Source organism: Schistocerca americana, chromosome 3, assembly GCF_021461395.2.
Source record: "Schistocerca americana isolate TAMUIC-IGC-003095 chromosome 3, iqSchAmer2.1, whole genome shotgun sequence".
NCBI lineage: Eukaryota > Metazoa > Arthropoda > Insecta > Orthoptera > Acrididae > Schistocerca > Schistocerca americana.
This window is the reverse complement of record NC_060121.1, coordinates 460,919,930-461,064,108: the sequence shown is the minus strand read 5'-3', so window position 1 is coordinate 461,064,108 and position 144,179 is coordinate 460,919,930.

The following is a 144,179-nucleotide window of genomic DNA, read 5'->3' as shown; positions in this document are numbered from 1 at the left end:
GTGGGTATGGCGAATGCCCGATGGACGTCATCTGCCAGCGTGTGTAGTGCCAACAGTAAAATTCGGAGGCGGTGGTGTTATGGTGTGGTCGTGTTTTTCATGGAGGGGGCTTGCACCCTTGTTGTTTTGCGTGGCACTATCACAGCACAGGCCTACGTTGATGGTTTAGGCACCTTCTTGCTTCCCACGGTTGAAGAGCTATTCGGTGATAGTGATTGCATTTGTCTACATGATCGAGCAACTGTTCATAATGCACAGCCTGTGGCGGAGTGGTTACACGACAATAACATCCCTGTACTGGACTGGCCTGCGCAGAATCCTGACCTGAATCCTATAGAACCTTTGGGATACTTTGGAACGCTGACTTCGTGCCAAGCCTCATCGACGGACATCGATCCTCTCCTCAGTGGAGCATTCAGTGAAGAATGGGCTGCCATTCCCCAAGAAACCTTCCACCACCCGATTGAACGCATGCCTGTGGGAGTGGAAGCTGTCATCAAGGCTAAGGGTGGGGCAACACTATATTGAATTCCAGCATTACCGATGAAGGGTGCCACCAACTTTAAGTCGGGATACTTTTGATGACTTAATGTAGATCGTAAGTTCAAATGGCTCTAAGCACTATGGGACTTAACATCTGACGTCATCAGTCCCCTAGGTTAGCACTGTTCAAACCTAACTAACCTAAGGACATCACACACATCCATTCCCGAGGCAGGATTCGAACCTGCGACCGTAGCAGCAGCGTGGTTCCGGATTGAAGCGTGTAGATCGTATGTGTCGGAAAGAAAGTGTAGTAATGCTCTTCCAAAAACTTGTTTGCTTGTTAAAAATCAAAAGACGGCGTGGATGCCTGACAGAAAACTGTTGACATGCATGTCTCGAAATACTGTTCCTACTCCATATTGCCGTTTCTGTCTGCCAGCCTTGCACTGTAGTCTGATGACGATGTAAAACAGACTGAAACCGGTCACCCTTTTTAAATAAATGTGTATGTGTGATTAAAACTGCCTTTTATCAAAAAAGTATGGAACAGCAGCTGTCGGTTATCTCCCAGGAAAATACACTGAAACTGAACATGCATGGCAACTCTCTACAAAGGGAGGTAAATCTTCTTCTGCTTACGCAGTCTACCGTTCAGAGATTTTTTTATGTTCTTGTCTTTTATGCGAGTGCAGCTCCGAAATGCTTTTTCAGTATTATAAAATATGCAAACATTATGCCATCGAGCGGTGGAGAAACACCAGGCTGCTGCGGTCTAGTAGGTAAGTCCGGGATGGTTTAGTAAGGTTGCGTAGTCTGCCTGTAAAAGTGAGAGAATTCGCTGTTCTATTATAACTTTCCGGACCATTTCTAACTAAGTCTGTCATAATTTTTTTCTTCAGAATCAACTTTCAGTCCACCTAAATCAGTATGTTCTTCGCTACCTTTGGATACAGTGACGTTCGGAAAAAGTTGTTTATGGTGGTTACTGAATCTCTTCTCAACGGAAAGATCTAATGGTGTAGTCTGTTCCCTCCTTGCCGTCGTTTATTCTTCATTTAAAGAATTCTATGGCAAGGTTTGCCTTACTCGTTTGTGGACGGTATGTCATTACATACAGGAAACGAAGAGATAAAATTCGTCCGCGAAAATCATGGGAAAAACTGTTGAATCGGTAATTAATAAAACGATGACCCCCGAAAAAGATCGAAACTATTTGTTGTGCCTGTGAATACCTTAAAACGATACGTAAAAGTGAAAAGTACAATCCCCTTTCAATAACTGACAAAACCTGCTGAAGTCTAGTGAACTTGACTTTTATTACAATAGTAATACGTGTGTCTTCAGTAAGGAACAAGAGTTACAACTCGTCAAATATCTTAAGGATCTGCAAAAGTGACGTTTTCGTATGACTATGAAAGAACTGCGCAGATTAGCATATTACTGAAATCCACTTACTTAGTTCATTGATATAACAAATATACTTTTATATGCAAATTTTATTGTAAAAATGTCTGAATAAACGGTTCCTAATTTTTCTAAAAATCAAGCAACAGAGAATCTGTAGCGGTCGAAGAAGAAGAAGAAAAAGACCTATGTCTCCAAGTAGAACGACTTTTCTACTTTCAGAATAATATATTACTGGACTTTTAACCTTGGTTGTGCTTTCACATAAGGGGTTTTGCTATGATGAGCTATCGTAAGCAAACTGTTTTAGGTGCAACAACGTCAGCTTCAATCATGTGTCTTCTGCCAGTTCGTGTATTGACGTGTACCACCCCCCCTCCGCCCGCCCCCCCCCCCCTCCCCCGAAGCTGTTTAACGCACGACGACGCAGCAGGTGCAGCGTTGCTGTCGAGTGGTGCGCGCAGAGGGGCATGAGCATCCATACTTTGTGCAGTGCGTCTACATTACGCAACAACTTTAACAATATTTAACATGATTTTTAACACGATTTATATTCATTGATGTAAAAAAAGCTATCCCATTCCTTACTTCATCCTCTTAGCTGACGATTTATTAGGTGGCCTATGTTCTTCTTCAGGTTTCAAGCTATCTCCATACAAAATTTCATCGAAATTGGTTCAGTCGTAAGAACGTAACTGACAGAGTTACCTTCGCGTTTAATACTACTGGTACGGAAGAATGGATTACACACGTTGAAGACCGTATAAGCTTTGTATTCTGTTACCCGCGGCACCGTTCGGGTACGATTAAATAAAATGTGGGTATGACGTTAATGGCTTCATGACACTGTTTATGATGTTCAGCCGCTTCCTAGAAATTTTCCCATTTGAAGCCAGTTCGACGACTTGCGCACTGATGATAAAGAACTGATTGGGTCAATACACACACACAAACACAAACACACAGACACACACACACACACACACATACATAGTTGATTAAGAATCGAATGCTAACCACAAGATCATAAGACACTGAAGAGTATCAAAGGTTTTGTTTCGATTAGTAATGGTGGCGGCACTATAGTTGTTGAGCGGCGTTAAACTACGAAGAAAGAAAATAAATTACAGTTTGCTTCAGCGCAAAATTTTATGATATTTGTACGTGCAATAGCGTCACCTGCCCTCACTTATCTGCTTCTTGCTCACGGCTGCACTCCCATATCATAATCAGATGCAGTCTCAATAAATGTCTCCCACGTTCTACTTGTGAAGGCACAATGTTTGTCTGCTGTACAGTATTTACATGACGCCGTCATTGTAGGATTTCCAACAACTCTGAAGCTCTTAAGAGACATGTGTCACACACCGCCTAAAACGGGACGAGATTGTGGCTGGTATCAGTAAGGAACTATGGATTAAACACGTTGAGGACAGTACAGGCATCATATTCACTAAATCGTATTGTTTAAGACACATCCAACAATAAAACGATTTTCTCAAATATGTTAGGGTTTTAAAGTGTTCTGCTGACTGAGCTACCCAAGCACGACACAGGCCCCCTCGTCAAAGCCTTACTTTCATCAGTAATGAATAACTTTCCCAAAGAATAATTATTGTTCTATATTTCGTTTTGTTGTTGTTGTGGTCTTAAGTACAGAGACTGTTTTGATGCAGCTGTCCATGCTACACTATCCCGTGCAAGCCACTTCACCTCCGAATAACTACTGCAACCTACGTCCTTCTGAATCTGCCTAGTGTGTTGATCTCTTGGTCTCCATCTATGATTTTTACCCTCCACGCTTCCTTCCAATACTAAATTGGTCATCCTCTGATGCTTCAGAACGTGTCCTACCAACCGATCCCTTCCTCTAGTCAAGTTGTGCCACAAATTTCTCTTCTCCTCAATTGTATTCAGTACCTCCTCATAAAATATTCAGCAGTCTTTCGAAAACTTCTATTCTCTTACTGTCCACACTAGTTGTCGTCCATGTTTCGTTTCCATACATAGCTACACTGCATACAAATACTTTCAGAAAAGTCTTCCTGACACTTAGATCCGTACTCGATGTTAACAAATTTCTCTTCTTCAGAAACGCTTTCTTGGCGTAGCCACTCTAAATTATATATCCCCCATAATCCGACAGTGATCAGTTATTTTTCTTGTGGATGTTCATCTTATACCCTCCTTTCAAGACACTGTCCATTCCATTCGACTGCTCTTCCAAGTCCTTTGCTGTCTCTGACAGAATTACAATGTCATCGGCGAACCTTAAAGTTTTTATTTCTTCTCCATGGATTTTAATACCTACTCCGAACTTTTATTTTGTTTCCTTTATTGCTTGCTCAATATACAGATTGAATAACATCGGGGATAGGCTACAACCCTGTCTCACTCCCTACCCAACCACTGCTTCCCTTTCATACCCGTCTACTCTTATAACTGCCATATGGTTTCTGTACAAATTGTAAATAGCCTTTCGCTCCCTATATTTTACCCCTGTCACGTTCAGAATATGAAAGAGAGTATTCCAGTCAAAATTATCAAACGCTTTCACAAAGTCTACAAATGCCAGAAACGTAGGTTTGCCTTCCCTTAACCTATCTTCTAAGATAAGTCGTAGGGTGAGTATTGCTTCACGTGTTCAAACATTTCTACGGAATCCTAACTAATCCTCCACGAGGTCGGCTTCTAATAGTTTTTTTCCATTCGTCTGTAAAGAATTCGCGTTAGTATTTTGCTGCCGTAACTTATTAAACTGATAGTTAGGTAATTTTCACATCTCTCAACACCTGCTTTCTTTGGGATTGGATTTATTGTATTCTTCTTAAAGTCTTAGGGAATTTCACTTGTCTCATACATCTTGCTCACCAGATGGTAGAGTTTTGTCTTCCAAGGCTATCAGTAGGTGTAATGGAATGTTGTCTACTCCAGGGGCCTTGTTTCGACTTAGGTCTTTCGATGCTCTGTCAAACTCTTCACGCAGGATCATATCTCCCAATTTTTCTTCATCTACATCCTCTTCCACTTCCATAATATTGTCTTCAAGTACATCGCTCTTGCATAGACCCTCTACATATTCCTTCCACTTTTCTGCTTTCCCTTCTTTGCTTAGAACTGGGTTTCTATCTGAGCTCTTGATATTCATTCAAGTTTTTCCTCTTTCCTCCAAAGGTATCTTTAATTCTTGTAGGCAGTATCTATCTTGCCCCTAGTGAGATGTGCCTCTACATCCTTACATTTGTCCTCTACCCTTCTCTACTTAGCCATTTTGCACTTCCTGTCGATCTCATTTTTGAGACGTCTGTATTCCTTTTTGCCTGCTTCATTTACTGCATTTTATATTTTCTCCTTTCATCAATTAAATTCAATATTTCTTCTGTTACCCAAGGATTTCTACTAGCCGTCGTCTTTTTACCTACTTGATCCTCTGCTGCCTTCACTATTTCATCCCTCAAAGCTACCAATTCTTCTTCTACTGTGTTTCTTTCCCCCATTCCAGTCAATCGTTCCCTAATGCTCTCCCTGACACTGTCTACAACCTCTGGTTCTGTCAGTTTACCCATATCCCATCTCCTCACATTACTAAATTTTTGCAGTTTCTTCAGTTTTGGTCTACAGTTTATAGCCAATTAAGTGTGGTCAGAGTCCACATCTATCCCTGGAAAGTCTTAGAATTTAAAACCTGGTTCCTAATCTCCGTCTTACCATTATATAATGTCTGAAACCTTCCAGTATCTCCAGGCTTCTTCCATGTATACAACCTTCTTTCATGATTCCTAAACCAAGTGTTAGCTATGATTAAGTTATTCTCTGTGCAAAATTCTACCGGGCAGCTTCCTCTTTCATTCCTTACCGCCACTCCATATTCACCTACTACTTTTCCTTCTCTTCCTTTCCTACTATCGAATTCCAGTCTCCCATGACTATTAAATTTTCGTCTTCCTTAACTATGTGAATAATTTCTTATCACATCATAGAATTCTTCAATCTGCGGAACTAGTTGGCATGTAAACTTGTACTACTGTGGAAGACGTGGGTTTAGTGTCTGTCTTAGCTACAATAATGCGTTCACCATGCTCTCGTAGTAGCTTATCCGCGTTCCAGTTTTTTTATTCATTATTAAATCTACTCCTGCATATCCTTATTTGATTTTGTAGTTATAATCCTGTATTCACCTGACCAGAGGTCTTGTTCCTCCGCCACCGAAGTTCATTAATTCCCACTGTATCTAACTTCCCTTTCAAAATTTTCTAAGCTATCTGCTCGATTAAGGGATCTGATATTCCACTCTCCGATTCGTAGAACGCCAGTTTTTTTTTTTTCTGCTGAAAACGACGTCCTCGTGAGTAGTCCCAACCCGGACATCCGAATGGGGGACTATTTGACATCCGGAATATTTTACCCAAGACGATATCATCATCATTTAACCATACAGTAAAGCTTCATGTCCTCGAGAAAAATTACGGCTGTAGTTTCACCTTGTTTTCAGCTGTTCTCCAATACCAGCACAGCAAGGCCGTTTTGGTTGATGTTGCAAGGACAGATCAATCAGTCATCCAGACTGTTGCCCCTGTAACTACTGAAAAGGCTGCTGCCCCTCTTCAGGAACGACGTGTTTATCTGGTCTCTCAACAGATACCCGCCGTTGTGGTTGCACCTACGATACGGCTCTCTGTATCTCTGAGGCGCGCAAGCCTCCTCACCAACGGCAAGGTCCATGGTTCATGGTGGGAGGCGTTATAATCTTCAAATTCAATAAACATAATATACACTTTCAAAAATAGGCAGTGGTCTCCCTGAGCTTCCAAACTATCTCCATATCAAATTTTTCCAAAATCGCTACAGCTGTTTAGTAGTGAAAGTGTTAAAACGGGAATTACTTTCGCATTCATATTATTAGTATGGATTAGCTGTATGCGTGAACCGGCACGAAACCACATTGATTACGTGATCTCAGATTGTTTGTTGTTGAGTCTGTCGAGTGTGTACAGGTATAACAGAAAATAGGGTTGCGTTACAAGAACCTATATACTCGTAAATCTCGACTGCCAGTTTTCGAGCCTTTTAGAACAAAGTTAATATTACTAACGAACCTCTTGAAGCCAGTTTTTACACTTATCTGTGAGTTTCTCTTCCGCAAGTCAGATGAAAAAATTTATATATCAATGCAAAGGATGGGAGTTTAATGCCATCCAAAATTACTGATGATTGGTGCTCGATTAATTTCGTTGGTGAGCATTAAGGGAACTTGACATTTTTTAGAGAGAGATTCTGGCTGGACCTTAAAAGTAATATAAGCTGCCAGTCAGTGTTAGCGGTAATAAGTGGTTTTAAGCTGATGAGACACGAAACTGTCCAAAGTGATAGTGAACAAACAGACAGTAAAAAACGTCCAGTCAAAGGACAATGGCAGTTTTATATGATCAATCTTGGTATGGTTGTATTCCGTAAATAATGATGTACAATGTGTGCCTAAATATATTCCAAATGCAGTAAGATTAAACTTTGCCTACAGACCTGAAACTTGTCCACACTTTCGAAAAAGAGAATGAATATGTCTCCGTAAATCTCTACAGCATCCAATTTTGAGATTATGAATAGAAGACGGTATAAGACTAGAGAGATGAGGAAGAATTTCGAGTTGTACAACTACGTATTACAAAGCATTAATAAGATGTTGCAGTTTAATAGTAAAGATACATAGTATTTCCTCTGCATAAAGTTTTCGAGACTCGCATTACTGATCACCAGCATTCAATTGAAATCTGTGAACACTGTGTCACTTTAATTTCCAGGAAATATTAGATGCTCATTTATTTGAATGTGCACGTTTTAAACCAGTTAACAGAATACTACTACCTACTGTAAGACGATTTAGTAAAATTTACCAAGCTCAACAACAAAATGAGGCTCTGTTTTGTAATAAATGCTGATATGCAATACAGGTTGGAACCAGTTGCTAGTTGTAGTCATAGCAGAGACTCTGGTTCGAATAATGATCAGGTATATATGCATAAACCATATAACGATGGCTACACTGTAGCTGTGACCAGGGATATTCCGAGCTTAACTTGTACAGAGGTACTGGATGCATGGTGTGGATCACTGAACAGCTGTGTGCTATCGCTGTTAGTGTGAATAACATTTTATTGAAAAAAAAACATGGAAATAAACCCTGAAGAAGAATTAGCGTTTCCCTTGGCAAAGGTCTGTCAAATTTGCAGGGAACCATTTGAGGTAGGCAGAGACCACTGCCATTTCGCCAGTGCGTACCAAGGCGTAGCACATCCCAGTTGCAATGTGAACTGTAGGCGCCACTATATAGTCTCCATTTTATACCATTATCTGAGCAGCTATGAGAGGCATTTCTTGAAATGTAGTTTTACAGGGAAAAATTTTAATATTTTATAAAAGTTATTTCAGTGTTGCACGAAAGGCAGTGCAGCGATATAAATTCCGCCTTTTCGATTTGATAATTTCTTGATATACTCAATCGAAAATTGTGCATCATACCTGAAATCTGATAAATTGAAGACAATGTAGCATATTTTCCCAATGACTGAGACATTAATCTATTTAATCAGAAGGAGAATTTTTCTGTATGAGTATTAGATCAATGAACTGATTTTATTGGAAGACCTCCTACCATCAAATGAAATATTTAAGACTTTATTAACAAGTGAAACATAATTTAAATCAAGTAGCAAAGAACTTACAGAGTGTGGATTGTATTCAGCTCTGAAACACTTGGTGACTGATCCAATTTACGTTTTGTCATAAACTACATGAAGTGGTTATTAACAAGTGAAACATAATTTAAATCAAGTAGCAAAGAACTTACAGAGTGTGGATTGTATTCAGCTCTGAAACACTTGGTGACTGGTCCAATTTACGTTTTGTCATAAACTACATGAAATGGATCGTGTTCGTTACATTACTTCACCTGGATTAGCATGGGATAATACTCTGTTGAAAATGACTTAAGCGGAATTACAGTTTGTAACCAATCTTGAATCACACTCATCGAAGAGAAATAGAGGCAGCACTGTGTACTGTCCTTGTAGACATAATACTGCTAACAACAGATTCATCTCCAGTTATGATGACGAAATTGACGAATCTTACTGCAGTCCGCTTACCTACGATGGGAAACCAAAAGGATACATGAAAGGGCCGAACCATCATAATCGCATCATATTCCCTTTGACGGTTCACAGTTATTTTCAGAACACGCTACACTAATAAGCAGAATTCAATATTAGCCATGAAAAATAATGAGCAACAGAACCTTTTTCCACAAATAATCGATTTATGCCGCTGATCAGAGGCCGCAAGCCACAAGCAAGAAACGAGTAATGAATACAAAATTGTAAGGTAATAAAGTAGACACTTCTTAATTAAGCAATTTGGCCTCAGAATAATTAAAAGAATTACTCTCCCAAAACCTTAAGAACAAATGACAAGTCACAGCCCTTGAAAGGGCTTTAAAAAAGAGAAACTTAAATTAATTCCACTTGCAATCAAACTAGCCTTTGAAAGGAACGTCTGCAGCTACGATTACTAAATCAAAAGTCGAAACATTCGGTCTCCAGAACAGACCAATCATTAGAGTTAAGTGCCAGCATTTACGATCCAGTAAGATGTTTTTTAAATCCATGCAATGAATAAAATACCGAAATGATGGCAAAATAACTACAAAAACACCTCAAACATAAACCACTAGAGAAAGCAAGCCCAAATTTTCTATGTTAGCGCGACAATACAACCTGAAATACTCCGATTCACAAAATCTAAAGGTTAGTGATAAATCAGCTAATATTACGCATTTCAGAAGTGACGTAAAATATTTCGCGGAATGTGTTAACATAAGAGCTTGTAGATAAGAGCGCAGGCTAAATAAGCTTAAGAAACACGCTGCTAGCGTGAATATCTCCACTGAGATAAGGTCGGACACCCACAAACACTCCCAAAATACACCACGCTGGTGCGTAACAGAAACAGGTCCCTACTGTCAAGCGCTGCCCCAAAGAGCGGACCCGTAACTCGTAGAACCCACAGCTGTTGCCAAACGTTATTAGGCTAAAACATGAGCTAAAACATACAAGTTAAGGAAATGTATTTGCCCGCCTCTTAATAACTTAATGGCATAAAACCTTCAAATCCGCCATCATAATAATACACTAAGATAAAACGGTAAAATATTGGCGTAAAAGACGTCTCCTTCAAAAGAACTGCATAGGGTGAAATTATTAAACTCAGAAAGTTACTTGAAAACAGAAAAACAGTGAATAAGTCACCTAAGCTACATAGCCAGAGGCTTACTTGCACAAAGCTGAAATTTTTATGAGGAAAAGGTCTTACTTCTGGAAGGTGGTACTTAATTGCTAGCATTTACAAGTAAGACTTTCTTCCATGACAGATTTCAGAACGATGTAAAACACTATTTGAACAGCCTCTGTTAGTTTGAAAAATTTTCTTAAAATAATTGAACTATAAATACACGAAAATGTCTAAAGGCCATAAAAAATAACTGCTTAATAAACCAGACTCACCGCGGCGTTTATCAACAATTTAACAGCACAATTTCATAAAACAATAGTTTTGACCCGCAGGAAAATAACCCTGATTCGAGAGCTACGAGATTCAAGGTATCAGACAGCTTGTGGCGTAGACAAGTAACAGTAAGGCAAAACTCCAAGTAGCACTTTTCATGGCAAGCAGTCACCGTTACACGTGCGGAACAAGCACTGGCCATTAAATGAATCAAAGTCAAACTGACCGGTTGCGGATAGCAATAATTACAACGGACGCAAATTTCTTTTTGAGATCCACAAAGCGAGAGCCACAAAGGCGGGCATGTCTTAGGGTAGGGGATACCAGCCACTGCTGCACCAAGAAGTTGTTACTTCGTAAGTTCAGCTCAGTGCAACACGGCAACATACAAAAACGAACAGCATGGACATGAAAGATGACGGTTCAGCCGAGGCATACTGAAGGGCGTGATATAAACTTGGATCCAGCCACTAACGGAACACTCGCAACCACCCGGACTTCGCACAAACAGAGCCAACGGGCCGACCACTGTCCGTGTTGTCCTATCACCACGTACCCAGATACTCCCCTCCTCGACACACTCCGGCGTAGTTTGAAGACTCCGCACCAGCGATAACACACAGTAAGCTAAGGGTAATTCTTGCCACATAGCGGGGCGCCAGCAATCGAAGTGTGAAGAAAAGATGAAATGAAGCCGCCACGGCTTACTTAACATCACAAATCACAATGTGAATAGCCCGCAAAAGCTGGATGAATTTGGTGGAACTCCACTTCACAATGTTGAATGGCTTTCTCCGGAGAGTACTGAAAGTCTCGTGGTAGAAAAAGTATGATTCCAAATCAGGATACAATTAAGAAGTGGATCTCGAATATCGCAAGAGTATTTACGGCTTTCATTAATAATTTTCCTTATGTCAAGACAACATATAGAGATCATCTGATAGCAGGAAACGAAAGGAATCATATTTGACCTTTATAATAAGAGAAACTACGGTGATCATTACAGAAATCTGAAACAATATTTCAAACATAAACTGGTTTTGAAAAGATTCATCGAAGTTTATCGTTTAGGCAACCTCCATGGATGAGGGCACGCACTGAGAATAATGAACAAAAGCACAGGATGTTCAAATGTGTGTGAATTCCTAAGGGACCAAACTGCTGAGGACACTACTTCAACTAACTTTCGATAAGGACAACCGATACACCTATGCCCGAGGAAGGACTCGAACCTCCGGAGGAGGGGTCGCGCAATTCGGTATAAGGTGCCTCTGACCTCTCGGCCACTCCGCGCGGCTCAAGCACAGGAGTGCAAACAATAATAAAAGAACTTTTTCAGTGAACAATAATGTTTTTGGTAAAATACATCTAAGATGGAGGAAGTGAGACTAGAAATATCGAGGACAGTTAGAAATGAGGCTGCTGCACTAATTAGTAAACCAAATATTCGAAGTGTACCATTTAAAGAAAATTGAGTCACCACTGACCTGAAGAATCTTAGTGTAGTCTCTGAAAAATTAATTGCAGTAAATGGCCATTCTGGGTATTTAACGAACTCTTCTTATCGACTTTCGTAATGAACACATATTAAACAACATTCTGGGATATCATATACAATTGCTGCACAGAACCGTTAGCCAAATCTATACTTCACGTTTCCCTGCAAATAGCACACACGATATTCTGTTAGTGAACAAGAAAGTGGTTACATTAATAAAGACGAACTAAATGGAGAGCCAATTACGTAATTTGACAGTCTATGAGCAAAAATGTGTGTTCTTGAGACAGAGACTGGATACGTAATGGGCAAATCAAAGGATATAAAACAGTTGCCTAGGAAAAGGTTAGCCATTGATGATTACAGGCAATGTGTTCAGAATTACAAACGACTTTGCAGTACGTAATTCAATCAAATCAGTATACTGTTTCTAATTTTAGATAAAGTGATAATCTGTTGGATAAGCAAATACCGTGATTGGGAATGGTTATTACGTGAAAAATGTTGACAGATTGTATAAAAGATACTTGAAAAAATGTAAATAACTTAAAAAAATGGGTGTGAAAAATATTAATTTTGGTTTCTAACTTAGCAATTATCAAACATCTCTCTGATTAAACGCATGTTATCATTATAGTGAGTTCGTCTGATGTACAATTTTCGATAGAAATTTAGTTTGTTTGTGATCCACTGTAATCGCTCAGATGGCGAAAAATGTGAACACTGTGTACAATTTAACGTCTGAATATCCCCTGTTGTAGCTATAGTGCAAGTAAAAGACAATGATGAAGTGTGATAACATTAAGTATCAGAACACTGTATGAAAATGTAAAACACATTTAAAGTAAAAACATGATATGGTAAAAATTTGAATGTGGAAACATAGTAAAAATAGTTCTTATAATAAGTTTTATATCTATAGAGTTCTTTGTTTTTCCTTCTCATTACACTTGTAATATATCATTTGTGATCCATGGAACACAAATTTGGAAGTTGACATACATCATCTCTGTTGGCATGCCGTCAAGGCAATGTGTTACCAATTCCTGAGACAAGAGGAGATATCTCTACCTTTCGTACTTACCCTCATTAGGTCTGTGTCTCACAGCAAATGACGCCACTTTGTATTTCTGTATGTGTGTGTGTGTGTGTATGTGTGTGTGTGTGTGTGTGTGTGTGTGTGTGTGTGTTATTTACACAGTTCACAGGGAAAGGTTTGACCATAAAGCTACCTATGTTATACTAATATCTTTGACCTTGTCTCCATTTTTTCGAATGAATGACTGCCTCGTAGACTGATTGCCTCTTTTTAATATGAGATTGATGAAAAGCAGAGGTATGTGTGCACAATTGACTGTCTTTGACCATAGCTCTACTTTGATGCAAATATCTTGGACTTTATGCTTATTAAAGTATTCCTATAAAAGGTTACTTTTTTTTCAGAAACAATGCATACATCTGAATTTGGTACAAATTCAAATGAAGTACATAATTTCACAGCTACATTCTGTCTCGCTCCCTCATTTTAATAATCCTCTATGAATTTGGCTGGAGAGGGGCAAGGAAAAGAGAGGTGAAAGAAGCATGCCTTGTCACATGATGTTGACGATACTGATAAAGGAAAATAGGGCTTATTGCCTTCTTGGATCGTGACGTCATTACCCCTGCACGTAGGCAACCTGTGCCAACACTTTCACTTGGAAATTGTAAGGCAAGGAAGGTACAGTACCGCATTTAAGTGCAATGTGCTACTGAATGACCGTAGATATACTACTAACGTAGGAGGTCTTACCGTAGCTCCTACCCCTAAACCCTGAATAATTATGACAATAAATTAGTGTTGGGATATGCGTTGACAAAGTATGGCCTGAAGTGAATAATAGCAAAGTTTCTCTAAAAAAAGGATTTTAATTCTAAACATTTATTTTGTTATTACCCAGTTATATCTTTACCAGTTATCAGCTGGTACAGTAACTATCCCGAAGCTACAAAATATAAAACTGAAATATTATTTTACTACATAATTAACAGTTCACAGGTAGAGTCAGTGAAGTCACACAAATATCGAGAAGCAAACAAGTTTCCAGGTGTGTAGTGCAATGAATTTCGAACTGTAATACAAATTACTAACTATGACTTAATTGTAAAGTACTTGGAAACAGCTCAATGTCTGTACTTGATAGGACTGATATGGAACACGGATCCTGAGGGTAGTTATCTCGAACAGTCGCAGATAAGGAATAAAAATCAAAAATCAATGCTTGAGCTTAAAAAAAAAAACAGGAGTGAGGAGAGTTTCCAGTAGAGTTTAAGGCCTTGTGAAACTGAAATTTAGTTACCATTTGTAGTGTGATCAGTGACTGAGGAACAAGAATACTTCCGTCTCGTTCGCCGCTATCCAGTTTCCATTTTATATTACGGATGTTACTGTTTGAATGTATAGCGATCATTTACTCACTGTGTAATTGAACTGCTATAAAACACCCTGCGCAGTGCTTGTTGGGCACTGTAAACAGATACCGGTTCTGTGAAGTTTCCCCGAACTATCGCCAGCAATTATAAAAGCGGTTCGCTACTCTGCCTGCAGCAGAAACTCGAGACTCCAGCCCAGTCGAGCTTGCCCTTCTCCGCATCATTAGTGTAGACAGTAAGGGTCCGGCGCAATATCGACGCCTATCTGCCGATGTTACTCTCGAAATTTACACTACTCGCGATCCAACGATCGGCGTCACTATTATGGACTTGGGGCCTTACTTCATACGATCTTTTTATCCTATCTCGAATTTTTGTAAGTTATTTTTAATTTTCTTGTGGTTGAACTTCAGATTTTTCCTTATTGTGATACACAATAAATTCAGGAGAATACGTTTGAAGTCTTTCTATCAGATTTATAAATCCCGTACACGAACCTTGTACTTCTAGTTGGAAGGTTCCTGACCAGAAGGAATCTTAAATTCTCATAATCCAATATCTGGGTAAGTGCGGACTACCGAAAAGCGTTCACTTTATCATGGTTTTGTTAGAACTCTGACATTTCTCGTAGTCATCCAGAGATGCTGCGTCAGTCTTTTCCATAGTCCTCGCAGACATATTCTGATGTCGAGTTTGACATGAGTAGCAGCGATGTGAATTCCCGAGTCGGCAACCGTTTCGTTAACGAAGTTGATTTTTCAACGTAGTAGGAACTGAAACATAGGGTAAGACGGTGGTATAGAGATTTCTTTCCACACAGCTACTAGAAGTGATTGAATCCGATATAACTCTGTAACGTTCTGATAACTTTGGTGTAGACAATGCAGTTACTTATACCAATGGAAAAAGTTGGCATTCTCCAGTAGGATGTAAGATCTTCCTTGAAAATTCTAATTAAATTGCAAATTTCCATGTTCGTAACGTTTGGCGATTTCGCCTTTGCGGGAGACGACTTACAACTGACCAAGAGTGACATGGGAGACAAATTGTGTACCTACTTATTCGTGATGGGTCTATAATCAACTAGCACATAAAATTAATGATAAATGAGGGCAAAGCTCTTATGCAATAACATACGATGTCCACTTATTTGGTTTAATGATCTTTAAACCAGAAAACACTCCTATATCCTTCTCATTCACATTGATGCAATTCACAAATTCTAGTCCGTTGATACGGAGCAGCCATAGCACGTTCAAGTATGTTCACTACGTGTTTGCGTGCGGTTAAAGGCGCTGCAGTCTGGAACCGTAAGACCGCTACGGTCGCAGGTTCGAATCCTGCCTCGGGCATGGATGTTTGTGATGTCCTTAGGTTAGTTAGGTTTACCTAGTTCTAAGTTCTAGGGGACTAATAACCTCAGCAGTTGAGTCCCATAGTGCTCAGAGCCATTTGAACCATTTTTTAACTACGTGTTGATTATAAAAACATTAAACTCCTATAATTTACGCGATTGGATAGCTGTACGTGTTCAAGCACCGCTTCCGGGGCGGAGAGGTGTGCCGCCCCCTTATCTAGTTGACCTGGCCGATTAACGACGAGGGTAGGTGCGCCACGCAGCCTGGATGTGGATCTTAGGGGGTTTCCCATATCCGACTACGTGAATTCCGGGTTGGTACCAAAAGTCCGCCACATACTCGGAGCGAGCACAAGAACTAGCACTAACAGTATACGGAATCAGACAAGTGAAAGACTGTCCGATATCCACCACAGAATTATGGAGTGACTGCTCAGTTTTATTCTGAAACAATCACGCCGCTTTCTCAGGAGTGATATCGATGGTGATTTGAACTGCGTTCTCGCGAGGAAGGACTAATATCCGAATTTTACCGCCTCTTCCGATTTTCGTTACGTATAACGTCGGCTCAGTCTCATAGACTCTAATTATTGAGGAAGCATTTCCCGCCCCGCAGTTGGAGCCTGCCCGGTGAAGGCGATTGACAGGTGCAGCTCAATTCTCATGATCGTCAAACGCTTAGAGCTGCTTTCACCAAGGCATGTTCCTAATCTTCAAGACGAGCGGTCACCAATTCATTTTTGCACACCAGTAGCATCTCTGAGTTGTTGTTTTTTTTCTGTTTCCTGTGTCAAACAAAGGAGTTTTTTGTTATATTTATAACACTGTATAACTAAAAAGTACGATTATTATGTTCATGTATATAAATTTGTTTTGTTATCAGCTTTCCTAACTGAAATATTCTTTTTTGTAATGCTGGAAACTCACTATTGTAAATTTTAATTGCAAATAAAATAATATCAAAAGCGGTTAAGGCGACAAAAAGAAACGTGGTTAAAGCGACCAACGGCAGTAATTGGGTACTCCAAAGAAAGATAGAGAGAGAGAGAGAGAGAGAGAGAGAGAGAGAGAGAGAGAGCGACAGGAAGAAAATGATTAAGGCGATTGTAACCAAAGGTATCCAAATCCATACATATTTTAAAAATGTGTGTGTGTGTGTGTGTGTGTGTGTGTGTGTGTACGCGTGTGTCCTAAACCTCTTCCTTAAACACTGGCTCGATTTCAACGAAACTTGGTGCACATATACCTTACTCTCAGGCGATAATCGTTGTGGGGGTGGGGGGGGGGGGTGGTAAGAACCATATACTTATCAAAAGGGTGGGGGTCGAAGTGCAAAAGAATCAAGAATCGCACGTCATCATGCGTGGATTCTGTACTATTCAGTCATTTGACACTTTGCATTTGTGCAGCAAATTTTAAACTACTGCCATTACTGGCACTTTCATGCGACTAGTCCTTTTTTTTTAATTGATATTTATATTTGATGTTCTTCTTCCTGGCTTTACGGCCGTTCTTGTGACTTGGCCTGCTCTAGAACATCTTTCCATTCGTCCCTGTCCAGAGTCTTCAGTCTCCATCCTCTGACACCAATAATTTTAAATCTTATTGTATGTCATCCAAGTATCGAAGTCTTGGTATTCCCCTGCTTCTTCGTCCCTCTGGGTTTTGGAGCAGCGCTACTTTTGTTCCAGGCGAATAACACGACCGACTCATTTCAGGCGTTTTATTTTAAAGAACTTTATGATTTCAAGATATTTATATAATCTTTAAAGCTCAAAATTATATCGTCTATGCCATGCTCTACCTCCATTGGTCACCCTAAAGATTATGTGTAACACTTTTCGATCGAAACATCCTATTAAATATTCACACTGTTGTATTAGTATCTAGATTTCTGAGCCATATATTAATAGTGGACATATTAAAGCTTTCTGTAGTTGACTTGTTTTTCTGGACTTAAGTTGCAGCGCCAGCCCATAATAGCATCTATTAATTAGCTTGATGCGCCGGTTTATTTCCATACTAATACGATTCTGTGTCACCCAGATAGACAAATCCACTAACGTATTCTGTTTGCGCCTGGTCACTTTCCGATGTTGCAAGTTGTACTTGTCGTATTATTCGCATGTTTTGGCTTAACTGATTTTGGCGTAACTGATGTTCACTTCCAGTCCAGTTTCTATTGCTGCTGCCACAAATGCTCTATATATTTCCTTTGCAGCCAGTTGTTTTCATGCAAAAATGTCCACATCACCAACATAACCCAGAACCTACACCATTCTACTGTGTATTGCGTCTGTTATATTGATTTGAGCTGTCCTTATTACCTTCCCTAGTGCTGTGTTAAATAGCGTACATGATAATCAGCAGTTAGTTTCAAAACTTGGTATTAAATTTCCTTGGATCCATACTTTACATACCACTTTTCCTACCGTCAAACCTATGAGGCGTATTATATGTTGTGGAATGCTTAGTTTATATTAATAGCTTCAATAAGCTTATTTCCTTTTATGGTGTCATATGTAACCTTAAAATCAACAAATACGTAATACGTTTCTATATTGCATTCCCTTGTTTTCTGCAATACCTGGCTCAGGATGGATATTTTGCCAGTAGTTAGTTTGCCAGGTCTGAAGCCAGCCTGATACTTTCCAGTTTCTTTCTCTGCCACAGGTACTACAGGGTTAAAAGCTGGGAGGAACATAATTTATGCGCGGTGTTAAGTAATGTAGTTCCCCTATAGTTTGTATATTCCAGGACGTCCCCTTTGTTATGTACAGCCCATATTACTAAACTATTCCTATCATCTGGAACGACTTTCTGCGTTCACATAGGTGAGATAACGCTATACTTCCATCTAACTAGATGTTCCCAACCACACTTAATAAACACTTATATTTGTTACAAATATGGAATTTCACTAAAATTAAAAGCAAAACTTGCTGCTACAGGGAATCCAGCCAGTAACTTTTCGATTATATGCAGTACTCAACTACCAACAACTACGTTAATAAGTTATGGTTGTTTCATATTAATCAGTGCTTGGTAATCTTTCAATCCACAAAAGTTACTTTTTCCATGTTGTTTTAAAATTCTGTCGTACTGCTTTAGGAAACTGATGTCCTGGCAATGACCTTGAAGTCGTACGTGAAGAAAATCGAAGACGTCTATGTGTAAGGTTCCTTATCAGTTAAACAACACAACTCCTATACAAAATTATGGAAAACGGTTAAAGTGTATAAAGTATTTGGCAGAGAATACGAAAGGACCAACTGCTTTCCCTATGTTCAGGCCGATGTCTCAGTGGAGAGAAGTAATGTATAGAGAAACACTCTCTCACATGTAGGCATATCTCATTTCATTTCGATGTAAGACGTATTTTCACCTGTCGTGGTCCTCTCTCCTTAGAAGTAAATAGTATCTCTGTGGACATAGTTCACTACTTTGCACCGTACCACGCTCATTTCCCAAGACGCACTCCGCGGGAGAGCCGTAAATCCCCAGCTGGCAGCAGAGTGCAGCGTAACTAATACGCGACGCTCCGAAATTATTAGCCACTCGCTACACGGAAAGCTGCTGGAAAGTTGCCGCCAACTGAGGCTCCTCCCTTTCGCATTTCCAGATGAAAAGCGACAGTAAACAAGACGCGCGCGCGCGGGCGAGTTAAGCAATTTCGTTTCCTCGAAATATCGAGTTTAAATGTAAATAAATGGCGGCACTCAATTTCCGCAGTAATTACGAGCACAAACGACCGGGTGGCGGTTTCCGCTCCGGGAATAGCTTCCGGCGTCGCCGCGGGGCGCGCCACCGCCGACACCTGCCGCCGTGACGACTTCACACCTCCGCAAATTCCGCAGACGGTGCCGTCAGCGCCTCTCCAGTCACCCTCACTCCGTGACCTTGTCACTTAGCAGCCGAGCGGCAGACTTCCCCTCGTCACGATGCTGATCTTCACATCTGTAAAAACCAGGAAACGTACCACGTAATTTCCGTGTTTACGCTTTTAGGGCTGTATACTTAAAATTGGACATTTGCCTGCGACAGATTGGAACCACTAACGTAACGTGACATTGAATCAATTATGTTGCTCATACTCATTATAAACTTCGAATTCTTATACTTCGAAAGATAAGTGTACGTCCACGCAGTATCCGCTAGTAACAAATTAAACTGATGAAATGGGATCATGAATTATATTTATATTATTATAGCACTTCTAGTGTGATTACAAAGAGGGTGCCTAGACTAGAGTGACAGCTAAAGGAGGGATAACGTACAGAAAGGAGAGCTGTATAACATAATAAAGACATGAAGTTCGCTGAGGCTACAGATATTGCAATAAGGAATATCTGAGTAGGCATTTCACCTGAAGAGGAAAGGCCATCTATAAAAAGATTAGTCATAGAAGTTGGAAAGGAAAACATAGGTACAAAGAATGTAACTGCGAAGAAATCATGGGTAACAGAAGAGATTCTTCAGTTTATCAATGAAAAAAGGAAGAACAGAAACATTCAGGGAAATTCAGGAATATAGAATACAAGTCGCTTCGGAGTGAAGTACACAGGAAATGCAACGAATTTAAGCAGGAATGGCTGCATGAAAAATGTGAAGAAATCGAAAAAGAAATGCTTGTCGGAATGACTTACTCAGTGTATAGAAATATCAAATGAACCTTCGAAGAAATTAAATGTAATAGTGATAACATTAACAATGCAACCGGAATCCCGTTGTTAAACGCAGAGGAGAGGGCGGATAGGTGAAAAGAGTATATTGAAGACCTCTATGAGGAGAAGATTTGTCTGATGTGATAGAAAAAGTGGCAGGAGTACATTTAGAAAAGGTAGGGGATCCGGTATTAGAATAAGAATAGAGATCAAATCCAAAAAGGGCTCTAAGCACTATGGGTCTTAACTTCTGAGGTCATCAGTCCCCTAAAACTTAGAACTACTTAAACCTAACTAACCTGCCCGCATCTCGTGGTCGTGCGGTAGTGTTCTCGCTTCCCACGCCTGGGTTCCGGGTTCGATTCCCGGCGGGGTTGGGAATTTTCTCTGCCTCGTGATGGCTGGGTGTTGTGTGATGTCCTTAGGTTAGTTAGGTTTAGGTAGTTCTAAGTTCTAGGGGACTGATGACCGTAAATGTTAAGTCCCATAGTGCTCAGAGCCATTTTTTTAACCTAACTAACCTAAGGATATCACGCATATCCATGCCCGAGGCAGGATTCAAACCTGCGACCGTAGCAGTCGCGCGGTTCCAGACTGCAGCGCCTAGAACCGCTCGTCCACCCCGGCCGGCGATCAAATGCAGAGAGGACAGATAACATTCCCTCAGAAGTTCTATAATTATTGTGGAAACTGGCAACCTACGGGCTACTCATTTTGGTGTGTAGAATATATGAGTCTGGTGACATACCATCTGAATTTCGGTCCGAAAAATATCATCCACACGATACCGAAGACCGCAAGAGCTGACAAGTGCGAGAATTCTCGCGCAGTCAGCTTAACAGCTCATGCATCCAAGTTGCTTACAAGAATAATAAACAAAAGAATGGAAAAGAAAACTGAGAGTGTAATAGTTTTGGTTTTGTTGAGGCAAAAGCACCAGATATGTAATGCTGACGTTGCGGTTGTTATTGCAATCAATAATCAAGAAAATTAAAATCGATTATTGAATTTGTCGACCTGGAAAAAGCGTTCGACAGTGTGAGACAGTGCAAGATTTTCTAAATTCTGAGACAAATAGGGGTAAGCCATAGGGAAAGACAGGTAACAAACAATATGTACAGGATTTTGAAGAACATCGTTCTTACACAGCATACCAGCGATCTGTAACTATTATAAATAAACCTGAGGAAGTCTTGATCACTGACCTTTTTTAATGGTGACCGGTTTCGATCTTTTTATCAGATCATCTTCGGACCATGAATGTTTGCCGGAGGCCGTGGCACATGGCAATCTTCTTGTTTATGGCTAGTGGTGCCCTGATAAAAGGATCAAATCCGGTCAACATTAAAAAAAGTTATGCTATCAAGACTGCTTCCAGTTCGTTTATAATATGTATAGGAGCCAAGAGAGAATAATAAGTGTGGAAGATCAAGAACCAAGTGCTTGGATTAAAAAGAATGTAAGACCCATATTTCGAAGAGGCAATTATGGAAATAAAAGAAAGATTCCGGAGTGGAATTAAAACAAGGTGAAAGGATTTCAATGATACGATACGCTGATGCCGTTGCTATCCTCAATGAAAATGAAGAAATGCATGAGTTGCTGAATGGAATGGATACCGAGTATGGATTCAGCGTAAATCGAAGAAGGACGAAAATAATGGCAAATAGCAGAAATGAGAACAGCGTGAAACTTAACATCCAGTTTGATGGTCACGAAGTATATGATTTTATGGATTCTAATACACTACTGGCCATTAAAATTGGGACACCAAGAAGAAATGCAGATGATAAAAGGGTATTCATTGGACAAATACACTCCTGGAAATTGAAATAAGAACACCGTGAATTCATTGTCCCAGGAAGGGGAAACTTTATTGACACATTCCTGGGGTCAGATACATCACATGATCACACTGACAGAACCACAGGCACATAGACACAGGCAACAGAGCATGCACAATGTCGGCACTAGTACAGTGTATATCCACCTTTCGCAGCAATGCCGGCTGCTATTCTCCCATGGACACGATCGTAGAGATGCTGGATGTAGTCCTGTGGAACGGCTTGCCATGCCATTTCCACCTGGCGCCTCAGTTGGACCAGCGTTCGTGCTGGACGTGCAGACCGCGTGAGACGACGCTTCATCCAGTCCCAAACATGCTCAATGGGGGACAGATCCGGAGATCTTGCTGGCCAGGGTAGTTGACTTACACCTTCTAGAGCACGTTGGGTGGCACGGGATACATGCGGACGTGCATTGTCCTGTTGGAACAGCAAGTTCCCTTGCCGGTCTAGGAATGGTAGAACGATGGGTTCGATGACGGTTTGGATGTACCGTGCACTATTCAGTGTCCCCTCGACGATCACCAGTGGTGTACGGCCAGTGTAGGAGATCGCTCCCCACACCATGATGCCGGGTGTTGGCCCTGTGTGCCTCGGTCGTATGCAGTCCTGATTGTGGCGCTCACCTGCACGGCGCCAAACACGCATACGACCATCATTGGCACCAAGGCAGAAGCGACTCTCATCGCTGAAGACGACACGTCTCCATTCGTCCCTCCATTCACGCCTGTCGCGACACCACTGGAGGCGGGCTGCACGATGTTGGGGCGTGAGCGGAAGACGGCCTAACGGTGTGCGGGATCGTAGCCCAGCTTCATGGAGACGGTTGCGAATGGTCCTCGCCGATACCCCAGGAGCAACAGTGTCCCTAATTTACTGGGAAGTGGCGGTGCGGTCCCCTACGGCACTGCGTAGGATCCTACGGTCTTGGCGTGCATCCGTGCGTCGCTGCGGTCCGGTCCCAGGTCGACGGGCACGTGCGCCTTCCGCCGACCACTGGCGACAACATCGATGTACTGTGGAGACCTCACGCCCCACGTGTTGAGCAATTCGGCGGTACGTCCACCCGGCCTCCCGCATGCCCACTATACGCCCTCGCTCAGAGTCCGTCAACTACACATAGGGTTCACGTCCACGCTGTCGCGGCATGCTACCAGTGTTATAGACTGCGATGGAGCTCCGTATGCCACGGCAAACTGGCTGACACTGACGGCGGCGGTGCACAAATGCTGCGCAGCTAGCGCCATTCGACGGCCAACACCGCGGTTCCTGGTGTGTCCGCTGTGCCGTGCGTGTGATCATTGCTTGTACAGCCCTCTCGTAGTGTCCGGAGCAAGTATGGTGGGTCTGACACACCGGTGTCAATGTGTTCTTTTTTCCATTTCCAGGAGTGTATATTATACTAGAACTGACATGTCATTACATTTTCACGAAATTTGGGTGCATAGATCTTGAGAAATCAGTACCCAGAACAACCACCTCTGGCCGTAATAACGGCGTTGATACGCCTGCGTATTGAGTCAGAGCTTGGTTAACGTTTACAGGTACAGCTGCCCACGCAGCTTCAACACGATACCACACTTCATCAAGAGTAGTGACTGGCGTATTGTGACGAGCCAGTTGCTCGGCCACCATTGACCAGACGTTTTGTATTGGTGAGAGATCTGGCGAATGTGCTGGCCAGGACAGTAGTCAAACATTTTCTGTATCCAGAAAGGGAAGTACAGGACCTGCAACATGCGGTCGTGCTTTATCCTGCTGAAATGTAAGGTTTCGCAGGGATCGAATGAAGGGTAGAGCCACGGGTCGTAACACATCTGAAATGTAACGTCCACTGTTCAAACTGCCGTCAATGCGAACAAGAGGTGACCGAGACGTGTAACCAATGGCACCCCCCACCAACACGCCGGGTGATACGCCAGTATGGCGATGGCGAATACACGCGTCCAATGTGCGTTCATCGCGATGTCGCCAAACACGGATGCGACCATCATACTGCAGTAAAAAGAACCTGGATTCATCCGAAAAAATGACGTTTTGCCATTCGTGCACCCAGGTTCGTCGTTGAATACACCATCGCAGGCGCTTCTGTCTGTCATACAGCGTCAAGGGTAACCGCAGCAATGGTCTCCGAGCTGATAGTCCATGCTGGTGCAAACATCGTCGAACTGTTCGTGCAAATGATTGTTGTCTTGCAAACGTCCCCATCTGTTGACTCAGGGATCGAGACGTGGCTGCACGACCCGTTACAGCCATGCGGATAACATGCCTATCATCACAACTGCTAGTGATACGAGGCCATTGGGATCCAGCATGGCGTTCCGTATTACCCTCCTGAACCCACAGATTCCATATTCTGCTAACAGTCATTGGATCTCGACCAACGCAAGCAGCTATGTCGCGATACGATAAACCGCAATCGCGGAAGGCTACAATCCGACGTTTATCAAAGTCGGAAACGTGATGGTACGCATTTCTCCTCCTTACACGAGGCATCACAACAACATTTCACCAGGAAACGCCGGTCAACTGCTGTTTGTATATGAGAAATCTGTTGGAAACTTTCCTCATGTCAGCACGTTGTAGGTATCGCCACCGGCGCCAACCTTGTGTGAATTCTCTGAAAAGCTAATCATTTGCATATCACAGCATCTTCTTCCTGTCGGTTAAATTTCGCGTCTATAGCACGTAATCTTCGTGGTGTAGCAATTTTAATGGCCAGTAGTGTATCAAAGTAGCAAAATAAGCAATGAAGGAGGGAGCAAGGGGGACGTCAAAACCAGACTAGCACTGTTAAAAAGGGGCATTCCTTGCCAAGAGAAGTCAATTAGTATCAACTTCAGGAAGAACTTTCTGAGAATGTATGGAATGGACTGTGGGTAAACTGGAACAGAAGGGAATTGAAGCATTCGAGCTGTGGTGCTACAGACGAATGTTCACATTTAGGCAGACTGATAGGGTAAGAAATGAGGTGTTTCTGCTCAAAATCGGAGAGGAAATGAATATGCGAAAAACACTCACAGATGGAGGGACAGAATGGTTAGCGCTACTGTTAAGGCATAGGGAAATAACTTTCATTTTAGTAGAGGGAGCTGTGAGATAAGAACTGTAGCGGACCGCAGAGATTGGAATACATACAGCAAATAATGGTTTGAGAGTAAATCGGGGAAAGACGAAGGTAATGAGAAGTAGTAGAAATGAGAACAGTGAGGAACATCAGGATTAATGGTCACAAAGTCAATGAAGTTAAGGAATTCTGCTACCTAGGCAGTAAAATAGCCAATGACGGACGGAGCAAGGAGGACATCAAAAGCAGACTCGCTATGGCAAAAAAGGCATTTCTGGCCAAGAGAAGTCTACTAATATCAAATACCGGCCTTAATTTGAGGAAGAAAGTTCTGAGGATGTACGTCTAGAGTACAGCATTTTATGGTAGTGAAACATGGACTGTGGGAAAACCGGAACAGCAGAGAATCGAAGCATTTGAGATGTGTTGCTATAGACGAATGTTGAAAATTAGGTGGACTGATAAGGTAAGGAATGAGGAGGTTCTACGCAGAATCGGAGAGGAAAGGAATATGTGGAAAAAACTGATAAGGAGAAGGGACAGGATGATAGGACATCTGCTAAGACATGAAGGAGTGACTACGATGGTACTAGAGGGAGCTGTAGAGGACAAAAACTGTAGAGAAAGACAGAGATTGGAATACGTGAAAAAAATAATTGAGGACGTAGGTTGTAAGTGCTACTCTGAGATGAAGAGGTCAGCACAGGAAAGAAATTCGTGGCGGGCCGCATCAAACCAGTCAGTAGACTGATGACCAAAAAAAAAAAACAGCAAATAATTGAGGATGTAGGTTGCAACTGCCGCTCTATGACGATGTGGTTGCACAGGAGAGGAATTCGTGGCGGACCGCATCAAGCCAGTCAGAAGACTAGTGACTGAAAAAAGAGTAAAATAAAGAAATTAAAAATTAAAAATAGCGCAAAAAGAAGAATAAGGACACCTAGCACATGAACGAGATATGATAACGATATTCATGTTACGTTCACATCCTAGCTAACTCTCGCGAAATGGTTGAACGGCATCGGCCCCGTAATTCCATTAATTGTGATTGTTTGTGGATGAGATAAACTTACTACAAACACAGTGGTACATATTAACATGCGGAATAACACAGTATGCAGTATGATCAATTGGGTTCATTACCTAAATGAAAAAAATCCTGAAGACCTTTGAGCAAATTAAACACGTGGGAAAGGACAAAGTTTGGTCTCATATGTGGTATCAGTAACAGATGGAGGTCGGTAATTTAAAAAAATGGCAGTTTATTTACCCATAAAACGTGAGTTAGCTTCGACTACTGACAATGGAAGTACAGGAAAGCCTTCAATTTGTAAACACTTTCAACCAGAGTTGTAATGTAATCTTAATTAAACGGTATCTCAACACAGTTAACAAAACACGATTAAAGGATATAGTTCGATTTTACAGAAGTGGTCGACCTCATGTACTTTGTGGACGTGGAAGATAGTATGGAACGAGAGGTATTGGAATAAATTGCACGAAGTCTCAGAAATACACGTTCTAAGTTGGTTCCTGTGCTAAGCTATAGTAATAAAACACGCAGAAGGACTTAGAACACAGGCTCGTTACTACCAAAATATCGTAGTGGCAAAGAATGCGCTGAAGTCTATGAATGAAAAATGATAAATAAATAATTATAGGTGTTGGTAGTGTTCCTGAACGTAATTTCATGTATTACAATATGGAACAGAGAGTTACTTGCCGGACGCAGAATAACCGACACATAATACAGTCCTCTCACCACGACTATCATCAACACTTAAAAGAATTATTGTAACCACATAATATATTTCAATGAAGACGAGTACGAAATAAAAAAACTTAATAGCTTAAGGGACTAATTATTTCATTTAATTAGTTGAAACTGATCGTAGAGACGCTGTGGTGTCACATGGCATGATCATGGACTAAGTGAACCGCTACCACAAATCACGTTTCCTGCATGTCGTTGTGGATGGGGAGCTTGTTTCCAAATTTGTTACAATCATCTTGTTGTGGAGCATGGCAGCAAAAATGGTAGTTACGGCATTCAGTTATCACTTTTATGGAAAGTGGAAGCAATTCAGAAAGTGGACTGTGGGACACTATTCCAGTCGCACCAGTGGAAAACTTACCTCCAGCGTCAATGAACAGAACCAATATTTACTTCTCGATAACAACCAGTTCCAATCTGTTCGAACAAGTTACGAAAGAGCTAGGGAAACAGTGTTGTTTGTATTGCCATAAGCAGCCCTACAGTTGAGACATGTCCTTAAACAGCTACCAGGAAATGATGAAAAAAATGTTTGTTTCGCCTTCCTGCATACCCTGCAGGTGGGAAGTACCTTTCTAAAACTCTCTCCATGTAATTAACATACACCATCTCTCTCGATTTTGCACAACATGGTTGCGGACCGAAATGATCATAACCAAGACTTCCAAAACAGACCAGTTGATTCACCAACTCGTCTCTGACGTCCACTACCCATTTCCTGTCCCAGGGATTCTTTGTGCGGAAAATACATTGATCTTAATCATAAATAAGTTGTGGAATACTAATTCACTTCTGTCTTCTAATTTAGATTTCACTATCTTCAAAGCGGGATCTTTGTCCTGTCCATGCTTGAATTTTTTAAGTGTTGGCACCATGTAATTTTCGAAAGCTACCCTCCCTACAGATGTATATTAGACCATAATTACCTTCATTTACCTCCACATCGCTTCCTCAGATTAGTCACCGAGCAAGCTGACGCATTGGTTAGCGCGGTTGACTTGTACTAGAGCGGATGATAGTTCAAACCCATGTCAGCCAATCCAGAGTTGGGTTTTCCGTGGTTTCCCTAAATCATACGAGGCAAATACCAGGATAGTTCCTTTGAAAGGCCAGTTTTCTTTCCCATCGTTGAAACAATCCAAGCTTGTGCTCTGTCTCTAGGAGCCGATAGGATATTAAACACTACTCTTCCTTCCTTCCTTCAGATTAGTCCAGTAGGAGCAATGGATAGCATTAATCATTGACATTTTGTGGTCCCAGCATTTAAATGATTTTCAATAGAAACTCCTGTGAATAAAGGGCCCAGTGTGCTCTGCGTACATAAGAAAATTTGCCTGCCCTCGGAAACGGTAGGGATTTATGATAAAAATAGGATTTAGATACTCAACCAAAAAGAAGACACCTAAATTTTATAAAGCCTTACATAATGACTAGTGCCTTCAGCTTTGTGACTCAGTAATTTTTCTCGATTTTTTTGAGGACTCTGTTTGCAAATGCGATTGTTCGTGGAGCAGCCGCTCCGTCTCGTTTAGATTTGAGCAAGAGTATCATGCCCTGTCCAGTTTGGTAACTGTCCGGTGGGAGACGGAATTACTCACTCAGTGGGAGACGGAATTACTCACTCAGTTCGGGATGATCCAATATTCGAGCTGACAATAATGCCCCTTCATTTCCACAAATTCGTCCTCACTCCAGTTCGAAATCGATTCTTTCCTGTCAGGTTATTAAGACTGGCAGCATTAGAATAAATATTATGTAGAAACCTGTTAGACTGAGAAATCGTCACACTTGTTCATTACCATGGCGCACATATAATAATGTTTATAGTTTTTTGATGCTAGACGGATCCCTTCAGATGAGAGAATACAGCCGAAAAGAATTAATCCTTTCTGTCCAAATATCGATTTTCCTAGATTTATAGTTATATGGTATATGCGAAATACATGTAGAAAGGAACACAAGTTTGTTTGCTGCTGCTGATGATCTCTCGGTCAATAGTACATCGTCAACATACAACGTAACTTGTTTTTACAATGACTAAGGTATTTCTGTGTCTGATAATCACCGACGAAGTCAAGTTCAGTCCAAAGGGCAGCTTTCTAAATTGATAACACTTTCCATAGCATAGAAATGCAGCGTATTCCCAGCATGAAGGGTGGATTTCAGCTTGCCAGAACGCACCCTCAGGCTGACCTTCACTCATTGAAATCTTTGGGAGCACTTCATCTAATGTTACTCTATCATCTCTTTCCATTTGAATAATAGTTCCAATCTGTCTCAAGTCGCTTTCTGGAGCACAAAGTAATTGGCTATTACATCAGCTTACTGCAGACACAATAATGCCTTGCATTAAAAACACAGAATGAATTTCTGCTCCAAGATTGCCTTTGCACACCAGTAGTATGGGATAGCGTGTACAAACCGCTTTTGACGTTCGCGCACATGAAACTCATATACAGAATTCTTAATAGTCCATGGTGGTTCAGAAAACACATCTATTTGTGACCTTAACATCGCATTTAATTGTTCTAGTTGTCTTTGAATCTTTATATGTTGCACTAGCTTGCTAATCAGTTCAGCTGAATTCATCTCAGTGTTACTTTCACACCACAGATTTGATGGAAATGAAAATGAGCGTTTGGCGTTATTTGCTGGGAGACTCCTTACTGGGCCGGTCTGGCCGCCTTGGTGCAGATTTTATTACAGTCGATGCCACATTGGGCGACCTGCGTGGCGGATGGGGATGAAGTGATGATGAAGACAACACAACATCCAGTCCCTGAGCGGAGAAAATCCCCAACCCAGCCGGGAATGGAACCCGGGCCCCATCGGACGGCAATCCGTTACGCTCTCATTTTGTTCGTTATAGTTCGTTGTAATTGTTCGTGGCAGACGTCCCCTAACGGCCGTCGAAGTTTATTATTGATCCATTCACTCAGTTTTTTTTTTTTTTATTACAGAGGGCAGTTAACCCTCTGACCGAACAAGCTTAGCTACCATGACTGAATTTCTGCTCCAAGATTGCCCTTGCACACCAGTAGTATGGGATAGCGTGTACAAACCGCTTTTGACGTTCGCGCACATGAAACTCATATACAGAATTCTTAATAGTCCATGGTGGTTCAGAAAACACATCTATTTGTGACCTTATCATCGCATTTAATTGTTCTAGTTGTCTTTGAATCTTTATATGTTGCACTAGCTTGCTAATCAGTTCAGCTGAATTCATCTCAGTGTTACTTTCACACCACAGATTTGATGGAAATGAAAATTCAGTTATCGGGGCGGACTATAGCTGCCTATAATAACATGGAGGTTATTATGTCTGAATAGATGTTCTCTCTTGTTGTCCCTTCTTGTAAGGGTTTTCCATGTATTACCTTCCTAGGCGATCATCAGAGAATTTCCTCATGCTACACATTATTAGCCCACCTAATTTTTACCATTTATCGGTAGCACAACATCTCAAATGCTTTGATTCTTTTCTGTTCTTGTTTCCCCATAATGCAGATTGTTTGATACTGGTAGACTTGTTTTGGCCAGGCAGAAATGGCGTTTTTACCAGTGCTAGTCTGCTATTTTCGTCCTCCTTGCTCTGTCCGTCATGGTTATTTTGCTACCCAGGGAGCAAACTTCCTTAACTTTATCCATTTTGTGATCCCAAATACTGACAGATTTTTTGCTGTTTCATTTCTCCTACTTCTCACTACTTTAAACTTTTTTTTGATTTACTCTCATTCCATATTGTCTAGTCATTGGACTGTTCATTTCATTCAACAGGTCTTGATATTCTCCTTCACTACCACTGAGGATAGCGATGTTATCAGCGAATCTTATCATTGATATCCTTGAGTTTTAGCACCTGACTTAAAACTATCTCGGTTCTAGGCACTGCAGTCTGGAAACGCGAGACCGCTACGGTCGCAGGTTCGAATCCTGCCACGGGCATGGATGTGTGTGATGTCCTTAGGTTAGTTAGGTTTAACTAGTTCTAAGTTCTAGGGGACTAATGACCTCAGAAGTTGAGTCCCATAGTGCTCAGAGCCATTTGAACCATTTTTAAAACTATCTCTCATTTTCGTCATTGGTTCTTCATTGCGTAGATTGAGCAGTAGGAGCGAAAGACTATATCATTGTCTCACGACCCTTTTAATCCGAGCACTTCGTTCTTGGTCTTCCAGTCTCATTGTTCCCTATTGGTTCATGTACATATTGTGTATTACCCATATTTCCCTATAGCTTGCACCTATTTTCCTCAGAGTTTCGAACAACTTACATCATTTTAAATTGTAGAACGCTCTTACCAGTTCGACATATGCTATGATCATGTCTTGATTCTTCTTCATTCTTGCATCCGATATAAAACGCAATGTCAGGACTGCCTCTTTTGTACCTTTACTTTTCCTAATGCCAAACGGATCGTCAGCTAAAGTGTGCGTCATTTGCGACGACGGCCGAGTTTAGGTTCGTTCTGCGCATCTGACGTAACAGAACACAGTCAGCCAATGAACAGAGAACAACGTTGCCAGAGCTCGACTGCAGTGTTGGCTTCGGTCACACAGCTTGAGGCTGTTGCCAATGGGCATCACTGTGGGGGTCCGGATGGGGGTTTGTCAGGGACGGCCAGCTCGTTCCACGCATCCCCCGATCGGACTACGACTGTGGCTGCCCGTGATACTGCCCACATTGAGGCTGATCCCTCACTTGTGGTAGAGTTGTAGGTCGTCTCGAGGTGTGGCAGGGGGCGAAAGACATTCCGGAGGGCTGAACTGAAGGCCTCTCCAGTTTGTCTGACGAACCAGTTTCAGGCTCTGTCTCAGGCTGATACCGATCTTCAGCCGGACATGGCTGCTTGTCCTGTTCCAGAGGCAGCCCCTCAGTCTGCAAGATCCGGGCGGTCGCAGAGGGTGGGCTTACTGGTAGTTGGGAGCTCCAACGTCAGGCGCGTAATGGGGCCCGTTAGGGATATGGCAGCAAGAGAGGGGAAGAAAACCAATGTGCACTCCGTGTGCATACCGGGGGGAGTCATTCCAGATGTGGAAAGGGTCCTTCCGGATGCCATGAAGGGTACAGGGTGCACCCATCAGCAGGTGGTCGCTCATTTCGGCACCAATGATGTGTGTCGCTAAGGATCGGAGGAAATCCTCTCTGGCTTCCGGCGGCTATCTGATTTAGTGAAGACTGCCAGTCTCGCTAGCGGGATGAAAGCAGAGCTCACCGTCTGCAGCATCGTCGACAGGACCGACTGCGGACCATTGGTATAGAGCCGAGTGGAGGGTCTGAGTCAGAGGCTGAGACGGCTCTGCGACCGTGTGGGCTGCAGATTCCTCGACTTGAGCCATAGGGTGGTGGGGTTTCGGGTTCCGCTGGATAGGTCAGGAGTCCACTACACGCAGCAAGCGGCTACACGGGTAGCAGGGGTTTTGTGGCGTGGACTGGGCGGTTTTTTAGGTTAGATGCCCTCGGGCAAGTACAGAAAGGGCAGCAGCCTCAAAGGGTGCGCGGCAAAGTCAGGACATGCGGGGGCCAAGCAGCAATCGGTATTGTAAACTGTCGAAGCTGCCTTGGTAAAGTACCGGCACTTCAAGCGCTGATAGAAAGCACCGAAGCTGAAATCGTTATCGGTACAGTAAGCTGGCTGAAGCCAGAGATAAATTCTGCCGAAATTTTTACAAAGGCACAGACGGTGTTTAGAAAAATAGATTGCATGCAACTGGTGGTGGCGTGTTTGTCGCTGTTACTAGTAGTTTATCCTGTAGTGAAGTAGACGTGGATAGTTCCTGTGAATTATTATGGGTGGACGTTACACTCAACAACCGAGCTAGGTTAATAGCTGGCTCCTTTTACCGACCTTCCGACTCAGCAACTGAGAGAAAATTTGGAAAACATTTCACATAAATTTTCTCAGTATGTTATAGTCCTAGGTGGAAATTTCAATTTACCAGATATACACTCCTGGAAATTGAAATAAGAACACCGTGAATTCATTGTCCCAGGAAGGGGAAACTTTATTGACACATTCCTGGGGTCAGATACATCACATGATCACACTGACAGAACCACAGGCACATAGACACAGGCAACAGAGCATGCACAATGTCGGCACTAGTACAGTCTATATCCACCTTTCACAGCAATGCAGGCCGCTATTCTCCCATGGAGACGATCGTAGAGATGCTGGATGTAGTCCTGTGGAACGGCTTGCCATGCCATTTCCACCTGGCGCCTCAGTTGGACCAGCGTTCGTGCTGGACGTGCAGACCGCGTGAGACGACGCTTCATCCAGTCCCAAACATGCTCAATGGGGGACAGATCCGGAGATCTTGCTGGCCAGGGTAGTTGACTTACACCTTCTAGAGCACGTTGGGTGGCACGGGATACATGCGGACGTGCATTGTCCTGTTGGAACAGCAAGTTCCCTGGCCGGTCTAGGAATGGTAGAACGATGGGTTCGATGACGGTTTGGATGTACCGTGCACTATTCAGTGTCCTCTCGACGATCACCAGTGGTGTACGGCCAGAGTAAGAGATCGCTCCCCACACCATTATGCCGGGTGTTGGCCCTGTGTGCCTCGGTCGTATGCAGTCCTGATTGTGGCGCTCACCTGCACGGCGCCAAACACGCATACGACCATCATTGGCACCAAAGCAGAAGCGACTCTCATCGCTGAAGACGACACGTCTCCATTCGTCCCTCCATTCACGCCTGTCGCGACACCACTGGAGGCGGGCTGCACGATGTTGGGGCGTGAGCGGAAGACGGCCTAACGGTGTGCGGGACCGTAGCCCAGCTTCATGGAGACGGTTGCGAATGGTCCTCGTCGATACCCCAGGAGCAACAGTGTCCCTAATTTGCCGGGAAGTGGCGGTGCCGTCCCCTACGGCACTGCGTAGGATCCTACGGTCTTGGCGTGCATCCGTGCATCGCTGCGGTCCGGTCCCAGGTCGACGGGCACGTGCACCTTCCGCCGACCACTGGCGACAACATCGATGTACTGTGGGGACCTCACGCCCCACGTGTTGAGCAATTCGGCGGTACGTCCACCCGGCCTCCCGCATGCCCACTATACGCCCTCGCTCAAAGTCCGTCAACTGCACATACGGTTCACGTCCACGCTGTCGCGGCATGCTACCAGTGTTAAAGACTGCGATGGAGCTCCGTATGCCACGGCAAACTGGCTGACACTGACGGCGGCGGTGCACAAATGCTACACAGCTAGCGCCATTCGATGGCCAACACCGCGGTTCCTGGTGTGTCCGCTGTGCCGTGCGTGTGATCATTGCTTGTACAGCCCTCTCGCAGTGTCCGGAGCAAGTATGGTGGGTCTGACACACCGGTGTCAATGTGTTCTTTTTTCCATTTCCAGGAGTGTAGACTGGGACACTCAAATGTTTAAGGCGGGTGGTAGGGACAGAGCATCGAGTGACATTATACTGAGTGCACTATCCGAAAATTACCTCGAGCAATTAAACAGAGTACCGACTCGTGGAGATAACATCTTGGACCAACTGATAACAAACAGACCCGAACTTTTCGACTCTGTATGTGCAGAACAGGGAATCAGTGATCACAAGGCCGTTGCAGCATCCCTGAATATGGAAGTTAATAGGAATATAAAAAAAGGGTGGAAGGTTTATCTGTTTAGCAAGAGTAATGGAAGGCAGATTTCAAACAGATCAAAACGAAAATTTCTGTTCCGACACTGACAATGTTAAGTGTTTGTGGAAAAAGTTCAAGGCAATCGTAAAATGCGTTTTAGACAGGTACGTGCCAAGTAAAACTGTGAGGGACGGGAAAAACCCACCGTGGTTCAACAACAAAGTTAGGAAACTACTGCGAAAGCAAAGAGAGCTTCACTCCAAGTGTAAACGCAGCCAAAACCTCTCAGTCAAACAGAAGCTAAACGATGTCAAAGTTAGCGTAAGGAGGGCTATGCGTGAAGCGTTCAGTGAATTCGAAAGTAAAATTCTATGTACCGACTTGACAGAAAATCCTAGGAAGTTCTGGTCTTACGTTAAATCAGTAAGTGGCTCGAAACAGCATATCCAGACACTCCGGGATGATGATGGCATTGAAACACAGGATGACACGCGTAAAGCTGAAATACTAAACACCTTTTTCCAAAGCTGTTTCACAGAGGAAGACCGCACTGCAGTTCCTTCTCTAAATCCTCGCGCAAACGAAAAAATGGCTGACATCGAAATAAGTGTCCAAGGAATAGAAAAGCAACTGGAATCACTCAACGGAGGAAAGTCCACTGGACCTGACGGGATACCAATTCGATTCTACACAGAGTACGTGAAAGAACTTGCCCCCCTTCTAACAGCCGTGTACCGCAAGTCTCTAGAGAAACGGAAGGTTCCAAATGATTGGAAAAGAGCACAGGTAGTCCCAGTCTTCAAGAAGGGTCGATCTGTTGTAGAATTTTAGAACATGTTTTTTGCTCGCGTATCATGTCGTTTTTGGAAACCCAGAATCTACTCTGTAGGAATCAACATGGATTCCGGAAACAGCGATCGTGTGAGACCCAACTCGCTTTATTTGTTCATGAGACCCAGAAAATATTAGATGCAGGCTTCCAGGCAGATGCTATTTTCCTTGACTTCCGGAAGGCGTTCGATACAGTTCCGCACTGTCGCCTGATAGACAAAGTAAGAGCCTACGGAATATCAGACCAGCTGTGTGGCTGGATTGAAGAGTTTTTAGCAAACAGAACACAGCATGTTGTTATCAGTGGGGAGACGTCCACAGACGTTAAAGTAACCTCTGGCGTGCCACAGGGGAGTGTTATGGGACCATTGCTTTTCACAATGTCCATAAATGACCTAGTAGATAGTGTCGGAAGTTCCATTCGTCTTTTCGCGGATGATGCTGTAGTATACAGAGAAGTTGCAGCATTAGAAAATTGTAGCGAAATGCAGGAAGATCTGCAGCGGATAGGCACTTGGTGCAGGGAGTGGCAACTGACCCTTAACATAGACAAATGTAATGTATTGCGAATACATAGAAAGAAGGATCCTTTATTGTATGATTATATGATAGCTTAACAAAGACTGGTAGCAGTTACTTCTATAAAATATCTGGGAGTATGCGTGCGGAACGATTTGAAGTGGAATGATCATATAAAATTAATTGTTGGTAAGGCGGGTGCCAGGTTGAGATTCATTGGGAGAGTCCTTAGAAAATGTAGTCCATCAACAAAGGAGGTGGCTTACAAAACACTCGTTCGACCTATACTTGAGTATTGCTCATCAGTGTGGGATCCGTACCAGATCGGGTTGACGGAGGAGATAGAGAAGATCCAAAGAAGAGCGGCGCTTTTCGTCACAGGGCTATTTGGTAACCGTGATTGCGTTACGGAGATGTTTAGCAAACTCAAGTGGCAGAATCTGCAAGAGAGGCGCTCTGCATCGCGGTGTAGCTTGCTCGCCAGGTTTCGAGAGGATGCGTCTCTGGATGAGGTATCGAATATATTTCTTCCCCCTACTTATACCTCCCGAGGGGATCACGAATGTAAAATTAGAGAGATTAGAGCGCGTACGGAGGCTTTCAGACAGTCGTTCTTCCCGCGAACCATACGCGACTGGAACAGGAAAGGGAGATAATGACAGTGGCACGTAGAGTGCCCTCCGCCACACACCGTTGGGTGGCTTGCGGAGTATAAATGTAGATGTAGATGTAGATGTACAGAGCACGGACGAGTGTCTTCAGTTTTAGAAACGTTCAGTCATAAATAAAGTAATTGAACAAAAGCAATGTCTTGATAGCAGACTTCCTTTTATGGGAAGTTTGGAAAAAGCACTCTTTATACCTGTTGCTCCATATTCTATTAATTAATTAAACCAAACAAGCAATAATCCTCCTAATTCTGGCGATAGCAAGGAAAGGTGTTTGTATCATTCTCACTAACCGCTTTTCCGCAATAAAGAACAGCGGTAATTGTTTATTTCCTATTGTACTTCGACTAAACGTGAGTAATTCATAGTCATACCAACAGTGTTTGTCGGTATTTTGCGTGATATTTTAAAGTCCTCCAGGATATCTATTGAAAGACGAGCTGCGTTAACGTAATGGTTAAAGTGTATGGCTGCTGAGCGAAAGATTCTGAGTTCAAACCTTGATCGGTGCTTAATATTTTCTTTATTTAAAAACAATATCGAAGTGTCACTCCATGAATTTTATTCGTTTGAATGTAATTTTTTGAAATTTATAGTGGCAACTAAAATCGACCATATGGAAAGTATACGCTATGGACTTTTACCTCTGCAAACTCTTCAGAATTTCGTGCAACGGTTTACTACATCTAATGCTGCACAATAACTGCGTTGAACATCGAAACAAAATTAAGTCATTTATGGAGGGAAGGTATCAGTCAAGAAGATGTGTAAAAACCAAATTTTTGGGCCAAATAGTTTTTGTGAAATCGAATGATAAAGTGTGTCAAAGCAGTCGAAACACCATGTGTCTGCACAGCCGAGCAGTGCAGTGATGACAAAATCGCGCACAGCGCGAAATGCGGGGAGCACGTCTCTGTAGCAGCGAAAGGGTTAATGTGACCGTGCTGGCTTTACTTCATAAACTGCACGCTCCCACCTAAACGTAAGTTTGCGAACTGGTGCCGCTTCTCCTGCTCGTACAACTGGCAACGCAGCCATCTCCCGCGTCTCGGCGGGCATGCGCGAACCGCCAAGATAAAAGAATTGAACTATAACGCATCTTAAATTTTCTTTCCAATTTTTCTGTATGTTATTCCTGTCAGCATTAGTTGTTAATCTAATTGTGCGGTAATAGACACAAGTGATGGCGCTTGCTATCTTCGAAGTAGTGTGAATGATGTTTTGCCAAGGGTCTGACGATATATCGCTACTCTCATACATTCTATACACTAACATGAATGTTAGTTGGTTTCCACTTCCCCAGTTGTTTTAGAAAAACCGACGGAATTTTACTATCCCCTCCGAGTTATTTGGTCTTGAGTCCACCAAAGATCCTTCAGATTCTGTTTTTAATATTGGATCCCTTAACTCTACCCAGTCGACTCCTGTTCCTTCCTTTATCAAAACATCTGTCTCTTTCCCCCTTTTCAGTACCACAAGCATCACACACTTCACCATCCATTAGTCAGTTTACTGGATTCCAGCCTCTCCCACATTACTCTTGTTATTAAGGGTACAAGTGGACTGAATTTTTGTGAAATGTGAGGAAGGTCAATTGTTCATGGTCTACACATTCTCATTGAAACAGCACCGATCATTATAATCTAGATGTGGACTCCATGAAACATGTCTACGCTTGCGATCCTATCACTAGTAGCTATAATTCTGCATACAGTCTAGGCTCCAATTCATCTGCCTGCGATTGTCAGTATTTTGGTGAGAATCTCCTCTCGACCGTCTCCCGTAGTGTTAGTCCCTATCAAAGCCCGATTCTTATAACACTTTCTGGAATGAATTGCCATGCTGCATATTGCGTCCGCGTATCTCATTCCTCCATCACAACGAAGACAAATTCTGATTAACTCGAGTGGAATGTATATTGTGTCCAAGCATAGGCTGCTCTTGACCATTTCCTTGCAGTATACGACAGGGTTGCGGTGATCTGTATCACTGTAATTATCGACCATTAAGGTGCTCAATCTTATGCGGTCTTGTATGCTACTGGACCCGAAATAATACAGTTCAAGAAAGGTCTCAGAAATCCTCATATTCTTTTGCAATTATTGACTAAGATTTTCATCCGTGCTGCTGCCGCTTCTCACTGGTGGTTGCAGCCAAAATTCATCGTCAGTAGTGGTGCCACGCGAGTGTAATGCAAATTAAAATTCATCTAACATCTTTTACAGTTGTTCTAACGAAGGATGATGTAATAAAGAACATTTCTGTACTGAGACAAATACTGACTACATTCACTGCCACTGGTCTCCATGTTCACGTATCTTACACTAGGTTTAACGACTCCGGAGGTATGCGCACATTACACAGTCTCTCTTGTAGATTACTCAAGTCTTCCAATTATATCCTGTTTCGCTTGTTATGATCACCTCACGCCTCCGATCAGCAGTCCTAAGCGTTCGCCATTCGTCAACGCTTACATTTGTGTGCAATCGAAACAGTGCTTCACAATTGCGTCTGTAGGTTTTTGATTGAGTATGCTTGAAGTGTAGTAACGACTTAAACTCATCGATACCACCCACAGGCATCGCCAGGTACGATCTGAATGAGTCATCATCACATCCTTAACGGAAGCCATTTAATTGCATTCGTAAACACTTTTCTCTTTTAGTTACCTTTGCAGCCTTAAATCCTCATTTCTGCAATACTACTCCCTGGTGTGCGACCTGTTGGTTGAAATGATCAGATAGCTTTTGTTGTCGCGTGTAAATCTCGCCCACTATTGCTTTAATTCGAGCAATGTCCATTTGTACTCCATCAGAATGCACCATCCAATTCACAGTCGCCGCTACCTGGCCATCAAGTCGGTTTGTTATTGCTTGTTGAGTTTTCTGAGCTTCACTGATTATTCCTACCACTTGGTCCTCTCACTGATTTACTGGCCATTTCTTGGCGAATGCTTTTCGTGGTGGCTCGACTTTCTGGAGCTACTGAGTCCAACTTAGTTCACATAGTTCACAGTCCATAAAATTACTTACTCCGTTCATTTAATACCTTTCTCTGTCCATCAAATAGTTTATTAGTCTCCACTTTCTGTTCATATAATTTTTACCAGTACATTCCTTTTCTTCCTCATGTCGATTTCATCTCCAAACTTCTGATTTTGATAATAACCTGTAAAATAAGCACATGGCTTTCCAGGTTGCCGGAACAGCCAGCATCCCAATTGCTTCAACTTGGGCTGGTGATTCCCCAGAAGTTTGACCGCTAAACTACTCTCTCACGTTCTTCCTTTGTCCTTAGGGTGTTCCGTCCTACCGGACACTGTGGTTTCCGCGCATTCTTTTCCAAGTGACTACTCAACTTCACCGTGACATGCCATGGCGACTCTGAAATCTAGCATGTCTTTCCTATAGTGAGTCCTCTTGTCTTACGAAAACATCCATTACCCAAGTGAACATCTTCGAATCACTGTAAAAATTACACAACCATATTGCCGAATACAAAAAAATAGCAGTTCCTTAAAAAATTATTGCTATGAGAGCACATAGATCTTTTACAAACAGAAAAACAAACCCAATATCGAAAATATTATATCCCAAATGATACAACATATGAATACACTTATTACTGAGAATATGCACTGTTGTTCCTCAACGCTGACCATGAACACGAACAAATGGAATTTCTGAGGAACAATATATAGCACTTTATATCCTACTGAACACTTTCAGAAAAATCTCGCTACCATCAGCAAAAAAAATGGTTCAAATGGCTCTGAGCACTATGGGACTCAACATCTGTGGTCATCAGTCCCCTAGAACTTAGAACTACTTAAACCTACCTAACCTAAGGACATCACACACATCCATGCCCGAGGCAGGATTGGAACCTGCGACCGTAGCGGTCACGCGGTTCCAAACTGACGCGCCTAGAACCGCACGGCCACACCAGCCGGCGCTGCCATCAGCATCCAGGGCCAAATCATTAGCTGAAGAGTGGGTGTATGGATAATTATTATTATTATTATTATTATCAAGCGTCTATCGTGATTACAAGTGTTGTGACCAGGAAATAACGCTATATACCAGAGAATTCATTTGAAGAAGTTTATTCCTATATACCGTAACTGGAAGAGCTTGTTTGTAAACAGTGATATGGTGCACTCGAAGGAAAACTGAGTTATTGCATTCAGAATATAGCACTAGACAAACGATATGCTTTAGTTCTATTAGTCGGAAGTTCCACGATAATCGAAAGGATAGCAGCTCTGTATCGAAATTGAGATTCTAGTCAGTGGTGACTTTGACAAGATGTGTGCGTGTAAACGGTGGTAACTGACAGAAACAAGGCTGTAGTCGTAACGTGAGCGGTGGTCGCGCCACGAAAATGCTTTCCAGAAAAGATCAATACGGATCTGAGAATAATGTGAATACTGATGACTCCAGTAAAGATTTTGCATCGGTATATAGGCGACACTGTACGTATCTGTTCCAAACCGCCGTACACGAGAATAGGATTTTCCGCTATTCACACCTCTGGTTCTATCTGTGATAAAAATGGAGGGTCAAGTGTTTTGGATAGCCCTTGGGCTAGTGAACATTTGTATATCCAACAGAAGGATCTTGTTACTGACTGTATTCTATAGTACAGGGTAATTTTTTTGAATATAACACACTTCCTTCGGCTTAGGCATATGGAGAAAATCGGCTGGTTCTTTTTTATTCGATGTTGTCTACGGTGGGTTTCATGGGGATTATGGAGGCACAATGGGCAGTTCCTCCGAAGACACCAAAAATGGTTATTTTACTATGTTTTTGCCGTCACAAGAGGACCAATACCCAGCCGATGATTGCAAGACGACTATGCGTAGCAAATGGCTGAAATTATTAAGATACGAGAGTCACTCCAACAGAAATGCACACTATTTTTGTAAAAATACAGTTTTCATTCTGCATATGTGAAAGTTTTAGTGTGTAGATACATCCTTCCAGCTTGTTTTCAAATTTAGTTCAATCTGTTCCCGTGAGTGGCGCCGTCACAGCATGTCTTCAAGATGGCTGCTACACTTGACGTTCGTCAGAAGCAACGTGCTGTCATATAATTACTGTGCTGTGAAAACGAGACAGTGGGAAACATTCACAAGAGGTTGAAAAAGGTGTGTGGAGATGTTGCTGTCGATCGCAGTACAGTTAGTCGGTGGGCAAGCAAGTTACGTGATGAAAGCGGGCACGGCAATATTGAGGATTGTCCTCGCAGCGACAGGCCTCGTACTGCACACACTCCAAACAATGTGCAGAGAGTTAACAAATTGGTGACTGCTGACAGACCCATCACAGTGAACGAATTGTCACGCTACGTTGGGATAGGGGAAGGAAATGTTTGCAGAATACTGAAAGTGTTAGCGTTAAAAAAGGTTTGTGCCAGGTGGGTTCCCAGGATGTTGACAGTGGCTCACAAAGAAGCAATAAAAAAGGTATGCAGCGAACTTTTGGAACAATACGAGAATGGCGGAGTTGAATTTCTTGGAAGAACTGTGACAAGTGATGAAACATGGCTCCATATTAATCACCAGAGACGAAGAGGCTATCAATGGAGTGACATAATGCAAATTCACCCAAGAAAAAAAATTCAAAACCACACCTTCTGCTGGAAAAGTTATGGCTATGGTGTTTTTCGATTCCGAAGGACTCTAGCTTGTGGACATCATGCCAAGTGGAACCACGATAAATTCTGATGCATATGTGACGACACTGAAGAAACATCAATCTCGACAGAGGCGCGTTCGACCACATCGGCCAAAACAGGATGTTTTGCTATTGCACGACAATGTACCGACCCATGTCAGTCAAAAAACCATGGAAGCGATCACAAAACTCTGATGGACAACACTGAAACACTCGCCTTACAGTCCTGATCTGGCTCCACGTGCCTATTATCTCTTTGGGAAACTGAAAGACTCTCTTCGTGGAACAAGGTTTGAAGATGATGACTCCCTTGTGCACGCTGCCAAACAGTGGATCCAACAGGTTGGTGAAGAATTTTACCGTCGGGTATACAGGCGCTGGTTCCAAGATGGCTTAAGGCAGTTGCGAGGGATGGAAATTATGTGGAGAAGTGAAATTATTGTTCCTAAAGGATATATCTACACACTGTAAAACTTTCAAACATGTAGAATAAAAGATGGATTTAAAAAAATAGTGTGCATTTCTTTTGGCGTGACCCTCGTATATGACTGAAATCTCAATCTCGAACAACCTTGAAAATCTTCTCTATATCTTCATCCTTTCTCAAGATACAGAGGTTTCAAGTTACCCTACTTCTGCAGGTAAAATGCAGTACGAGGTAAAACCTAGATAACAGCAGAATATCGCTCAAATTTAAATGCTATATTCCCTAGTCATTCATGTAGAAGGGACGTCTCTGTGTTTTCAAAAAAATCTTTATTCGTTATTGAGAAACACCCCTAAATCTTGTCTTTTGGGTAAAATCAGTCGCAGATTTCGAGATGTCTATACACAGCAAATGAGTGTAATTTTTACGATGTATGCCTAAGACCCCGATTTCGAAAAAACTTGAAACTCTTCTCGATGTCTCTATCCATTTCCGAGATACATTGGGTCAAATTTACCTTACTTGTACACGTAAAATATGCACGTAAATTCCAGTGTGAGGCGAAAACGTAAATAGTGACATGGCACGGAGCAACATGCTGTACAGAGCCTCCGTTATTGTCTTGCAACCCCATGTTGTAGTACTAAAACACATGCAAAAATGTTTTGCATGTAAAATACGATCTGAGGTGTAAATTTATATTTTCGTCATTTCATTGGCACCTAAGTAGACTATCTTCATTTTAATGACCGATAAATTTCTTTTAATTAGAGTTGCATGCTCTGCTGCAGCAGGGAAAAGAAGGGAATCAGCGAAAAAATAATCGTATTGGAGCACCAAAAATGGGAATCCGTTCTTGTTTATTTAAAATACTCTGACTAAAAAGTGGAGCAGCAGTTGCCAAAAATTTAATCATGCGAACATTGTTGCGAGTAACAGAACAGTGCTAAGAATGGAATGAAGGAGACATTGCCAAGGGGAGGAATTAAGAGGAAGAAAGTGGGTATGAGCTAGTGATAATGAGAGAGAGAGAGAATATATGACAATGACAAAGAGGAAGAGAGACACAGTGACAGTCAGAAGAGGCAGCAACAGTAGGTAGGAATGAATGAGATATTAGCAGTAAGAGAGAGACAGTGATAATGGGAGTAGACTGTATCAGTAGGACTGAACGAAGCGGATTTTGTGTCTGTGACACAGGAGACAATGGCAGAGAGACAATGAGTTGGACTGAATGAGACAGAGGGAAAGGGGAACTGGGAGTGGATGGGTATGAGTGACTTGCAGCGATGGACTATTGGGCGTGAAAGAGTTACAGTTAGGGGAGCCCGTGTACTTCTGAGGTGAGTTGCTCGTTAAAAAAAGCGCGAATATGTTTACACCTTTTAAAATTGCCGAGGAAGGTAGAATGAGCAGATGGTGCCCAATTTTCAGTCAGGGGCTTTTAAATAAACAGCAACATAGTCGCATTTTTTGTACTCCATTAGTTGCATTTTCCAGCTGGTATGTTCCTAAACGGAAAAGCACAACAAAAGGTGTTACTAATCATATATATGTGTATATTTAATTACACATCTAAATTATGTTAAGTCACGTCTCTTGCCACAGTTTACCGGTGTTTACGATACAGTGCAATGACAGGCACAACAAACGCCTTCCTCAACACCGTTGACACGCCTTAATAAGATGCTTGCATTCGTTCCCTGTATGGATTTCTCAACAGCTGTATCCATATTTTGAAAATCGTACCAACGAAAGTCAGTTTATTTACGCACATATTACTGCGTCTATATTTCCTATAAGTCCTGTTTTGCGTACTTACATATGTATTTGGCATGTGTATGAGGGTGTTAACCAGTACATACTATAAACTGTCGACTAAGCTATTTTACTTTTTGAGTGAAATTGTTCTGAAATATATAGAGGTTGTTAAGCTTATAGCTCCTAAGTTTTATAGGTTCAGAAGAGCATCACAGAAATTCTTCCTTCAGAAGATGCCCTAGGTCTTAAAATTCTGCAAACAGATGCAGTTGATGCTAACGGTCAGCAGAATGGATACTGTGGTCAGAAGAGGATCCAAGAAAAATGAGGAATAGTGTTCTCAACGTCAGCACGTCCAGGCCTGCTCCACGTCAGGGATTCCTACTACCACCAAGGAGTGTAGATCTGATAATATTCTCTGTAGTAGATCGAAATCGATCATCCACAAATAAAAAGTAGTAACGTATACGCTACTACGACGGTGGTTACTAAATAACTGTAATTAAGTTTCATTCCGGTAGTTACTCTAGATACCTTTGTTACTGTGAAAACACCTTCAAAACAATGATAAATCTTGTAACATGCAATCACCAAACCGTGAAACACAAGGTTTTGGTTCATCGACGGCTATGTACAGTTGCTACACTACTGTTATGTGGTTGCCGGTTTTGTGTGAACAGCTCAGCAAAACCTCATTACCTCTGTCTTCCATTGCTTTCAGCTAACCGACAACCGGTGTGCACGACGACTAACTCTCCATCAGTTAACCACACTTTTGGACATCATTGTTAAAAGGACCATTAACACTGCCAGTAAAATAAACCCGAGACAGTATCAAGCAAGCTTGATGGCGAACAGTAAAATGGGCACTAATGTTGTAAACAGCACGTACTGTGAGAGAATGGTACATGTTTGTTTCCAAACAAGACACACAACACATACAATCGACATTTTCGTAGATACTTTTAGTACAGTAAAGAAGATATGAAAATAAGTGGGAATAACATATCAAATGAGACGTAATTACTATTTAACAAGCTAATGAAGGTCATGGATACCTGAAACCATAATAGCCACAAATTATTGCTAAGCAATTGAGCTGTGCGCGGCTCGTGTTCACGCCGTTTATTGCTTGACATCTTGTCTTTGTGGTACAGCCATCCCTTTTCTTATTCGATTTACTGGCGTCTCTAAGTTGCCGGCTTGCCTGCCCGTGAGTGGCAGCAGCAGCGCTTATCGATAAGAGCACTGTCGTATTATCTTTGGAGCGATAGCTAGTATTTCCGGGTCGTCGTGCGTCGGGAGTTCAGTCGACACGGAGCAGCAGTGAGGGCCGGACAGCCATGACTCGCCCGACCATTCCGACACACGTGACTTGAGTGGGGACGACCTTGATTGGTCGTTCGGTAGGTCGTCTCATTGGACGACGCGTATTTGGTCGCCGACCGCTTCTGGGTTCTCCGTGTGTGTCGACTTGTGATTCGTCCTTGTTCCACAGTCACTGGTTTTAGCATTGTGCGAACTGTTAGTGGATGTGTTTCCGTGGAACCATGTGAAGCTTGTGTGGTTTTAGCTGAGCAGCTATTTTAATGCTGTCTGCATGCTGCATATAGTCAGTTGGTTGGGACGGAGCAGAGAGAAAGTCTCCATGGTGCAGAGCCAGGCCGGGACCCTTGGCAGCGTGCATTTACTGTTGGATCGTGAGGCGCTAGCTGCGAGAGCGACAAAGATCGTTGCCCACCGAACCTGGACGCTGAAGTTGAGTGATCAGTTAACCGGATATGAAACCTCAACTATTGTGACGTCTCTTTGTTCATTTGCAAGCTGTTGCTCCCTGGGCCATTCGGGCTAGCAGCAACGTATGATGTGTTGGAGTCGGCGAAATCTTGCAGTTGTCTTCCTATACTCTGATTAAATTGACTGTTATTTGCCAGTGAAGTGCAGCGGTACTTTCTGCCCTGTGACCACTAACGCCCCAGTTACCTGCCGTGGCCGTTAGCATAATTTTTCGGCAGTGTGCCTTCTCCCATCGTGTTTATGATGTCTGGCACGGCTTGTGGATAGACAGCCTTGGTTGTTGGTTTGGTTCATATCTTGCTTAGAGTGGTTATTGTTCCCTTGGCTGTTTTTAGACGCCAATTTCTGAAAACTTACTGCTGTTCGTATCCTCGTTCTCAGCCAAAATTTTCCATCGTTGTGCCCTTGGTCGGACGGAAGTGGGTAAATTGTTGGTCGGTCCTTGGGCCATCCCTGGTTTGGGTTACCATCCGATTATTTAACTTCAACACTTGGCTGCCTGTCTCACCTCAACTTATGTTTGAGCTACCTTCTCAGGCCGACCTTTGGAACACTTCTGAGCACCACTTGTTCTGTTTGTCTTAGATTGCGATTTTCATTTTTGTTTGAGGTATTATGCGAGGCCAGCGGCCTTGTATTAATTCAGTTCTTATTAAATTTTATATAAAGGCCTTCAGCCGTGTTAAATTAAAATTTTAAAGATTGATTTTATTTAAATTTTTTTCCTTAAAATTTGTTCTATCTGAAATTGTAATCCAGGCCCTAAGCCCTTAGTTGTTCGATGCGTTATGTGTGGCCTTCAGCCCAGGTTTTACGTGAACCCCTTTTGATAAGGCCTTCAGCCGTGTGTATCCTTTAAAAGATATTTTTTTCTAAGAAGGAAGGGGTTTATTTTAAATTGTTTGCTTGACTTATTGTTTAGGCCTTCAGCCGTTGTTTCAAATTTGTTTGTGACCTTCAGCCGTGCAATTAGTTAACATTTCGTTAATTGGGCTTTTGGCCGTTCTGTTGTAAGTATAAGAAGAAATTTCTTCGTTAGAAAAGTTGTTTATTAATGTGTTTTAATAGTAGTTGTCCTTCAGACGTGTAGCGGAGGCCTTCAGCCGCTAATTGTTTTCAATTGCATGTTTTTTTTAATTTACCTTCTATTTTTAATTCTATATTTTTAATTCTATTTTTCTAATTCAGGACTTCAGCTGTTCTTGTTTCTGGTGTGGTTTTGGGCTTTCAGCCCAGAAAGCATCCCAAGTTTTCTTTAACTAAGCCATCAGCCGTACTGTCTAATTGTGATCTTTTAAGGCAATGTGTAAAAATTGGTTCTTAGAAAAATAAAGTTGTGTGTTTGATTGTGCAACTCACAGTAACTGTTTACGGCCCCATCCTCAAGCGTAACCTTATCCTGCACGCTCCCTGAATATCTACCAACCAGGTTTTAGCAACGGTGGAATTTTTTTCCAGTCGAGCTCGGGTTCACCCTATATTGTTTAAATATCAATGCCATCCTGTCCAGGAAGTATTAAAGATACCATATATTGATGTTGTCATGTTAGTTCCGTGGTTCCTTAGATAGTTTACGGTTAGTCTGCTGTTTATAATTATTGTGTTAGTACCGGTACTGTATAAGTGATACCTAAGATAACGCAATATTGGATAATATGTTACAATTGGACTGAGTGTGTGTGTGTGTGAGAGAGAGAGAGAGAGAGAGAGAGAGAGAGATAGAGAGGGAGAGAGAGAGAGAGAGAGAGAGTGTAGAGAGACTGGGGGACAGAGAGCGTCCTGCACAGCGTTCCTGGTGACGTGGCATCACATAATACAAGGGAGAAGACGGCCAATGGTCGCCTACACAAGGCAACATATATGCACCAAAATGGAGGGCTCTGTTTGCCCAAAACACGGGGGAGCACTTTAATAAATTGTGTCAACCTAGAAAAGCGGCGGTCGGGAAAGGACGGTCGAGGTGAGCGGTTGCCTGTCGGACGTAGATCCCGCTGATCACGGTAGAATGTGCCATATCAGTTAAATTGTGGCACTTTTTAGATCTTGTCAAATCTAACTGTCATTGATTTGCCATGATATGAGAATCTAAGACCGTTTTAATCTACATAAGGCGCACATGGATGATAAGTGACTGTGTAAACGTGTTTTGTAAACAACCACTAAGGATATTACTAGAATTCAAAAAGCATCCCGTCAAAGAACTTGCGCGCTATAATTCGATCACTAAATAGTGTCAGACTTCACATCATTCTTCATCGCTGCAGCTGTTCATCCAGATCCTAAGTCTGGGGAATCCACGATCAGCGTTTCTCCTGTGAAGAGAGTATACCATCATCTGAAAGACACAGGACAGTGTATTTCAGGAACCGGCAACGAGATAAGATGCACGTGCGTGTTTCCACGAGCAACACCGCAGATTTCAGATGTTCTATCATCAACAGGTTCTGTGACCAAGCACAAGAGGAATGTTGAACATGACATCCCTGCGGGCAATGGGTGAATAAATATGGAAAGAATGGATGGATACAAAACGTAACGGTGCATAAAGTAAACAGAAAAATTATTGTTCGGAACAACTTACGTTTCGAGAAGTGATGAAGTCGTGAAAAACAATGTGTTACGAACAGTGCGGCGTCAATAAACTAATGTCGAGAACGGAACGCGGGAGAGTGCGGGCATCGTGAAGAGTGGTGGCTGTTGTGTAAGAGCACAAGAACACGTGCACGTGAGCACCTAACTTGAGACACTTTGTAGATTTATTGGTTATTTTTCCTTGGAATGCTGTTAAACGTAATTTGGATGCGGTAATTTACCGCGCGTTGCTACATTGCTACATTGCCACGTTTTAAGGAGCTTTTCCGCATGCGCAACTGGTGTGACGTAATTGCCTTATTGGCCAAATACATATGGATTTGATAAACAACTTGCGCGGTTCACGGCGTGCTCAGCTAACCCTTACCATTCACCTAAAAGTTTCCGTCAGTGCCATTAGGTGATACCACGCTAGATGCTACCACACTGCAGCTGACTTTTATCTGTGTCCCCTTGGCATACCTTTAGATATGCCACTTCACTTACTATACAGTAAAACTAGGTCGGACATCAGTATATGTTATAGTTATACTGATAAAAAACCTATGTTGTAGATCTGAATGGGATATAGCGTATTTCGTTTTGGATTTTATCATACACTTATCCATTTGAGGAGCTGAAAACCATAAAGCACATCATCGTCGACTGTGAGACTGCAGTAGTTACTCACAATTCAAAAAAATGGTTCAAACGGCTCTGAGCACTATGGGACTTAACATCTGAGGTCATCAGTCCCCTAGAACTTAGAACTACTTAAACCTAACTAATCTAAGAACATCACACACATCCATGCCTGAGGCAGGATTCTAACCTGCGACCGTAGCGGTCGCGCGGTTCCAGACTGAAGCTCCTAGAACCGCTTGGTCACACCGGCCGGTTACTCACAATTCAGACATATGTTGAACTGATGGTGGGTCCGATTTATCTATATTGTAGGCCCATATTGAAATTATATATAAACGTTCACAAAAAGCTGTCTCACTGGTTTCTCTGATATTCACTTAAATGTGCGGTCAAAGACGGTGTGCTTTGGTCCTTATGGCTGTCACCGCCTCATTTGTATTCTAGTCATGTGACCTTGTTTGTAGATCATACTGCTTGAATTTAATCATTTCCACAAAGGGCAGTTTCTACTTGGAGTTGGTTGTTTACTATGTAGAAATCGGCTTCCCTGTGCAGTGTCATCTTGAACTCTGTTGAATCTGTTTTAAGTGCTTTCAGGAAAGAAAATGACCAGGCAAAGTTAGCCGCAAAGGAATTGTGGCCATCGGGACCAGATATATTGTCTGAGAAAGTGAGAAAATCAAATAAGCCTGACTACAAGCGAACATTTAAAAAATAAGAGCATAATATGAGCAATTTTTGTGTCAGTGCAAGGTAAGAATGTCCGATTTTTAGACTGGATGTTAATTCGTTAACTAATACATGAATTAGGGATCTTGCACATTTGTCCGGAAAAATAAAAAAGGCACGAATACTTTCACTTACACAAAAATGCGAAACGGAGACTAGTGAAAGGTTAAATATTATTTCGTTGTTGCCATAAAAATACTTGTGTACGAATCAACAAAGTTTCACAAATACTATTGTTTCTGAAATTACAATGAATATAGACATTTAGCTGCTTACAGGCGTTGATAAATATCAACGGGGACAGTTGAAAATGTGTGCCTCGACCAGGACTCGAACACGGGATCTGCTGCTTACATGACAGACGCTACAGTCGTCTGAGCCACCGAGGGCATACAGAATAGCGCGACTGCAGGGACTTATCTCTGTCACGCTCCCCGTAAGACCAACATTTCCTACTTACTGTCCACACACTACATTTGTAGTGCCCCTGCCCATTATACTCATTACTCGTGGCAGTCAACCTACCGATTCTACATCTACATTTACACTCCGCAAGTCACCCAACGGTGTGTGGCGGAGGGCACTTTACGTGCCACTGTCATTACCTCCCTTTCCTGTTCCAGTCGCGTATGGTTCGCGGGAAGAACGACTGCCGGAAAGCCTCCGTGCGAGTTTGAATCTCTCTAATTTTACATTCGTTATGTCCTCGGGAGGTATAAGTAGGGGGAAGCAATATATTCGATACCTCATCCAGAAACGCACCCTCTTGAAACCTGGACAGCAAGTTACACCGCGATGCAGATCGCCTCTCTTGCAGAATCTGCCTCTTTAGTTTGCTAAACATCTCCGTAACGCTATCACGCTTACCAAATAACACTGTGACGAAGCGCGCCGCTCTTCTTTGGATCTTCTCTATCTTCTCTGTCAACCCGACCTGGTACGGATCTCACACTGACGAGCAATACTCAAGTATAGGCCGAACGTTTTGTAAGCCACCTCCTTTGTTGATGCCCGTTAGAGTTCGGACAGTGTGAGTGCATCCGCACTGAAAAAGAACATTGGACGGTAACCCTTATCTGTATGAAGAATGTATCTGTTCTTTCGGACAGGTCCGAAAGAACAGGTACCACTGGGACCTTGCAGCTCTCGAAAAATGAAATTATAATGAATATAGACCTTTAGCTGCTTACAGGCGTTGATAAATATCAACAGGGAGAGTTTAAAATGTGTGCCATGACCGGGACTCGAACCTGGAATCTCCTGGTTTCTTCTCGCATATTATTATTATTTTTTTTATTATTATTATTGACAGTATCTGAAGTTGTATAAATACGTTGATCAGCAAAACTGTTATACCGCAGTTGCTATTAATTCCACACTCCCATATTTATCTGAATTTAAAAATTTGTAAACACCCATAATGTATACTTACGAGCGGCCACTGATTGTGACGAAATCGGGCAGCTTGGCAGCAGCGAGCGAGGCGCTGACACAGCTATCGCGGCTAGAGCAGCGCAGCGCGGCAGGCGAGCAGCGGAACCAGCCAGCGCGACAGCGGGGACGGCGAGCGGCAGTCTCTTAACACGCAGCGTACCGCAACCTGCCCTCGCAGCAGGGCATTAGGGATGGTGAAAGCCGTCCATCACGAAGCAACTCGGCACGCGGAACTGCTCGTCCAAGGTCCGTCAACTCTAACGTTAATATTACAGCCGAGCAGCGCAGCTGAAGAGAGTGCAGTACTGAAACCAGTTATAGCTAAGAAGGGAGAGCAAATTGTAAGTAAAAAATCAATTCGATACAACTATTATGATTGATTTACGTGTAAAGCTAAATCTGTAAGTAAAAATCGGTAATAATAAGAGTATCATGAGGCTTCTCAGGAAATTACAGACCACAGTACTTCAGGACAGTTAAGATACTCCTAAAGAGACGAATCGAAAATTCGAGCAAGTTAATCAAAAAATATAGCAAAGTAAACAATTACTGAAAAGAGAGATTCTCTTAGAAACATAAATATTAGTTAAGGAACTGGAAGAATTGCAACAATTATTATCCCTTCCAAAACGAGTATCTACAAATACACAGAAGTTGGAAGATTAGTAACATAGGATGACGTATTCAGAAACAGATATTAGAAAATGAATGAGAAGATAATAAGGTCACTTTGAATTAGTATTTTTGGCGACCTGTAGGATTACTTAGGAGAATAATGTGGGGTTCCGCCCACTCGTCTCATATAGGGTGCCTTAAGGATGCTGCATTCTCGGAATGCTATACAACAGTTTAAGCAAATCAAATTAATAGTTTGTACTACAGTAAAGAAGATAGCCAATACTTGACTCAGTATTACAGAAACGTGTCGCAAGTGATGGGCGACAGGCAAACAGTGTCTTTCTCTATATAGTATTTCCATACAAGCAATGGATGTGGATCACTAATAAGTACTATCGTAGTGCTCTCCTAGTGCCGGTCTAGTACTCTGCGGCTGAGGCTGGCAGGAGCGACATTTATCTTCTCTTCTTTTAGAGGCCGCTCCTGTCGTGGTGCGGTCCTAGTCAGGAAGATATTGGCTGACGTCGTCGCTGGCATTTTTACATTACTGCTCCTCACTTTGAACGTATGACAGCACAGCATATACAGCTTTAACGATGTTAGCTTGAGCACTAATGAAGGAACAGGTACGGATTCGCCATTACGAAACGACAACGGAACGGCACAAGACAGTGGTTTGTGTCGCTGGCGCACTCTTTAGACAGGTGCGCCTGCTTGAGGGTTACTCTTCACCACTACTTAATTGTGATACGAGTCTATATCTGCTCCTGGATACGCGTTACAATTCGCTAAGTGGTTTCGAAATCTCTGCCTGACCATGACATAATCTAACAGAGATCTTCTTATATCTCCCAACCTTTTCCAGGTGTACCTCTTCCTCTTGCAATTCTTGGACAGAGTATTAGCTATTACTAGCTGAAATTTATCACCGAACGCAGTTTTTCTCCTCACACTCCTAACACCAATCCCATATTATCCGGTAACACTTTCTTCTACTGCTCCCCCTACAGCCGAATTCCAGTCCACCACGACTATTAGATTTTCATCTCCTTTTACGTACAGAATTACTCATTCCGTGTCCTCATATACTTTCTCTATCCCTCCATCTTCAACTTTCTCTCTCTCTTCATCTTCAGGTTGCGACGTCGACCTGAGCTACTGTTGTCAGTGTTGGTTTGCTGTCAACTCTAATTGGAACAGTCTTATCACTGAACTAATCACAGTAACATGCACCCTGTGTTACCTTCCTATTCATAACGTATCCTACTCTCATTATACCATTCTCTGCCGCTGGTGATATTATACTATACTCATACGACCAGCAGTACTTGCCTTCTTTCCATTTCACTTCAAAAATAGAACTGAAAACCTCGATATGGTGTTTTACTATAAAATGGTAAAATTATTAAGATTCTAATTGATAAGAATAACTCAATAACACCTCATAATTTATTATCAATTGATCGTAAAATTGTGTAATCAAATAAGGAGTATCATTCTGTTTGAATGTGAACTCTCTATTTCGTGATTGAGCCTTCCCATCTCCCTTTTCAGATTTTTAGTTTCCATACAACATTTAAACTTCTATCATTCCATGCCCAGGCTCGTAGAGCGTTATTATTTTGTTGGTTTTTCAGTCTGTTTTTCATGGTCACCTCCACATTAGTGGTCTGCTCTCAGAGATCCGATTGGGCGTCTATTCCGGCATCTCTTGCCCATAGATAGATCGTCATGACACTTTTTTGGTTGTACACTACGTGTTCTGTGGATAAAAATTAGACGTCGTTAATCCAGTTATTTCCATTGCCTTCTGCATCCCCGAAACTGTGTCCGCTCCTCTGCCCGCATTGACAAGGTCGTAATCTGCGCTTCTAAAACAAAAACTATTTTTCAACGAAATACCTTTACAAAAGCTTGCACCATCTTTTTCCGTTACTAACATACGTTTCAACGTATTTAATGGTTTTTAAGTATTCGAAAGGCCTTGAAAGCGAGGTAACTAATAACTAATGCGTTTTTCGCTATTGTTATCATTTTGGCTTTGCACATAAATTCGAGGAATTTATTTTTATTTTTATTTTTTTTTTATTTTTTGAGATTCAGGTGCTCCCTATAATGTCAGCCAGTGTGCAGGCGAGTAAGCGTTTCTTGCGACGTAAAAGTAAGCAGGTTTGTGTTTTCTAAGTTAGGGATGGAAGGTTTAAGGACAGGTTAATGATTACCAACCGTAAATTATTTCGACATTGGTGTCATAGCCAAATCAATATTCTATTGATATTATACACAAACACTTCACAGATCGTATTGCGCTTGGCACAAGAGTGTTACGAGCACTACGAAGGAAAGTTTTCCTATTGTTACTGAAAAACGCCGCTGACGATCTTCCAGCCAAAACAACCTAACCTACTCGTAGGTACACTGGGCGAGATCCTCCTAAGTATCGGCTCCTGATAATCTGACAAATAGGCAGAATTATATGAACAAGATTCAGGTATGCTACTGTGGAGTCGTGTATAAAAACACTTCACTTTATTATGCAGCAAAGCATTATAAACATTAAGATATCATATTTTTCTTGATTGTTAATTAAAGACACATTTTAACAGCAGACGTACAAAATAGTTCAAACAGTGTAATCAATGACGGTAAAATCATTGGTGTAATTGGTAAATTAAGACAAAGCCTGACGTACACGTGATCGAGGGCAGTAGGAAAAAAGGAGTAATGATACCAGTGCTATGTATTGTGCGAAGGCATGCAGAAAAGTAATGCCAACTCTTAAAGATTTTGAAATAAAACAGTTATTAACATTCTACATTTTTATTCTTCGTATCTGCGTATTTATTTCTGAACAGTCATCCCGCTTCATCACTGTCAACGCGAAGTCCTCAAAGGTGTTCCTTAATTTCTGGAAACAGATAGAAGTCGTATGGGTCAAATTCTGGGCTGTAAGGAGAATATAGAGGACAGTGAACTCCAGGTGTCGGATTGTTGCAGATGTCGCAGCTCTCGTCTGGTCTGTCATTGCCATGCTGAAGGAGACCGTACTCTGTGTGTCAAATGCGGCAGTCGATTATGACACCGTGTTTCTCAGGCACCTACATAATTACGTTACACACCGCCATATTACATGTTGCAATTTGGAGCCATCTAGCGGCAGAGAGTTGCAGCTTGCGTCAGCGAAGTGGAAAGGTCTACCGAGTACCATGCAACATATGTAGTACCTATATCTATATTGAGAAGATAATAAAAAATTCGGAGACATTACATTCCAGCACTCGCTCGTAAACTTTGGGCTGTGCAAAATGATAAAATAAAGCTCTAAGGTAAAACTACGAAATGAGGAGGTACTGGGCCAAAAGACAAGGTATAGCTTGCAAAAACTGCTGACCATAAATATGCAGTACACACAGTTCACGATGTCTCCTGTTATAATGTCCTGGAGAAGAACACAATGACACATAGTTAAGAAAAGTAGTAAAGCAATACTATCAACTGTGAAACAGTAATCTGCGTATCTTTCTTCGAAGCTCTTTCCAAACCAACAGTCGCCCTTTCCTCACCAAATCTCCGCCAAATTCTTCAAAGTGTAGCACACGAGAACCGCCACACAAGTAATACGTAACACTGAAATGTAAAGCATGTAGTGATCTGTGGCCCAGAAAAGAAAGAAACTGCTACGCGGTACTTCCACTGTATTATGCAGATTTGCAATGCTCATGAAATTATTGTACAGCACAAATGCAAACTCATAAAACAGTTGAGAAAGCAAATGAAAACATTCTTGCTAAGAAAATAACTAAACGAACTGCTTCTGTCAGAAAGGTAACAAATATTATAATGTAGATAATATAAATTACGAAAAGGAAATTATTCAGAAACGTTATTTAAGTTCATGTGAGTGGCGAAACTTTCATGCATCCGACGAAATTTTCTTTGCACAAGTGAAGGTGGTAAAAATTGTATCAACGATGAAATAAATTATTGAGGGAAAAAAGGGCGTTAAAAACTCAGATCGAAAACTTCACCAAATAACTCACACTACGGCCTTTGTGGAGTACTGAATACACGGTAGTATCTGGTAAATATGGTAAAGAAGTTACAAAGCCACATCACGCTGACTATTATCAGCTTTCAGTTTCCAATAGTTACCAAACAACACTGTAGTATTGATTAAATAATCTCTCCTTGGTTGGGAAATCATAAATACTGTAGAAATATCACTGACAGATATAATCGTGTTGATGGGTATTCAGTGTCTTTGTCTGTCGTCACCGATTAAATCTTCTATGACGCGCCGTAGCTGTGGCGTGAGGCCGCTGCGCGCTCCATCTGCGATACCTCCCCGCAACACGTCGGGTGCTAGGCGCAGAGCTTTGTCTCCGTGAATATGCATCCAGCTGCCGTTTGCTCTGGAGTGGGATATTTTCGGACGCTCCCAAACAGCTTTGCCCTGCGATACACATCCATACATATTGACGCAGTTATCCGTGTCAACACAATCGGCACGCAATATGACATGCAGATCGCTTCCGATTATTCATCGGTTGCTCCGAGCGCGGTTGACCCGTGCGCCGACGGGAACTGAAATGAATCCCCTGTGGTGTATGCGTCGCACTTAATCACGCAATCAGAACGGTGCCATCAATAGAGATGAGGGCGAGAGATAATCCTATCTGTTAAATATTCCGTACAGGTATCGCTAACTAGTGGTCAAATTAATGAAACATATTCGTTTCTAACAATGCAGTACATTTAGCTTCTAAAATTTACAATAGAAGGCACTCCTTGCAGGGGAAACAGCGACTGCTGAAATTACATTTATCAGGACAGCCACAAGTCTCAATCTGTATGATTTATTTTACTGGTTTCTCTCTATAATTTTACAGTGGGACAAAAATAATCTTTATCATGACAATAAATAGCATTAAATACAATGAAGAGCCAAAGAAACTGGTACACCTGCATAATATCGTGTAAGGCCCGCGCGAGCACGGAGAAGTGCCGCAACTCGACGTGGCATGGACTCGACTAATGTTTGAAGTACTGCTGGAGGGAATTCATACCATGAATCCTGCAGGGCTGTCTGTAAACCGGTAAGAATAGGAGGGGATGGAGGTCTCTTCCGAACAGCACGTTGCAAGGCACCCCAGATATGCTCAATAACGTACATGACTGCGGAAGATTGTTCCTGGAGCCACTCTATAACAATTCTGTAAGTTTAGGGTGTCACATTGTCTTGCTGGACTGCCGAAGTCCGTCGGAATGCACAATTGACATGAATGTATGCAGGTGGTCAGGTTTCAAATTGTGTAGAGTGGGTGGACGTATACGGGTATGGATACAAACTCATGAATCCGTGGACCTTGCATGTCAGCAGGGGACTGTTCAAGCTGATGGAGGCTCTGTATTGGTGTGGATCGTGTCCGGTTGGACTGATGTGGGACCCCTGATACGTCTAGATACAACTCTGACAGGTGACACGTACGTAAGCATCCTGTCATTATTATTATCAAACAGGATGCATACGTACGTGTCAACTGTCAGAATCGTATCTAGACATCAGGGGTCCCATATCACTCCAACTGCACACGCTCCACACCATTACAGAGCCTCCATCAGCTTGAAAAGTCCCCTGCTGACATGCAAGGTCCATGGATTCATGATTTTGTATCCATACCCGTATACGTCCATCCACCCTACACTATTTGAAACGAGACTCATGCGACCAGGCAACATACTTCCAATCATCAACAGTCCAATTTCGGTCTTGACAGACCCAGGAAAGGCATAAAGCTTTGTGCCGTGTAGTCATCAAGGGTACGCTAGTTGGCCTTCGACTCCGAAAGCCCATATCGATGATATTTCGTTGAACGGGTTGCACGCCGACACTTGTTGATGGCCGGGCATTGATATCTGCAGCAATTTGCGGAAGGGTTGGACTTCTATCACGTTGAACGATTCTCTTCGGTCGTCGTTGGTCCCATTCTTGAGGATATTTCTCCTGCTGCAGCGATGTCGGAGATTTGATGTTTTACCGGATTCCTGATATTCACGGTACACTCGTGAAATGGTCGTACTGGAAAATCCCCACTTCATCGCTAAATCGGAGATGCTGCCTTCCACAGCTCGTGCGACGACTATTTTATAACACCACATTCAAACTCACTTAAATCTTGATAACCTGCCATTTTAGCAGCAGTAACCGATCAAAAAACTGCGCCAGACACTTGTTTGACATATATAGGCGTTGCCGGCCGCAGCGCCGTATTGTGACTGTTTAGACATCTCTGTATTTGAATACGCATGCCTAAACCAGTTTCTTTGGCGTTTCAGTGTAAAACAAAGTGAGAAGTTATAGAATCTTATACTGACATTAAAGAATATACTTTATTTACAATGTGGTAACTTACGTTTAAAATGCAGTACATGAAATTTCCGAAGGACCAGTCCATCGTTCTTAACAACACAAACACTGTAATATTATAAAATGCAGTAGGTGCCTCATTACCGAACATTGTTGCACAATAGCGGTTGCAGTATATGGTAACATGTATTCAAAGATGATGTAATAGTCCTATAGAGCGAGGTAAGGTTCGAAAAGCATTGTATTTCTACAACTATACTAATGTCGAAATATGGTAAACTCAAGCCGTTTGTTGCGAAATTCATACGGCTACCGGAAATAGAAATTAACACTTCAATCGTCACGTTTATAGGCGTGGGTATAGAAACGTCATTTCTGCAATGGACATAATTTCACTGTGCTGCCATATACGTCTAAAACATTTCAAACAAAAATATAAATATTACTTACATAGATTCTTCCAGTGGTTTGAAGAAGTGCTGTGAAAATCATTCAAGACATGCTCTCGACTACTTGCCGTATTATCCAGAAATATTGTTAAAAAATTGTAATTCTGAATACATTTTTGGCGATATATTTGTGAACATACTTTTCAATATGTATTTTTATGACGTATATTGCAATACATTGACATATTTTGTAGCACAATGACAAGAAGGACAGTGTACTAATTATCTTTCTATATAGACACCCATAAAAGTGAAACTGAAATGTAAATTTTGTTTCTGGTAGCAATATGAATTTTCTAATAAATGGCCGTAGTTCACCACATTTCGATATTAGTGTAGTAGTAGAAATGTGTTGATTAGTCGAGAAATAAATTCGAACCAATGAGTATATACGAGTAATAGAACCTTATCTCGCTCAATAACACTTTAACGTTAACTTGGATACATATTGCCATAGACGATGCAACCATCGTTTTACACAAACTTAATCTCTGATGCTAGTAGTATTATCAGCTAACTATATTTTAAACGTAAGATACCATATTGTTTCGTTTCGCCGAATGTTTCTTTGATATCAGTGTAAGTTTGCATACTGTCACACATCGTTGTTTAAATTTTCTGATGATGCTCTTGTAAACTTACAGAGCGAAACCAGTAAAAATACGACATACTGATTGTGACCTGTCGCCATCCTGATAAACATATAAAATGTCGTTGTGGCGTTATGTCGGGATCTCCCATGTAAATCTACTAATGTAGTCAGCAAATCATTCAATAACGTCACATGGAATAACGTTCTGGGGCAAAGAAATAATTGGGTTCATAATTACAATACTAGAAGGAAAAATGGCTTTCGCTACTACACACTGAGGTTATCTTTAGCACAAAAAGGGGAGCACCGTGCCGAAACAAAAATATTTGATCACTTACCCTGTGATATACGGTGTCTGACAGACAGAAAGGTAAAATTTGATAACGAACTGACAAAGTAGCTCTTTCACAACTCCTATTCTGCAAAATAATTTCTTTTAGTGAATGTGCAAATGCTGGTGTATAGCAATTGCTAACTTACATCTGTATAAATTTTCTCTTTTTGAATGTATATGGAACATATAACTAAGTAACTAACAAACTGCACGGTGGAAGGCACATCGTAACAATACTGTCCGTTTCCTTTCCTATTCTGTTAGCTTACTGAACAAGGGAATACGCCTATGTATGTGCTATAATCTACGACCGACATACAATAGTGGTCAGTATAATGATCGAATAGACCTCTTCACACACAAGATCTCTAATTTACCAAACAGGATTTTGCGAAAACTGTGTCGTGCTGCTTCCAGCGATTCTCTTTTAAGTTCTGTGGGATGTCGAACCTGTTAAATAAGGACTTGTAACACTGGACCAATGTGTATTCTCCTTATAGTTTCGCCGACTGAAATTGAAGCTTTTGCTAAGAGTGTTCCGTGGCGAGATAAATGCGGAAGAATATGAAGATGTGATAATCTTGGTGAGAGAGCAGTTATAACGACCCAGAATTATTGTTACCTTTGGTCAATAGCATATTATGATACGAAGCCTGTTTGGACAATCCCATTCTCTTTTCAGCCTTGTTTTACCTAGTTGCAAGTCAGAAGAGTGCAAGAGCCCATCCTATGGGAACATCGTATGGAAATATTTATTTATATTTCATAATGTTCCAGGTTCTCTGTAATACAATGTAACTTTATTTTAACTTTTGATTTTTAATGACGCTAGGTATATTACACATTCTATTTGTGTTATTTGATCTCAAGTATCGTATAATTAGCTCTTTGTAGTATTTTAGTTAACGAAATTTATCGTAACATTTTATCATCTTTTAAATAAGAACTGCTATAATTTTTCGACAAAGATCTCAACTTTTCATAAAAAAGTCTTATGAAAGAAAATTAAAAATGTTTATTATTTTGACGACAACAATGTTTACACAACTCTACTTCAAAGTTTTGTACATTGATATACAAATGTGTTTTTAATTTCAAAATATTTTATTAACTACAAGCGGCGTGTTTCCTTTGTAATTGTTCATTCATGTAGGCAGAAAACTGTGCTTTAAAAGTTAGTATCACCCACTGCCGGTACTAGAAAAATGTATAACGTCATGCTGTAGTATATCGTTTGTCATACGTGTCAAAAGTAGGTAGTCTTTGCCACAAGCTCGAGTGGTAGAGCTGTAATTTCTTGAAGGACCTCATATTCACTGTTGACTGTAGATATTAATTATTCTACTATTGCAAAATGTTTTGCTCAACATATGTCAGACTTTAAAATCCTCCGACAGGTATATATATCACCGCCAAAAATAGGCCTTTTCTTTGTCAAAACGTAATAACGTCAGACGTATGCGAAGCTCCGCAAACTGTTAAATGTTGACAAGTGCTGAAGCAAAATCCTTTGCAGTACCACTTAAAGTTGGCCCAAAGGCCAAAATTTCAGTCGTGAAATAAATAATCTCTAGAGTAAATAGCGAATATGACCCCTTACAGATAGTGTCCCCAAGGTGTTGAAAACGCTGTTTTCTATCTGACTGTTGGAGCAATATTGTATCCGCTCCCCAAGTCCATTGTCAAGAAGTACAGGCTTTGTTCGAGGTTATCCATCGTCTCCGTAATATTAGGAATTGGATAGGCGACTATTGTAGTCTTACTATTCAAATGCCAGTAATCGCAATAAACCCGATGCTTCTTTGGGATATCTGTAGACTTTTTTGACATGATTACAATTCCTGCTCCCTCCCCCCCCCCCCCTCCTAGGGATTGATAATCTCTTCTGCAATCGCGTCAGCCAACTGTTGGTCCATAAATTCCTCAAACAGTTTCTGGCTATTGTGGGATTCTGTACAGCATCTGATACGCTGATGCCTTGGTTCCTGTCGACATCGTATTGTGTTACTGTCACAGCAGGCAATATCCCTTGCAGAAGAAAACAAATCTTGAAATTCTAGCAACAGGTCCTCCACCTGTGCCTTATCCGTTCCCTTTCCATGCTTCGGTTTCTCACGGAACACAGGGTGATTATAATTACAGTTAAACTTTCAAAACGCTGTATAAATAACACCACTGGTGAGAATAACCTCAAATTACAACGGAATATTATCAGAGAAGGGGCAAAACGTATGACAGAAGAAAAAAATAATAATGTGAAAATTAATCAATAGATGGCGCAGTATGTGTCAGAATACGTAAATGAAAACACGCCGGGTACACGGCTTTGCCTCCTTTCGCATCTGCGACGTTCGCCATAACTGTTTCAATGCAGGATAGCTCTGTGCTTCGAAAGCTATATTACAAAAATGATGACTGTGCACACGTCGCTCTGCAGATGTTCCGGACACTGAAGGGTTTGAAGAAAGGCGTTGGTCCGATGACTGCCGTGGATCTGGAGATAATGATTCGGAAATTCTAAAAGACGGGTTCTTTTGCTGTGCACCCTGGTAGAGGGAGGAAAAGAATTGACCCGACTTCTATGGAAGCAGTGTCTACCAATGCCGGAGAAGACAAGTGGTGGTGTGTAAACGTGTAGTGCACCGAAAATTGCCCGAACATTGGACATACCCGTGAGCACGGTGCGTAAAATCCTGCGAAACATCCTTCTTTGCTATCCATTCAAAATTACTCATGTGCACGAGTTGCTTCCCGCTGATCTGCCAGCAAGAGAGACCTTTGCTTTAAAATTTCTTGCTCGTATGGAAGTGGACAATGATTGTCCGTGGAAAATTTTGTAGACAGACGAAGCCCACTTCCATCTGACACGATATGTCAATACACAGAACTGTCGAATATGGGCAACGGAAAATCCACACGCAAATCAACCAGTACCACTTCATCCTGAAAGGGTCACTGTGTGGTGCGGGTTTACGACATTATTTATCAAACGTATGGCTTTATTCAAAAATTGACAAACAACTTAGTGACGCATTGTAGGTATTATCCTGATGGTAGGGTACGGTAGCAGAAGCAGTGAAATTAGCAGCTAGTCGTGTAGCATACTATGGCTTTGCTTACAATAAATACTCTGTCTCACCAGACGTCCAAACAAAAACTCATGAGATGGCTTGCCTATATGAATATATAAAACTGCTGCTTGGCTGTGCTCACGAATGATTAGTAGACGAAAGGATGACCAACATTTTCCTGCCCCCTTCCCGCAAAAACCAACATCATTGATTTATTTTTGAAATCACGCTAGTAGTACAATACCTATCTCTTGATACTCTTTGTAAGCTATTCATGTAACAACCAATGGTACGTTATCTTGATGGAGACTTTGCCTGAGGAATCCTTGGCGTAATGACTTGGTACAATTGTGACTGATTTTATAGTCAACGACTTTGTGAATTGTTCACAGTACAGATCAGTCACTAGCATCACGCCCAAATCAGGGATATAGTTCATAATATTTGAGTCATACAACGAACCAGTTATCGTTCATCATGATCGAATACTTGCTTCAGGAAGAGTTACCAACGAAATTCATGTGGACAAAATCTACGCTATAGCGGTCTATGTGTACTGCAGCTACAGCGACGAATATTGAGCGTTTCAACTGCAGTGAAGATCATATTGCATGCAATCGTTTAGAAAAAAACTCTATCTTATTGTTGAGAACGTAATTGAGTTATTTGTTGCAGAACAAACAGATGATTGTTAGATCGGAAGAGGCTTTTCGAACAGCAGAAATTTGTCACATGTAATGTAACTCACTTTTATGGTAGCTGCTCTATTTCATAATCTAACGAATTACAAACCACATTTATTACGATGAATCTCTGAAAACAATGGAAAACACAAATAAAATAAATTCAGGCCATGTTTCTATGATTGCAAGGAACACGGAAAAATACAAAACATCCAATAAATATAACACAAAGGGCTATCTTAACTACATAAAATGTAGTTTTACAAGTTCCAACAACTTCATGGCATACTTTATGAAAATAAAATGTGTCTCATTATTTAAAGCAAGAACAAGGAAGGCATGTTTCTCTACAACCCTGTAACTAACGAATCCGTTTTGTTGGAAGAACTTTGGCCGCCGATCGAGGTAACTGAAAAGCTTACTTACGAGTTAAAGAAATCCCTAATAACTGCATTACTGAAGAGCGTGCACTGAGTGGAGTATACCTGAATAGAAGGTATTAGGTTTCCCAACTATCAGTCCTGGTAAACTTGACTTTCTCAGTAGCGGAACTCTGTACATGATTTACCACTGAAGAGTGAATGACGTGAACACAATTGACTTCTAAATTAATGATACATATTGTTTGTAAGTGTTTAGTAAAGGAAACTACATATGTAGAGATGTGGGTTTCTAATCATAAACTATCAGACAGCGTAACTACTAGCGATATCAATATTAGACCTCTATGAGAATAGGTTGAATATGTTGTGACTCCGTGTTGAATTTGCAAGTGTGCTTTGTCTCACACACAGAGTCATCGGTTTTGGTTTTAATTTAAATGCTATTTCAGAAGTGAGTGTAAAGACACTACATTTGCTTAAGAAGGAGTGCTTCAATTCATTCTAGACAGCACCTGAGTCTAACCTGGGCACTGTCATAGATAGCGCCCAAGTGAGACTTGGAAAAGGCCAGTAAAAGGTTAAGATTCTGAACACTTTCTTGTTTCTGAAAATCAATCATAGCAATCAATGTATTTAATACACTGAACTGTTTCTGTTCAGTATGAAAAAATGGTTAGTTGTTACATTCACATTACTCATTTTCTACACTGTTTTCTGGCATAATGTAGCTCAGTGCCATTTCGATTTATGAAAACACATACAGCTGTCAAAACTTCGGTGTGTAAAGGAGATATTTCAAATAATTACTTAAGTTGTAAGAACCTACTATTTGGAACAGATTATATTCTAAAAATTGATGAAGATGATGATGAAATCCGTAATTTTCCATTGTCTGTGTTACCGCATAAAAGGTTAAGCGATATATGCTGCAAGCCAAACTTCACTGTGATTTATTATATGAATTTCAACATTAATAAACTATATATATAAATAACTTTTCGTTTCTCTTCTCTATTCCTTTTATTTCCTATGTAGACCTACACTTGTATGCAAAACTTAAGGAGAAAAGTAATTTTAACATCAGGTGTCAGTTTCAAGTAATAAAGCTGGCTTGCACTTGAACTTATCTAGTAAAGTACATAAGGTAACAGAGAGAAATACGCTATGAGAAATGACACAAATATTCAAAGGCAATGTTTACACTTAATTCACTGCGGTTTATGACGACCCCTTGAACATTACAAAAGGCGAGGCGTGGTTCTTAATAGGGTGTGAGTACCATGTACTACCACCCATGCTCTGCAACCTGCTCCCCTGTTGGTCATAAAGTATTTAAACTGTTCTTCTGGTAGAGAGTCCCATTCCTCCAACAAAGCGATTGACAACTAATGAATAGTTGTTGGTGCATATGGACGTGCGCCAATACATCTCTCTAACTCACGCCACACGTGATCGACTGTATTTTAGTTGTAGGAACGGGTAGGCCAATCCATACGTCAATATCCTCGCGATCCAAGAGCTCCTCTACCTGCCCAAATCGATGCGGTCGCACATTGTCATAAAAAGGGAGAAAGTTAGCGCCGCATACAGGCCTGAAAAAACGTGCCGGTGGAAAGAGCGCAGTGTCGTAATAACGTTGAGCACTGAGTGTACCGTGTTTAGAAGCCAGTAGGGTCTTTTAACATTTATGGCATCCCCAAACGTGTACCCACTTCTCACCACTTGAAGGTGCGCAGTGCAGCTAGAAATTTTGTCGAAAATGACTTGAGCTTGCTCTTAATTTACGCCTGGTCTAATACGATACATAAACAGTTATTTATAATACGATTACACAAAGAACAAGGGTTACGAAAATCACAGGCAAGTGGCGCATGAGAAGACTTCCCCTCTCCCCCCCCCCCCCCCCCCTACACCCACATTAGCGAACAGACTGCGGTGACAGGAGTATCCGGGGTCACCAAATGAAGTAAATTTATCAAATCCGAGTACAGCGGCGACCGTCCTGTAAGACATAAACGCTAAAGGAAAGAAGAAGAATAATAATCAATTCTTTTAATATATTTCGTGAAAAGCTTTGGAAACCGATTACCCACAAGGAGGAGAGCAGTCTCTCAAGCACTGGCGTAGTAGAGTAAAAACTAGGCCGGCAGTTAGGGTGCGTGGTGTACACATACTTCAGCGGTCGTTATGGTTTCGTTATCCGTTTCGCTTGAAATTAATGTAGGGCCTGTGATCTAGTGCTAAAGTGTGTACTGGGATACAGAGAGGTTGTGGGATAGGATCCCTGTCATTCTGCTGTTAATTTAGTCTTCAACGCTAACCGAATTTAGGAGTCGGTCAGGAGCGACGTGTTTTTTGGATTTCAGGTTAAACTGTGTGTCCCCTTACCCCAGTTGGAGAACTAAGGTAGATTAGGAACACGCAAATGACGGAAGAGAAGCCCAACTGAAAAACGCTCCTGGCCACTGAGCCACACGAAATTATATTAGAGCTCACTTTCAATGCACCCTCACCCATATTATGATTAAAATCTCTGTTTCCAGTCAATTCGAATAAAACTCTCGAGCTTTCGATGGCTACCTCTGCCATCGTCGTCAGGAGTAACGAGCGGCTAACGTAACTACATTCCTACTTATATTGGTGGTTGTAAGAAGGTCGACATACATCTAGTGGTGGTATCCCGACTGACACTTTATTAGTGGCCGTAACGCCGGGACTGGCACGATTTCCTGCTTATATACCATTACACAAGCGGGTTCCAATCAGAGAGGGCCGAAACGACGAGTGCGCAGAAGGTAAGTACAACAGCTCATAGCAGCTCCAGCCCATCGCGGAACCGAGGCCTACTAGAAAGACAGGCCATGCTGCATACGTCATGAAGGTACGCCTGAGATCGCTCACTCGCTCATGTCAGCAAACAAGCTACTTTTATACACCTGTTAACTCGCAACTAGGTGTGTACATACAAACGAGAATTGCATCACCAGCAGTGACATAATCACATATATGAACAGTGATCCAGTACTGTCAAATGTTTTTTGTTTCAGTCTTTGATCACAATTTCAATTCTACACCTTATTTTAGATCTATGTGACGATGCTGTGCTGAGTATATTTATATGTCTTCACGATACCAGTACGGCCTTATCGCTTTAGAACAAGGTGTAGAAAAGATCTGAGGATGGTCATTACTGACGAAACCGGTCATCGTCAAGAGAACTGATATTGTGATCAAAGACTGGACACAATTGTGATTTAACATTTGACAATTGCGTCTTCTACTGGAATTCGCTGTTATGGAGTCTTATTGTTATTAGCCCTACAATGATCCGAAGTCCATAGGCCTACTTATAATTTCTTATGGCTGTACTGGGGTACAATAAAATTAAAATCATTCCAAAATGATCCAGTGCGCAGATGGACCCGTTTGCTGGTCTGCCAAACAAATTTGACTCCGTGACACGACTATGCATGACGGAATATTACAAGCGTTTAGATCGCCGACTCCAAAGAAATTAGTACATCCACGCTTCACTCGTTGTGTGTGTGATGCAAGAAGCAATACCTCTGACGGTTCAGATGGTGACTGGCACAGGCTCCAAGTGGCACACTAGCAAACGACACAAGGCACACCATTTAGGTAAAGATCTGCCATTCTTTACTACCGAAGCGCCGTACAAGAGTGAGTTCTTCTTTGTCTTTCAGCTTTCATCGCCAGCTCGGTAGGATAGCACATTTACATGCTTAGACTACACTCACTTTAGCCCAAGCCAGTCACTAGCTGGAGCTTGGCATTATATGCTGGGAGACCGCCCCCTGCTCTGCGTAGACAGATTTGATCAACCAGCGGGATTTCAGCCGGACACATTGTTTTCGGTGCATATGCATCGGATGTCGAGGATCATTCTTTTGTTTTGATCTTTCGATCTCGGCAGCTACTTGTCTGTGGATAGTGGGTGGTGCTATGCCTATGATGGGATAAATTTTGTCTTTGGGAGTTGGTTTGAGGCATCCTGTGGCAATACGCACAGTTTCGTTTACGGCGACGTCAACTTGCTTAGTGTGAGCAGAGTTCCTCCAAACTGGCGCCGCGTATTGCGCTGCTGAGATTCTCAGCGCCATACCCGTGCAACGCCAACACGGTGAATAATGCTTTTTCGTGCTGCCACAGGAAGTCAAATGTGCGCAGTAGGCTGCGTGATGCGCAACTTCACTCCTGACGTCCATGGCGAGGTCCATCTTTGCATCTACGACACCATGCTGCGCGGTGCGGATGGCCCAAACAACATGCCTAATGGATCGCTCAGGATTGGCATCACGTTCTCTTCACCGATGAGTGTCGCATATGCCCTAAACCAGACAATCGCCGGAGACGTGTTGGGGGCAACCCGCTCGGGCTGAACGCCTTAGACACACTGTCCAGTAAGTGCAGCAAGGTGGTGGTTCGCTGCTGTTTTGGGGTGGCATTATGTGGGGCCTACGTACGCCGGTGGTGGTCATGGTAGGCACCGTAACGGCTGTACGATACGTGAATGCTATCCTCCAAACGATAGTGCAACCATATCGGCAGCATATTGGTGAGGCATTCGTTTTTATGGACGAAAATTCGCGCCCGCATCGTGCACATCTTGTGAATGACTTCTTTCGGGATAACGACATCGCTCGACTAGAGTGGCCAGCATGTTCTGCAGACATGAACCCTACCGAACATTCCTGGGCTAGATTGAAAAGGGCTGTTTATGGACGACGTGACCCACCAACCTCTCTGAGGGATCTACGCCGGACCACCGTTGAGGAGTGGGACAATCTGGTTGAACAGTGCCTTGATGAACTTGTGGATAGCATGCCACGACGAACACAGGCATGAATCAATGCACCAGGACGTGCTGCTGCGTATTAGAGGTACCGGTGTGTACAGCAACATAGACGACCACCTCTGAAGACTCGCTGTATGGTGGTGCAACATGGAATGTGTGGTTATCATGAGCAATAAAAAGGGCGGAAATGATGGTTGACCTCTATTCCAATTTACTGTAAAGGTTCCGGAACTCTCTGAACCGAGGTGATGAAAAACTTTTTTTTTATGTGTGTATATCACTTGACTTCAGAAGCAAACACGAGATGACTCACTTTGTGCTTTGTGGTCATTTCCACTTCCTCTGTTAGTGTTGCAATCCCAAGAGCTGACTAAGATCTCTGTGTTCTCCATTCACATCCTCCGTGACATTTCAGCGCGTATACCACACAAAAATAATTCATTGCTCTATTTTCCGCCTCCTGTAACAGCGCCCTCTTAGATTCTGCATCTCTTTGCCTTTAGCTTACGGATTGTGTCCGAGAATGCATCCACGACTCGTTGCGCTACATCGACAACGTACTCAATTTCTCCCGAAAAGATCGCTCACTGCTCTGCTTCTGGTATCGCCGGCACGATCCAGTGGCCCACACTTCGAACGCAATGTCTAGTTGTAAATAAAATACGCTTTGGCATTCCCGCCAACTGCATTTTAGCATATACAGGGGTTCTTCATCCGTCCACCCACGCGCATCTGCATCGCCCTAACATCCTTAACCAAAACTGTCACTGCTTTATCGTAGACTCTGTTTCGGTATTTACTTCGAATGCAGACAATGGTTACCTCCTACTGACATTTTGTTTTTATGACACACACCAGCTGCTTGCCACAATGCTTAGGTGAATGTCCAAGGCCCCAACAGTTGAGACATTTTTTAGAGCTATATATTCTTTAATGGTCAGTGCTCCAAACGGTATGTAAGCCGTCTCTTTGGAATAGGAGTAGGCTAACCATGGGGAGACCTCAGTACGCTTCCCGTTTGATCCTATCTAGAATTTTATTGCCGCTCCTTCGTTAAATTCTTGAGCAGCGATTTGTTTCATTGTGAGCTCTCGATCACTTGGGATGAGAGTTTACGCACGTTCCAGCACTGCAGGTGTCAGAACTTCATGCGGCCGGCTAGCACGTGGTACGTTGGAAATGTTTTCCTGACCATGTTGCGAATGTCACCAACGCCTCGTCCAATGATTCACCATGCCTTTGTTCACTGCCATATCTCCGTTGACAATTTACAAACCCCTAAGAATATCTGCGACGCTCTGGTTTTCTGTCAAAGAAAACTCATTGACAGTGTTCTGTTGAGAATGCACATGCGTTGCACATGCGATTTCGAAGTCTATGCACAGAGCTGCCACCTATCGGATCTTCATGAAAATATAGGAGTGAAACGGGGCTATTTCACGATGACGCACTACAAATTCCGGATTTATTCGACAGCAACTGGGAGATAAGAAATGTGTTGAATTATTTATTGCACGCCCCCCGCTAGCGGACGTCGATCACCTAGACGCTGACGGGTTTGGGAGCCGGCCCGGGACAGTTGGCGACGCAGCCGCGAGTCAATTGAGCTGGGCTGGCAAGTGGCGCGCGCCCGGCCGCCGGGCCGAAGCGGCGCCATCCGAGCTCTCCAGGCACGCCGCGCCGCGCCGCGCATCCGAATTGCAAATGTGCTGCCGCTCAGCAGTCGCCCGGGAGCTGCGCGTGGCCGAAGGGTAGCGACTGCAGACGGGGGTTCCCCGATAGCACGCGTGACGCGATCTCGCCCCAGGCGGTGTTCGGCAACCTGTTACCTGATGCATCGGCCACGATTCCGGATCTGCAGACTCTTACGAGGCGAAGGCCTCAGATACTACCAGTCTATCGGTTCATATTTGGTAGGTCACTGGCATGCAAAATGGAAGACTGAAATATTTGGTCTCAGTACCCCCCGCCCCCCCCCCCCCCTTATTTTTGAGAAAACTGCCCCTAATGTTAATGACGCTCACCCATTCAAAATTATGGTGTAGAATAATAACACTACCAGTCAAGATAGAAAGTGATTTTATTTAACACACCTCTTCAGAAGGTTTGCATTCATGTACATGTTTCCATTTTCAGAGTTCGAGATCACTCTTTAAATCAAAAAGAAATAATGTGCTGATGACTAAATAGACGCAACTGAAACACTAGAATTGGCTAACCGTAATGTGCTCCAAAATAAGATAGTAATTACGTATAGCTGGTCAATCCATATCGTTTTCACGTTGGTTGCAATTTCTTTAATTTTTAAAATAGGCTGATGGAAAAATTATCGCAATACCAAAAAGTAATTAATGTAGAGTAATGAAAATTAGGTAATACAGTAATCTAGGTAACACATTCAAGCGATTAATGTTGCAAGATCGGCGTCTTATGATGTCCTATATGTGCTCGATTGAAGACATATTTGGTGACCAAACAGGCCAAGACAAGATGTCAAAATCTGTAGACCACTTTGGGTTAGAACATCGATATGTGTGTGAGCGTTATCCGGTTGGAAAACACCCCCTTGAATGTTGTTCATTAATGGCAGCACCCACAGGTTGAATCACCACAATGACGTGCAAATTTGCAATCAGGGTGCGTGGGTTAACAACGCAAAATCTGCTGCTTTCAAACGAGATACCTTTAGATATTGAACTGTTCTATCAGAACTCCCATACACCGACTTTATCCCTTCGTCTTCTGCTTGTGATTTTGGCATGTATACCTGAATTAGTGCTGCTGGCATTGGTTTACTATTGACTGTAATGTGAAAACGCTGTCATTGAACTGTCCATTGTAACTATTCATGACGAAGCCTATACATGTTACACCTTTTTCTGCTGCTGTTGGTATTACCACATATTCGTCTGACCAGAAACCCTTAGCTTCTTTACACTCCACCTCACTGACCCACACTCCGAGTACAGTGAAGGTTTCCATTTCCCTTTTCAGGTTTTCTAGATGTCCTACCATGCACAAACCTTTAGCATTCCCTGCACTGACTCACAGTATATTACCCTTCTGTTGGTTATTTAACCTTTGCTCATGCTTAAATCCATCTTGGCAGTCCCTCCCAGGCATCTAACTGGGAAACTAATTCGGAATCTTTTGCCAGTGGACAGGTCATCATGAAATTTTTTCTACTACATGCAACATGTCCTGTGGATATACAGTGTGTATCTTTAATGAGTGGTTTGCTGCGCCTTCTGAATCCTCATGCCGTTGATCATTTCTGTTTCTTCCGCATTTCAGTGGCAGTCTTCCCTACCAAGGGCAAGAGCTTGCCCTGAAATTCTCATACAGATATCTTCGGACGCTATGCCTTATGATTTTTATTCAAATATTATGCAACAGCTTTTTCCGAACCCAGCACGCAGTACGTTCGCATTACTGGTATACTGTGATTTGCTTAGATCAACTGCATTATAAATAACAAATGTCGCAGTCAAGAGCTAGTGCTTCATAACTGGTGGTTAATTCTAACTTGGGACTCAACTAGGGACCGCATTTCAGTAGTTACACGTCCCAGTTTTTGTCCAAAGAGAATTCACTACTGCGGCTTAAATAAACTGTTGTGCGATTTTGATTGAAGTTGGCAATAAGAAATTATAACTAATAAATGTACATGTGTGTGTGTGTGTGTGTGTGTGTGTGTGTGTGTGTGTGTGTGTGTGTGTGTGTGTGTCTGTGTGTGTGTGTTGGGTTGACGATTGTGGCTCTTAGGGGCTATTCGGAAAGTAAGGAACGATAGGTTGCGAAATGGAAACCACAGTGAAAACAAAAACTGTTTTATTTGCGACGGTTAACTACACCTTCCTGCTACTTCTCTACACAGTCGCCGCTCAGACTTAGACATCTGTCGTAGCTTTGTGCCAACTTTTCAATTCCCTCGTTATAAGAGACAGCCGCCAGTGCTTTTCGACATTTTTCTACTCTGGACTGCAGCTCGTTGTCTGTCTTCATAGCCAGCGGTTCATTTGAGCAGACATGAACCTCAGGGGTAGCAAATTACGGCCTGTATTGTGGGTGATCAAACACTTCCCATCAAAAACGCTGCAGGAGCACCTTCATTGCCCCTATAGAGTGCAGCCGAGAATTGTCGTGTAGAACGAACCGCATGAGAGTTATGATACGTGGATTGCATAGCTTAAGGCGAAATCTTTTGCCAGGTCTCATACTTGGCAGGAGACGCCAATTTCTAGCCATCTTTACGTTCTCACTATGAGCTCAGAACTGAAAAGAGCGACATGGTGCGATCGACGGGCGTACTAGACACAGTGCCCAACGCATCTATGCAAAACTTCATCAGATTTTCACTGTACTTTCCATTTCCTGACCGATCGTTCCTTACTTTCCAAACAACCTTCGTACAATATTACATTTGTGTGTAAAAGAAAAAGAATGATTTCCGCAATACCAAGTCTATCAGTGTAACCTCATACTAGCTATGTTGGTGTGCGCAGTGGGCAATAAATCTGTAACATAAATTCATTTTTTTTTCATATACACCATGTTCTAATGTTTGCGCATCAGTTCACACGTCGTCTTTACACACCTGACAGCCAAATAAACAAAAAAATATCAGTGGTGTAATCTTTCTGGCATCCATTATATTTTATTTATATTTGGCACGCGGAAGGAAACACCTTGCAGCATTCAATAACGTTGTGTTAACTTATATATTCGACCTTACCGATCATGGCCAACAAAATAAACGAGGTAGGAAAGACACAAACAGAAATGAGAGATGGGTTGGAACTGTCTCGCGGAGACGTATTACTTTCTCCAGTCGAAGGAGAAATCTGAAGAGAAAAGGCCGTAGTCTCGACGCAATAGAGGCAAGAGCTCCTGTGGGAACCGACCGTGCGGCAGCGCCAAGTTTGCTCAGATAGAAAGGAAGAGTCGGAAGTATTTTCCTACCCCGTCCCTCTGGTGCCACATCCACTGGAAGAAGAGGATCCAGAACGTGACTGGAAACATTGCGAAAACGATAGTCAAGCGTTTCTAAAGTTGCAGTGTGCAATACGGAATAGTTACGTCCTTAGGTCACTAATCTTTATTAACCGATAAAGTCTGTAATTGTGTCCTCATGTCATATCTGGCACATTATTCATTACCAAATTTGCAATGCGATCGTTTTCGATTTACTTTGTACATGGAGGAATATTGACCTATTACTCGCCTCCTCCCCTTCCACTTAACTTACCAACGTCCTTCTTTTTTTTCATCCTTTTTTTTAACAAAGTTATCATAAAAATGGAAAATAATGGTATTGGAAATTGCGTAATATCGGCGTATGTTTCAATACGAGGTCGTTGGGCACTGTGTCTATTACGCCTGTCAATCGCATCATGTCGCTCTTTTCAGCTCTGAGCTCACAGTGAGAACGTAAATATAGCTAGAAATTAGCGTCTCCCGCTAAGTATGAGAGCCTGATGAAAGATTTCGCTGAAGCTATGCAATCCACATAACATAACTGTCATGCAGTTCATTATATACGATTATTCTTGGCCGCACTCTGCAGGGGCAATGAAGATGCTCCTGCAGCGTTTTCGATGGCAAGCGTTTTATCACCCACAATACAGCCCGTAATTGGCTACCCCTGAGCTTCATTTCTGCTCAAATGAACCACTGGCTATGAAGACAATATTTTGACACAGACAACAAGCTGCAGTCCAGAGTAGAGAATTGTCGAAAAGCACTGGCGGCTGTCTTGTGTAACGAGGGTATTGAAAAGTTGGTACAACGCTACGACAGATGTCTAAGTCTGAGCGGCGACTGTGTAGAGAAGTAGCTGGAAGGTGCAGCTAACAGTTGCAAATAAAACAGTTTTGATTTTCAGTGTGGTTTCCATTTCGTAACCTATCGTTCCTTACTTTCCAAATAGCCCTCGTATTTTATTGCAGAAATTGTCCGCCAGCAGGTTGAAACAAGCATATACTTCGCTTGTCTGCACGCAGTCGAATTATTATACTCATATTCTCTTACAATACAAGGAATTTCACAAAAGCTATCTTGTGAGATGCTTTTGTCTGCCATACAATACCATTCAGACATGATAATTATTTCCATAGATTGTGTTTCAAATTAATACCTTAATAAACTTAAATTATACTAGCTTCTAACAAATGGTTTCCAACATGTAATAAACGCTTTTTAACTCCCAAGTGACGCAATTTTGACACAAAGATGAACTAGGAATATGGTTGGCACAGGAAACGCTCATTGTGTAGCCTAGTTCATACAGACGACATCCGATACCCAACTGCAACGACACTTTCGAAACGTTATGGAAGGCAACCACCACCACAATCAACTATTCGGGTTTGGCTTAGTCCATTTGTGGATAAAGGAAGTGTTCCTTATAAAATTGGAGATGGGAGATGGTCGTCCATGTGTTTCAGACGCCAACGTGGACAAGGTGCGGCAGGAGTCCGACAAAATCGATGTGTTCGGCGGCCAGAGAGTTGGAAATGAGATTATCAACAGCGCACAATTTCTTGCGTAGAAGGTTACGGCTGCATTCCAACAAGGTGCAGCAGCCTCAGTCATTAAAGCCTGCGGAGGAACCTCAGCAGAATAGTTTGCAATTGATATGCTACACAAGATTGACGCATACAATGACTTTTTGGAAAAGTGTTGTTTCTGCAATGAGATAACGTTTCACGTATCCTGAAAACTAAATCGCCGCAACATACGTATATGGGATACAAAGGATCCTTATGTTAAACCTGAAATGCAAAGATACAGTTTCTCGGTCAATGTCTGGCGCGGACTCATACTCAAAGATACAGTCTCTCGGTAAATGTCTGGCGCGGACTCATACACAATTGCCTCACTGGTCTATTGTTTTTCATCGAGTCTTCCGTCAACGGTGGAGAGTTTACTATACAAAATTGGAACAGCTGCAACCTGACGCCATTATCCAGCGGGATGGGGCACCACGTCATTGGTCGTTAAATCTCCATCAATTTCTAGATGAATAGTATCAGGTCAGATGGACTGGTCGAGATGGTCCAGATGTCAGCCAAGATCCCTTGACCTCACACCACAACACTTCGTTCTGTCAGTTTTGTAAAAGATCTGGTGTACCGAACCAAGATTAGAGACGTACACAATTTGACGGCAAGCATTCGCAATGCTTTGAACACATCACTATGGAGAACTTAGATCGTACGTGTATAGAGATGAAATTCCGAGTACACATTATCCGTGCCAATAAGGATGAATGAGGGAACAAAACTTTATCTTATCGCATGTTGAAAACCACCTTTTAATATCTAGTACAGTGTTAAGGCCAACGGCCTTGCCGCAGTGATAACACCGGTTCCCGTCAGATCATCGAAGATAAGGGCAGTCGGCCTGGGCTAGCACTTGGATGGGTGACCATCCGGTCTGCCGAGCGCTTTTGGCAAGCCGAGTGCACTCAGCCCATGTGAGGCAACCTGAGGAGCTACTTGATTGAAAAATAGCGACTCCGGTCTCGTAAACTGACATACGGCCGGGAGAGCTGTGCGCTGACCACCTCCCCCTCCCTATCTGCATCAAGTGACGCCTGTGGACTGTGGATGACAAGGCGGCCGGTCGGTACCGTTGGCCCTTCCAAGGCTTGTTCGGAGGGAGTTAAGTTTAGTTTTAAGGACATTAAGGTCTCAAGTTGTAAAGACAGTTTATAGACGCAGAGTTTTACAGAAGCTTTTCGCTACATTTTTATAGCATATCACTCACATCTCTTCTACGTCTATAACCGGGGTATAACAATTACATTATCATTACCATCTTTTGCCGGTGACATCAGCATTACTTTTTCAGTTACTGCTACCATCAAACCGTTTCTGTATGTACAAAACATGGATTACATTTTTAGTACTTTATACTATGTCACATGTGTTTTACAATTTCAGCTTGCATCTTTCGGCCCTCTAGAGCTCGTTGGTTACGGTTTCAATACATTACATTCACAACTAGTAGGCTACAGTTTCATTTTCATCAACAACCAGTATTTTACTGCTAAATTAATTCTAAACACCTCCGATTGCGCACATTGTTATGCTGACTAGCACTGTCTTCTCCAAAATGACCCCATGTTGTAGTGCTCACTTTATCAGTGAGCTTGTAGCGTCAACGTCTTTTGAAGAAAAGGCCAATTTAAATAGTTGATGCTGAAAATCTTATGTAGCTTGAAACAAATCATATACGTAAATGTAAGTTTATCAACATTTTTTTATTCCCTTAACTGATGAGCTTCAGAAAAGTTCCAATCTGCACATCACACAGCGTGTTTCAGAGTTTGAAAAGTTTTTTTCTGTTCAATGAATTTTGTAAACAGCTCCCAGGATGTGTCGGATGTTATAAAAATAATTGAGGTAATCCGAACTGTGAAATTATCTGTGCGCATCACATTTAATAACTTCGTAAGAACACTATGTGATCAAAAGCATCCGGACACACAAAAAATTGAAGTTTTTCATATTAGGCGTACTGTGCTGTCACCTACTGCCAGGCACTTAACATCAGCGACCTGAGTAGTCATTAGACATCACGAGAGAGCAGAATGGGGTGCTCAGCGGAGCTCACGGACTTCGAAAGTCGTCGGCTGATTGTGTGTAGCTTGTGTCATACGTCTCTATGCGAGATTTCCACACTCCTAAACATCCCTAGTCCACTGTTCGCGATCTGATAGTGAAGTGGAAAGGTGAAGGGACACACACACCACAAAAGCGTACAGGCCGACCTCGTCTGTTGACTGACATAAACCGCCAACAGTTGAAGTGTCTGTAATGTGTAATACGCAGACATCTATCCAGATATCACACAGGAATTCCAAACTGCATCAAAATCCACTGCAGGTACTATAACAGGTAGGTGGGAGACGAGAAAACTTGGATTTCATAGTCGAGCGGCTGCTCAAAAGCCACACATCATGCCGGTAAATGCCAAACGACGCCTCACTTGGTGTAAGTAGCGTAAACAGTGGACCATGGAACAAGGTAAAAACGTTTAGTGGAGTGTCTCATCGTGGTACAGAATTTGGCGATGCGATTACAGGGTGTGGGTATGGCGAATGCCCATTGAGCGCCATCTGCCAGCGCGTGTAGTGCTAACAGTAAAATTTGGAGGTGGTTGTGTTACGGTGTGGTTGTCTTTCTCAAGGATGGTCTTGCGCCCCTTGTTGTTTTGCGTAGCACTATCACAGCACAGGCCTAGATTGATGTTTTAAGCACCTTCTTGTTTCCTATTGTTGAAGAGCAACTCGGGGATGGCGATTCCATCTTTCAAAACGATCGAGCACTTGTTCACAATACACGGCTTGTGGCGGAGTGGTTACATGACAGTAACATCCCTGTAATGGTCTGGCCCGTACGGAGTCCTGACGTGAATCCTATAGAACATCTTTGGGATGTTTTGGAACGTCGACTTCTTGCCAGACCTCACCGACCGACATCGATACCTTTCCTCAGTGCAGAAATCCGTGAAAATGGGCTGCCATTCCCCAAGAAACCTTCCAGCTGAGACCTGATTGAACGTATGCCGGCGAGAGTGTAAGCTGTCATCAAGGCTATAGGTGGATCAACACCGTACTGAATTCCAGCGTTACCGGTGGAGGGCGCTACGAACTTGTAAGTGATTTTCAACCGTGTCCGGACACTTTTGATCACTTAGTGTATCTGAGGTAATGCCGTGGTAAATCAAGCTATCCGAATCTGTGTTGCACATTTTAAAATTTTTGCTCCAAAGGTTTTCGAAATATGCCAGTAATTGGCACCTACAAAAAGCAGCTTATACGTATCTGAAATAGCTATTCCTGCAGCTATAGATTTGTTAAAACCAATATTAAGTCTGCTTAATTCAACAGAAACCAAATTTTCCTCAAATACGACACTCTGCCTGAAATTTGGTTTGCAGTCAGAGCAGCAGCTCCGTATCTTACTCCCCACCTTGTTTCTAGTTTCACCCATTTATGACGGAATGATAATATGAGGCGTATTTCGCTTAGAATAAATTTAATGTTCAGACACTGCTTCTTGTCGCATATTGAGGAAATCAGCTTTCTTGGACTTCTGGCTTATTGTTGCCAGGTGGTGCTACTATTTTCTGTGGGCATAATGGTAGATCAGAGCGATGCTGATTGATATTTTCAGAACACTCAGGGTCTCCCCCTATAATGTAAACCACGTCTAAAGCATCAGATATGGTGATTACACTAAAACTGTGCACAAACAGAAACGCAAATAGAATGAGATTTTCACTCTGCAGCGGAGTGTGCGCTGATATGAAACTTCCTGGCAGATTAAAACTGTGTGCCCGACCGAGACTCTAACTCGGGACCTTTGCCTTACGCGGGCAAGTCCTCTACCAACTGAGCTACCGAAGCACGACTCACGCCCGGTACTCACAGCTGTACTTCTGCCAGTACCTCGTCTCCTGCCTTCCAAACTTTACAGAAGCTCTCCTGCGAACCTGCAGAACTAGCACTCCTGAAAGAAAGGATACTGCGGAGACATGGCTTAGCCACAGCCTGGGGGATGTTTCCAGAATGAGATTTTCACTCTGCAGCGCAGTGTGTGCTGATATGAAACTTCCTGGCAGATTAAAACTGTGTGCCCTTTCTTCTAATCTGCCAGGAAGTTTCATATCAGCGCACACTCCGCTGCAGAGTGAAAATCTCATTCTGGAAACATCCCCCAGGCTGTGGCTAAGCCATGTCTCCGCAGTATCCTTTCTTTCCGGAGTGCTAGTTCTGCAGGTTCGCAGGAGAGCTTCTGTAAAGTTTGGATGTTAGGAGCCGAGGTACTGGCAGAAGTAAAGCTGTGAGTACCGGGCGTGAGTCGTGCTTCGGTAGCTCAGTTGGTAGAGCACTTGCCCGCGAAAGGCAAAGGTCCCGAGTTCGAGTCTCGGTCGGGCACACAGTTTTAATCTGCCAGGAAGTCTCAGAAACGCAAAGTCAGAAACTGGTACAAGCTGCAGAACTGCCCAGCTGCAGAGACCATTAACCTCGATGTATATCACAAAAGGTTCGTCGTTTTCTCTTTATAATCAGCTCAGTACTTATTTCTTGCAATGGGACATGTATGGAAATAGTGAGCCCACGCTGAACAAAATGTGGGTTTCTATGTCTGTGATAAGTTGCTTTTTTACATTAGCAGGTTTCAGCAAAGTAACTCACGCTGAACCGGATGCCGTCACATAGCGTGTTGGATCCAGTTCATATATTTAGACACAGACGCTGCAGAAATTTTCACACAGATTGGCCAATTGTATGAGGTTTTGAAAAATAAGTCAGTAACCTCCTAATGTCTTGTATTCAGATTAAAACCTCACGTACAAAACCAGTAGCTATTGCCATAAAGCCAGCTGATGTTCCTAGAAATCGCATGTTAACACTACAAACCATTTCAGAAAGTATAAAAAAAGTTCTAAGCCGTCATATATTATCCAGTGTTCTCTTTTCTACTTCTCCTCCTCCAAGTAAACCTGGTTCTTCATTTCCTAGAAGGTGCTGCAGTGCTAAATTATTCAATTCCCACTTTTTCTTTGTAAAAGGATCACTTTTATAGCAACGTCTGTTCCATTTCTTCCTTTGTTTCATTTTCTACAGCAATGGAACTTCGCTTTCGCTTTGGAGCATTTCCTTACGTTTTTTGATCATTTCATGTCATGTTTTCGTCACTCTAACGTTGTCAGTGCGTTTCTTTCCAAAAGAACATCCCCGACTTCTTACGCCACTCTGAGCATGTGATCTAACTCTAATGACTTTATCGTCGACGGGAAGCTAACTTTCACTGTTTTATTCCTTGTTTGGTTTGTTTCTGCCCAGGTATGTGTCCAGTGGTTGGCAGTTGAGGATAGGCAGTTAGGGACGCTGTACCCTCTACATGCATCAATAATTTACTAGTGTTCCAACATTTCTGCGGAATCCAAACTGATCCTCGTTGAGGTCGGCTTCTACCAGTTTTTCCATTCGTCTGTAAAGAATTCGCGTTAGTATTTTGCAGCTGTGACTTATTAAACTGATAGTTCGGTAATTTTCACATCTGTCAACACCTGCTATCTTTGGGATTAGAATTATTATATTCTTCTTGAAGTCTGAGTGTATTTCACCTGTCTCATACATCTTGCTCACCAGATGGTAGAGTTTTGTCAGGACTGTCTCTCCCAAGGCCGCCAGTAGTTCCAATGGAATGTTGTCTACGCCCAGGGCCTTGTTTCGACCAATGTCTTTCAGTGCTATGTCAAACTCTTCCCACACAGTATCGTATCTCCCATTTCATCTTCATCTACATCCTATTCCATTTCCATAATATTGTCCTCAAGTACATCGCCCTTGTATAGACCCTCTATATACTCCTTCCACCTATCTGCTTTCCCTCCTTTGCTTAGAACTGGGTTTCCATCTGAGCTCTTGATATTCATACAAGTGGCTCTCTTTTCTTCAAAGGTCTCTTTAATTTTCCCGTAGGCAGTATCTATCCTACCCCTAGTGAGATAAGCCTCTACATCCTTACATTTGTTCTCTAGCCATGCCTGCTTAGCCATTTTGCACTTCCTGTCGACCTCATTTTTGAGACGATTGTATTCCTTTTCGCCTGCTTCATTTACTGCGTTTTTATATTTTCTTATTTCATCAATTAAATTCAATATTTCTTCCGTAACCCAAGGATTTCTACTAGCCCTCGTCTTTTTACCTACTTGATCCTGTGCTGCCTTCACTACGTCATCCCTCAGAGCTACCCATTCTTCTTCTACTGTATTTCTTTCCCCCATTCCTGTTAATTGTTCCCTTATGCTCTCCCTGAAACTCTGTCCAACCTCTGGTTTATTCAGTTTATCCAGGTCCCATCTCCTTAAATTCCCATCTTTTTGAGGTTTCTTCAGTTTTGATCTACACAGTCCACATCTGCCCCTGGAAATGTCTTACAGTGTCAAACCTGGTTCCTAAATCTCTGTCTTACCATTATATAATCTATCTGATACCTTCTAGTATCTCCAGATTCTTCCATGTATACAACCTTCTTTTATGATTCTTGAAGCAAGTGTTAGCTATGATTAAGTTATGCTCTGTGCAAAATTCTACGGTGTCATGTTTATATTCAACTCCAGTAAATGGTTCAAATGGCTCTGAGCACTATGGGACTTAACTTCTGAGGACATCAGTCACTTAGAACTTAGAACTACTTAAACGTAACCAAGTTAAGGACATCACATACATCCATGCCCGAGGCAGGATTCGAATCTGCGACTTTAGCGGTCTTGCGGTTCCAGACTGTAGCGCCTAGAACAGCTGGGCCACTCCGGCCGGCCAAGTCCAGTACAGTAGTAAATTTTTTTATTATATGATGCATTTCTCTATTCTATGCCGGTCACTTTTTAGTTATAGTTACATTTTATTGGTTCACCTACCCACTAAGATGATTTTTACGATGTACAACCTACTTATATTTCCTTTTATCCCAAATACGAATGTCTGTTTGAAGAATAATACCATGTAACCCTCCCCTTATTACGCTTTATTTAAATGCTATCGATTAAACTATTTAACGATGTGATATGTGGTATATATTCCGGTCGCATATAAATGGCAACATAACCGATACTATATCGTAAGGAAAAAGGCAAAGTAAAATGATACTCCCAATTCAAGTTGAGTCAGTCAGTGTGCAGATTATTGTTGGAAAATTCATTTCGTCTATGGACTCTGTCGCATCTAAATATTTTTTAGTTTTCCCGAGAATGTCCAGTGTAACGCCCGAGAACCATCCACGGAACGCACTGCAGTTCATTTAACTAAAAACATTGTTTCAGGAGTATTGCAGTGTGCTGTAGTAGCCAAAGTTTATTTTTCTTTTCAACAGTATGTCTTAAATCTACAAATTATAATTCAGTGTAAGGAAAGAGTGTGATATGAAGTTTTTTATTACCCTGACGGCGTGTATATACACTGGGTTACTAGTTTCGACAGGAATAAGCTGCCACCTTCAGATCCACAAAGTACAGGCAATTTTGTATGGACTCTCTTTTCATTATAAGACCCTTACGATGGTACGAATACAAACGTGCGGTTTATCACAAAGCCACACAGCATAATGCAGCCTGTACTGTATAGCAGCTTAGTCATGCCGAAACTGGGAATGTAGTGTACATACCTGCCGTCAAGGCAATAAAAAGCTTCATATCCGAATCTCTTTTACTTGTTTTACATTTATATTGTTATAAGAACCTGAACTGCAATTTACATGTTATAGATATCCTAAAACGTCTAATCTGTCTAATTTTTGCAAATGATCAAGTCAGAAATTTGAATTACTTTTACCTGTTTTCCTACTAATGCCTTACGGCATCCTATTCTGCTGTGTTCATCTCCAAGGAAAAAGTGATTTTATCTAACTGTAGCTCGTAATTAGGTATTATTTGGTGTCCACTCTAGAAGATCTTCCAGACAGGTGTTTAAACAGTTGCCCAACCAGACAACAGCCTCATATACTATGTTACGAAGTTTTCTATCAAGAATCTGTCACAGATTCAAAACAACAGAAAAAATTATAGATACAGTGCCAGAAGAAGGAATACTTTAAACTATACATCCGTCAGCGTTGTTGTGCCACTAAATGGAGTGAAGTATTCAACCATTAAATATTTGTCTACTTTCCAAGTAATATAAGAAAAGAGTAGATAGCTGTCACACGACAGGAATTAATGGACTTTGACCGCGGAACGGTAGTTCGAGCTACGTGCATGGTACATGGCGTTTCGGAAATCGTCGGTAGGTTTAATATTTCGAGATCCACAGACTCAAGAGTGTACCGAGAATAACAAATTTCAGACGTTACTTCTTACCACGGGCAACGCAATGGCCGACAGCCTTCGCTTAACGACCAAGAACAGCGGCATTTGGGTGGTAAAAGACTGCGTGAAATAACAGCGTAAAACGATTTTGGACGTACAATGAACATAGTCGTTAGGACAGTGCGGCGAAATGTGGCGTTGACGGGCTATGACAGCGAACAACACAGGCGGGTGCCTTTGCTAACAGCACGACATTGCCTGCAGCGCCTCTCCTGGGTCAGTGATCATATCGGTTTCACCCTACATGATTAGAAAACCTCGACCTGATCAACTTAGTCGCACGTATATCAGTTGGTAAGAGCTGATAAGGGTGCAAGTGTGGCGCAGACCCCACGAAGCCATGAACGCAGGATGTTAAGGCACGGTGCAAGCCGCTGGTGGCTCCATAATGGCATGGGCTGGGTCCTCTGGTCAAACCGAACCTATCATTCACTGGAAATGGTTATATTCGGCTACACGGGGACCATTTGCAGCTCTGGACTTCATGTTCGCAAACAACGATGGAATTTTTATGGATGACAAGGTGCCATGTCAGCGAGCCATAATTGTTTCCCATTGGTTCGAAGAACATTCTGGACATTTTGATCGTATAATCTGGCCACCCAGATCGACCTACAAAAGTCCCACTGAACATTTATGGGACATAATCGAGATGTGCGTTTGTGCACAAAATCTTGCACAGGCAACCCTTTCGCTATAATGGATGCCAGTAGACGCAGCACGAATCGATATTTCTGCAGGGGACTTCCAACGAGTTGTTGAATCCATGCTTCGTCGAGTTACTGCACTACGCCGGGCAAAGCGGTAGACACAATATTAGGAGGTATCCCACGATTTCTGCACTTCAGTGTATTTATAAATGTTTTATTGAATGTATGTTGATCACAAAAGTTAGGAACAACGTTCTCCTGTTTCTACTGCTAAATTTCTATCATCAGAACTAACGAAGCAACATTTGGACGAGTAGATATTATGTTCTTAATACGTATGCTACACAGTGTGAATTAACCAAAATTGCGAAATTTGAAAGTGCTATTGAGCGGTTTTTACATAATGTATCGGTAGTCAGGGGCTCGTACTGTTAGACAATAAACACATTGTAATAACTCTTATCATTTTTTGTGCAAACATACACTTTTTAAATGGAACAATGCCTATAAACATTGACAAGCTTAAGATAGTGTAAATTAGAATACCAGTGGTGTTTGTTGCAGTATTCTAATGTACGTCGTTTAGTAGATACCGTATTTTAAAAAGTTTCCGCACCGACACTCTGTGTGCCATTCAGCCTGAATAGTTGCTAGGTACGACGTCGTTATGTTTGCTTACAGAGTGCTAGTGTGTTCCTTGAGTTCATTGCTACTTGTTAGTCAGACCAAGTAGCAGGTCGTGGGTGGACGATGGAATTTACCAATGTAGAAATAGCCGTTACGTTCGTGGTATAGGGAGAGTGTAGAAATAATGTGTTTGATTCTTGTACAGTGTATGCTGCAAAATATTCCACTAGACGTCAACCACCGAGGCAGTTATTTATCTCCTCTTTAACCAGTTACGTGAAAGTGGTAGTGTAACATCTAAACGATGCAGCAGAAGGAAAGAAGTGACGACAGAAGAGGGAGGAATTAATGTTGTTGCTGCAGTAACTGCTGATCCTCATGTTAGTTCTCACGCAATCGCACGACGTCGTGGCACGAGTCTGGCAAGTGTCCTACACATTCTTCATCGACATCGCTTCCATCCTTATCACTTCTCTCTCCATCAACAACTACAGGCAAAAGATTATCAGAATCGTGTTAACTTATGTACATGGGCATTAAGACAGGATACTCCAGAGGTATCGTGTATGCTGTTTAGTCATAAAACCACATTTACAAACCATGGCCAGGTAAACCGCCGAAACATGCACTACTGGTCTATTGAAAATCCCGTCGATTTGTCAGGTGGAACGTCTGCGTCCATGGAGTGCAATCGTATGGTGGGGGATAAAGAGCAAATAAGTTCGTTTTTCATAGATGGAACACTGGAAGTGGACAAGTATCGCAGTCTCCAAACATCTTCCACGGATGCTAGAAGACGTTCCTCTATAGACTTGGAGGAACCTATGGTACCAACATGATGGCTGTCCAGCTCATAGTGCTCGAAGTAGTACAGCATGTCTTTGCGAACTGCTTCAAAATTGTTGGATTGAACAGAGAAGACCTGTACCTTACGTGGCCAGATCCCCAGATTTGATGCCTATAGAGTCTTATTTCTGGGGAAAGCTGAAAGGCACTGTTTGCAAGGACATACTAACTATACCCGATGATATGCAACGATGTATTATTGCAGCCTGCTCCGACGTCTCCGCTGAAATGCTAGCACGTATGCAGCAGTCGTTCAGTACCTACTTGAAGCGTGTAATGCCGCTGCCAGTGGTCATCTTGAACACAATCTGTGATGATAAATTGTCTCATTACTGGTCAGAATGCACATACAGTAGCTAGTGTATTCACTTTTGTTACTCTTTAGTGTGTAATACCAAGGGTCAGTGTGGGAAGTTTTCAAAATACGATATCTTGTAAACGGCTTGCATTAGAATCGTGCAACAAACACTACTGGCAGTCTAATTTACCCTACTTTCAGTTTGTCGACGTCAATAGATATTGTTCCATTTAAAAATCTATATGTTTGGAAAAATACACTATTAAATATTACTACAATCTGTTGATTGGCTACAATACGAGCCCCTGACTACCAATCCATCCTGTGAAAACTGCATATCAGTAGCACTTTCCATTCCCGCAATATTTGCGGTGAAATTTTCAGGTGATTCACCTTGTATAACTACAATGAAGGAAACATATCGCAACGCAAAAAATTATTAACAGAAAGTGATGAAATTTCGGGAATGCATTTGTCTAGGTACCATCTTTCAGTGACTAATGTTGCCACGTCACAGGTTACTGTAAGCGGGAGACAATCCATGTGAAAGGCTGCTACATTAATAACCTGTGTAACCACCAGACAATTGATTGAAAGCATGAGAACGTGTATGCATTGTGCTGTACAGTTACCAAATGACAGTTTGTGGTATGGATTTCAATGCGTGTTGCACTTGGTCGATCAACACAGGGATGTGGATGTGGTTTGGATGACGCTGGAGTTGTCATCTGATGATGTCCAATACGTGCTCACTGGAGACAGATCTGATGATCGAGCAGACCCAGGCTACATGTCGACACACTGTAGAGCACGTTTGGTGACAACATCGGTATGTGGGCAAGTGTTATCCTGTTGGAAAACATTTCTTGGCATTGTGTTCATGAATGACAGCTGAATAGATCGAACCACCAGATTGACGTCCATTTATGCAGTCAGGCTGCACGGAATAACCACGAGTGTGTTCCTGCTGTCATACAACATCGCACCCAGACCATAACTCAAGGTGTAGCTCCACTGTGTCCAACTCGCAAACAGGTTGGTTGAAGGTCCTCAACTGGCTTCCTTGTAACCATCACAGGGCCATTACTGGCACCGAGGCAGCACCAGCTTTCATCAGAAAACGTAACATATTCTACCCTGCCCTCCAATGAGCTCTCGCTTCACATCAGTGAAGTCGAAAATGGCAGTGCTTTTGTGTCGACGGAAAGTACGCTACAGGAGTCTGGACTAGAGCTGTCCTTAAAGTAACCGATCTGCAACATTTAGTTGTGTCACTGTGGTACCAACTGCTGCTCAAGTTGCTGCTACAGATGCGTTACAATGCGTCAAAGCCTTATGCGGAAAGCGAAGGTCCCCTCTCTCGTCAGTGCCAGGTGACCGCTTGGAGCCCAATATTCCTGCAACTATACATTCTCGTGACCTTTGTTGCCAGCGATCACGTACAGTGGCTACATTACTGCCAAGACTTCCTGCAGTATCTATCGCTCAGACCCTGACAGCGTGTATTTAAAGCAAACCTGATTTGCTTCCTCGTTCGTACAGGCGTCGCTCTTATGCGACTAATGGAAAATTTAAGTAGACATCATCTTTCAAATGTAGAATTATGCCTACCAACTTTCGTTTATGTCACACAACTCTTTCTTGGGGCTTCGACTTTCCTTTATGTCAATGTCAATATACAGCCTATAACAGGGAGACTTTGTTAGCAAAAATCTCAGAACGTTCTTGTACGATTTACTTCGAATTCTAACACGATACACCTAAACATAAAGATGGACGCATGGTAAGTATACATTGAACTGACAAAAGTTATGCGATACCTCCATATAGCTTCTAGGAACTTCTTTTGCCCAGCATAGTGGAGCAGCTCGACGTGGCATGCACTCAACATGTTGTTGTAAGTCCCTTGCAGAAATGTGGAGCTATGACGCGTTTATAGCCTTCAATAATCGTGGAAGTTTCGCCGGTGCACGAACGGAGCCCTCGATTATGCCTCATAAGTGTCCTATGGGATTCATGTTGGAAAAATCATTCGTTGTCCAGAATCTTTTTCAAACTAATCATGGGCAATTGTAGACCGGCCACATGACTTCATTGTTTGGTAACACGAAGTCCATGAATGGCTGCAGATGGTCTCAAAGCAGCCATTCATAATCATTTCCAGTCAATGACTTATACAGCTGGATCAGAGTTCCCAGTCAATTCTATATAAATACAGCCCATGCCATTATGGAGCTACTACCAGGCTGCACAGTGCCTTATTGACAACCTGGGCCCATGGCATCGCGGGCTTTGCGCCATACTGAATCTCTACCATCAGCTCTTATCAACTGAAATCGGGACTCAACTTGTCTAGGATCCACCGATATGGCCATGAGCCCAGGATGGGTGCTGAAGACGATGTCGTGCTGTTAGCAAAGGTGTTCGGGTCTGTCGTCCAATGTCATAGCCCATTATCGCCACATTCGCCGCACTGTTCTGACGGATACATTCGTCGTACGTCTCACATTGACCTCTAAGGTTACTTCACGAGGTCTTGCTTGGCTTTTAGCACTGACAACTCTTCGCAAAAGCCACTGCTCTCGGTCGTTAAGTGAAGGCCACTGCATTGTCCGTGGTGAGAGGTAGTGCCTGAAATCTTGTAGTCTCGATACATTCTTGATGCTGCGGATCTCGGAATATCGAACCCACCAACCATTTCTGAAATGGAATGTCCCATGTGCCTAGCTCCTACAACCATACCGAGATGGAAGTCTGTTAATTCCCCTCGTGCGGCCATAATTGCTTCCGAAACATTTACACTTCTATTACCTGAGTACAAATCCCACCTACGACAAAACATTGTCCCTTTATACCTTGTGTACGAGGTAAGCAGCCATCTGTACATGTTCATATAACTGTCACATGATTTTGGTCACTTCAGTGTATTTTTGTGTTAAACCGACTTCGAGGTAGAAAATGCTATGCTGCGCTGTGGTGTGAAAATGTGCGGTTTAGTTTCGTTTCTCGCAGTCAGGTGTAACTGCGGTTGTAGGGCAATAATGTCATTAGTGAAATCGTTTTTCCCATATGTATTCTTTTTCCTTATATTTAATTTTAAACAAAAATTGTTTACGTAACTCTGTGCTGTTTCGTTTTATTCCTTGCTGTCGGATTTCACTGAAAACAGGACAGTTGTATTTTTGGCTTATCGGAATATGATAACAATACCATTATGGAATCAGAATCGTCCGACGCTTTATAATCCTACTAGTTTGCAGATTAAAACTTTGTGGAAGAGGGTCATTGAAGCTACTATCCTCATAGATCCAGCAGCAGGAGATGTCTCTCATACCGCTTATGGCAATGATTCTAATATATTTTCCCATGCACTTTAAGCGACTTAAGTTCACAATACAAGTTTCATTCGTAATAACAATAAGAAAAGTCTCAAAGTAAGAGAGAGGGAGAGAGGGTGGGGCGAGAAAGTGGACTGACAACGGAGGAGGAAAGAGGAAGTGGAAATGGAGAGAGATTGGTAGGAGGAGATGAACAGAGAGGGTGGGAGGAGGTGATGGACAGAGAGTGTTGGACGAGATGGACAGAAAGCGGGCAGAAGGATATAAGGACGTACAACGCCAGAAAAAATTAGTACACCCTTTTAAGGATTTCAGTTCAATCAGTATTTATTGTTGCAACAATGTGTGTAGAGTACATGAAATAATTCCATTTGTAGATCAATAGCATAAGCGGTTCTGAGGAACCAGGTATCGACCCATGCTGAAACACCAGTGGTGTACCTGCACAGGCGCAGTGCAGGCGCTGACTTTGACACCCAGTCGATCGCCAAGATAGCGAATACTGTCATGGGTTACATTATGCCACCCCTGATCGACCTGTTCATATAGTTCTGCAAGATTTGTCGGTTGTAGAGTCTCACGAGTCACTTATCGTCCCATCATATCAAGAATGTTTGATTGTAAACAAGTCCGGAGATCATGCTGGCTAAGGAACTTGGCGAACGTGTTGCAGAGCACATCGAGTTAAATGGACAGTGTGTGAGCGAACGCTATACTGTTGGAACAGCACTTCATCCTCGTGCTGCAAGAACGGCAAACTAACGAGTCTAGCAACATTCTGCATATACCGAGCAGTGGTTGGGTTCCTCTGCAGAAACACCAAAGGTGAACGAGAGTTGTAGCTTATCGTACCCCTGAAATAAGACCTGTCGTGCTGTCAGGGCGTCTTGGACAAACGCACTCTACGACACTGCGCTCATTAGATCAACGTCGTACGTGCAAACGACCATAACTTTATGTACGTTTGCCAGCAGGAATATTCATCCGCTAAATAACTGTTAAAATTCATGGTGAAACCTGTCATTTATTTTGCACTATTTGCTTCTAGTTTCAGTCAATGATCTTTATCAAGCTTATCTGGCCTAAATGGCAGGAAAGTTAAACAACAAAATATGCAGAATAAATGACAGGTGAATGTTTCACCATGAAATTTAACGACCATCGCTTTCATGCAGGCAGAATAGCTGAAGACAACAGCGCGCCATACAACCTATCAGTGCTGTGGCGTGAATGGAATACGGGCTAGATATGTGCGAGCCCATTATGTCACTGCTAATAACATGTTCGCAACAGGCTGTATTGACATGTCCGGGCTCACTACCCTCTTATCTGTGCTGTGGTAGCTGTAAGATCTGCCACTGTTGCCCCTATAATACGACGATCCTGGTGGGCGTCTGTTCTGCGCGGACGTCCTGAATCTCGTTTACGGGGCTTGAATCGTAACCTTCAGTACTAGCGATGGTTTAGTTAATATTAAAACTCGACCTGGTAGGAAGATTGGCGACGCTTATCATGTCCTACAGCTCTTGCAAGCTACCCTGTTTAGTAATGGTTTAACAAATTCGTGTGATCCACGAAATTACAGGCCCCTGCGAATTATTGCCGGATATTAATAATTTCTAGCGGGAGACTTTAACCAACCGGTAAAGGTTTGAACGCAACGAATAACACAATATTTTTTAGAACCACTACAGAAAGCACCTATGCGGGGCTTAATAGGGAGCACAAAGGCATTATTTACTTTCATGACTCAGCATTCAACTATGGTACTGACTTTCACCTATTCTTTATGACGAGGGGATGTATTAATTAGTCGAGTACAGGTTAATTAATATTTATTTAATACCGATGGCGTTTCAATAACTAGCCGCGTGTCTGTTGGAATACACATCATCACAACTGGTCTCTCTAGTTAACATGATTCACTTTCGCCACGTAATTGTGGAAAGGGAGAGGTGAGTACAGACCTGACTTCAATGTAATTTTATGCAGGCAGACAATTATACCTAAACCCATACTTATTACAGTCAGTTACTAAACGTCACGCAGAACGAGTTCAGCAAAGACACTGCAAGCAAACTTTGTCAGGGCGGAAGAGTATTTGCCTAAGTATTTCAACTTTCGTTGAAACGTACACTGAAGAAAGGGTAGCAAGTGGTGCATTTAACTGTAATTGACAATTCTGGTTTAATCTTGCATTCAGAACCAACACCAACTTACTGAGCTGGGGGGGGGAGGGGGAGAATATTTAGCAACATATGGCAGGAAAATTTTGCAAGTCTTTATTCCATCAATGGGCATTAAAATTTGAACTTACCTTGATACGAGAATTCAAACCGCGTATTTTACGTAACGCACTTCATTGCAGGCAGATCAAATGGTTATGGGGGGAGGCGGGGGCACAAGATACATTAACTATCACATAAATACTATTCCACACACGTGGCCAAGTAGCGGTAGCCAACAGAAATACAAAAAATACGGACACACAAGATTATTCCTTCTCTATCTTACACTCACACTCTACCGTATGGTTATTCGCTCGACTACTATGCATTTTCAGACCGAAACTGCAGTTTACCAATGTGGCGGTTGCTCCAACAGACCACGTGGCGGGAAAGCAAGTACACAAAGAAAACATATGAAAAATAAATAAAAAATCCCCCAAAATATTACTGTAAAAGAAAGACACTATTAAAATACATTAAATGAGTGAACTTCCGTTAAACACAGAGTAATAATACGATCTTGAGCTTAATGACCATGGTGCCTGGCCGCCTCAAGGTACAACCGCGAAGTTCTTACTGAAATTTGACTAAATTATGAAAATTAACTCCCTTATGGGTTTTTGGTGGTAATTTCATGCCTGATTTCAACAGCTGGACTTTATTAACGAGCAGGTTTGAGACATTCTGATACCTTTGTTAACATCACCAAAATCGAGAGCTGCGTCCCCATGTCTGTCCAGCGCCACAACCCAGGAACAAGCCGTACCTGCGGACACCTCGCCTAACCGTTGTTCGTTCAAAAGGTGGTGGAGGGGATGGTTCACCAACCTGGCAGAGCCAATACTCGTGCCTTCGCGACCTCTCTGACCTAACTTACACACTATCTTTGCCAAACTTGTTCGCGTTTAAGAGGTTGGTACTATCCTACCACAGAACCACTCTACTCATGCAATGGTACGACCTCTGACCAAAACTTTCTGCTTCTTCACATAATATCTCCTTCATACAGTCCAGGTCGCATAAGTGAAAGGATGCAGGGAAACGCGGCATACACAAAATAAAAGTCCGTGAATAAATAAATAAACACCGCTTGGTCCATTCTCTTCTGCTTGTTACTCACAGACTTACTTCTGCAGAGTAAAAAAATACGCTCTCGCTATGATTCTCCGGTACTGGAATTTATTGACAAAAATATGGAACGGGACAACCAGTTTCTTTTCAGTGTGAGAATGTTTACGTGACCTGACTCAGCGCGTCCAACTTGTGTGGCAGTTCTCCGAAAGGACCATCTCGCCTCTCTGAAAACCAGAATTTGACATTTTCAACCTCGCTCAGTTGGCTATAGGAGGCATTGTGGCATTGTTGCCTGTTTGCTTTCCCTATTAAAGGGTAGACACAAATAGTGCTCTGGTTGCTATGTCACTATGCTATTTGTTGGTGGACGACGTTGCAAGCATTCCAAGTAATTTACGATCCCCCAGATGGTATATGCCATCATCAGATCAATTTCGCCGTTGTCTTTCCTGGTGTTCTGATATTTTATTTTCCAGCGGTGTATAACCAATGCTCATACATATTTAGCAATTGCGAAGCGTTACCATGTTTGCTTGTATAGCTATAAGGGACAGTCAGATGAACACCGAGACAGATGAAACAATGAATTTGAATGTTCATTATTTCAAAAGTAATCGCCAGAGCTGTTAATACATTTATCCCTCTGTGAGAAAAGACGGTCAGTGTCTACACTGAAAAGTGTTTGGAGTTGCGTGCTGAACTATGATATCACCCAAGCGGGCAACTCTTCGCCTGAAGCAAATGGGAGCGCCAGTGAAGGTGAGCACAGCATGAGATTATATTTACAGAATTCGACGCCACACTTATTGTCTACCATGTAACGACAACGTTGGCTGCTAATGGCAACAGGGGGCGGCAGTGAAGGTGAGCACAGCATGAGGTTCCGAAGTGTTGTTGAACTGCTTAGTCGACGAGTAAATTCGCAACTGTGCTACAGTGCTAGTGGTGTTGATAAAAAGCAGAAGAGTGGCAACAATAAACAAAGCTAACTTTGCGTTACATCTACAACAACAGTCGCCTAAGTTAACATTTCGTCTGAAAGGAACCAAAGTAATTTCGCGGAGTAAGAAAGAAATGACAGATGAAATATTTGCGTTTCTGCAAGATGAGTCAGTGGAATGTGTGGTGTCGTATAAGCACGACTGTGCGGACAATGTGCATGAGGAGTACAATGATGACGATTGACGATACGTGGTTAACAAGTGAAAGTGATACTGAAACAGGTGCGAATAGCTCGTCATCCTTGCCGTACAGGAAGCCACAATCTCATCTCCAGTGGAACGTCGTAAAGGACAAACGTTGTCCAAGGAGCCAGTATCAAACATAATTACGTACATGGGTCATCCGCAGCCTAGTGAAAGAAATCATGAACAGATTTCGAACAAGTCCGCAGCAATATAACCGTGTAACCCATACGAAAAACTGCCGATACTCAAGTGATGTCAAGGCGCACTTGTTATAAAAACTGGTGTTTGCGTGTTTCAAGCGAGCTCGATACAATTCGCAGGATGTGGGTGATAGTGAACCACTAGGTTATACACATCAAATTGTGCGCGACATAGATTACAATGTTTTCAGAGGAAGCAGTGGATGGTTTCAAAACTTCAAACAGTGCTACAGAATTGGAAGACGTAAGATAATGACATTTAAAACAAAGCTTCAACTTAATAGTGGACAGAAAAATAAGGAATCGCCCTGAAAATTTGTATATGAGATATACAAACTTATCCCATTGTTCAGAAAACATTTTTTTTTTTCAACTCCGATGAATCGGGGTTTGAAGAGGAAATTCAAATGAAAGGAATCCTGGGTATTAGACACAACTAAAGAGTTGTGTCAAGATTAACTAACTTAAAAGTCTCAACACATTCGCATACAGTTATGCCGACTGTTAATATGGGTGGTAAATTGTCTGGAAAGTTATTTATTATGCTGTGAGAAGTTGGAGGTGCTGCCCCCTTCGATTCTTTCTGGTTTGCGTGATCTTACAAGGGCAATATGGAATATTTACGTCACAGCAAACAAGAGGGAGAAATTCTAAAGCTATGATTGAGCACTGCTTTCGACCAATAGCTGGTCAAGATATCTTGTTTTTGCTAAATTCCTTGTCTGCGTATAAAATTCATACTCTCTTAAAGCAAACTATCCCTCCTGAAAAATGCGTGACAATGCAGTTCACACGACCTGGAACACAGATTCAGCCTCTGGATGTTTGTTTTCTCCTTGCCTATAACACTTATTATCGCACCATCTGTAGCTACGCTATAAAGCACATCCACGTTCATGATAAGCTCCACGACAGACTGCTTAGTATTCGGTTGCATGCCATCACATTCCATCAGTTCTCATCATCCCGTTACACAAATCTATATTCGTTCCTTAAGAGTGGATACCTAGCTGAACGTCCTGCACGGTTTCAAGCTCCCAAGAAGTTCACCTCTGATCTTTATAGTGTGAAACTGTGGCGATTCATTTTTCATTCGGAGCGAGATACTGCTTTGTTTTGAACATTTCTTGGATGTCGACCAAGTCCATTTTGAGAAGTGTAGTACATCCATCCCATAGAAGGTTGATCTCTGCCCCTTCAAGACACTCATTTTCTGTCACGCTCCTGATGCACATGGTGAGTCATTCATTACCAGCTAATATTTTTCCTACCATAACTGTTAAAAGAACACTCTGAAATGAGCTTTACTAAGGACTGAACTTGGCGACCTCACATTCAATGGGTTCCTTGTTAGAGGGGACGAAATGTGTAAGTTAGCAAGACTGGGTATTTACGCACCACTTGTCAAACGTGTGAAATATTTACCACGACATATTTCGGGGCAAAGTTATACCATTATCAATTACTATAAAACAAGAAAACAAATCAACACATTGTATGATAATGATCGTATGGCACTGATGGCTGGGAGTCCCCACATGAGCAAGTTCGGCCGCCAAGTTGCAAGTCTTTCCAGCTGAGTCACATTGGACGACCTGCGTGTCGATGACGACGATATGACGATGAGGTCAGTACACAGCACGCCAGTGCCCGAGTGGAGAACATCTCCAACACGGCCAGCAATCGAATCGGAGCCCGCTGCATAACAGTCAGACGTGCTTATTACTGAGCTAAAGGAGCAGACAATATATCGTAACAATACACAAACAGGCAATTATGTAAATGTTCATATCGTCCTGTAGTGTAACATACCCCAGAACTTCTACGCCGTTAGGCACCATCAAAAGCAAAGAACCAGCAGCCAAAATTCAATGTAACATATGAAGCTAAGACCTCATACCACTTCCACAACAAAGTTAGCTTTCTTCAAAAGTACTGTGCACAGAGCTAATTCATCCGCCTAAATCCTAAGAAGATAAAAGAAATTAGAACACTCAGGAAAAGAGCCTCGGAAGGTGGTTTTTACGTGTAAATTGGAAATTTGTAGTAAGGTCATATGGGACCAAACTGCTGGGGTCATCGGTCCAAACTAACTTACGCTAAGGACAACACAACGCACCCATGCGCGAGAGAAACTCGAACCTCCGACGATGGGAACCGCGTGGGCCGTGACAAGGCGCCCTGACACCGCGCGGCTACCCCGCGCGGCTTTTGACGTGGGTTTAATAGAGAGGATTGCAGCAGTGGTACAGCAAAGAAACCAACGAAAGAAGTAAAATCCGCAGATCGTATTCAAATACAGAGCTATGTAAACCAGCAGAATACGGCGCCGCGGTCGGCAACAAGTGTCCGGCGCAGTTGTTGAATCGGTTACTGCTGCTACAATGGCGGGTTATCAAGATTTAAGTGAATTTGAACGTGATGTTATAGTCGGCGCACGAGCGATGGGACACAGCATCTCCGAGGCAGCGATGAACGGGGATTTTTCCTTACGACCATTTCACGGGTGTACCGTTAATATCAGGAATCCGGTAACACATCAAATCTCCGAAACAGCTGCAGCTGGAAGAAGATCCTGCAAGAACGGTACCAACGACGCCTGAAGAGAATCGTTCAACGTGACAGAAGCTCAACCCTTCCGCAAATTGCTGCAGATTTCAATGCTGGGCCATCAATAAGTGTCAGCATGCGAACCATTCAAAGAAACGAACGAAGTATACCGACAATCATTCTTCCCACGCACTATTCGCGAGTGAAACAGGATTGGAGGGATCAGTTAGTAGTACTTAAAGTACCTTCCGCCACACACCATTAGGTGGCTTGCGGAGAAATAGAAAAAAAAGAGTTCATCGATAAGGGTTTTCGGAGCCGAAGGCCCACTCGTGTAACATTGATGACTGCATGACACAAAGCTTTACATCTCGCGTGGCCCCGTCAGCACCGACAGAGGACTGTTGATGACTGGAAACATGTTGCCTGGTCGGACGACTCTCGTTTCAAATTGTATCGAGTGGGTGGACGTGTACGGGTATGGAGACAATCTCATGAATCCATGAACCCTGCCTGTCAGCAGGGGATTTTTCAAGCTGGTGGATACCCTGTAATGGTGTGGGAAATGTGCAGCTGGAGTGATATGGGACCCCTCATATGTCTAGATACGACTCTGAAAGATGGCATGTAAATAAACATCCTGTCTGATAACCTGCATCCATTCATGCCAATTTTGCATTCCGACGGACTTGGGCAATTCCTGCAGAACAATGCGACACACCACACGTCCAGAATTCCTGCAGAGTGGCTAGAGAGAAAACTCTTCTGAGTTTAAACACTTCTTCTGGCCAACAGACTCCCCAGATATGAACATTATTGATCGTATCTGGGATCCCTGGCGATGCGGTGTTCAGAGGAGATCTCCACCCACTCATTCTCTTACGGATTTATGTAGAGCCCTCAAGCATTCATGGTGTAGGTTCAGACAACAGTCGAGTACATGCCACGTCGTGTTGCGGCACTTCTGCGTGCTCTCAGGGGCCCTACACGATATAGGCAGGTGTACCAGTTCCTTTGACTCTTCACCGTTAATCGGCCTGTTTATTGAACAAAAAAGAGGTTAAAATTGCTTCATGACGAACAACAGATTGGGCAGGAGCTGAAGCACAAAACTGTCACAGGGGAGATCTGGATGGGAAAGGCGGGAGTTAATGAAATAAAGTATCAATATTGTGAAATGAAGTGCGGGAGTAAACGGATAGAAATTTTTTAAGTAAGGTTTAAAGAGCATAATAATAAAGACAATTCCTCACTGGCGATGTCGAAACGCTTCAAGAGTGAGCAGCATTCATTGGGTAACATTACAGAAAACATGGGAGTATTGCACAACGAGAACAAAGGTTGGTTGCTGCCAAATTTAGAGGCAGTTGAGATTTATTGTGTTTTAAGATAGAAATACGTCAGAGTGTTAAACGAGAGAACTGAAGTGTGCAAGGGACACTTTTAGGCCCACTTTAGCGTCGTCCTCCTTTGAAGCAGCGTATTCTAATTAGCGGCGTTAGGTGCAATTTTTTCTACTGGTTATTCTGTATGGATGCACAAATTGCAATTTAAGGGTGGTACTGGTTTTAGACACGAAAAGTTCTACGGAAGGGGCAGCGGAAACTGTATAGATCAGTTTTGTAAAAAGACGAAACCGCATAACAATTGCTTAAGCAACAGTCTTATTTCGTACACACAAAAGGTCTCTGAACACTTAAACATCCATCAGCTGGTGTAAAACTGTAATGATGAAAATACTGAGGAACATGACAGTGAGAGCAGATCCTCAAGTCTGAATCGTTAGACGAGGAACAATGTAGCAAAATTTCTAAAATAAATTTAAAGAGGAAACAGGACGTTACTTATAAATAAAATCAATTAACCATCTGAGACCATCCTCACTCCCATTGTTGGAACCAAAGTTCCGTGTCAAAAGGACAAAAGCGGAGGCCTAAAGAAGTAAGTAAGAAACGGACATCATGACTGGATACCAAAAGTTACCAGAGTCTTGATACATGTAAAAGGCAATAAAAAGATGAAATCACACACTACATGGAATTACTTAACCCTTTTAGTGCCAGACATTTTCTCAAACGATCATGTTAAAAGTGCCATGCGATTTTACAGTAAAATGCAGACCTCTGCCATACTTGCAATAAAATCGAAACTAATGCATAAAGGAATGTATTTTTTTTTAATTTTTAGGGAATGCTGCTGGCTACAGTAATATGTGCAATACACATTGTCAAAGAACATATTTTCAGAGAAAAAAAATATTTTCATGATGGGGTTTATCGAAAAAAATTAAAACTTTGATTTCAGTTTACTCTGAGACCCATTAAATGATGATATACTCAAAAATTTCAGGTATATATAGAATCTCTGTAGTTTCCTTAACAAAAACACCATAAAGGAATACAAAATTTTTTTTATTTCACTAAGGAAAAAATCAAAAAGAACATAACATTACAAAAAAAATTGTTTTGCTCTGAACGTGTTCTCAGTTCTTCAGTCATAAATCACTGACAAATGTGAGGTTGCAGTTATGACAACTACTTGCACACATGCTGACCAACACATGAAGGATGCAACAAACACACACTATTCGTGAACGCCGCTTCTTATCCTTCGTAGAACAAACACTACAGTAGCGTTCCTTTCTCCCTGGAAGAGTCTCTACACCATATACTGTTGGAGCAGGTACATTTATATCTATTGCACTTGTGGTTGCAGTTCTTGCCTGAAACCACTATTTAGAAAGTTTGCAAATGACTATGCTGTTAAACTTCAGCCGTGTCAGTGGTTTGTCGCTGGGGTTTAGGCTTTCCTTATACAAAACATATGCATTCAGCAACATCCTGGCAATTATGCTGAACACTACCTTCTTCCACATCTTGACAGTCCTTCTTTCATCTAAATAGCAGTATGCCTCATATCAGATGAGTCAATGCCACCCATATACTTATTATATTCAAAAATAACATCCGGTTTCTTGACCGACTGTCTATTGCGAATTGTCTTTTCTGATGATGTAGCAGAGGATGATGTACTCACAAGGAGGACTGGATTTCTCTGTGATTTCTTCTGTCTGAAGCCACAGAGAAGTATAAAAGATTTCTTGAAAAACTTTAGCTGACCTACAGCATAATTCGACAGAAGACCACGTGGCAGGAATTTTCTGTTTCTTCTAATTGTTCCCGTTAGATAAGTGCCAACTGAATGCAGCTTTTCTGCCAGAGGAATAGATGTAAAAAAGTTATCGCAAAACACATGGTAACCTTTTTGCGTGTAGCTCCCAAGAGCTAGTAGTTTCATGACGACTACATATCCCAGGCCATTCTCTTTTATTTCGTTTTTGTCATCATCACTTTTTGCACCACGGTATGCATAAAACCCTAGGCAGTAATTTACGACTGAATCACATAGCATCCAAAATTTGACTCCCCATCTGTGATGATGTTTATTGGGAAGGTACTGGATTAGCTGTGAGTGCGCCTTTGTCCCAACAAGACTTTCATCGACACTCAGTTGCTGGTGTGGAGTGTAGTAGCGACGGAAAGCATTGTTGGCAATATCCACCAACACTTGAAACTTGGCTGTTGGATCATATAATGGGTGACCAGAAGGGTGAAGTTTCGAGTTGTCTACAAAATGGAAAAACCGCAGCAACAACTGAAACCTGTTACGTGAAAACATTTGTGAAAACCATGGTGTCAACAGGTTTGCATCAGTTGACCAATAACTAAATATCGTCGGTTTTTTTATCAGTCCCATATTCAAAATTACTGCTATAAAAGCCCTCATTTCTGCTACAGTTGTTGGTTGCCACTGTTTGATTCTCGAATTTGGCGATAAATGCGTTGACTGAATCACCTGGCGAGCGTATCTGTTAGTCTCTGTCACCATGATCGTAAAAAGCTGGAGTGAGAAGAACAAATTGAAAAAATCAATTGGTGTGGCGTTTGCTGGTATATGTTTAGGGCCTGGTACGTCTGCATACACAAAGCTTGGAGGAGGTGGATTATCTGATGCCTCATCCATTACTTCAACAAAAGTATTTGCACTGCAATTTAGTTGTGTTTGGTCGTCGTCATTTGCTGACGCACAATCGTCACTTGAAGAAAACGACGAGTCCTCTTCTCCACCTGACATTTCATAATCCGATTCACTTTCTGCAAATCCTGCAAATTCATCTTCACTTCCACTACTTATCATATTATTGTCTAAATCACTTGTATCGAACCGCAACTTCTTACTTGGCGACGCCATGCTGCTGCAAAATAGTCGGTAAATAAACACCACCAGAGAAGTTTATTTTACTCGAAATATCGCACTCACAATCGAAAAGAAGATCGATATGCTGTGCCTTCGACCTTCCTCCTGCGTCTTGGCTAGGAAATACTAACAACTTTGCCTTCAAGCGCGGAAAAAATGAATGAGAAAGGCATCACGATCAGATCGTTACTGGCATTTTTCGCCGAAAATCTGGATCACGATCAGATCGTATTTGGCTGCGCAACCGGGAACACGAACAGGAAAACAATGTAATAGTAAATACTAGCCGTGGGTACTGACTCTGCACACGGCCCATAACACGGGCGCGGTATGAAACAGGTATGGGCTTGGTGAAATGTTTTATCTGGAAAAGCGGGAAGTAACAGCAGATAGGAGATGGAACCATCATAATAGTAAAATTGAAATGAACTGGTATATTAAAAAAATATTACGTTGTGTGCACACCTTAACCTGCCTGAATAACGTCATAATTAAGTAAAATATTACTGTGATACAGGTCAGTGCGATTATTAATTGTATCGAGAGGATGGGAATATAGAAACCTTAAGATTTCAGATTCTTCCACGTCATTGAGTATCCGACATTTCTCTGCAGTGTTTAAAACAGTATGTTCTCGCTAACTTACGGCAGATGATGTTGGTCATCAATCAAATGCACTGTCGGAGCTGACCTGAGATTGAGCAGGTCTTCATGTCTAAAAATCTCGTATAAAAATTCCTGCCCATCTGGCCAGTGTACCTGAGCGTACAAAACTGTCTTGTATCGCACTCAGTACGACAGGCTGCAGTACAGGATAAAGAATCAAACTTGAAGGCTTCGCGATTCCCTAACCCACTGCTCAATTTTTTTGGTATGAGAAATAAAGGAGCTATGTTGGCTCGCATAAGTTTTCTTTTTCAAACGTCTCTGATACGGAACCGTGATACGGTATCTTATAAAACTTGTCCTTTTTCTCTACAGGGTTCAGAGTGAGTTCCCTCACGCTTCACAAGTAATTAAAAGTTCCTCTATTATAGACACCGGATACCCATTATGCGCGGCAGTGTACTTGATTAGTACCGAACTCCGTTTCATGTGCCTCCGATGTAACATCAACCTACCGTTTAGATATAACACTGATGGCTCTTAAACAAATTAAATAACGTTCCTTTCACATCAGTGGCATGTGAAACTGATAATCAAGTATAAGCCGTGCGAAATGCGTGATGTTTGATGTCCCGTCGTGATGTCCGTTTTTTAAGATTTTCCTAGGTCTCCCCTTTTATCCTTTTGACACGGAACATTTGATTCCACGACAACGTTGACGGGTGACGAAAACCTCGGATTGTTAGTTAATTTTATTTGTAAGTAACGTACTGTTCTTTCTTCAATTCATTTTATTATTATTTAAAGGATGCCCTCCAGTTGTCACGTAACGCAGTATTTTTATTATTACAGTTTACAACTGATGGAAGTTTAAGTGTTACGAAACTGGTCATGCTTACAGTAAAAGATTGTTGATCAAGCAAGTGTTGTCCGGTTTATTCATTTTACAAAATCGGTTTTTGAATCAGCGCGGACTTAGAACTTAACGTTCATAGATTTTATAATCAGCAGTACCATCGTTGGTGGCTGTCATATATACGCTATGTGATCAAAAGTATGCGGACACCACAAAAACATACGTTTTTCATATTAGGTGCATTGTGTTGCCACCTGCTGCCAGGTACTCCACACCAGGGACCTCAGTAGTCATTAGACATCGCGAGAGAGCAGAGTGGGGTGCACCGCGGAATTCACGGACTTCGAACGAGGTCGGGTGATTGGGTGTCGCTTGTGTCATAACTCTGTACGCGAGATTTCCACACTCATAACCATCCCTAGGTCCTGTGTTTCCAGTGTGATAGTGAAGTGAAAACGTGAAGGGACACCTACAGCACAAAAAGCGACTGACAGATACCGCCAACAATTGAAGAGGCTCGTAATGTGTAATAGGCAGACATCTATCTAGACCATCACACAGGAATTCCAAACTGCATCAGGATTCACTGCAAGTACTCTAATAGGCGGGAGGTGAGGAAACTTGGATTTCATGGTCGAGCGGTTGCTCATAAGCCACACATCACGCCGGTAGACGACAAACGACGCCTCGCTTGGTACAAGGAGCGCTAATTTTGGACGATTGAACAATGGAAAAAAGTTGTGTGGAATGACAAATCATGGTACACAATGTGGCGATCCGATGGCAGGGTGTGGGTATGGCGAATGCCCGGTGAACGTCATCTGCCAGAGTGTGTAATGCCAACACTAAATTTCGGAGGCGGTGGTGTTAGGGTTGGTCGTGTTTTTCATGAAGGGGGCTTGCAGCCGTTGTTGTTTTGTGTAGCACTGTCACAGCACAGGCCTACATTGATGTTTTAAGCACCTTCTTGGTTCCCACTGTTGAAGAGCAAATTCGGGGATGGCTACTGCTTTTTTCAACACGATCCAGTTCCTGTTCATAATGCAGGCCTGTGGCGGATTGGTTACACGACAATAAAGTCCCTGTAATGGAATGGCCTGCACAGAGTCCTGACCTGAATCCTATAGAACACCTTTGGGATGTTTTGGATAGCCGACTTCATGCCAGGCTTCAACGACCGACATCGACACCTCTCCTCAGAGCAGCACTCCGTGAAGAATGGCCTGTCATTCGCCAAGAATCCTTCCAGCACCTGATTGAACATATACCCGCCAGAGTGGAAGCTGTCTCTAAGGGTGGGCCAACCCCATATTAGATCCCATCATTACCGATGAAGGGCTCCACGAACTTGTAAGTCATTTTCAGTCAGGTGTCCGGGTAGTTTTGATCACATAGTGTATATATGGTCCATATTTGGGAGGCGAAGACAGTTTATTAACTTTACAAGTGAGCTTTATGAGAGCATGATACCCAGCATGAGATATGCTAGGAAAAGTTTGATGTTTACAATGCATGTTTGGTTCAAATGGTTCAAATGGCTCTAAGCACTATGGGACATAACTGCTGAGGTCATCAGTCCCCTAGAACTTAGAACTACTTAAACCTAACTAACCTAAGGACATCACACATATCCATGCCCGAGGCAGGACTCGAACCTGCGACCTCAGCGGTCGCGCGGTTCCAGACTGTAGCGCCTAGAACCGCTCGGCCACCTCGGCCGGCGCATGTTTGGTACTGGCTTTTTACTTTTTAGGTTGCGTAATATCACGACAACATAAACGTTCACATTGCCGCCAGTATGTGTACTATTACGATGTATTGATTTCTTGCCATGTTTTACAACACCTGATAATGGTATAAAGTAATTCCGAAACAAGACATGATAATTATCTCACACATTGACAACTGGTGCGTAATATTATTAAAAGTGATACGTGAGACAGTTGTTAAATGGCTTGACAAAAGATACGTCTAACTTACGTTAGGAAGCCCATACACATGAATAGAAAACTTACTCATTCCCTATCACATCGCGAGGGCGTAATTACGATCCATAGAAGATGAAAATGGTGAACCATCCCTCCCCCTCCCACCGTCCACCCATGCTCATGCTATTTTTTAAGTAAACTTAGACAAGGCAGAGCAACGTGACAGCAGAAACGACAGGTTGCTTCCTATCGCAGGGAGTGAGTCGTGTGGCAGACAGAGCACGGTGCCCACGGTGGAGGCGGCTCTCCCAGGGGCGGTGACGGCGGCGGCGGCGGCGGCGTTGGTGGAGGCGGTGGAAAGCGATTCTTGGCGCATGCCGGCGCGCGCGTCTCGTGGTTTAGTGCCGCCCTGTTTACGGCGCCTCCTAGTAGAAGCCTAGAAGCCTTCCCTTGTCGCCGCGGCGCGTGGCGGTGCGTCTGGGCGGGAGGGGGGAAGTCGGCAGGCGGCTCACTGCATGGACGTGTGTCTGCCGCCACAGTGCGGGAGTTTCGGCTGGCACAAGGTACAGGTGGCTGCAGCTGTCTAGCCAGCAGAATTGTAACCACTCCCCGCACTCCTGTAACTGCTACAGAGCAGAAGCACACCCACACACTGTCCTGCTACATTAGTGTGACCACCGCAAATGCTCGATCTCAGCGTGCAATAATCACTCACAGCTTATAGGTGGCAGACTAGCAACGGAACGCATATAAAGCTTGAGTGTCGCAAGAGCGCAGAAAAATAGTGCAGTCGTTGTCGTAATGGGGAAAAAATGGTTCAAATGGCTCTGAGCACTATGGGACTCAACTGCTGTGGTCATTAGTCCCCTAGAACTTAGAACTACTTAAACCTAACTAACCTAAGGACATCACACACATCCATGCCCGAGGCAGGATTCGAACCTGCGACCACAGCAGTCGCACGGTTCCGGACTGCCGTAATGGGGAAACGGAGAGATTTATCTGACGTCCAAAAGAACATGATACTTGGCTTTCAGGCCACGAGTGGAAGTATATCCGAAACGGCTAAGTTTGTAAACCGTCTGCGTGCCGCCGTGGTTAAAGTACACCGAGCATGACAAAATATCGCTATCCAAAACCGGCGCCAGGCAACTAAGTGCACCAGGGGCGGCAATAGATGAGAGGAGTGAACGACGGCTGCAGAGATGTGAGCATGCGAGTAGACATGCAATTGTTGAACGGTTCACCGCGCAGGTGAACCGAGAGGCTAACAACAGTCATTGCTCAAAGATCGTTAAAGAAAGCTGCTGTGTATGGCCCGCCGCAACAAGCGACTGGTTCATGCACACATTCTAACTGCTGCTTATCGGCGATCTTGGCTGAAATTTGCGTGGTGGCAGCAGGTGGCCTTTCTAGATGAATCACATTTTATGTTCCATCGGACATATTGCGGTGGGTGTTGTAAGGGGTCCGTAGGCCATTAATACAACTTTGCACTCTGCACAGGTTGATAGGGTGAACAAACGATTGTGACGTGTTGCGAGAGCGAGTGTCGAGATGCGCCAGAGTGGTATGCGGGAATGGTGTGTGTGTGTGTGTGGAGGCCATTATTGGAATACAGGGTTTTTAACCTAGGAGGGTGTCACCATCGCAGTGGTTAGACCCCTAAATAATAAATAAATACCGGGAAAGTGATTAAGTAACTTTATAAAAATGATCAGTGACGTTACTAGTGCCGATATTTAGTTCGCGTCTACCGCGCCGGCCTAACCTTGGATTGCAGTGATGGATTAGCGTGTGACGATAATGGCAAATGAAGAAATCTTGTGCTGAGATTAGCCGTAATTAGATATGTATGACGAAGGCAGTGGCTGTCTCCCTATTGTGTTTTGAGAAGAACATAAGTTCGTAATTAGTAAAACTGTGTTGGTGTACCTTATTACCATACATTCAGTATTATAGTATAGAACAGGACGAACTGGAAAGTAACAACTTCCGTAGTAGTCAATTTCGATTACCAGCCCCATTAGGTTCACGGTCATGTTAATAATAAATATTGGGCTGCTATTCGACCAGATCAGGTAGGTATGAAAACGGAGGTGTTACAAAGTGTGTCGTGAAACGTCTGAAAGCAAACAATCTGCATCTATTGTCGCACCGATCTGATTTTAAGAATATTTTCTTGTCTTTCGCTGGTTGATCCCGTCATTGTGGAAGGCAGAATGGGTCACACAAGTGTGCACCCACCCTCTGGAATTATGTCCACTCCTACAAGGAGTTCGTTTTTTCTCGACAAGATGACATCTACCAGCAGGTCAGTTAAACTTGCTGCACAGCTTGTAGTGTACGTCTTTGTTTGAAAAGCGTCTCGATGAATTTTCTATACTCTACTGGCCACTGAACTCCCCCGGATTTAAGCCCAGTCGAAAATCTGTGAGAACATTCAGATCTGGATATTCGCGGCATGGATCCTGAGCCGAGAAACCTACCACGACTGGCCCTAGCCCTCGAGTCAGCATGGCACTCCATGTCCGTCAGTTCCTTCTAGACACCCACTGACTCCTTACCTGAACGTCTCGCAGCGGTCAGGTTGTTCATGGTTTATACACGTGGTCACATTAATGTAACTGGATTGTTTATTATCGTAGATTAGGCTCCATACCAAATATCCACATCGTTACGTGCTGCTATTTTCTTTTTTTTTTTTCAGTGAAAGTCAATATCCCTCTGACGGTATTTTCAGTTTCATTTTTATCTTATTATCTACTGTTACTTTTATGATAATATTGTCTCATCTACAGGTACATGAATCAAAGAACACACATGTAGTCATCTGCATTACATTCACTGTGTACTTGCAGATATTGATCAAGACAGTGTACATACAGAAAAAGGTGACGGGCACTGAAATAACACGTTTAAAAATAACACTACCTATGACATTTGCATAGAATGTAATTGTATAAAATCCTACTTTCGGTAAATCCGCCTCTGAAATGTTCTTTTGTTTCATTCTCAGCTTGAGAGTGCAGGGCGGGCTGAACGTGTGTGTGCGTGTGTGTGTGTGTGTGTGTGTGTGTGTGTGTGTGTGTGTGTGTGTGTGTGTCATTACACTGTCTGACAACAATAGAGCGTTACCCAGAAGCGAAGCAGGGAACGGGAAAAACTTCATACGTTGCGATAGAATGATATATTATTTCAAAAATTACAGAATCGAGACTAATTTACTAATAAATTGGCAGTATGAACCCAGTTCTCAGTATGACGTTGCCTCGCCATTGGGCTAGATGTGTCTCTTAATTCGTTGGCGAAGGACTTGATAATGTCGTTATAGCTGCTCCTGAGGCCAATTGACCCACAAGCGTTGTAGCTTATCGTTAATATGATCATGACGGTGTTTAGTTTGTGGGGCGCTCAACTGAGCGCTCATCAGTGCCCGTACGAAATCTAAATTTTTACACAATCCAATTGTTACGCAGTCCAATCTAGCCACTGTCACGAATAATGATGATGATAATATGATGAGGACAACACAAACACCGAGTCCTCGGGCAGAGAAAATCCCCAACTCGGGCCGGGAATCGAACCCGGGTCCCCGCGATTCAGAGGTAGCAACGCCAGCCACTAGATCACGAGCTGCGGACGGTCTGACATGATGTATAGTCAACAGCCCTGGGGTCTCGCTGTCAGCTCGATAGGTCATAGAGAACCATGAACTGAACGGACGACCATTTTCCTGTTGACAAATGGCCCCACTATACTGCGACACGAGAGGTAACACATGGGCATGCATCATGTCTGTAATGTACTATTGTGCCATCACAGTTTCCTTAAGCACAAACCCCCATTTCCTACTGTCATGGCTTCCCATAACAACCCTGTATACTGTCACTGGGACAGAGTTGACTTTCGAACTGGTGCCACATGATGTTCTATTGGGAACAGCTCTGGGGCCGTTGCAATAGTTCATAGATAAACATAACGTGAATGTATGATCATTTTCTTTTGAAAAATTGCACCATTATATCGCCAAAGGGGAGGCCACACATGAAGATGAATGATGCCCATAATTTACCACTGCGCCATCAGAGTTCCCTTAGTCACTACCACCCGTGCCATGCTGCCATGGCTTTCTACATGATGAAGCTAGGAGCAACACTACTGAATCTTTCCAAAACGATGGAAGTTGGGAACCTCCTACTAGGTCGGTGTCGTACCCATCGACGATGGTCATCAAGAATAGTGCAGAACCACAATTCTCCACTGATAACGGTGCAACGACTTTCTTCAGTATTCTACGCTTCCCGGTCACAACAACACTCCAAACACCACGTTTGTGTTCTTGTCTAGTGCCACTCTACAAATGGGACTCTAATTTCCTATTCTGGCTTCTAGTAGTCTATGATCAAAAGTGCACGATGACACAAAAATATTACAGAGAGTCCGTTACAAACCTGGGATACGAAATTAAGACATGATGGTTTTACGAAGTGCTTGCCGCACAAAACGGCGATTCTTCCTCGTTGTTCTCAGACGAGGTCGATCCGAATCATGACAACGAGTAAGTCTGCCCTCACCTTCCCACGCAGTCCACCATGGCGACATTGTCACAACCGAACATCGTACAAACCTGCATACTGCACGATTTGACCAGCTGGGCAGAAAAAGTCTGCCGGGTTAATGATGCTGTCACGAACGAGTACGTGAGATCTACATGCCGGGGGTGGTGGCCGAGCGGTTCTATGTGCTTCAATTTGGAACCGCTACGGCTGCAGGTTCGAATCCTGCCTCGGGTATGGATGTGTGTGATGTCCTTAGGTTAGTTAGGTTTAAGAGTTCTAAGTTCCAGGGGACTGATGACCTCAGATGTTAAGTCCCATAGCGCTCAGATCCATTTGAACCATTTTTAGATCTACATGTCCTTCACTCTGACCACACATCTGACGCTTTTCATGTCCCCTATATATATTGACAGGACTGCTAACAACACTAAACACGAGCAGCACTAACGTTTGCTGGTGGCGTTTTTCTGCTTGTCACAGACAATTCCAATTCTCTTGATTTACAGACCTGCTAATGGCATGTATGTCTACTGAAGCGTATCAGTTATCATCGATTCAATTTAATATTATGAAAATACATCCCTGATCTGATTCTAGTAACGTCAATTCCATATTTTCATTCGTCTTTTTTGTAAAACAAACGAGCTTCTTTCGAATCCTTCGACCTCATCTTACTCTAATTGATAATAATAACCGTATTTTATAGATACAATGAGTAAATGTTCATTAGATGTTCTCGCCATGTATGAATAATTGTATGTATAAGTGCGTTGTATGTTTCAGCTCTATTTCCGTCGTGAATAACAAGTTCGATGATTTGACCATTTCGCGCCATCCGCACACTACTACATGCTTAATTAAATCATTTATTTTAGAACCTGGAATAGGATTTGTTTTAGACATGATGTCCGATTATTCAGGCTACGCACTACGACATATTTCAACGCACTGTATTGAAGTTTCATACAGTCACACATGACTGAACTTTCCGCTGTCCAACAGCGATCTTCGCACCGTACTTCGTCCGAATAAAATCAAGAAACGATAACACGCTCAGTCTGTTACAGCGGCCATTTTATTCAAAACTTATTTCAGTTCAAAATCAATCGGAGTCATTTCCACTGCTACTGCAGCTCTTGCAATTAATCGGGCTACAGTAAAATCAACATTTCACCACACCTTTGTTATGATGACGTCGACTATATTACAGTACGACATCATACCGCATGTCTTCTGAGTGTTCCACTTTCGTTTCCAGGCAGTGTATACATGCTATGATATCAAAGAATTACTAAAGTTCGTTTACACTCGAGTGGGCCTTCGGCTCCGACAGCCCGTATCGATGATGTTCGTTGAATGGTTCGCACGCTACCACTTGTTGATGTCCCAGCATTGAAATCTACAGCAACCTGCGGAAAGGTTGCACTTCTGTCACATTGAACGGTTCTCTTCAGTAGTTGATGGTCCCGTTATCGCAGAATCTTTCCCCGACCACAGCGATGTAGGAGATTTGATATTTTACCCGATTCCTGATATTCACGATACAAGTCGCGAGTGGTAGCCGCGCGGCCTAGGCGTCTTGTCACGGTCCACATGGCTCCCCCCGTCGGATGTTCGAGTCTTCCGTCGGGCGTGGATGTGCATGTCATCCTTAGTGTAAGTTAGTTTCAGTTAGATTAAGTAGTGTGTAAGCTTAGGGACCGATGACCTCAGCAGTTTGGTCCCATAAGACCTTACCACAAATTTCCAAATTTTCACGATATGGTCGTGAAACGATCGTAAGGGAAAATCTTCTCTTCATCGCTACCTCCGAGATGTTATATGCCATTACTCGTGCGCTGACTATAACACTACCTTCAAACTCACTTAAATGTTGATAACCTACCATTGTAGCATGAGTAACCGATCTAACAACTGCGCCAGACACTTGATGTTTTATATAGGCGATACCAACCTCAACGTTGTATTCTGCCTGATCACATGTCTTTGTATTTGAATACGCATGCCTATACCAGTTTCTTTGACGCTTCAATGTATAATACCATACGTAATGAAAGACACTGAAACGTGCGCGTCGTTTCTTTCGTTTGTGGTGCATGTACATGTGCAGTCAGACTTTACATACGATATCGTCTATAGCATGCTAGACGAGCGAGTGTAGTGCTCGTTATACATCAGTCAAGTAGATGATTACAATATCTGGGTGTAATCAGAATGATCAGAAGATGTGGCCACTGTACTGTAACGTACACAACCGTCACAATAAGACGAAGAAATTAAAATTTTAGGTAAATTAACTATATTTTTATTGGCTCGCTTAACCAGAGTCAGTTTTGGAACAAAATTTTCATTCTGAGATTCAGATCAAGTCTCAACTTACTCTAATATCTCCACACATACAACATTAAAATGTTAGAGAACAATTTCTCAAAAAGTCAAGTAAAATTGACTGAGAAAATGCTCCAACTCAAAAATCACAGAGTCACCTCATCTACTGAAACACAAAGCAAGCTCAATTTAATCAGGTATGTCCTAGAGAAGGTAACGGCCTTGCCGCAGTGGATACACCGGTTCCCGTGAGATCACCAAAGTTAAGCGCTGTTGGGCGTGGTCGGCACTTGGATGGGTGACCATCCAGCCGCCATGCGCTGTTGCCATTTTTCGGGGTGCACTCAGCCTCGTGATGCCAATTGAGGTGATACTCGACCAAATAGTAGCGGCTTCGGTCAAGAATACCATCATAGCGACCGGGAGAGCGGTGTGCTGACCCCACGCCCCTCCTATCGGCATCCTCCTCTGAGGATGACAACGCGGTCGGATGGTCCCGGTAGGTCGCTCGTGGCCTGCAAACAGAGTGATTTATGTCCTAGAAAAAATTCTTGTTTCCGTGAGAGTTGTTTGGGAATCCCTACAAGCTTTCCGGATCTGCACAGATCGCAAAAGCGAAGCGAACGAGTCCAAGACCCATGAAACAATACAATTACTCAGGTAATACAAGTTTCGTAACAAATCCTGCAAATTTTTATCTGCTCAGGAAGTGGATAATGCTAATGCAAAACGCGTCACTAGCTTCTAACTCGTCAAATTTGTGCCAGACCGCGCCTATCGCCACCGGATAGAGGTCGCCCCAGTAGGCGGCAGCAAACGTGCTCCCCATTCAGCGCCAGGACCAAAAATGCCTCTTACTCTGCGGCAGGACTGAAGTGACCGAAATTACTCTTCTCTAAACCTAACTCTTAAATTTTTGAAAATTCTGCGTGGAAGGGATAACTCAATGTAACTCAATGCTCCTGACAACTAGATCCTTAGGTTGGCATCGGCTGTTAGCAATGTTTCACTCATTGGTCGATCCATTTGTGCCGAGACACTGTGACGGGGAAGACAGTTTGACTGGACACTAAAATCTCGAATGTTTGACTACGAATTTTCTCCCGGTGGTATAGTAGAGCCGCGGCTGTGTGTTCTTATACTGTATCTGCATACAGGAAGGTGAATTCGTCACGCTCAGTGATACTCTCGGGACTAGCGCTGGATTTATGGCAGACAGCCTACAAAGAAGAAAACCGCATTTTCAGAACGATTTTATTGCCACCAATATACACGTCACTCCTAAGGACCAAGAAGGTAAAATACGAGAAATTAGGCCTCATACGGGGGATGAAGACAGTCACTTTTCCCTCACTATATTTTGCGAATAGAACAGGAAACAGAAAGACTAGTAGTATAGAAGGTACCCCCCGCCACGCACCGTGCAGTGGCTTGCGGAGACTATATGAAGATGTAATTAAAGCGCTGAGCATCGGCCTACCACAACTGACATCCACAAAAAGCTGTGCTCTTGGGACCCACGTCCCTTCACTAGAGGCCGGCCGGAGTTGCCGAGCGGTTCTACGCGCTACAGTCTGGAACCGCGTGACCGTTACGGTCGCAGGTTCGAATCCTGCCTCGGGCATGGATGTGTGTTATGTTCTTAGGTTAGTTATGTTTAAGTAGTTCTATGTTCTAGGGGACTGATGACCTCAGTAGTTAAGTCCCATAGTGCTCAGAACCATTTGAACCCTTCGCTAGAGCCGGTATGACTGACGTCCTGTGGTCAAGCCAGACAATCGGACTAACACCTGGGTCCATTTGTTCTCTCTGCAAAAATAGCTAAGAAATATCAAATATCGGACAACGCTATGTGACTGCCATGTCCCAACTTTGCATATAATTTTATTTCATTTTGTCTATCAAGATTGGCGGTTCTAATTTCATTTCCTCCCTTTTAGGGATGTTTTACAGTTTTACCTACTTAATTCCCCAGTACACTTGGCTGAGCCATGAAATTCTGTTTTGAAAACAACGTTTTCCTTCACCACTGAGAGCGCCTTGACGGTTAAACATTGTTCAAATGTTGGTTTATCTAACATAATTAGATCGTTCCTCAAACTGGAGCCAGGAGCATGTGCTATTAGCGTGTCCCTCAAGTAATAAATGAAAGATTACAGTTAGGATTTTCACATTTAAATTTACAGTTTCTGGCTATATCTGAAGCGTAGTGACCCATTCCTTAAAACTGTGACTGGTTCTCAAATATGCCTTGCCAAAGCTACGGCGTGCTGCCGATATCAGAATTTTACTTGAAAGTATTCAAACAATTTTCATCAATTTCTGTATAGCCTAACGCATCCTTGTCCAAAGACACCTGAGTACTAAACCATAAAATTCGGCTTGAGTATTAGGTGAAAGAAATGCTCTTTGCATTAATTCGACTGTTTTTCTGTGCGTCGTGAAACGCTGCTCCGTCCGGGTGATGTTCATTGTTGATTCTTCCTTTTTGTAGTTAATTGGATAGAATTCGAGCAAGGTTTCCCTGAATTCCTCTTGTCCTTGGTCCCAATCGCTAAGCTTTCGCTGTAGCTTTCCGTGTGTACTGCCGATAGACTGCATGAAGCGCAGTATTTGCAACGTAATGTCAGTTTGTTGTGCCACCAGAGAATATACTCGAAACAGATCCTGTTTCTTCATTTTGTTGCCTGAAAAAAATTTTGATTAGACAGCGAACTTTTTACACGGGCTAGGCCTAAAACTTCTCAAATGAAGTTCAACGCATTAAAGATGTTCGACAGTTCTTGATACTCTGCCATCTTAAGCCAATGAGTTATTAACGATGTACACATACTGTTCTTTCGCACTGAGTCTGTCGTATAGTCCGCATATCCGTCCAAACGTAGGATCGGAGTTGCCTCTATACCATACTAGCTGACCCGGCGAACTCTGTTCCGCCTTAAAGCCAATAAATAATCAGATTTTGGATGTTAAGTTCAATTTTTTATTCGGAAATACAAATAAAAAATTAAGTATTTTAATGTTTCTTTATTCTTGTTGGTTTTTAATGCATAGCTTCCACTCTTCAATTAAGTACCTTGTGATACACGACATTTTTTGTTTTATTATCAGGCGCAAGAACAAACAACGCAGATGGTCTTCCGACCCGTGAACATGCCACATATAATTGATATTCCAGATTTAAACCACAAACTTTCAAGGACTGGCCTTGTGATTTGTTAATGGTCATGGCGTATGCAAGACGGATCGGAAACTAAAGTCTGTTAACGGCATATCGGCATATCGGTTGGGATCATCGGGATCCTCGGAATGAGAACTTCCTAAACTTTGAATTTTCCTTTGAGTATCGTCGTGTAAATAACATTGTTCATCAATTTACTTACCTCCAAACGCGTACTGTTGCACTGTTTTGGTTGTTTATGTTTCGAAGCATGATTACTACGGAGCCAGCTTTTAGGCGTAAATTGTGCGGTGGTAAGCCAGGCACATCCAAGGAGTTTAAAAATTCAGTTGGATAGTTGGTGGCTTCATCTTCATTTGTTACACAGTCAATAGATTTGAAGGAATGCATTTTACCAATGATCTCATTCTGAATTATGTCTGCCCCAAATGAGGTCATTTGGAAACAACTATTGTATTTTTGGGTGTTTGCAAGAAAAGGACATGATTCGGGTGTTTCGCCACAAAGCAATGAATGCAATGCTCAGGTGGCGGAGTCAGTCATGGCAATTTCACTTTCCCACTAAGGCAGCACAATCCGTGCGTTTCTCCGGAAAACTTCAATGCGCCACAACACTCCCAAACAACGTCCATCAGCAAACGCAAGGATGCAAGTAGTAATCAGTGCTGCAATCGTGTCTGAGCGCTGCTCAATTCAAATCATCACGTGATAAATCTCTTCTTGTACGTCGAAAATTATCTACATGTTGATCTCTGTTGTTCGCTAGACGATTTCGCATTGACAACCGAGCCGTTTCACGGGCTACCTCACTTTGCTCTTGTGATTGAGAAGCACGAAGTCGAGCCATACTAACGCGGCGCTCTTCACTGGCAATTTTTTGTTCTTCTTCATTCCTTTCATTCACAATGTTTTGTATCCTTCTTGCATTACGGCTTTGTCGAGAAATACTCGATCGCCATTGTTAATGATAATTCTAAGAAAATACAAATTACATCTTTAAATTTTTAACTAATGATATATACTGATATTTAACCAAAGACGTTTAGCTGTCAATTGCGTTTTTTTATTGCATGTCAGATGCGTTTTTGTTATACCACGTTTTATAGCGGTCGAACGGGATAAACAGTATCCTATGTCCGTCTCTTGGGTCTAAGCTTCCTCTCCACCAATTGTCAGCCAAATCGGTCCAGCCGTTCTTGAGTTATAAATAGTGTAACTAACAAGACTTTCTTTTATATATATATATATATATATATATATATATATATATATATATATATATATATATATATATATATATATATACTCGATATATTCAAATAGCATATATATATAAATTCTAAAATTGAAGAATATTCTAACATAGAGATAGACATGAGGAAGAGGCGTCTAAAATTCTATGGCCACATAATGAGACTTCCCGATCACAGACTTACAAAAAAAATAGTAAGATACGTAGCATCCCTTGTTAATGGAGGAGAATGGATCAAAAATGTAAAGAAAGATCTGGAATTAGCCAACATTACTACTGAAGACATGAACAAAAGAAACAATTTCAAACTTAAAGTTGACAAATGGGAGGTCAAACCAGAGACAAAAGCGCCGAGAACTGGAACAAAATGGAGCGAAGAAAGAAAAGCTGAATTCTCGCAAAGAATGAAGACCTGGTGGGCAAACAAGAAGAATAAGAAGCCCCAGAAGTCAACCATCTTTACTTAGCGTCTTCCATGTTGGGAGCTTTACGACTAATAATATATATATATATATATATATATATATATATATATATATATATATATATATATATATATATGACCAAAACTTGTCTGTTATAGATAGTCCCCGTTGCAAAGTATGACGTTTGCAACAAAACACACGGTACCTCTGCAGATGGTCGCTTGTGGACTTGCTTCGCCTGCTCATGTATGCTCTCTCATTCACCCTACGTTAGGGTGAGTACATCTATCTGGAAGGAAGTCTGTTTATCAGTGGTCGCGACACGGGGTCACAACAGAATATGTACTGTTATTTAATGTTACGTGTTCATTGAACCTAGTACCAACGACTGCTTCATCTGAATGATACGTGTTATATCACAGTCAACACACTGTAGTCTAAATAGATCAGAAGACTGAAAGGGAGATATTTCCTGCGCAGAATTATTCAGCAGCCCTGTTCTGAGAATATAATATTTCTTCAATTCTTCTTTAAACTTCCTAAATGGGCGTGATCTTTTTAAAGTGACTGGTTGGAGGGCGTTATCCATAATGTTCCAAACGCTCTCAGTTGGGGAGAGAACCGACGAACTTGCTGGCAACCACGAAGAAAGGCAGTATACAGTCTCGCCCTGTGCGAGTGGGCATTATCTTGCTGAAATGTAAGCTCATGAAGGCTTGTCATGAAGAGCAACAAGACGAGATCTAGAATATCGTCGAGGTACCGCTGTGATGCTAGGGTACCGCTGTGCTGTAAGGGATGACAACTGAGGAGGTCTGATATGAAGTGAAATAGCGGCGGTGGGATCCCACTGCTGTTCGGGGCGTCTCCGACACTTCTCCGATCACTGAGGCTCACAACGAAGCTGAACTAATCAATGAAGATATTTCTACATCAGTGAATGAAATTCCAGAGAGAAGACTTGTCTGGAGATCCCACTGATAACAGTGGGATACCAACCTGAATGTATCCCGCCCATATGTTCCTACAGCCAGGAGGGACGATCTGCGGTGCCATTTCTTTTTATAGCAGGTCACCCTTACGGCACAGCATTACAATGAGGATATTCTACGCTCAACTTTGTTGCCCTTTGTCATAGGCCAACCTAGGTTTACATTTGAGTAATATAATGCCCGCCTGCACACAGAGAGTGCTTCTACTGCTGCCTTCGTGTTTGCCAAACCCTACCTCGGTAGTAAGGTCGCCGGATGCCTACAAATTGAGAACGTGTGGACCATTATGAGCAGGGTCCTCCAACCAGCTTCATATTTTGACGACGTAAAGATCCAGCTGGACTGAACTTGGGACCACATCCCTCAAAAAGACAGACAACAACTCTATCAATAAATGCCAAGCCAGATAGTTGATTGCTTGAGGGGCTAAAAGTGGGCCAACGCGTTACTGACGAACTTTTTCTTGAATAAATCAACCAATTTTTCTGAAATTGTGTTTATTTGTTTGTCGGTAGATGTACGCAGCAAATAATTGAGAACATCGATTGCGAATGCTACTTTGAGATAAAGAGGTACGCACAGTAGAGGAATTCGTGGCGGGGCGCATCAAACCAGTCAGAAGACTGATGACTAAAAAAAATAAAAGTTCAGAGATATCTCACTGCCGTCCCATTGGAGTAACTCCTACACGGTGCATCTTTCTGATTGTTACCTGCCTAATGTATCTAGTAGTTCACTGACAGTTTTAATATTTCATCAGCAACAAATCCGCATATTTTGTAATTTGTCCTCAGGTGCTAATGTTCTGTTATTTTTCCCATTCATCTAAACCTACACGTTAATCAACTATTATTTTGTAAATAAAGTCGTCTACATCGCTCACTGCTTGTCTTTAGTTAACGTTAGCGTTATTATCGGCTGAAAACTTTGAGCTTATGAAACAATAGTAACAACAGAAACTCCGCCTAAGCCGGATGACAATTGTCCACGTGGGACTAGGTTCCATTGCTGCTGGGACTCAATGTTCCTTTACAAGTTCAAAGTTACGATATGATGATGGCAGTCGCCAAAACGATGTTATAAATGAAAACATATATTAAGCGATCTAGATGGTTTTATTTCCAAAATATCCATAATAACGCCGGTATCAGACAGGAAATTTATTTCCTTTCTTATGTGTGGTGTCGAGCGATGTGTGTCTTGCTCGCACCAGAGATTCATTTTTGATGGCGTGTTGCACTGTCGCTGTGCGAGGGTGGGCCACACACGTATCATTGCCGTGAGCACCAATGGGGAGGAGGAGGTGACGTGGTGGGCGAGAGTAAGTTAGTTGGTGAACGGCCGAGAATGAGAAGCCTACTTGAAGCTGGTACACGAAGGAGCTGGTTGCAGCACATCGCGAACTTGTGAATCTGTTCTCTGAGGCAGATAGCCATTTTGATTTCGTTAATTACACACTTTGAACGTGACTGAATTGTACGTTTTATTTTAAGAAGGTGGTCTACTTTTTGTTATGCCGCGAGCGTGACTGATTTGTTTTATGCTATTTATTCAAAGACATTTGCCTTGTTATTTTACTCTGTGAGAGTGATTCGTTTCTATTTCATTGTATGGAAGATTGTATTGATATATATGCATAGTTAGTTCTGTACACAGTTGATAACAGCTTCTTGTAGTGACTAGTTGGTGGTGGAAGTAGCGATAGAACAATATTTGACTGTGAGCTATAGGGTTAATCTTAGTGTCTGAATGTCCTACGGCCATTCCCAGAAGCTATACTTATTGTCGTTTCCTGTATGTGACCAATGGCCATGTATTGTAATTGTTACTGTCGTTACCATATTCTGTATGCTGGGGCAAATTCGATTTTAATTCTATTGCAATGAATTCAGTTCTTTTTATTGAAGGTATTTTGATTGTTGTTCTCTTGTTTGAGTCACATTTTTCGAACTATTTCGTGTTGGGTTCTCTTTAATTGTTATTGTTCTGTTTCACGTTTAATAAACTAGTTGTTAAATTGAGCCCATACCAAGACAACCTCCATTCCGAATCCCACCCAAATCCTACGCTACAATTAGTGAATGAACAGCTGTTCTATAATCAGAGAGAGACAAGTGCGGTTGCCCCAGAAGCATCGTCAGTGCCCACCAACAACGGTAATTGCATTACCACTAACATACTCTTTTATGAACTGATGGCAGCCCTATTACCCTTGACTGTCAAATTCGTTCTCTCCTCACTTCTCACTATGGCATGCTTTTCCCTCTTCACTAACCGCCACTTTTCCACACCATCTCTCTGTTACCAAATGTAACCATATTACTGAGTGATATACATGAAGCACCCGCGATCTAGGATCCCGCATCTTGTGCGGTGGTGTAGCAGTAGAGCATGGTTATAGGACTGTAGGACTGAATCCGGGCTGGGTCACTTTGCCGACACGGTAGCTCAGTGTGTTTGGTCCTCACGGAATTTGGAAGGAGAAACACTAGCACAAAGAACGTAGCTGCGAAAGCGTTATAGGTAACAGAAGAAATATTTTAGCTGATCCACGAAGGAAGAAAGTATAAAAATGGTCAGTGAAAATTAGGGCCATACAAATACCAGTCAGTTGGGAATGAAATTTCGTTGGACTTGGAGTTATTATATTCTTAATGGAATCAGATGCTGACTCATGTGAAACGTACCATAGCATCAGTTTACAATGTCACGGTTGCTAAATACTAACACGAATTCTCTACGGAGGTTTGGAAAAACTGGTGACCTCCGGAAAGATCAGTTTTGATTCCGGAGAGACAGTACTGATCCTAATATTTTCCATAGAAGATAGGTTAAGGAAAGGCAGACCTACGTTTATAACATTTATAGACAGAGAAAAAGCTTTTGACAATGTTGAGTGGTATATTATCTATCTAATTCTAAACGTGGCAAGGGTAAGATACATGGAGCGAATAGCTATTTACAATTTGTGCAGAAACTAGATGCAGTTATAAGAGTTGACAGGCATGAAAGGGAAGCACTGGTTGAGAAGAGAATGAGACAGTGTTGTAGCCTATCTCCGATGGTATACAATCTGTATATTAAACAAGCAATAAAGGAAACAAAAGAGAAATCTGGATAGGAATTAAAATCCATGGAGAAGAAATAAAAACTTTGAGGTTTGCCGACGACATTGTAATTCTGTCAGAGACAGTAAAGGACCCGGACGAGCAGCTGAAAGGAATGGGCAGTGTCTTGAAACAAGGATCTAAGACAAGGAGATAAAATGAATATCAACAAAAGCAACAGAATTTAATCACATTAAATCAGGTGATATTGAGAGAATTAGATTAGGAAATACGCCATTTAAAGTAGTAGATGAGTTCTACTATTTGAGCAGCGAAATAACTGATGATGGTCGAAGTGGAATGGATATAAAATGTAGACTGGCAATGGCAAGAAAAGCATTACTCAACAAGAGAAATTTGTTAACATCGAACATAGATTTAAATATTAGGAAGTCTTTTTTTAAGGTATTTGTCTGGAGTGTAGCACTGTATGGAAGTGAAACGTGGACGATAAAAAGTTAACAGAAGAAGAAAACAGAATCTTTTGAAATATGGTGCTAAAGAAGAAAGCTGACGATTAGATGGGTATATCAAGTAACTAATGAGGGGATAGCGAACGTAACTGGGGAGAAAAGAAATTTGTGGCACAGCCAGATTAGAAGAAGGTATCGATTGATAGGACACAGTCTGAGACATCAATGGATCACCAATTAAGTGATGGGGGGAAGCGTGGGCGGATAAAAACCGTAGCGGGAGGAAAACAGATGCAAACAGAAAGCAGATTCAGAAAGATGTAGGCTGCAGTAGTTACTTGGAGACGAAAAGTCTTACACATAATAGAGGAGCATGGAGAGCTGCATCAATCTAGTAGGAAGTACTGGGAAGCTAAGGTGGAAAGGCTACATCAAAAATATGAAGAAATCGGAAAAGGAATGATTCTCAGAAGAACTGATTCAGGGTATAGAAAAGTCAAAACAGCCTTCGATGAAATTAATAGCAAAGTGGGTCACATCAAGAATGCATTGGGAATTTGAACTGCAGAGGAGAGAAAGGATAGGCCTCTATGAGTGTGAAGACTTGTTTGAAGACGTGATAGAAGAAGAAATAGGAGTCGATACGCAAGAGTTAGTGGATCCAATATCAGAATAAGAATTTATAAGATCAAATAAGGCACAAGGAATTTATAACATGCCATCATAATTTCTAAAATCATTGGAGAAATCGGTAACAAAACAATTTCAGTTGTAGTGTATAATGTATGACTTTGACAACGTATCATCAGACTTTCGGAAGAACATCACCCACACAGTTTTGAAGGCAGTAAGGCAGGTAGGAGCGAAACCTATCTCGCAATCATCTTAACATGTCGTGCATCCAAGTTGCTGACAAGAATAATATACAGAAGAATGGAAAGCTGCTGAGGATATGTTAGATGACGATGAGTTTGGCTCTGGAACTACTAAGGCACGAGGTGAATCCATGGTCTGAGAGTAGTGTCTTCGATTTGTAGTCGAAACGTCCTCGGTACCGAGTTCTAAGCACACTACTGCTTAATTTTGATTAATAATCATCACTGTCGGCTTCCGTCATAAGAAGTCACCCTCATTCTGCCAGCTACCTTGTCAAAGAGGACGGAGGGGCGGTCAGAGGTTCAGGGCGCTCTCTTGCCCTTGGGGTGGGAAATTGCCTCTAAATACTGAAGTATCAGCAATGATCAACGGCATGGGGATGCAAAAGGCAATGGAAACCACTGCATTAAAGACAATGTGCCCTATAACTGAAAAGTGTCATGATGATCTCTCCATTGGCAAAAGATTCCCGGAATATTCCCCCATTCGGATCTCGAGGATGGGACTGGCAAGGGGAAGGTGGCCATAAAAATAAAATTGAATAACCAACGAAAGGATAACGTTCTACGAGCCGGAGCCGGGAACGTCAGAAGCTTGAACATGGTACGGAAGCTAGAAAATCTGAAGAGGGAAATGAAAAGGCCCAATCTAGATACAAAGCTCAGTGACGTGAAGTGGAAAGAAGACAAAGATTTTGATCAGATGAGTATAGGTTAACACCAACAGCAGCGGAAAGTGATATAACAGGAGTAGAACTTGTTATGAATAGTAAGGTAGGGAAGAGAGTGTGTTACTGTGATCAATTCAGTGACAGAGTTTTTCTTAGCAGAATCGGCAGCAAACCAACACCGACAACGATAGTTCGGTATACATACCGACGTCGCAAGCTGAAGATAAAGAGACAGAGAAAGTATGCAGGATATTGAAAGGGTCATTCAGTATATAAAGAGAGTCGAAAATCTAGTAGTCATAGGGGATTGCTATGTAGCTGCAGGGAAAAGAGCAGAGGGAAAGGTTACGGGAGAATATGGGCTTGGGACAAGGAATGAGAGAGGAAACAGACTAACTAAGTTGTGTAATAAATTTCAGCTAGTGATAGAGAATACTCTGTTCTAGAACCACAAGAGGAGAATGTATACGTGGAAAAGGCAAGCTGATACGAAAAGATTTCAGCTAGATTATATCATGATCAGGCAGAGTTCCCGAAAGCAGATACTAGACTGTAGGTGTACCTAGAAACAGATACAGACTCAGATCACAATGCAGTAGTGATGAAGAGTAGGCTGAAGTTTAAGAGGTTGGTCAGGAAGAATCAATATGCAAAGATGTGGGGTACTTAAGTACACCTGGATTCGCATTTGAGGGACATCGGTTCACATATCCTTTTCCAGATGTGTGTTGTTCCTGGTTTTCCTACATCGCTTGAAACAAATGGTTCCTTTGTAAACGACACGTACGCCAGTGAGAGAAAGCATTTCGTCCCCAATGACTTTGTCGGTGGCCAGTTATTGGCTAATGTTCTGACCTCACTCTTCCGCCCTGTAGCGGTGAAAGATAACATCAGAACAAAACTGTCAACTCTCTCATCAAATCAGTTTTCACTTAAAGTACTATAATCCGTTACTCGTTTGTATTTTGTAAGGGGCGATGAAAAAGTTTCCGTTCGAATGATAAATCTGGGTATCAGTCCCAGTCCTAAGCAAATTTTCAACTTCCGTTATTGGAGATGGAAATTAGTATTTCCCCACCCACACTTTCCCTTTCCTTCCCATTCCTCTATTTCATAAACTATAAATCATGGAGATTACCCCTGATAACTACCATTCGACCCGTTCTAATTTTTTGTGTTTTTCACATTTTTCTATTCTCACAGATTCTATGAAAATTTCCTTGTTCCTAATCTTAATAATCCACTTAATTTTCTACATTCTTCTACTGCATAACATATCAGACGCTTCGCTTTTTCACAGTGTCCACACCTCATGATTCACCTCCATAAACTGCTGTGTTCAAACGTACATTGCTTCATAAATGAATACCGATGCTTAATACTAGTTGATTTCTTATGACACTTATGCCATGTCTGCCTGTGCAACTCTGGTTTTTATTTTCTCCTTGTAAAAGGGGCCTGCCCTATTTACCATACCGATTTTCAACATTTTTTTGCGATAATTGTGAATCAAGTTACTAATCTCTGTAGTGTCTGTATAACCATCTACTTTGTAAGGCTGTTGTTGAGAACACAGATGTTGGTCATACACGTTACTTCTTTTGAAGGGAGCAGTAGCAGTATGTGTTAGACTGTTTGGCTACGTACTTGGTTTGAAAAGGATGGAGACTGGCCTGCAGTGTAGTGGAGGCAGTATTATTTTAAAAGCATTTTGTAATAATATATTTTGAGCAAAAATTTTAAGGAAATGAGATTATGTGAATGGCAGAATGACAAAGAGGCAATTTTTGAGGTAATCCGAGCTTATATTCATATATATTTGTAAGTCTGTAGTTTCTCACTCTTAGCACATCGATTATAGTGAAAGTCTGCTGTAGAAATTGTGTACTGAAGCGCATGGGCTTGTCCCTAGGTTGAAATAAGTGTAAAGAAAGGCAATTATACACAAGAAATTACTAAGAAATATTTTGCTAATTTGTGTTGGTGTGAGAACATTATGTAAAGGTGTATTGTTGTCATAGGTTAATGAACCATACTCATACTTACCGAGTCTTTGTTGTCATTTATCAGTCTTTAAGTTTAGTTCCTCATTTCACACTCTTTAGTTTCGGGACAGTGTTTGCATACTCTCATTGCACATTGCGAGTTGAGCACTGCGAATTGTTTAGTGAAAATTGGTAAGATTCCGTCTTGCATTGCACATCGCATATATGGTAAATTAAATTTGATTTGTGCAATCTCATCATTATCTTACTAGCATCAGGCTGCAGAGCAGACGAGCGATCTGTGCCCACAGGTGGGTTAATAAATTTAATTACTATCAAAATACTTGGTCATTAAAAGACACAGTGGCTGTCAGAGTGTACTTGTGACAATAATATGACATCAACTCAGAGGCCTAATCCCAGCAAAAGATTTCAGTAAAATGTGTTCTTCTGAACTTACAAGCAATTTTATCACAAACTCAGAAGCGTTAAATTTCATGTCCATTTGCAGTGTATTTTTAGAATAACTGTTCTGGTTTAGTAATTGTTTGCAAGGCTAAAGATAAGGATTAGCTATATACAGGGCCAACATTTTAATCTGAGTCACTTCGTTTGGTAGTCAGATATCATGTGTAAATTTTATTGTCAGCGGAATGCTTTCTCGCAGGCGAATTATTTCAAGTGCCGGTTAGTGTGGATTTCGCATCGCTCACAAATTTCCATTCAAAATTAAATGTTGACAATTCTGTTGCTCTGGACTGAGCTTCACACTTTTCGATATCAAAATAAGTCTTACACACTTCTCAGGTACAAACCTCACACTTACATAAGCTTAAACAAATAGGAACACGTTTAACTTGCTTCGCCTACAAGGTAGTAGAATTCCTTCACTTCGTTTACTTCATGGTTCCTACTTTGATGTTAAATTGTTCACTGTACAAATTTCTGCTAGATGGTATTACTTGGAGACAGGAAATCCATGACTGGTAGGTCATTCGGCAGCACTAAGGAGTGTAGAACGGACCACTGCCACCTCTAGGACACCGATTCGACATGAAATGCATTTATACGCTGACGGACAGCAAGTGGAACTTTTGACAACCGTCCAGACAACATAAGCACGTTAGGTGGTATTAAACGTGGCCGCGCCTGTCACAACACAGCAGGGAACGCTAGAGGCAGTAGCGGCAGAGAGAGACAAACATAAGCTATCGAAACACGATGCTCATTTGCAATGCGGTTCATACTCTGTGCTACATCGTGTTGTATTCACTAGGTCCCAGCAGTACTATACCTATTCCGCTTACGATGAGAGCAAACAGGAAAGCAGGTTTACACGTTTATGATCAAATTTATTCTAACAGGCATTAGGAACACCCCTCTACGTTTTTCACTATTCATCGACGTCTGTCCAGCAACATCCCACAGTGAGGAGTGCAGTCGCACGAATCAGCTGAGTTACTGAGATAAGAAGATCAGAAGTTTAATAAAAAGCGAGGCCACCCCGTTTATAATTTCATAACTCTTAAACTCACGTGTGGAATATTCGGACTGAAAGGACATCTCTATCCTCAGTTACAGGAACTGTTGAATGGAACGAATAGTCTAATGAGTACAGAACATGGATTGAGAGTAAACTGACCAAAGACGAAAGTAATTACGATTAACAGAAAGAGATTAGCGGTAAATTTAAAATCAACATTTTGGTCTACTAAGTAGACGACGTTAAGGACTCCTGCTCCCTTTGAAGGATTATAACACATTCCAGGTAAATAAATGAGGGTTTAAAAGTCATACTAGCACAGGTAAAGAGCGAATTCCCGGCTGAAAGACATCTACTGATATCAATCATTGGCCTTAACTAGAGGAAAAGAATTTTAAGAATGTATGTTCGCAGTTGAGAATAGTATGGTAGTGAATCGTGGATTCTGGGGAAATAGGAACAGAAGATCTTGAAACGTAGTGCTATAAAAGGATGTCGAAAATTGGGTAAACTGATAAGGGACGAAGAGTTTCTCCGCCGAATAGGTAAAGAAAGGAACATACGGAACCACTGACAAGAAGAAGGTTTGGATGGTAGGACATGTGATAATACATCAGAGAGTGGCTTAGATGGTGATAGATGGAATTGTAGAGGGTAAAAACTGTAGGGAAAGTCAGAGAATGGATTACATCCAACAAACAATTGAGAACGTTAGGTGAAAGTGCTACCCTGAGATGAAGAAATCGGCGATGGAGAGGAACTCATGATGGGCCGAATCAAACAGTCAGAAGACCGATAACAAAAGAAACTTCAACGTATTTCATTAGTCCTTCTCTGAAAACAGATTTGCGTATTCTGAATACACTACCTCATAGAAATTTTTAAATTACATCTGCTAAATATTTATTAACTAATCAATGTTCTCACTATAAACTGAACAGTGTATTCAATACAACTCGCTTAAAAATTTCACATTTATCTCAAAATTTATACCATTTCTTATTTCTTCCAGTATGTGAGTGCGATCAGATATTATTTCAACTTGATCGTCTGCTGTTTCAAAACATTCCGTTATTTCATCAAGTAAATCAAAATGCAAATATGTAAGAACCTACTATGCGGTTTTCCGATTCTGTACATGAGTTTCCTAACCAAGTTTCTTTAGTTGTAAAGCACATTTTCTTACACTTAAAGTAAACAAAAAAACAGAAAACATAATAAAGTTCACATAAAATACGAGGTAACCAGTTGAACAGTATTACAATAACATTCACATTATCTCACAAAATCATGTCCGTGAAAAACAATTTTTAACTATGAAGCTTTCTGGCACATAACACTGTGTGGAATCCAGGAGATTAGTAACGGGCGAAAGTGAAGCTGCGAGGACGAGTCGTGAGGCTCAATTTGGTGGCTCAGTCGGTAGAGCACTTGCGCCCAGGAAAGGCGAAAGTCCCTAGCACGAGTCTCGATCCGGCACGCAGTTTTAATCTGCCAGGACGTTTCATGTCAGCATATGCCCCGCTGCGAATGAAAATTCACTTTGAAATCTTTAATTAATCATAATTCTTGCAGCTACGAAAGATTTGATTAACTCAGTGGTAAGATGCACGTGCACTCGCCGAAACAGTCGTGAGTCCGGATCCTTAAGGGAGTGTTTAGAAAACTGTTGCACAGAGCGACGAGATTTAACTTCCATCACCTTAGGGTCTGTATTATTTTGATATTTCTGTTGTTACTTGTGTACTTTTTCCTCGCTTGATGACTTTTCGGTTGGTTTTTCCTTCTCTGTTTCGACAGCCTTTCCATATCAACCCGTCTTTATTTGCTGGAGGCGCATATAACACATCGTATGCCGTCGCACTGCAAGCTGAATTTTTTGCTCTTACTTAATTTGACTGGCTAACTAGTAACTCTAAAATTTTATATTAGCGCACCTCTACTGACTTCTTTCCACTTTCCTTACATACATTAAAAGGATTATTGTCAGTACTTACAGTTGCATCTGTTCTCCTCATTATGGACTCTGGTCGTTCTCCATTTCCTTCCCCTCACCCTGCGATAGCTAATGAAACTCAGGCGGTAACAGTGATGCAGTAGCTCATATGAGTTCCTAATCCTTCGTAATAAATGCCAAGACTAAAGATTCTAAAGCTACTTAGCGAAGATTGTAACCAGTGGATATGAAATAAGACAAATGTGTTAAACACAAGTAACGTTTTGGAGCATGAAACACCGCAGTTTAGATCTTGTTATATTTTGACGTTACTCCCCTTCATAAGAACTTAAGAATAATCATTTACAAAACAATTTCGGGGTGTTGTGGGAGTTATGTAAACCCAAAGGTACAACTGAGGAAAAGATGGGCTGATAAAAGTAAGTCGATGAAGACGTCATTACAGATCATTGCACTTATGTGGACAATGCTTCTGGCACCTATCGGTGTATGCTAACCTGCTTCCCAGGCGCAGATAATAACGTGTTGGCCCACTTCTGGGCATCATGCAAGCAGTTATTCTGTTGGGAACTGATTAGTACAGTTGTCGAATGTCCTACTGAGGTATGTCGTGCAGAATTCTGTCCAACTGGCGCCATAGATCGTCATAATCCCGAGCTGGTTGGAGAGCCCTGCAGTCGATATAAGCGTTGCCAATTGGGGATATAAGCAGAGACATTGTTCGCCAAGGCAGGGTTTGGAAAGTTTGAAGACAAGCTGCAGAAACTCTCGCAGTTTGTGGACGGGCATTGTCTTGATGGAATTTAACGTCAGGATGGCTTACCAAATGGGTCAACATAACAGGGCGTAGAATATCGACGTACCACTGTGCTGTAAGCGTGTCGTCGATGACAACCAAGGGGTCCTGGTACGAAATGTAACAGAACCTCTGACCGTCACTCATGGTTGTCAGGCCGTATGGGTGATATCAGATTGGTATCCCAGCGCTCTCCGGGACGTCTCTAGACACGTCTTCGCTGGTCATTGAGAGTCAGCTCGAAGCGAGACACTCATCACTCAAGACAATTCTACTCCTGTCAACGGGAGACACCCTGGACAGAAGTGAAATTTCAACATGACTCTCGCCCACCACACGGCCCGAAAAACATTAGTGTTACTCTGGGGAACAATTTCTTTTCATAGCAAGACCTTTTAGTACTCGTGCGTGGCGCCCTTACACCACATCGGTACGTTGGCGATATTCTAAGCCCCGTTATTTTGACATTTGTGGGAAGCCATCCTGGACTTACATTTCAGGAAGGTAACGCCCACGTGTACGCGGCAAGGAATTCTAGTGCTTGACTTCGTGGTTGCCAAAGCCTGCCTAAGCCAGCAAGGTCGCCAGGTCTCTCCCCTACTGAAAATGTGTGGAGCATTATGGGCAGAGGGCCTTCAACCATCTCGGGGTTTCGACTGGTTTCACAGGTTGGATAAGGCCCGCCACGAATTCCTCTCCTCTGCCAACTTCTTCATCTCAGAGTAGCAATTGCAAACTACGTCTTCATTATTTGCTGGATCTGTTGCAGTGCTGTCTTCCTCTACAGTTTTTGTCCTCTAAAGCTCCCTCTAGTGCCATGGAGGTTGTTCCCTCATTTCTTAATAGATGTCCTATCATCCTGTACCTTCTCCTTGTCAGTGTTTTCCACTCCGATTCTGTGTAGATCCTTCTAATTCCTTACTTTTTCAGTCAATCTAATTTCAACATTTGTCTGCAGCACCATATCTCAAATTCTTCGATTCTCTTCTGTGCCGTTTTCCTCACAGTCCAGACGATCTGACGCGCTAATTCGACAGAATTAGGCACTATATCCTTCACGAAGATATCCAAAGACTCTCATCAGTCAATGACACATGCCCCAGCAAGAAGAAATCAAGTAGGGCGAGATCAACTGAAAGTGCTCGCCACGAAACAGAATCTTCTCTGCCTATCCATTTTTAAAGGAACTTGTAATCCATACTTTCACGATCCCTCAGAAGAAACTGCACTGTGGCTCCATAATGTTGGAAACACATCTCTTGACAAAAAAGCACCCGAAATGTTCCAAAAATCTCAGTAGAATGCCTCTGGTGTACACTGTGTACGCTGGTGGAAATACAGAAGAAACGGGCCTGGTATGTAATTATTCACTAATTCCGCCCACATCTACATCTACATCTACATCCATACTCCGCAAGCCACCTGACGGTGTGTGGCGGGGGGTACCTTGAGTACCTCTATCGGTTCTCCCTTCTATTCCCGTCTCGTATTGTTCGTGGAAAGAAGGATTGTCGGTATTCTTCTGTGTGGGCTCTAATCTCTCTGATTTTATCCCCATGGTCTCTTCGCGAGATATACATAGGAAGGAGCAATATACTGCTTGACTCTTCGGTGAAGGTATGTTCTCGAAACTTCGACAAAGCCCGTACCGAGCTACTGAGCGTCTCTCCTGCAGAGTCTTCCACTGCAGTTTATCTATCATTTCCGTAACGCTTTCGCGATTACTAAATGATCCTGTAACGAAGCGCGCTGCTCTCCGTTGGATCTTCTATCAACCCTATCTGGTACGGATCCCACACTGCTGAGAAGTATTCAAGCAGTGGGCGAACAAGCGTACTGTAGCCTACTTCCTTTGTTTTCGGACTGGGATGATAAGCAGAGACATTGTTCGCCAAGGCAGGGTTTGGTCAGATTACTGTAAATTTGTATTAACGAATGAAGAAAAAGTTTTGTGTTTTGCGTAAAAGTAGCTTTTGCTTGACCTTTCTGGCGCGCGCGAAGTTATTCACGGCGTTGTTGAGTTGATTTGAATATCCAGAAACAGTGAACGGCGTTCCTAATGATGTGTTAATAGCGTCAGAGATTTTCTATGATATTTTGGTGACGTGTCGGGTCATAACACTTCATCTTGACTAGATCTCAGACTCGTGCAAATCGAGAAAGACTGAGGTTAGTTAGACGGTCTGACATGGCCTGAAGGACGTAGATCATAGCATATAGGGCAAACTGAAGATCTTGATAGGATAGAAATTGACGTACAACAAAAGGTATCGAGTGCAAGTCACGATACCGAACGAAATGACAATGCAGAGGGAATGGTGGCAGTTTCGCGATTGGTATCACACTTTGAGACCGCGAAAAACTGAACAGATGTCGAGGTGTTTCGGCCAAAACTGGGTGCCATTAAAAATTGTCAGTACGAATTCAAGGTTAGAGATCACAAGCCATTTAGAGTACCGCCATAAACTGTTCCACTGTGTTACTGAAGACTAGTATTGCTAGGAGTACACAAGATGCTAGATGACGACATTATTGAAACTTTAACATACAACAGTCCCTTGCAAATTATAGATAAGAAGGATGGAAGTATTAGGTTGGTCACTGATGCACAACAGATAAATTCCACTATCATTCCTGAGACCGATGTCCCAGAAAAATTGGAAGAGTTTTTACGAAAGTTGTATGGGGTTAAGATTTTCTCTTGCCTTCATCTCAGGACTAGTTTCTGGCAAATTGAACTAACACCTTAATGTAGAAGGTATACGGCTTTTATCGCATTTGTACGAAGTTGTAAGCTCCAAAGGCTCCCTTTCGGACTGAATATATCTTCTGGTGCTTTTATAAGAGATTTAGGAACTGTATTGGATAAAGAGCTCCAACAGCATCTCACCTGTTACGTCGATGACATGTTAGTAACTGAACCATCATGGAAACTTCAATAATGAGGTGCTCAATAAATTACTGAAAGAATATGGAATAACTGTACACATAATGAAGTCCAGTTCTGGGAATAAAAAGGTTGAGTGTTTAGGCCATATTAGCACACAACAAGGAATTGAACCTATCCCTAGCAAAATGCAAGCAATACAGAATGTAGGCACTCCATACAACATAAATACGTTGCGTGGCTTCTTGGGACTTATTAACTTCTATAAAAGGTTCATTTGGATAGAATTCCTTGCTACCACACGTTTATGAGCGTGAACTAGTAAAAAGATTCTCTAGGTGTGGAATGCCCAAGCAGAACAGGGGCTCCAACAACTTAAAAAGCCACTGGTAAAGGCACCAATTTTAGCCAATCCCGATTGGACGAAGGAATTCTGTATGGCAACCGACAGTGCTAAAACAGGTTTAGATGTGGTACTCTTTCAACAATATGAAGACAGCAGATAAAAAAGACGATAACTTTCGCTAGTCGCTTATCGAATACTTACTAAATGTGAAAAAAATAATCGATCACAGAGTTAGAAGCCTTGGCAGTTGTGTGGGGGCTTCGTAGATTCGGATACTTCTTGTTTGGTCGAAAAACAAATGCGTTTACTTACCATAAGGCACTAGAATTTATGTTAAGTGCAAAAATATTGCCAGGAAGATTAGGTCGGTGGATGTTAACGCTGAAGGAATATGGGTATCGAATCACCTACGTGCCTGGACCATCAAATATATAGCTGCTATCCTCTCCAGATTGCCAGGAAGAGTTAACGAAAGCAGAGTGAGTAATACGGAAGAAGAGCAAGTGGCCATGTATTACTTCAAAAATCTGTCACTCGAAAATTACGTCACCAATACATTAAAACAGTGAGGCAGGTAACAAGATAAATACCCAGATCTCGCTTTGGTTAAAGATAAGTGGAAAAACCATGAATCAAGGGACATTAGACAATTCCATGTCATAAAGGACAACGTCTTATTCTACATACGAAATACGGATACAAGTTTATGGGTTGCATGTACACCACAGGAACTGATAAATAAGTATATTTGGTACACTCATTTGAATAAGAGTTATTTTGTTCCTAAGAAATGTTTTTTTTAATTAAAGATGTCTTCTCACTTTGCAAATATGGAGCGAAGAATCAGACAGGTTCTGGCTAAGCGTAAGAAATGCTAGGGACCTAAACATGTGACTTTTCGAACGAGACCAACCGATCATTCCGAAGAAATTGAGACACATAGCAGCAACGGATCTCATGGGTCCAATACCTCGTACACAGAGAGGTTATGTATTCATTTTCGTGGTCCTAGAATTAACGTCGAAATACGTGACGTTTATTTCCTTGAAGAAAGCAACGGGGAGCAGTATAAGCAAATTGTTCGTGTCGAAAAAATGCTGTCAGACAATGGATCACAATATCGCTCAGCACAATGGCAAAACACGCTGCGCCGGCATAAAATCAAACCTATTTACATTTACAAATATATGCCAAGCGCTAACCCAGCTGAAAGAACGATGAATCATTTTGGGAACCCTCTGTTGTTTATATTTTAGCAAGCAGAATAATACGTGGGACAGACATTTGTCTGACTTCTAGGATTTAAACGAAATGGCGCATAGCAGTACGTTATTACCTCCAACCACTGTTCTGAATAATAAGCCGACACCAGATAAATTCTCGGAAATACTTAACTTGGCACTGAGCAGCTTGAAGGCTGCGGCGTTAAATAGAAAGAACCGAGCAGACAAAACAGTAACCTCACGAGTATTTTCACAACTACAAAAGGTACTTATAAAAACCCACCATCTCTCTAGCAAGAAAAAACATCAATGCCACAAGTTCTTTGCGGTATCACAGGCCCTATGGAAGTAAGTAAAGTGGTCCACGACCATGCAGTCGAAATGATTAATCCAAAAACAGGAAAATCATTGGGCTTATACCATTTGAGTCACTTGAAATTGTATAAAGGGTAAAACAACAAATATTAATTCCACAAGAAAAATTAATTGTATCAAATGTCCAGATACCAATACGAGCAAAATCTAGAAGTCAAAGAGTAGGGAAGCTAAGAATATGCATACGAATTTTTAATTTGTGCTTATCTCATTAAAATAAATAAGCCAGCTTTCTCAGTAGTTGTGAAGAAAGAACAGTAGAGTAAGAACTAAAGTAAATCATCTGCAAACGAAATGTATTCTCTGGAAAGAGTAGAAAGCAATTAGGAAGATAGAGAGTAGCATGTGGATAGTTTGACGAAATAGTAGTAGATTCTCTCTTAAAATGTAGTGTAAAGTAGAAAGATGTTGATTTTTGTGGTTGAAAGAAAGCTAAGAATTAGGAAGGAAGTAAAAAATTAACTAAGAAGGAGATATTCATTTGTGGTTTGTTCCGTCGTGGAGGGTGAACATTTAGCGGACAAGACATTTTGGGGCAAAATGACAAGCATTTATGATTTGTGGGAGGTACCATAAGTTGATATTAAAAGAAGATGTAAAGGAAATAGGTATGAAAGATTGTTAGGAGGTAAGAATTAAGAGAGGGAATTGAATTGTTAAGGAAAGCGAGAAACATTGTATTTCGTGGAAGGATGTAGACAGAGGGATAAGAGTTTAACACATGAAGGATTTCAAAAGGGAAGAGTATGAAAGGGGAAGAAAGTAGTATAAAAGTTTACTGTTTAGAAGAAGGAGATATGGATAAGTACAACTGAGAAAAAATAAGCTCCAGGACAATGCAATATGACAGTACAGAAACTTTTTGAAAAAAATGGGGGTGATTTATTGTATGCCTAAGAGAACGAACGTCAGAACAAAATAATTCACTTAGTCTAACGTTGCACACTAATATCAGGACCCTACTGATATTTTTCTATTGTACTTTATGTGTCACGACGCGAGTTACATTACTGGATCAGTAGCAGAGTTTCATATTTTCAGCTGCCTCATTCCGTACCTTATTAGCTTTTGAACTTCCACTACTGATGTATATTTTATTGCTTACACTTTTTTCATAAACGACGCTACATATTTTAGCTTGTAATTAACAGGTATAATTCACTGCTTGGCCTTTTTGAAACTTTTCAAGTGTCTTGGTTTTTGAAACGTTGATAAAATGAGATGCAAACGTGAAAAGGCTGCTCTCAAATGCACAGGTATGGCCTACCGTAAGCTGCTTAGTGCAAAATCGGTATAAAGGACAGAAAGCCAATCTCATTTGTCAATTACTGGTGTGTCAGCTGTAATGTCACTGGTAAAACGGGCAATGCGGTTATCAGCAATAAAGAACAACTTTTTAAAAACAAAACTGATGTGCTTGTGATAGTTATGTGATTATACGATTATATCACTAAAGCATACAGTACGATTGCGCAGAAATGACGTTTTTCACTCTAGTTTGTTCGTAAGCTCTTGGACACTATTGTGGGTTATTCTGAGGAAATTTCGTTCGACATTCAACGCAGTGAATTTCAGAAAATAATTTCAGTAGTAAATTAACTGGTAGTTAGGAGAATCTCTACATAAAACATTTCGACGATTTCAGGTTATCGATTCAAACCAAAAGAAAATACTTTGCTGAAAATGTGATTATTCCATAAATGAAAACAACCGTTTCCTAAATAAAATAAAGTATATATTTTGCTATATTTTTGTTAGTCTTCTCTGTTTTAAGTTACACGTTTTATGAAACGAAAATGGCTCTCATTTATATTGTTCATTCGGAGAAATCTGAATTTTTAAAGCAGTTCTCGGTTTCAGAAGTCAGAAGATTCATAAGTATTTAGGGGTATCATTTTTTGACGGTTTGTGATGGAGATTAAGTAAACTGCTTGCATTACGCCTATGTTTCTTTGCTGAACGTTGTTACCAGATGTGATTTCTGTTCACATACTGTCGTGGAGTTATAACCTAATTTTAATGTAACAATTTGAGTTAATAATAAAATAGTCCCACATTCGGATCTCCGGGCGGGGACTACTCAAGAGGACGTTGTTATCAGGAGAAAGGAAACTGGCGTTCTACGAATCGGAGCGTGGAATGTCAGATCCTTTAATCGAGCAGGTAGGTTAGAAAATTTAAAAAAGGAAATGGATAGGTTAAAGTTAGATATAGTGGGAATTAGTGAAGTTCGGTGGCAGGTGGAACAAGACTTTTGGTCCGGTGAATACAGGGTTATAAATACAAAATCAAATAGAGGTAATCCAGGAGTAGGTTTAATAATGAATAAAAAAAATAGGCGTGCGGGTAAGCTACTACAAACAGCATAGTGAACGCATTATTGTGGCCAAGATAGACACGAAGCCCACGCCTACCATAGTAGTACAAGTTTATATGCCAACTAGCTCTGCAGATGATGAAGAAATTGATGAAATGTATGATGAGATAAAATAAATTATTTAGATAGTGAAGGGAGACGAAAATTTAATAGTCATGGGTGACTGGAATTCGAGTGTAGGAAAAGGGAGAGAAGGAAACATAGTAGGTGAATATGGATTGGGGGTAAGAAATGAAAGAGAAAGCCGTCTGGTAGAATTTTGCACAGAGCATAACTTAATCATAGCTAACACTTGGTTCAAGAATAATCAAAGAAGGTTGTATACATGAAAGAATCCCGGAGATACTAAAAGGTATCAGATAGATTATATAATGGTAAGACAGAGATTTAAAAACCAGGTTTTAAATTGTAAGACACTTCCAGGGGCTGATGTGGACTCTGACCACAATCTATTGGTTATGAACTGCAGATTAAAATTGAAGAAACTGCAAAAAAGGTGGGAATTTAAGGAGATGGGATCTGGATAATCTGAAAGAACCAGAGGTTGTAGAGAGTTTCAGGGAGAGCATAAGGGAACAATTTACAGGAATGGGGGAAAGAAATACAGTAGAAGAAGAATGGGTAGCTTTGAGGAATGAAATAGTGAAGGCAGCAGAGGATCAAGTAGGTAAAATGACGAGCGCTAGCAGAAATCCTTCGGTAACAGAAGAAATATTGAATTTAACTGATGAAAGGATAAAATATAAAAATGTAGTAAATGAAGTAGGCAAAAAGGAATACAAACGTTTCAAGAATGAGATCGACAGGAAGTGCAAAATGGCCAAGCAGGGATGGCTAGAGGACAAATGTAAGGATGTAGAGGCTTATCTCACTAGGGGTAAGATAGATACTGCCTACAGGAAAATTAAAGAGACCTTTGGAGATAAGACAACCACTTGTATGAATATCAAGAGCTCAGATGGAAACCCAGTTCTAACCAAAGAAGGAAAGCAGAAAGATGGAAGGAGTATATAGAGGGTCTATACAAAGGCGATGTACTTGAGGACAATATTATGGAAATGGAAGAGAATGTAGATGAAGATGAAATCGGATATACGATACTGCGTGAAGAGTTTGACAGAGCACTGAAAGACCTGAGTCGAAACAAGGCCCCCGGAGTAGACAACATTCCATTAGAACTACTGACGGCCTTGGGAAAGCCAGTCCCGTCAAAACGCTACCATCTTGTGAGGAAGGTGTATGAGATAGGTGAAGTACCCTCAGTCTTCAAGAAGAATATAATAATTCCAATGCCAAAGAAAGCAGGTGTTGACAGATGTGAAAATTACCGAACTATCAGTCTAATAAGTCACAGCTGCAAAATACTAACACGAATTCTTTACAGACGAATGGAACAACTGGTAGAAGCCAACATCGGGGAAGATCAGTTTGGCTTCCGTAGAAATATTGGAACACGTGAGGCAATACTGACCTTACTACTTATCTTAGAAGAAAGATTAAGGAAAGGGAAAGCTACGTTTCTAGCATTTGTAGACTTGGAGAAAGCTTTTGACAATGTTGACTGGAATACTCTCTTCCAAATTCTAAAGGTGGCAGGGGTAAAATACAGGGAGCGAAAGGCTGTTTACAATTTGTACAGAAACCAGATTGCAGTTATAAGAGTTGAGGGGCATGAAAGGGAAGCAGTGGTTGGGAAGGGAGTGAGACAGGGTTGTAGCCTCTCCCCAATGTTATTCAATCTGTATATTGAGCAAGCAGTAAAGGAAACAAAAGAAAAATTCGGAGTAGGTATTAAAATTCATGGAGAAGAAGTAAAAACTTCGAGGTTCGCCGATGACATTGTAATTCTGTCAGAGACAGCAAAGGAGTTGGAAGAGCAGTTGAACGGAATGGACAGTGTCTTGAAAGGAGGACATATGATGAACATCAACAAAAGCAAAACGAGGATAATGGAATGTAGTCGAATTAAGTCGGGTGATGCTGAGGGAATTAGGGAATGAGACACTTAAAGTAATAAAGGAGTTTTGTAATTTGGGAGCAAAATAACTGATGATGATCGAAGTAGATAAAATATAAAATGTAGACTGGCAATGGCAAGGAAAGCATTTCTGAAGAAGAGAAATTTGTTAACATCGAGTATAGATTTAAGTGTCAGGAAGTCGTTGCTGAAAGTATTTGTATGGAGTGTAGTCATGTATGGAAATGAAACATGGACGATAAATAGTTCGGACAAGAGGAGAACAGAAGCTTTCGAAATGTGGTGCTACAGAAGAATGCTGAAGATTAGATGGGTAGATCACATAACTAATGAGGAGGTATTGAATAGAATTGGGGAGAAGAGGAGTTTGTGTCACAACTTGACGAGAAGAAGGGACCGGTTGGTTAGCATTGGAGGGCAGCGTGGAGGGTAAAAATCGTAGAGGGAGACCAAGAGATGAATACACTAAACAGATTCAGAAGGATGTAGGTTGCAGTAGGTACTGGGAGATGAACTTGCATAGGATAGGGTTGCATGGAGAGCTGCATCAAACCAGTCTCAGGACTGAAGACCACAACAAAAATTGGGCATATTGTTACACAGACTCCAAATTTATTGTAGCCCATATGCAACCAGTTACTTTTATTGAAGCATTGCATTCCGTTTCTTCTAATTTACACAATTTTTGTATTAACCCTCCCTACGTAAGGATCAGCAGAAATTGTTAAGGATACCCTGATGATAAAGTAAAAATGCCAACGAACTTTCCTCGTTGAGTACACCCGTTCTCGTCAGATGACCAAAGTTGTGCAACGTCGGAAGTGGCCAAATTTTGGATGGCTAACCGCCTGAGAAGGCCACATGTTATTGGCTGCCTTAACTTTGCGTTTCTGGCAAAGAAGAGGACAGCTGGTGGCATGAAGTTCCTCGTTACGAGACTTAGCGACACTGTCCTGGATTAAATTCCAAACCTCTCCGCAGTGTCTCACGAAGTGAGAGCTTGGTGGCTCTGATGATTCTGCTCCTTTCGTCAAATACGGATGTTAAGCTCGGCGGTCCCTAACTGCTATTCAAGAGAAACAGGCCTATATGACGGCACGGCTTTCTCTCATCATGATCCAACACAAACAAATCGCAACATTCCACAAACTCATTACAGACACCTAACTGATCAGGTACGCTCTCACACGAAACAAAGGTGCCATTTTACGCGAATGACAGAGAAACGAGTACCATTAGGTGTCAGATCTGTCGTTCGGGATCTCCCAGCCAACAATGCCTTACGACTTTGTACTAAAAACTATGAGCAGTGTTTGGCTGTGAACCGTGGTTTTTATTTAAAACTGAATTCCTAAACTGAACAGGTTACAAAAAAAAAAATTATTTTATTGTGTAGCGCAAAATACCCAACGAAAAATATCGCCCAATGTGTTCAGACGTTTAGGAACTATTCTCCTATGATAAGACTTTTCTCTCAAACGATACTTAGGTGAAGGAAATCACAATGATCATTCATTGGTCTAGCCAGATCGATATTTCAGATGTTAAATACTTCAGATGGCGCTGTTGATACATACGGTAGGGCTAACGTTTTCCCGTCAGTTTCTGTGTGGGGTGCTCGCTTCCTTTTCTCTGCGTGGATCTTTCTCTGAGATGTCATCAGTCATACAACCACACCGCCGCCTGCGAGATTTATCCACCGAATGCGACTCTCTCGATGAACGGAACAGAAGAACGACTGTGTTAGCCCAAGAGTGCACAGCCTGTCGCAGTACTCATGCTCGCCGCGAGGCGCCGCCAGACCGCTTCATGTGCAGCAGGAGAGTAGTGCAGTTGTGCCAGTCTACAGTTCGTAGCCGCCCTCAGTGGTCAGCCAGCGCCGATGTTAGTCATCGTCTGCAGCTCAGTCATTGCTGCCATCAAGTCTTTGTAGCTGCGATCCACCGGATTCGACGTTCAAGATTACGAGAAATTAATTCGTCACTGCAAGATTCGTGACTTGTTAATTATGTCATTCTACAGACGCTTAGTCTAGTCGTATCATCTGTAATTGTCAACAAACTGATCGTGGACTACAACAAAGTTAAGTAATAAATACTTTCTTATTTTGTACTCCTGCTAATTAATTGTGTTTCCCTGTTGTAGCTACCAAGCAGTCTTGGCATAGTAGAACCCACGTTTCCACTTCCTTGGCTACCTCATGTTGATGGACTCTATTATGATGGAAAATCTAGAGCCATCATTCTTCTTACTTTTACCACTATATTAGCTTCTTGTAAAGTCTTTTTTAGTTCACTTATCTCTTTTACTGCCTCATCACACACATAATCATGAGGATAAAATGTCTATTGGTTTTCGTTACACCTACGTTTGCAGTACCCCTCCCTAAAATCTGTGTAAATATTGTGACGAAAGAGTCGACATGCTAATATTTGCGTTATCTGTAGAAATAAACGAAGGCACGGACTTCAGTTTCTTCATGTCCAGCTAGGAGATGCTTGGCTTTTCGACTTTTTCTGCCATCTTACTTTCATGATGTAAGTGTCGTGCTCTGTAGCCCCGCCTGATGTGTAAAGTATTGAGCTAAACCTCAATCAAAATGCGTTCGAATACTTTCTTGCCATACGATTTCACATATTTTTGCTAACTACCAATGTATTATCGATTTCATTTTCCAGCCTTTTGTGGAGGAGACGCAACATGCGGACGTGGCACCGATCCGCCAATGGCGTGACTGTATTACATAATTTCAGCGTCTATTTTTCTCTTATTGTACGACCTGAACCTGCAGTTATTTGTAGAAGAAGTCCGCTGCATAAAGCGACTACAAGGTAGCGACATGCAACTTACATTCCAAAATTCCGTCAGTCCACGTTTTTAGTTGCACTGTTTCTAACACCAGTGTTGGGCAGTTACATCCTGCATTTAATACCAGCTTTGGGGATTTTTAAGTGAGTTAAAGTGGAAGCCAGCACATATGATCCACACCAAAATACACAGAAATTTAGCAGGTAGGCCACACCCGGTTAGTGAGCTGCCTTGGTCTGTGCGCCTTGAGGAGGCAGAAGTACTGCGGAATTCAGTTCTCTGTTTCGCTAAGCAATAAAAGTGATGTTTCTGAGTCATTTCTCGTACCGATCAGAAACAATTATACGTTCTAGCTACGATATATTTCCAAGTCAAGTACTACGGCCTTGGCCTTGTCTAAGCAGGCGAGAAACTCAACCAAATTCACGTGACTTATTCACTGATCCACTGCGCAAGACTGCATCACTAAGGCAGACGTAACAGGAAATATTTATTATATTGGTTCTCTCCGTGGTGACATTACGAACTTTCAGGGATGGTAGAAAAGGGTGTATGTTTCAATTTCAGGTAAGCGACTCTGGCCCAGAAAGGACCGAGTCGGAAGTTATAAGTGAATACCATTCTGATTCCTCTGACAGCGGGTCCGGTCCAGGTCCTGTTCTAGTACGTCAAGCTGAAATCTGTACGTAGTAACGCAGCTACAAATAAAGTAAGGCTGCTCAAAATGTCGCTGGCCAGGAACGCTGCATTTATGTCTTTTATGCTTCGTCCGTCATGTCAACGGGCGTCCCGACATGGATACACCGATCCCTGTCGGATCAAAGAAGTAAAGCACCGTCAGACGAGACCAGTACTTGAATTTCTGACCGTCCGGGTGCACTGTGCTCAGTTGATAGCATTCACTTTGATATTACGACAGAGCGGGCAGACTTCTCCCAACCTTAGAACACGGATGATAGCGCTCTACAGAAGAGGTGGAGGAGTATACAATGAGAACTGTAGAGCAACAATACTGCTAAGTGCTTCTTACAAACTCTACGAAAGGATTATTAGCAACAGAATAAAAAATGTAGCTGGTCCCTTCCAAATGGTTGAAAGGAGTCATTTTGTAGCGATATTGGTACTGTTTCACCCCACTTAATCGAAAAGTGACAAGAGTACAATTTAGAAACTCACGTCGCATGCATAGATTATGAAAATGCTTTCAACAAAGTGAAAGACAAAGTGTGTATCATCATGAGAAAATGAAGGTGTCCGATAAATTTTACTCAAGTAATAAAGAGTTTTTTTCAGCACGAAGTAACTATAATGAAGAGAACACTGAACCAACAAGGATTAACGCAAAGTGAGACAAGTGTGTAACCTTTCGGCCGTGCGGTTCTAAGCGCTACCGTCTGGAACCGAGCGACCGCTACGGTCGCAGGTTCGAATCCTGCCTCGGGCATCGATGTGTGTGATGTCCTTAGTTTAGTTAGGTTTAATTAGTTCTAAGTTCTAGGCGACTAATGATCTCAGAAATTAAGTCGCATGGTGCTCAGAGCCATTTGAACCATTTTTTGTAACCTTTCATCTCCTGCATTCGATATATAATTAGTACCGCTAGACAGTGGAAACGGCAAGTTGAACTCGGTGTGAGATAGATGCCAGGACACAGACATAAAATCTCTACTCTTTTCAGACGACCATGTAATTTTCAGAACATAAAATAAACTACGATTTGCAATACGTCGTGTAAATGAACTACATACCATCTACCACCTAAGAATTACAGTAAAAGATTACCTTCAAAGGAAAATTTAAAATGTCCTCTAAAATAGTACTAGGTATGCAGCCAATAGAACAGGTGTCACATATTCAGTAGTTAAGCTGCGATATTGGCTCTGAAGGTGAAGGTGATGTTAATAATAAATTAAATAATTTTAAAACTACATTTGTCACGATATACAGAAGAACGAGTGACAAGAAAGGGTGCAAAGTAAAACTTGTCTGAGTTGTGATTACCCCTACTGTATTAAACCAACGTGAATTTTTGGGCCGGCCGGTGTGGCCGTGCGGTTAAAGGCGCTTCAGTCTGGAACCGCGTGACCGCTACGGTCGCAGGTTCGAATCCTGCCTCGGGCATGGATGTGTGTGATGTCCTTAGGTTAGTGAGGTTTAATTAGTTCTAAGTTATAGGCGACTGATGACCTCAGAAGTTAAGTCTCATAGTGCTCAGAGCCATTTGAACCATTTGAATTTTTGGCATCAAGTAAGCAAGTCCAAAGATGACTACAGTCAGCTGAAGTGAAAGTTTTGAGGTAGGTTGAGGACTATACCCCCAGAGATGAGAAACAAACAAGTAAGAGAGGAAATTAATACGTACAATGTATACGAAAAACTAAAGAAAGGTTGGAAAAAATGGAAAAAGTGTATCAAAAGAATGGTAGGAGACAGATTAGTCAAACAGTACCAACAGCAACGAGAGATGTAGGACGATCGAGGAACTACTGGCCTCAGTGAAAACGGAAGATGCTCTGAGCTCACGCCACGAAGTGAAGAAGGAAAAGATAGAGAAAAAAGTTTTTAATGCCACTTTAACGTAAGTAACAAAATAATTCTTATCTTTACTGCTACCAGCCCTTACAGCATTCTGTTACCTCCCAATTATGTGTTAAATATATGTATCATACTTAGAAGCAAACGTAAAATATCATTTTCTAATACAAAATGTAATCCTCAGGGACGAATTATTGTGATCATATTCTTACATCACAAACATTTAACTATCCACTCGTTTGCACCGAGACAGGACCGTACACTGAACGTGCTTTGTTTGAGCATGAGACACATGATATTAAATGACGTCATGTGTTTTATATTCAATGTTGTTCCTATCACCAACTCCACAATTACGCTTCCTCTAACCTATTTCACCGGCAGTTCAGTATTGTCCAGAGTGGAAAATAATAAGACTAATCATGCCACTGTCCGAACAAGAAACCGATACTACTTGGAGAGTATGTCGTGGTTTTACAGTAGGTACCATCACGGCATTTTTTTTGAGGCAATTTATGAAAACCAGTTAAAATCAAACTCAGGATGGCTGGATGAAGATTGGAGTCTCCACCCTCCCGAATACAAAGCCAGCCTACTTTAAAAAGTGCTACTTCATTCGGTTTAGCTAGCGATCATGGTCGGTCGGTTTCCCACAGTCTCTCCACAGTGATACTACTGCATGTACCATTAGCTGATAGAGATTTGCGCGGGAAGTCCCAACACTTGTTCCTGCCAAAAGAATTCTAAAGCTATGAATTAAGTGTATATGTGAATGGTATGTTGCTAAAAGTCATTAGCTTGAACACAATCATGGCAAGACTGAAAGAGCATAACATGCTTTGTGTATTCACAATGCTTCAGGTGAAGCTTAGTATCCATTCCCAGAAATTTCCTGTTTATTATACAAAGTATACAGGCACCATCGACATTTAAATAACAGTTTCATTTTCAAACTGAATTTCGTATATTTGTTTTCTTTACGTTCAGTGCCACTTTATAACATATTGGTCAGCTGTAAACTGCCTTCATTGGTTCATTTTGTTTCTCTGCCAGC